The 144179-nt window shown below is 39.9% G+C and overlaps 2 protein-coding genes and 1 long non-coding RNA gene across 3 annotated transcripts in view; 1 reads left to right on the top strand and 2 right to left on the bottom strand.

Moving 5' to 3' along the window:
• Positions 1-1924: 1924 nt before the first annotated feature.
• LOC129783656 (uncharacterized) lies at positions 1925-4219 on the bottom strand. Its single transcript, XR_008745426.1, has 3 exons — positions 4009-4219; positions 2875-3010; positions 1925-2532 (listed from the first exon to the last, which is right to left on the bottom strand). It is a non-coding gene; the product is annotated as an uncharacterized LOC129783656 (long non-coding RNA).
• Positions 4220-25864: 21645 nt separating this feature from the next.
• On the bottom strand, positions 25865-82707 carry CABCOCO1 (ciliary associated calcium binding coiled-coil 1). Its single transcript, XM_055816919.1, has 8 exons — positions 82588-82707; positions 73256-73368; positions 70186-70355; positions 66900-67044; positions 61165-61237; positions 30215-30337; positions 29672-29812; positions 25865-26974 (listed from the first exon to the last, which is right to left on the bottom strand). Exons 1-8 carry the CDS (start codon positions 82705-82707, stop codon positions 26912-26914), a joined length of 948 nt encoding a protein of 315 aa, XP_055672894.1. The 3' UTR covers positions 25865-26911.
• Positions 82708-140675: 57968 nt separating this feature from the next.
• Positions 140676-144179, top strand: part of TMEM26 (transmembrane protein 26) — a 17663-nt gene continuing 14159 nt past the window's right edge. Inside the window, exon 1 of the mRNA XM_005236866.3 lies at positions 140676-141126. Within this exon, the coding sequence (XP_005236923.1) occupies positions 140936-141126 (191 nt within the window). The 5' untranslated portion in view covers positions 140676-140935. The remainder of the gene's footprint in view (positions 141127-144179) is intronic.

Here is a 144179-nt window from a genome sequence, read left to right as displayed (position 1 = left end):
AGATATAGTTAATCTGGCAGTTAAAATACTTTGGAAACATTTTGATGACTTATCTGGAAAAGTAGCTTTGCATTTTCAAAGAAAACTCAGAACTGTATTGCAAGGGGAAGATAAAAGATATATGAAGTGTTTGTTCCAAGCGATACTATTCATTTAAAGATCAGAATGTAACCCCACCCAAGCAATTATTGTGGAAAAACAAGACAAAAATCCTTATACAGCTTTCTGACACAGTCTTTATTTGGGAAACAAAATAACTATATTACAGTTATAGTCTAATGGATTGCAAGCTGTTTTATTAGAGTCAGCTGAATCCTGTTTAGCATAAAAAAGAACTCTGTTTGCTATCAAGAACACATTTACATTAATATGACTTTGACAAAGTAAAATAAAATCGCATTAAGATGATGTAAGTAGATAAGACAATGAAATCTCTGTGAGATAGTTTTGGCACACCAATTAGAGTCAAGTCCCTACAGGAAAGAAACATATTTTTACACCAAGTATCCATGTGTTTTTAAGCCGTAGAGTGGCCAAAATTAATTCCATGCTTCAGATATTTCCAGCAAGGGAAAAAGAGAAAGTTTATTATTATTATTATTTTTATTTTTCCCTTGAAAGGTAAAATTTCTGATAAACTACATTTTTATTTGCAATAATACAAACAAGTTTTGTTCTCCACACTAGCCTGTAATCATCCTGATTATTGCAAGGGACTTTCCAATATAGAGCAGCTGAAAACAAGGTTTTAGATTACATGGTAATTTAGGAATGCATGAAAAGCCAAGCAGTCACCATAATAGAGCACTGCATAAACTTCATGGCTTTTACAGCAAAACATAACATATGTTTTGTGATTCATTCAAATGATTTTTCAATTTTTCTGGTCAAAAAATATGTCGAGCTCTAGTATTTGTCCTATATTTAGGGAACTTTGCTCTCGAAAAACGACGACGACACTGCCGCCCCAACTTTGATGTCTCTCTTTTTAGTTTGGTCATTAAAAGAACAGCGGTGATGGATGGTGATAATGCTGCGGATTTTATGAGTAATCAGGCCTTGGCAGCCACAATATTTCTTTTGTAGTGAAACTTTAATACTCCTTTGGCCGTGTGTAGAGTTTTTCAGCTTTCGGAACTACGTTACACAAGCTACTCACTCAGCATTTACAGGGCAGTTACTACCCCAAGGTTAGCACTGGCCTTTAGCACCTGACAGGGTGAATTTCTCCCCCCCCCCCGAGATGGGTGACAGCCCCTCTGTGTTCGGGGCAGTGCTACAGCTCAGGGGAGCACGGGGGGAAGGCGGCAGGCGGGGGGCAGAGGAATTTTTTGGCCGCATGTGACCAAGCGCTGCGCAGCGACCAGGGCGCCCCTGCTCTCCCCTGCCCCTTTCACGTGTTTTTAGTGAATTTGCTGCAACAAACACCAGGTGTCTCCACTTAGCTGGGCTACAGCTTCAAAAAGGGGCCTGCCACCAAAAAAAGGGGAAAAAAATAATATTAGGGTTGTTCTTCCCATTGCTTCTGATCTGCCTGTTGTAAGGCTGTGTGTGAGGAAGGGGTATGTGTACACATAGATAATCTCGTCGTGGGGTTGTATTTTATTTTGTCACTTGATATGCCTCTGTCAGGCGAGGCAGGACTTTCCAGAGTTTGAAATAATCCAAATTCAATCACTTTAAAGCTGCTACAATATGCAAGTCCTGGCAGCCGTTTTAAATTAATGGAACATCAGATGTGCTCTGATCCTCTCAATTTCCTTGGGCAAGGGAAATTCTGCTGTGGTGGTAGCGGGAGGGGAAATATAGGGCTATCAGTAAAATAAATGTCAGCTTTTGTCTGCTGATAAAAAAATGCATAAAGCAAAAAGGCACAATATTTATTGCCCTGTAATTAAAATATATTTCTGTATGCAGTAAGGATTATCTTAGCGGTTTGGACAAGCCAACGCTGTGCAGTCTGATCCACACGAAGGGACATTAAATTAAACCAAAATACAAAATTGCTTTTTATTTGGCATTTTACAAATACAGCTAAATATTACATTTGCGTGTAGATATTTATTTTTTTGTGTGCCTGCTGGCACATTTATCAATAAAATTATTAGAATGCCTACTTTGAAAGCCCAATTCCAGGACATGGAAGAGGCTTTGGCAAGAACCGGTGGGGGATGGGGGTGGGGGTGGGGAGCGGAAATAAAAATCTCCATAGCAAGATGCCAGCCCATGCAAATGCACTTGGTTTGGGGTTTACTTAGAAACTGTAAACATTCATCAGGTTTGTCAAAAATTTGCAGACTTGAGAACCTTTTGATCAAACCTGGGCTGTGTTTTCTCAAAACTTGCACTGGAATATGGTTTTCAAGATGCAATTCAGTAGCTTTGCTTTTGAAATACAAACAAGCCCCAAAATTCAAATCAAGGCTGAATCTTTGCACAAGCTTTTATGGTGCATGGTTTTTGCTGATTGTAGGCTTACCACCCAGGGCTATGTCCTGGCTACAAGAGCCCACGTTTCATAAAGTCTTTTTCCTGAAACAAAAATACAATACAAGCTGTCAGAGTTAAATTAAAGGGTAAGGTATTTCTTTAATTCTGATTTTTCAGTTATTTGCTTTATATGAGGAGAGCCTGGCTTCTGCACTAACTGGGACTCACATTGCCAGACAGTATGTTTTAAGTTATTTTTAAAAATGCTGGGGTTTGAAGGCTCTTAAATCCTTTGATGTAAATGAAAATAAAATCATAGTCTGGAACCTAACAGAGACTTTTAATCTTGATCTTAAAAGCATGAATCATACTACAGCATAGGGTAAAACCACTTTCTGTCCTCCGCACTCACCTTCTCTACGCATACTTCTATTTGATATTTACCGGTGGCAATTAACGATCTCAGGTAGTCCCAGTGCCTCATGCCAAACTCTGTACACAGTTACGGCCTCACAGTCCACAGCTGAGATTTCTACAGCGTTGCTGTTTTTCTCATTTAAATATGGTATTTCAAGCAAGCCTGATGAAAACAAAGCAAAGCAGAACCAAAGTCTCAAATTCCAGGTGCGTAACGTTATGGCAACAAAACTTGAACTGATTACTGTGTCAACGTAGGGAAACTAGTGGCTAGTAGGGGTATTGAAAGAAAATTACAAAAAACCTTCTCCCATAGCCACCCTGGAAAGCCCAGCCATCATTTACTGCCAGAGCTGAGGCAGAGCCCGAGCCCAGCCCCATCCCAGGGGGAAGCCTGGCTCACTGGCTACTGCCCTGGGTCTCAAAAGTGCCGTCAGTGCACTGATGCCAGGTTTCAAATCCTGGATGGACAATGACCAGCTGAAATACATTTTTTATCAGGTTTTCATACTGTAAAATTCTGACTTGATGCTAAAAGGAGACCATCCCCTCCCAAATCTGCTGGCAGAGGGGTTCCTTCCCTTTGCCTGCCTGGAGCAGGGGTTAGCAGCTGCCAGGATGCTCCCTCAGGATGGGCACTCAGCAGGGGCAGCAGGTACCAAAACCTGTTGCCTCTTTCAGTGGTCCCCAAATGAAGGTAACAGTGAAGTCTACTGAGGATGCTTTCCTCAGACAAAAGTGCTCCCCCAAGATCCTCTGCCAAGCCAACTGCCTGGCAGCTGCAAGGGTGCAGCGTTGCTGATGGCAGCCAGATACGTTGGGTCCTTCATCCCAGTGGTCATCCCGAGAGCTGCTGGGAAGCTGTACACAGCCTGTGAGTGCCCCTGTCTGTGAGCAGACACACACTGTGGTGGGTAGGAGTACTGGGCCCTTGAGGTGTGCCATGGATGTTGTCAGATGGCTTTTATCCTCCAGGATCCTGGCCATGGTTTTTGTCCCAGAGGAAGAGGCTGTGATCAGCAAGAAATGAATTCCAGTATTTGCTTACAAGTCAGGCAGTCTCCTCCCAGTGAGCCTGAGGACGACTCAGGCTGCTCCCCACAGTTACACCTACCACCAAACCATGACAGAAGAAACCATCAACGTGGAAGTTCGTCTTACCTATATGAACTGGGCATTGAATCCCCGTATCTGAACCCTTCTGGTTTTAAAACTCTCCATTACTTCCACTGGAGTTTTAAGGCAAAGAATTTCAAGATTTTTCCCTAAAGAAAAAACACCAAATTAATATAACAGCATGGTGGAGTTTCCATTTACTGCACACAACAGTCAAGATACTCAGACTTACGGCTCCCACTGCAATTGTAATTCAGTTTCCTTGCTCATACATAATGTTTTTTATCTACTCTGAATGGGGTTATCTTTAGTTCCTTAACAAGCCCATATAATTCAGCTGTCACCGTTTCCATAAGAACAATACCTTGGAATTTCCTGCCTTTAATTTGGACTAACTCCTGTCTATAGCTTCACATTAATGATGTTTCCAATGTGTGGGGGGAACTATGAAATCAATCATTACATACACGTTACATATATATTTATAACGTTCAAGTACGATTAGTAGAGGTAATGTCTCAGAGTAATGTAAGGTTCTCATCTTGATAAATCCAACCACCCCAGCTGGGCTGCCTCCTCTCTCCTTCAGGCTTTGTGGCTGGGCTGTTTGCTGTGAAGGAAATTCTCCTGCCCAAGCAGGCAGAGACAACAGATACAAACCTGTCTCAAGTCCTTTCCCTACCTTTTTTGCCATGAGGACTTTTCCTGCTTCTTGGCCACAGGAAGATGGTGGTTCTCAGGGCAGAAACGCCTCCTGGCACACGCAGCAGCATCCTACCCGCTGCAGAAGTGCATTAGGGGAGCTCACCCCGGTGCCCCATTGCACTGAGCTGTGCCCAGTCCCCCAGGGGAGATGGCCATTGCTGTCTCTGTTTTGTAAGGAAATGAGGCAGGACGTTTAGCAGTTGAGAACTGAGCCTTCCCAATTAGCCATCCAGCAGCGGACTGGCAGATGGCTGTTTCTATTTTTGCCTCCCTTACTCCAGGCCCATTCATTCAGTGTGCTCCTTTTAATTACACAGAACCACGTGCCCAAAACCTTGTCCACTTTTTTCCTGAGTGTTCAGTTAGTCTACAGGAGATGTTGCTTTTCCCTAAAATGCCACTTTAGAGTTTCATTTTTTTTTTTTTTTTCCCCAGCATTGAAGAAGACCTCCAGTTTGACTGTGCTCATATTTGGCAGTTCCACCGAGCTTCAGAAGACTGACAGCTCTTCAAGGAAGAGCAAATATTACCTCTCCCTTGCCCCACAGTCCTCCCCTACATACCTGCAAACCAAGCTGGCAAGAAGGGGCACCAGGACACACCGAAAGGCAAGAAAGATTTAGCACAGGGCAATTTGTATCAGCATTAATTCAAACAAGGCAGCATCACATAAAGACCTGATAAACCTCCCTTTCTATGTCTCCTCCCTTACAAGCACAAGCCCTCAATTCAGTATATGGTGGAGCCAAAATATATGCATAGGCTAGAGCTGCCCAAGAGTGACGTGCCGTTTCATCCCTCTTCCCCAACTCCATGTCCTCTTCTCATCCTGAAATTTTTCTAAAACCTTGACTGTCTTTTCAAACCAAGGATGTCCAAATTTGCAGAACAAAGAGACCTGGGGATGAAAAATGAGATGGACTCAAGGCTGGGGTGGGTGACCTCCGGCATAGCTCTGGGGGGACCAGACTGCAAGCCACCCTCTGTAGAAAATCAAAAGTGAAAAGATCCTGGCTGAGGGGCTCAGGGCTACCTGATCAGGCCCAGCATCATGCACACGGTTTTAACATCGCTTGCTGTTTCTGCAAGGATCTCAACCTGGAACCCACCATTGTTGTGCTGCTTATAGGGAATGGCTCTCACCCATCCACCTCCTGGTCACTTCTGATCAATGGCCCCATGGAAAAATGGCATCAGTAATGAATAAGCAGCAAAAAATGTGCTCTGTCTTTCCAGCGCTGGCTATAATGAAGGCCATCAGGTAGTGCAAATTATTACACCTTAGACATGTTGATTTTTGCTAGCTGGGAATCTGGCCCAGGTTTCATCTGGTTCATGAGGGAAGTAAACCACGTAGTATCACAGCTGAGTCGACAATGCAGGTAGACCACAATTTCCACAAAATCTGGCTGGAGGGAGGGGAAGGCTATTTGTTTTCACCAGATGGCACAACCACAGTTTACCAAGTGTGGAAAAAATATCCAGCCACAGAGAGGGTGCTGCTGGCTTGGCTGGGGCTCTGGCACCCAATCTCTGCACCAACCCAGGCTTTCTAAAGAGTCTGCAAGAAGATGCAAAGGCCCATCCAACGCTGAGCCGGTGGTGCCAGTGACACAGCAGATGCTCATGTTTCTAAGAATACTGGAGAGTGCTGGAAGCTACTCTGCACATGCACGTGCAGCCACAGCTATCATTAGGGTTTTGCTGCTTTGGCACCTCTTCCTAATTTACTCAATTCCTATTTATACCATTTTGTTTTTGTTTTGAGCCTTTATCAGATGCTGACATGTTTTGCACAGAGCCAAACTTTGGAAGGAGGCTTTGAAAAGAAGTAATCTAAGAGGGGCTTAAAAAAGTCAGAGCACTGAGAAGGGCCATCCCCAAGTGAGGGGTGGCCACTGTAACTGTGAAAGGGCAACTAGGCCAGTTTTCCCCAGGGCTAGGCCAGTGCTCTCCCACCTGGGGGAGGCAGGTTCCTGAGGGTCTGTGGAATGTACTGGAGAGTCTGTGAAGGCTAATGATGAAAGAACTGACCTTGTTGATGGCAGCTTTCCACACCTGGCTCAGAACCTCCATTGGAAAATGGAAGTAGAGATCTGCAAATCAAAAGAAGTTGAAAACCACAGTGTAATGTCCCAGCTCTGTCTCTGGGGTAGCCGGTAATTGTGTCCAATTGATGACTACTTCTGAAATAAACTGCTTAGTTATTGTGATCGTACTGCAAAGCACAGGCAGAGGGTGGGGGGTAACACTTCCTCTCCTTTGCCTCCACCTGTGATCCAGTGACAGGCTTGTCATGGCTTGGCTGGAGGACATACGGAGCTCCTGAGAAACAGCTCCCAGGGAAAAGCCATACATGCTGTGTCAAGAGTAGCACTGATCGACAGTTTCGGTGGTTAAAGCTCCGAAAGCTCAAATACAAGTAGCAGATGAGAAGAACACAGCTGTTGATGTTGACGTGTTGCTGGCCTTATGCAGTGATGATAAACAGCTGGAAATGCACGTGATGCACTGGGGAATAGGGATGGAGTGAAGAATTTCAGGCTCACTGGAACATCACAAATGAAAAGGCAATCAACTGAGGACACTGAATTCTTCTTTTGCAAATCATTTGTAGATCTTTTACTGCTTCATACTGCAATGGGCTTCAGTCCCCTGGCTTTGGGAAGACAGGCATGGCAAGGCCATAGGCTGCCAGGCTGGCCAGGTCCACACAGGCATCCTCAAAACCTTCCAATACAGCAAAAATATTTAAGGTGGATGAATATCTCCAGGCAGAAGAAGAGAAAAGAGAAACCCTGTTTCTCTGTTTGTGGATGACTCAGGAGAAGATGTGGAATAGGTTCACACCAGAAAATTTATCTTCTTGGGGAAACTTTCCTTCTTTTTCTGCCCACCGCCCCCCTCCCCGAATTGCTGCACCATTAGCAAGTCCTCTGTGCCGAGCAGTCCCAGGCTTCAGAGCATGCTGCTCCCTACACGTCTCCAAGGCCAGGCACGGTACTGACAGCTGTAGGGCTTCTTGTCAAGCCATTCCCCAGGGGGATCAGCTGCTGAAGCATCAAAAGCCTTGTCCAGAGCTACCTTAAAACTGGGGAGCTTATCTCTGTATTTCAATGATGTCTGGTGTTGTACTCTGCCACAAGCTTTAATTGTTGCTGTTCTGAAGCAAGCCTTTGTTCAACACAACTCCTACTTCACAGTGACATCAGCCCAGACTGTGTAAAAAAAGCCCAGCCTGGAGTACTCAGGCGTGTGATGACGTATAAATAGCATTGACAGAACAATATTATAGACTCTGTTGGTACAGCTGAGATAAAAATAGCAAGTTGCTGATTCATATACGATATCGGCTAGAGGGATGGCATGAGGTTCAGCTACAATAAACCTTCTTGGCTAAAAGCATATTACTTCATCATGAATCAGCTGCTCAGATCTTTCCTCCTTTTCAGAAAAGCACCTGTCTCTTTCTGCTTTGGTCCTCCATTACCGAACACTTAAAATATAGTGCCTGATTTTATTTCTGCTTCCCTTATGTTGAAATACATTGCAGTCAGAGAGCTCTCGAAGGCTTTATATACACATAGGAAAAGCAGAACCATTCCTAAAACTGCTTGCCAAGTGCTTGGTAACAGCAAGGTTTATGTTATATTGTTCACAGCTCTGTCTGTACTTTGCCTGCCTCTAGAAAAACAAACAAGGGACCAGTATTTCAATAAACCTGGCAATAAGGAACCATACTTCCAACATCTCTGAATCTGTACTGACTAGGTGATTTTATGGCTTTCAATAAGATAAATGCAAAGTCAAGTACACATCCACGTGCAATGTGCTTTTCAAATGGACAAAACGCAACCTCACACATGAAGCCTAGAAATACAACAATTAAAGGGAATAAAGAAACCAAGAGATGGGTGACTTGCTCCTTGACAGCAACCATTTCTGCTGTGCCCACAATTTATGCTTTTGTTTGATTTAACTTTTTATCTGAGACATAATATCAGCCACGTTGATGCTTCACAGGAAGACCCTGGAGGAAACTACATAAACTACCGTACAAAACCCCAGTGCTAGAACTGCAGATCCAGGGGCAGCTGCTGTTGGGGAGCAGAGTCCCACAGTGCAGACTGTCTGCGTCCAGAGCATGCAGCACGGTAACAAAAAAACGCCTGGTGTAGGATGCTGACTGACCACAGCCACAGATAAACAGGCAACTCCAGGAATCCCTCTTTTATGACAATTCTCACCCACAACGTGGCCACTGTATTTTTAGACACAATTGAAACAGGCCTAAAATGCTTAATTTTCAGTTTTTAAACACTACAGCCATATGGCAAAAAGGAGCACAGATTATTAATAAATGGTAACGTGAGCAGGAAGATGAGGAGGTTTCTCTCCCTTCATGCTGGGCAAGCTCCTCTTGCCCTACAGTACTGTAATCAGTACAACACCGCTCAGTGCGCTGACTTGAGCCAACGAGTAGAGCCAGGACACTCACACTTCTTCACCTCCTGCACCACTGCTTCTCCCGCTCAACGCCTTCTGTTGCGTGTGCATTCCCTTGTGGTCACTGCATAATGATGACAACATCTCTAGAAGTGTGCAAGAAGACATGTCACCCTCTATTCATGAGCACCTTCCTGCTGGATCTCTGAATACAGTGGGTGACAGAAATGGGCTCTAATAAATGCAATTGCTTTGCAATTTATTGCTTACGATTCCACTTACTAGTAACCTATTGTTTCTGTGTGCCAGCAACTTAAGTCCACACTCTGTTCCTCAACAGCACGATCTTACACTGTGATCATCAACCATGCCAGCATCAACTACATGGACATAGGAGCCCCATTAGAGCAGCTTGCTTTGAACAAGTAGAGTGTTTCATCTACTGACTGCATCTTGGTTTGCATCAAAGCTGAGTTACTTGTTTAGTACCATTAAAATGAGCAAGGCTTATACAATTACAGAACTTTATATTAATTTTTAAAACTTGCAGATGTTGCAATCTGTACATATGGGAATGGTGCCAAATCTTATGATGACAGAAAAAAAGTTATGTTGGCTGGATAGAAATGTCTCACTCTACTACTATCAAGGCATTATGTGTATCTTGTTTTGCACACATCTTCTAGTTAGCAGCTTTACATTTCTGGTAGTGAGTTAATCAGGTAATATTTTTATGAACACCAAACCAATAAAATAGCATGGGGACAATGACAAGAAAAAGCCATTATTTGCTTTTGATGTATTTTTATACTCAACAAATCCTTCTTGCTATGTCCAGAAAAGACCTTTATGCCATATGAGTGTCAGAAAGACACGCCAGCAGAGATCCTACATACCTGCCACTTGTGTCAGCATCCTCCTCTGGGGCAAGTGGTGCTGGGAAGAGTGTCTTTTGGGATGCCACTGTGTCACTGTGCAGCACCTCAGGGAATTTGCAGCTGTAGTGTTATTTTGGCTGAGGTTGCAGGTCAATCAGCATGCTGAGGTGCTTTGCAGAGAGCATTTAAGTGACGCTCTATGATCTACATAAGCAACATATGTTTTACATTATCAGCTCCTTTGTATTCCAGTTGCATGTCAGTACTGGTAGAACCTACGGATGCTAGGACCGGCTTCAGCTTTGAAGCTCAGGACAATAACAAAATAACCTGCTATTTGTTTATGTTAGTAATAAAATCTACCAGCAACTATGATTTGATCGTGGCCTTAACAAGAAGGCTAGCCAAAGGAAACCTTCTCAATAAAAAGGAGATGAAGGAAGTGGATGGGTTGTCTGTGGGTTTTCTAAATCTAGTCCAAGAAGCTGATGGTTATACTTAAAGTCTTAAATTATTTTGGACCCCAGCTTTCCAAAAGATTGCTTGGGGGACAAAGGGAAATTGTAGCATTTGCCTTTTCCTAAGAAAAAGTTTTTTGAGAGATGAGCAGAGCCAAACACTACAATCCCTATTTTCCTGAATCCATCAGAAGCAGACAAGGAGCAAAGGTGGATGCGCTGCCCCAGCATGGCAGGCTGTCCTAATCACTGTCTTCCCTGGGCATCCCCCCCTGCTTCTCCTCCTGCCCTGCCTCTATTCCTTCTGCCGCACAGTCAGCCATATGGACTATCCTGTGCCTTGGGGTCTGGTGGAATGGGAGCCCTTGTATTGCACTACGAAGCCACCTGGGGGACTGCAGCTGCATTATGCATAATTACCAGATAGTTTATTGAATTTATATATATATATATATAAAAAACCTAGCAATGCCACTACAACTATAAGCATGCTAACAGGTTAAGTGCACCTTTTGTTTGTAATTGGTTCTTATGCATTAGTGTTACATTTCTGAGGCAGGAAAAAGCTGGTTTATAGAGCACACCTAAGCAGGCAATTTCAGCTTTTGGCATTTCTTCCCCAATACCTCCTCCACTGGCAAATGTGTGAATGTAATGTTGGTTTACCACAGCCTGGCTTGATGGATTTTACAACAGGGCATTCTGGTAACACCATAGACTTACATATGAGTAAGACTTCTAAGACAGTGGCACAATTTATTCCCCCTTCCCGCTTAATGGATTCTTTCTGATCATTTTCACAGCACTGTGCAAGGTTTTTTTTTTTTCCTGCTGCACAAAAGGGGAAAGCTCCTAACGTGTTCCTGAAATGCCTTGTGAAATTAATGTGACTTATTCTCCATCATCAAGCAAATGATACTGGAATGAATGAAAGTCAATATTTTTTCTCAAAGTTTTCTAATATTCAGTTCTCATATGGCATAAGGGAGTAAACTCTCAATTACACAAAGGCAAATACAGAGAAATCTGTCAAAGTCAATAGAGTTATTCTGGACACCTGAGTAATTTGTCCCTTGGTATGATTCATTCTCCAAAATCCACTTTGAATGTCCATAATAACTGTTTGCTATTCACTTACATTTTTAGCTCTGTTATAATTCTAATTTTTTCCATGTTTCACAAATAGCTGGAGTCAGTTTCTTTCAGACGATGCTATTTCCCCAACTTGGCTTCCCTATGAATAACCTCCATCATCACTATGCTACTTTTGCTTGAATGTTTCATTTTTAACAATAAACATCTATCCCAGATGCCTTATTTTCAGCTTCATTAAATGTTTTACTAGTTCATCTCGAGTCATGTCAATATTTACCTTGGACACGGTTCTGTATCCTTTCTAATACCAGAATTCTCCAGACAAGCATATTGTTCCTGGCTTGACTTCTCCAAGTCACAACCTAAAACTTTTTTTGACATACTAAATAAGATGCAAATTCACCCAAATATTTGCTTTGCTGCGTGCTGCCAGCTATGCCTATTCCAAACATCTCTGAACTGATTCACTTCAATTTCTGTGGACACACAGGCCCCAAACCTGAACCCAGTTACACTGAGGTCATTTCAAAGTCATCTGGTAACAGCAATTTGCAGAAGAGAAAGCAGAAATCAGGTATCGACCTTTCTGGAATAGTAGCCCAACAGACCATTTCTACTGACCCTTTTGCACGCTGGAGAAAGCGTGTCAGGAAACCCAGCGGGGCTACCAGCCCCAGGACCTTTGTGTTGGTCCTCATGGCACAAATCCAGATGTTTTTCAGAGAGATGGGACCCATGTTTTTTCACTCCAGCTCTCTCCCTTGCTCCTGACCAGCAGGGCCAACTTGTGCTGAGCCGGGCACAGCACAAAGGCCATCGTGTTGCTTCTTGTGCTCACCTGTGTCCTGAGCAGGTCAGAAGGCGGCTTGTGAAATAGCCAGCAGCAGCAGGATGCTCACCAGACAGGAGGGCAGCAGCAGCGTAGAAGTTCTCCAGTAATACCAATAACATAGGTAATGGTAGTAACTAAGAAAGAAGAGAGGTGGTCTTGAGGGTTGTATTGGAGCAATACAGAGCCTAGGAGGACACAAAGGTGAGTGGAACAGGTTCTGTCCCTTCGGCAGCTGCGAAAGAGCAACCCCTGGCTTTGGCAAGAGCTTGGCTACAACCGCTGTACGGCAATGACAAGTTGTGTAAAGGCAAGCAGCCGTGGGCACGGGGAGGAGCAGTGCGGCTGTCAGGGCGATGGTGTTTTAGGTGCGAAAATGGACAGCCAGCCTGTTGGCGTGGGACCCCAGTGGGAGGGATACCCGGAGCAGCTCAGTGTGCTCATCCCCAAGCGGTCCCAAGCTGTCGCCCACCGAGCCATCCGCGTCCAGCCTGCCCCTTGCTGCTGTAAGCGTACTTCCTTGAGAAAAGTTGTTCTAAGTATGTACAAGGCAATGGGGAACAAAAATTTGAGAAGTGGAATTTTCTTGACAATTTTCTCGATTTTTACACTGAGTTTACTTCAGGTCCTTTTTCAAAGCAGTAGCACAAAAAAGGTAGCGTGAGGTTTGATATATTTATATTTTATATTCATGCACTGTACTGGAATATAACATTTTGAATTTTATATTGGATATAAAAAAGCAAAGGTGTCAAGCTGGGAAAGTGCTTTGGAAATAACAAAGGACTTCATGTTGAATTGTTTGAGGTCATTTTATCTGTTGCTCCTGACAGTATTTAAATACCAGCTTTTCACTTTGAAGTGTCTTTGGCTGTCACTCACTGAAATCAGTGGTGGACATCAGCGGGGCAGCTGGGCATGCACCACAAGGGCATCCATTAGGAAAGAAGCACTCAGATTTTTGGAGATCTCCAAAGTGAATATTATACCTGTGTCATCAACCCACGTTTCTCAGGAGGTGTCAACATGGCCTAGAGAAGCAGTGAGCCACATTCTTGTGAGAGGAGAGACACTTTCCCATCATGGCAACTTCCCTGAGCAAGATGCTCCTGGGAGCAGGTCAAGGAGGTGGCTCCAGGTCTCAACCCAGGTGTGCAACAGTTTTAAACAGAAATCCAGGGTATGAAGCTGAGTCCACAGTGCAACAATTTCAGCGACTGCCATGCATGCAGATCCACGGGGCTAGTTTTGAAACACCTTGCTTGGGTGCTTTAGCAATAGCAGCACAAGTACATTATTCGTATCGGCAGCCCACATGCCTTTGCTAACATCCCAGCAAGAGTACCTCTGCACGGCGTAATGAAGCCAGTGTTTCTGTGCACCCTATGCCACATTGCAGCTTAAAGACTGAGCTTACAGATGGTGTAAGACCCTGTGCTTTGATCCAAAAGGGCTGGACTGTGCCAAGAGGACAACTGAGGTTTTATTTTGTTTATGAAAGAACTTGCTCACCTCTAAAGCTGAGGCGGTCATTTGCCTTGTTTGGTCTAAGCCAGAATCAGAACGAGAGATGAGTTTGAACCCGGGGTATTCAAATTCCCTCCTCTGCCCGGCGTCTGCCCGCTCCAGCGAAAACAAGCAGCTTGGCACGGGAGGGGAGATGAGACGGGGTGAGGGACCACTGCCTCCCGCAGACACATGCAGCCAGGAGATAAAAGGGAATGGGTGAATACGAGACAAAATGCAAGTTTCACGTAAATGACCACTTTCAGAGGCCTAATAAATGATTCTGTGCAATGCAACGTCAGAGATTTTTCTCTGCCATTTTTGTTTTGCATGTGTATTTAGGAGCTTTTTCCCCTTGAAGGATAATGTTCACGTTTTAAAATTTATATTAATCTGTCACTACATTAATCTGCCACTCTGTGAAAGGGCTTCTTTTTTTATTAAAGTGTCTTTTTTCCTTTTTAATGTGTTGCTGTATCAGAATGGGATAGGCTAGGATTTAGGATAAGGCCTTTCAACAGTGGTACTGCACAGGATGGGATGACATGTAGGAAAGCTGCTTTTTATATAGCATGATTTCTTGTGACCCAAACAACTGATCAGAGTTTTAGAGGTTTTGCATTTACCCTGGCTGGGGACCAGCATGGCTCTTCACTGCCAATCTCTCTGCTCCCGAGGGCAGTCGTCATTTCCAGAGCAAAGGAGGACTCAACCAGAGACAGAGGCGTCGCTGACAGATCCCCACCACTTCTTTCAGGCAAGAGTACTGCCCCAAAAGCTCTCAGGGTAGGTGTGTTTGACTTTTATTTTTTGTCTGGGTTTTTTTGGTCTGCCCCGCATCCCCCCCCCCGCATCAGGTCAGGGGTGCTACTTGAAAGAAATTAGGAAATGCTTCCTTCAGAGCAAGGGTCTTTGACAGCCTCTGCTGGGTACCATCAGATGTCCTGTGCTCCCCTGCTCTCCATCCCACCTTCCAGTTAGAGATTACCCTGGGCTGCGAGCTGCATCTTACTCACCCTCACCTCCTTGTCTGATGTGGTTGTGAAAATCCCCCTGCGAGGTTCAGCCTGTGTGTTGGCTGAGGCATAGCGATCAGCCTCGTCCTTCCACCTCCGCTTGGAATATGGACAGTGAGGGGGCAATACAGGAAGGCACTGCAAAAAAACCCCAAGATTGCAGAGGATGCCCGTCAAATCCTCACATTTCTTGTTGTTGCTGTCCTAGATAGCCATCTGGGCTAACTGCTTGCCCAGGGTCTCACTCAAGTCTGTACATTTGGGCCCCTGTGGCCACAGTGGGCACCTTTCTCTCACTCTGTGCTGTCTTGATGCTTCTTATTCTGAGCTTGCTCTACCTCGTGACCTAACTAAAAATGGCACCAGATCACAGTGCTGTGATCAATCACTGTGTTCACTTCCTTTCATTCACTCTTTGCCTGTGTACCTTCAATTATTTTTCCCCTCAATTGTTTTTTTTCTTCCCATCAAAATACCTGGAAGCATTCCAATGACTTTTTCCTGCTGCTAAATATGAGCATTTTATTTGCTAATGTCCGCTTGAATTTGATCTTGAGCAGCATGGTGGCTTTATACATAATATTTTGCACAAGGGCCATGCTTTCAGTGCCAGCTGCAGAACAGAGACATGCTAGTCCCACCTGTCTGAGTTCTGTTTTCTCCTCAGCTCTGGGAATTTCCATTTCACTCATCTTCATTCCCACCAGCCATCCTGCGTTTGGCCATGTGATTGCTTTCTTCCTGGAACAGAGGGGACAGTCATTCAGCTGCAGGTCGTACCTGGATTATCTTTAATCACTAGGCAGCATCGCCCATAGCCATCTCATTTCTTCTTTCAGAATAAGGGAAAAAACTCTCCATGAAAAGACAGAGGGTGTGAGGGTGCTTCTGAATTAGTCACTGAAAAAAGGTCCAAGGCTTAATTCTTATTATCAGACTCTCAGTGGAAACACAGGGTGAGACCAGTAAAATCAGTGGAGCCAGAATGGTATAGCTGAGATCCAGATCAAGATAGAGGTTTTGGAATATGCTGCTCTGAGGGATATTTTTTTTATTACAGACATCTCATCTCCTGCTTTATGAGTTATTTTGAAGGTTTACTGTATCCAAGAAAGTAGAGCAGGAGTTCAGATTATGAACTTTGATTGCTCATGGTTTATTCAATATTTTTAATAAAGTTTGAAAAGGTTCCCTTCCATCAAAGAATGTCCTCTTTGATTAATCAATTTAATGTGATATTTTCTCCATGGAGAATACAAAGCAGTATACCCCTTTGCCAGTTGTTTACAGGCAGCTTTGCTGCACACAATAGAACAATTATTTTCAAAGTAAGAGAGCTGTGATCAGAAATGTTCATAAACCACTTAATAGCGTAGCATCTTTTTCTTCCTTTAAAAACCACACAATAAAGACATATCAAGACATTTTTAATATAATCTGCATACTTCCCAAATAACGTACTCAGAGAAACAGAGTAATCTTAAATGGCTGCCTTCACATTTACATCTGTAACAGCTGCAGTAGCAGCTCTGTCGGGCTTGGTTTTATTCAGTGTTGCAGGATCAACATAAAATCTAGGCTGAAAATTAAAGGGAGTACATGCCCCTCTGACAGTCAAGAGAATGATTTTGGTCCAAGAGTATTTCTGGCCACAAGTCCCTTTCAAAAGCAGCTTTGTCATTTTTGCCTGGCCAAGTCCCAGTAAGAGCTATTATGATTTGTTACATTTTCTATAGAACCAGGAGGCCATTTATTAGCCTCATGGTATTGTATTGAGCTTCAATTATGTAATAGTCATTATTCTACTGAATATCCAAAGCTTTGTAAGAAAGTTTTAGCTCTGGAAAGAAATGTACAAGGTTCTCAGATGATTTTGAGGAAGATCAAACTCCCCCTTTTTTGCTAGTTGAAAGAGGAAAGGTCCCTTCTTGATATAAATCATGAATAATTTGAACAGACTTTTTTCTAAAGAAAAATTCCTTTTTCTTTGAAAGCCATTGATAGCTTGGGATTCAAGCAGAAAAGAATAAAAGGAGAAATAATAGTTTCTTCCTAGAAGAGAACGTTGATAGGTATGCTTCCAAATTAGCCAGATTTTAATTTAATTATAACCAAGGAGTGTGTGTGCATGTGTGATTTGCCTGCTTATGAGTGAGGAATGAGGCGCTCTCCCGTACGTATGTGGAAGAGGAGGGGGGAGGTCCTCAGCGGGTGTAAGCCTCGCTAAGGCCCCCCGATGCTGCTTTTGCTGTTGACCCAAGTCGGCTCAGCATGCGCCCCGCAGCCTTGTCTGCTTGTTTAGCTGCCTTTCACGGTTCAGCAATGCAAACGCTTGATACCTAACCAAATCCCAGTGGCCTTTCTTTTCCAACTGGTAAGAGTCATCTGCATCTCCCTGACTTGTCAACAAATTAACTACCATAAAATAACTGGTTAACTAGTTACCTGACATCCATAAAACAACCGTTACCTGACTGCCATAAAATAATAATAACTAGATACCTGACATCATCCTCTTTCTGTCATCCCTTGGTACTTGCTTACAAAAAACAACCTGGAAACATAGATTTCAAAAGCACAGACATCAAAATAAAAATTGATCTGCTCCAAGTGATTCTGCCCTTCACAAGCCATTTTACATGATTGAAGGCTTCAGCTTCCAGTTCTCAGAGGCTTCTCCAGTTCTCAGTCACGTGTGAATTTCCCCTGCGCTGTCAGGAGCTGGACATGATGGTTCCTGTAACCACCAGCCACCAGGTAAGAGTCAGTCCAGCTGCTGCTTCTGATTATTTTTTTTAAACTATTAACAAATACACCACACACACAACGCACATACAACATACAAATGCAACAGCTGCTCTGCCTTAGAGTAACAAACCCAATTACTCCTAGGTATTCTTAGGAAATGGGAAAACAATGTTCCCAAGGCTGACAGATTTCTGAAATTATCTTTCTTTCATGTATGCTCAGTTTAACTGGTATTTTAGTGAAATAACTCTAGCTTTATGCCAGCTGAAGAGAAAGTAGAAAGTAAATCAACAAGCTTTTTTTCGGACAGACTTCAGTATCTCAAAAAATTCACAACCAATGGAAATTTGCTGCAAGGCTGCACCCCTGTTACAAAAAGAACCAATTCAAACACCGCTACTACAACTCGGTGTGACTACAGCTGTTGCACAGCAAGCATATGTATGCTTGCATGTGTGTTTTGCCCTCTGTGAGGGCAAGCAAGAATAAAGCAAGTGATAATACATTGTGACCACCACCATGTCGTCCCCGTTATTTGTGCAGTATAAATGAGTTAGAGATGGATCAGGTGTGTTTGCATCTCATTCGCTAATTCCACTCAGAGCTGCATTTTGACGTCTTTTTTCACAATAACAGGAAAGAAGCTGGATACTCAGTTTATCTGTAAAGATGTGAATGGAAGTAAAATGCATTTGCAAGTTACGCATTTATTGGATCAAGTGAAATAAGGCATCAAGCCAGAATCTCATCTTGTTTGCCACTATGTAAACGATGAGTAAGTCGGCTAGGGTCAACAGAGCAGCAGCAGAGTCACATGAGTCACAGCACACTGCTCTTCGGAAAGATTGCTCCATGGCTAAATATACTATTACAGTCACTTCAAGAAAAGCTCTGCATAGAGTTCTAATAAATGCTGGCAGTGATGCTGAGCTCTGAGCAGTCATAAAGCCAAAAGGATGAACAGGAATTAACAAGTGGCCTTAAAAACCTATTGAAGAGAATGGAAGTATTGTCCGCACCAGAACTGAAGAATCAGAACTTTGGTCATGAAAATCATGTCCTATTTATTCCGCCACCCACATTTAGCCACCTTTCAAATGGGTCTGGGGGAAAAAGAAGCAGAATAGAAAACAGAATTTTCTTCCGGCTCAAAGTGCAGAAAATACCGCTAAACTCAACAGACTAAGCTTGTGCAAGTTACTGCTCAACCATGTGACAACAGGGAGTTTGTTTCACTATAATTTTAACCAGGCTTGTCCCAGTAAATGATGCCTTGCTCTTCCCAGGGGAATGCCTTAAACGAACCTGCTGTTGTCAGTGAACAGGAACAGCCACGTCGACAGAAGCCAATCCAACACCGCAGCCTTGTGATCCAGCAAAAAGGTAATTCCAATAAATACCCTTTACATCTCCATCTGATACACACAGTGCTGAATCTGGAAAAGTGAGAGCTCAATAAACCATAAAAGAGATGCCCTTCGGTCTTTTCTTTTTTCAGCGGGCTCATAATTTAGTGCTATTACAACAATAGTTTTAGGTAACTACAATTGCTTATCAAATGTAGGTTTGCATTCTCTATCAACAAAGTACTGAATTAGAAGAGATTTCATAATTCCTTATGAATTGCTCTCCTACCTAGTCTTTCCACTGGAAGCCTGATTAAATGAGTATTATTTCTTCTTAAGTGGTTTTACAGGTCGTTTATCTTAGATTTATGAGTATCAACCTACTTTAGAAGGTATTAGATAGCTTTAACGTTTGACACGTATTCTCTAAATCATTTACAGTGCTCTCCATTTGCACTAGACGATCAGTAATCTTCTCAATATTAGGTTTTATTGACAATGCACCATATAGAGTCCTTATTATATGGTAATGATTTAAGATAGGTGCAAGATTGGAAACTAATAAATCCAAAAGCTCATTTTTGATTGTTGACACAGAGCTGAGGAATAATGTGCATCCATCTAAATCACTCTGTTTCTTAATAACGTCACACACATACATGTTTAACCTGTTAGGAGCAGAGTGCAGAGATGTGCAAGCAGATGCCAATTCCTGCTTTGAGCCTGACGGACTCGCACTTAAAGCTGTATTTACGCAAAGACCATCAGTGGGTACGAGACTCCCCCATTGCATGGGAGCGCCTGCACCCACCTTGCACCGTGCAGTGGGTGCAGGTGATGGTGCAGCGGGGGCTCAGCCCAGGTCTCCTGGTTCCAGAGCGCTCATTCATGCCTCGCTCCAGCTGGCTCATCGCAGGCTGCCACTGCTGTCCAAGTCTGACAGCCTCAAGCAGCCCAAGCACGCCTCTGTTATACTTGAGTCACGCCAAGGTAAATACGCCTATTGAGATCAAGAAGCATTTTGCCTGAGCAGGGAGTTACTAAGACTGAGATTAAGGGCTTAAAAATCAGCCCCATAATTTATATTTGGGAGACGGTATCAAAAGCTGTCCTATATTACAAAGACGTACCTTCATGTAGCCCTACACAATAATAATTTCACAGAAATATTGGCATTGATAGTAATTGAATTCAGTTGAATAATTGATTCAACTACTTCAATAGAAGATCAGCCCCCATATCTGTATTACTCACAGAAAATTGGAGTAGAAGAAAAAAAAATTAAAGTGAGAGTCTTTGGTAGCAAATGAACATCTCTCCACTTTCTACAGAATTAAAGTCTCATCTGCAACCCTGTAATCCAAAGGCATGTCTTTGAAATGCAGTCAAGAGATCTGTATCAGTCCTGCTTTTATAGTACGTCATTGGAAATGGTTTCTGGGGCATCGGAGCTGCATGAACCGGCAATTTGTTAAGTTGAAATGTGACATTTCAACAAAAGGCTGGGATGATCTCAGAGTAAAACCAACACAAAATCTGAATCCTGCTTTTATCCCAACAGCCACATGGTAAGAAAACTCCTGTGAAAAACTGGTGTTAGCAGCAAAATTGTCCTGTGACAATTACACATGACTGTAATTTTGAACAGCAGGGAAGTAGAGTAAAGAGGTGGCTTTCCCTCACCTTGCTCATTCAGAAAAACAACCCCAAAATCCTTACTCAGGCTAGAGGCTTGGCAGGCTCCCTCAGCTGTCTACAAATGATTTAATAGCAGAGGAACTGGTGCTACTAAACACTGAGAACTCCAAACTCCAATCAAAATAAAACACCTCATTCAAAGCAACACAGTGAGCATCACTGTTACTTTGTCTTACTTCAGTAAGACCAGGCGCAGATTTGCTGGGGGAAGGGAGGAGGAAACAAAAAAAAGGAATTCTCCCAAGTGAGGACTCCCCAGCACCGTACACACACTTCTGTCCTTGGCAGGAGGGAGTGCCTGCAGCCCCCCACCTGATAATGCATTAGCAGGCGATTTACTAATGTGCTGTGAAATAGCAGAAATATCACAAGTTCTGTTTTTATTATTAGTGGAGCTAACTGCATCCTGCAATGCAGTATCTGTGTTTCTGTAAACTTGTTTCATTCACTCAGTTCCTAAATCAGCAAAATTTAGCAATCTTCAGCATGGCTTTGTGATGAGTGAATTTTCTTTTACTACTGTGAAGAAGGCAGGAGGTCAAGAAGGCTTGGGAAAGTTTGTTAGTATGATCTGTAATATGAATTTGGCAGAAGAGAAATTGAGAACATTTCTTTGGAAAACAATCAAAGGGCAAAGTTTTCCTGTTGGAGCTGCATGGTAATTCATGATTTATATGCTCCAAAGAAACTTGCTACTCTGACGATTAGGATAGCAAAATAGTCACTGTTTGCCTGGCAGACCAAAGATGGTCATTTTTCCTCCTTTTGTCAGTATCTTTCTGTGCAGGCAGGGCCACGCGTGTGCCCCTCAACACGCAAAGATTGAATGCTACATCTCTGCTCAGGAAGATTATAATCTAAATTAGATATGGCAAGAAATTAAATGACAACAAAGAACAGGGCAGATGGCAGAAATTTAGGCTCAGTCTTGCAGAGGATGACACACGCTTTCTTTTACCTGGATTTCAGCTGCTCCTGGTGTACATGAAAAGTCAGTGTCTTCATGGTTAATCACTTGCATCACCTCAACACACAGAAGCGACCAACAAAACTGAGGATCTTGAGAGCTTCTGAGGTGAGAAATCTTGAGCGTCCTGTATCCGTTCCAGCTGGGGTTAATCAGCAACGCAAAATTAAAGCGTGGAACTTATTGCCATTGAATAGTGTGGTGGCCTGGAGTACAGCCGAGTTCAAAAAAGAGAAGACGTTCTTTAATGCCAACCCCCAGCTGGGTCTGGGCACGTACTTTGGCTCCACAAGTTTCTAAAGCACTTATCAATGGAAGGGTACGCCTTCGTGTGGCAGATCTGTCAGGGTGCCCTGTTCCTGTACTCTTCCCTAAGCATCTCCCATAGCCAATGCCAAAAGAAGGACCCTGGGACACCTGGATCCTGCTCTGTCCAGACATGACATTTCTTACATTGTAAGCAATGCAATCACAAAAACAGACTGTTTAGACAAGAAAATTGTCTTGGCTAGAGTTTAAAATATGTAAGATTCAAATTTTAAGAAAACTTTGTATAAGACATCTTCAGAAAGGGCTAAAAAGAGCTAAATGAAAACTTTGAACTATTAATATACACCAGCCTCAGTGGAGGGAGGCAAAATCCTGAGGCTGCCTTTGCTGTTACTGGAGGAACTGGCTCACCTAGAAGGTGCTTCAGAGCACCCTGCAGAGGCTCCCACCATGAATCACCATCTACATCGGCATCCTGAACTGATACAGCTCCAGGTGCCTTTTTCCAGGAACGAAGAAGTACCATACTCATTTTAGGTGAATAACTTTTATGGACCATTCTTCCTCGTAGCCTCTTCTGCCAGGTCTCCCCTTTTGCTCCCCCTACCCCACATGGCTGCGGTAACACCTTTTCCTTTTTTGTTCTTTGAATCTGCTGCATAAACATGAAAAAATATATATACAACCACCAGCAGGCCTAGGCAACACTGTGAGATCAGAATTCTGCACGAACACAAACCTCACGTTTAATGCAGTCTTTGTTGCCTCAGTGACGGCACAAGCTCTAAAGCAGCCTACTGTGGAAAAAGTCAGGTTGTTTTTATCCTGGAAATATTTTACATTCTGTTCTTCTGCAGTATTACTAATTCCAAACTCTGTTTAATGCTCTGCCTCTGAATGGGACTCTCAATTACATGAGTCACTGCAACTATCCTTTGATTTTTTTTTCTTTTTTTTTTCTTTTTTTTTTTTCTTTTTTTTTTTTTGTCACGTACGTGTAATCTGAATCCCCAACTGCTGGAGCCTGAAGCTTGCTCTGCACACTCGCAGTGTCACAACAAAATGGCCTGAAATGCTACATTCAGTTTTGAGTTGCTCGTGGCAAGCAACGCTGCCCACATGCTCTGTCACTGCTCTCCCTTCCTTGTGAACCGTGGTGGAGAAGTGGAGGTGATTTCATCTGGCACAGCCCCTCCCCAGACTGCCAGCGTACAGGAGGACGATGTGGCCGCACACTGCGGCAGGTATAACACCATCCTAGGGAGGGGAAAGAGGATGAATTTTCCACTTACCTACAGTACCTCTTGCTGCTGGTTGACATGCCGTACTGGCTGGTGCTAAGAGTACAAACATCCTTTTCACACCCCAGTAAATCTACAGGTGTTAGTGATGATTCTTTACCAGCCTTGCTACATACGTAACGTGCGTTAAAGTTCACCTGTCACGTCCACGCTGTACCATAAATAGGTGCAAGCTGCAGATGAGGGGGTACAGCTCATGTTAGCATCCACTCTTCTGAGCAGCTCTCTTCTACACACTTCTGGGTTAGCCCAGGATCAAACCTACACTCTGGAGGCTTTTCAAGTAAGTGAAGTATACACATCTGGATTAATGTGTTTTGGTGGTCAGCTGAATTATGTGCTTAAGAACCTGATTTCAATGGACCAATGCTGACTGCACACATTTGTGGTCAGGTTGGCAGTGCAGGTTATTGAAGAAAACGTCTTCTTCTCACTTGTGAAAAGCTGAATTTGAAGCCTACGCACAGTGGCTTTTCTGGGAAAGCAAATTTTCTAGGAATGCCAGTTACAATTTTAGGAAGGAAACAATGTGGTAATTTTCAAATTCAAATCAGGTTTTGGCACAGCAGAAGAGAAGCAAGGCTTGAGATGAAAAGGTCATGGCAAAACACTATGAAACAGGTAAAAAACTGTCTTCCCTTTTTGTCTTCCTTCCCATCTTTCTCAAGCCAGCTTCTTACTAGAAAAGCTGCTTTCCATCTCTTCTAAACTCCCATCACTTTGTCAGTATAATGCAGGAGAGCAGTGCCTGAAAATAGAGCTTTTATTTTACTAGAGGATAATTACTAGTTGTTCACTGTCTCATTATAAAATCCTAGTGAAGACCAGAGAATTTTAACATGAAGACGCTAAAAAGCATTGAAAACATACCTTATATAGGAAAACCTATACTGTTTCATCTGTCCTCTGTCCCCTGAAAACCCACCACTTCTCTGGCAGACAAGGTGGAACATAACACCTCTTTCCTTCCTTTCTGCAAGATCTGTCTGACTGAAGTTGAAAGCTCTGTAGGGTAGGAACCCATTAGGAACTACATTAAGTATGTGTACAGTAAAGAACTATGTTGCATCAACAGTGTTGCAACAACAACAACAAAAAATATCAAAGATTGTTATACCAAAGCCTCAACTGTAGGTCCCAGGAATGACAGTATAATTATTTTTAGAGATGACTATAGCAGTAACTCAACAAGACACAAGAGACCTGAGAAACAGCAAGCCTGATTTAAACCAATGGAAAAGCCAGGAACGCAGAATGGAGACTGTTCTTAATGCACCATATTGCATCTGAACATTTTGTTCCTACCCATCTATCCAAAGCATGACGTTTTGCATTTCATATTAACATTCTGAAGACATTAAAGGATTCTTCAATTTGATGTTCATATGCTGTGTCAGAACACGCACTCTGACTGCTTAGAGAGATGTTATGTCTACCTTTTACTCATCTTCCCTTCTTCAGCCTCCTAACCATCCTCCCTCCCACTCCCAAAAAAATCCCTGGGGCTATTTTTATTGGTAGCATTACTTTGTTCAGCAGGATGATAGTTACAAATTTGGTTTGTGGGATTTGAACTTCACTTTGTATTTCTGCAATACCTCAGCTGGTATGCATATGTACTAAAGGCTGAATGCTAACAAATCATTGCAGTAATACTTGATGTTCATATACAATTTCTCATCTTCAAAGCACTTTAAAATTTCCCAGAGGTTCTACAAAATCTGGGAGAGGGAGGAAGAGATATGGGCAAAACCCTTTGTTTTGCATTGGTCTTAACATAAATCATAGTTAGTCCCTTTCTGCTTAGCGCTGTAGCTAGAATGTTGTAGTCTTCAGATTTAAGCCTGAAGTGCTAAACAATGCTAAATTGCCAAGAACACATTTTCACTAGAAAATATTTCAAATACTCTTTTTTGTTTGTTTGTTTGTTTCCTACGGACAGCTCTCTTTTGAAATTCTGTTCTCACCTTTGAGTTCAAAACCAGGGAAATGGGTGACATTAGCATAATGTACTGGGAGATGAATTTATGTATCAAAATAAAGAACATTTTGATTTCATAAAGTTTTGATAACAAAAAAATCATATTTCAAAGCAATAAAACAACAAAGGACATAACCAGGAATCTTAACAATTTAAAAAGATCAAAATATTTTCAAAAGATTTTTTTAAAGGTGAAACAAATAATTCTTCATTAATTCCTTCAGTGTTCAAAGCAGAACAGTTAGCTTTTAGCTGAAAGGAAGCTCTCACTTATTTGCTGGCCACCACTGGGAAAAACAATATAGAAAACTTGGAAGTGAATCATTACAGAGCTTACTTCTCCTGATCATGTACCAGGAGAAGAATTTTTCTCAACGCAGCAGACCAAGTAAAATACTCTACCCGCTTAAATTTCAAACCACTGCTTTACCAGAGCTCCGTACCCACATCTGCCGTGCACTCTGAAGAGCACACCCAGGCTATGGGTGCCCTGATGCAGCTGCTGGACATTGTCTTTAGCTGCGGGAACGCTCCTCGCTGACGTGCAGGCAATGCCCGTGGTCACTTGTGGCTGCACGCTCAGGTCCCCACACCAGCTGGGAGCACACCCCTGCAAGCCAGGCAGCACCAGGCAAGACCTTTTAGGAACTGTTTGAAGCTATTTTCTTTTTTACTGGGCTGAGTCTGGCTTGCAGTCTTTTTCATTATCACCATAAAAAATGGGGATGAAATGAAACAAACCCTAACTTTTTACTTAGTCGGAAACAAATATGAAAGTGTAATGAATAAAACAGTATTTCTCCTATATTCCACTAAACATGTAATCCAACCCAGACTTTACGCTTGACAGCATGACTTGTATTTAATGTGCTTTCTAGGGCAGAGTTCTGTAACACAACAATTAATACCGGCTCGATTTTGAAACATAGATGTTAAACCGGTTCTTCTGAGGTCATTCGTTTGGTTAGATTCCTTTTGAGTTCAAAACTTTTCTATAATGTCTGACAAAATATGGAAACTTTCTCAGATAAAAGGTTACATGCATTCCAGAAAAATCTCCCCTGAAATCTAAAGGAACTCTTCTTGGGAACACAAACTCTTCACTTATGCAATTTTAATATGGTGGAAATGAAGAAGTGTAAGATATTAAATTTGTTTTAAAGCTTAGGAAGCAATTTAAAATGAAATAACATACATATTATCAATGAATAACTGCAGTGAAAAGTGTGTAATTACATGTTAATTAAATTCTCTCCTTATTATAGCTGCAGCGCCTAAAAATTATGTTTTCTCTTTATGTATTCTCCTTCTAGCAAAATTCCCTGAAAAGAAGCATAGGTGTAAAGCAGAAACTGTTAAATATTTCACAACTGGAAAAAGGAGAGAATGAAACTACGGTGAGGTTTTTTTTTTTAATTAGTATTTCTATTCAGATATAAACTGCACTTCAACATGTTTTAATTACATATCCTTCTGTTTATAATCTTCTACTTAAGCCTGAACTAAATAACAACACTGGCAGAACACAGTAAATTTGAGGAACTGGGATGAACTATTTCTAGGTAAATGTTAGCAGAACTATATTCCTTTATACAAAAATAATTACATTCAGGCAGGGAGCCAGCCCTCTGTGCACGCCATCCCCTACTGTCCAATTTCTCTAAAATTCAACGTCACCTTTCTTATCTGGCTATTTAGGAGGTTTTAATTTTCTGTTCTGAAGGTACAAGCTTCTTCTTGCCTTTGCAGCTTTTCATTTATGTCTGCCTGTAAAGAAAATCAGAAGAAAAAAGTGGTTATGATGCAGCTATCTTAGGCTGCACATTGTCTTTGTGGTTTTGACACACTGTAGTGCAGCAAGACAGACATTATCCTATACACCTTCCTGTTTTGCAGACATAACGGTGTTTCAGCCTGTACTTACATGATAACACTTTATCATATTACTGTGCACAACTCCGATGTATGGTATGTCTGCCGTGAACAGGAAGTGATCTGGGACAGCCATTTCTCATGTAACCTTGCCTTGGGAGATAGGCTAATTTGCCTGTATTCTCAGACAGCCTTTACCAATAAACACCAAATCAGAAAAATTGCTTTGGGATTTGGTTGTTGCCACTGTTTTCCTTTGCTGCAGATGTTTGTTCTCGCGTGTAATACATTTTACTGAAACATGGATGGAATTAGAAAGCATTACTGAAAATGAACAATAAAAAGACATATTTCTGTGATGTTGCTTGTCTGTCTTAATTACAAACACAATTCTGGAAATCCAGACTGCTGTAGACATTGAGTGTTTAATTTACAATGTAACATTTGTGGAGAAGGTGCAAGCGTTGTGACATATTCTGGTGAAATACTTGGCAATCATAATGCATAGCAATCTTTAATTCTATAGCATTTGGAAATGTAGGATCACTGGAAAAAATCCCACAAATACTGGAGTTTTATGGGGAATTTATGTCTATTTCTCCACATCAGCATTCATCACTGCAAAAATGCATGAGAAATGGAAGGACTACAATGACAGTCTTTCCAAGAGTTACAAAGTTTTGTTCCAAGAACTAGAACAGGCTGAAAGGTGTTTACAGACTCTACATAAACAGTTCCAAAACTTAAAGTTACATTCTTAATGGATTTCATGTAATTTTGATAAAGTGAATGGATTTGGCCCAGAAAAGCTCTCAGTAACTTGTCATTCTAGGAACTTTTTGACATGCCAGTCCTAGAAATCCCTGCTAGTGTTATACTGTAACCTATCAATGGATAACCACAGCTAGAGTGTTTTCACAGTTCTGAGTAGCTCAGATTAGCATCAAAAAGCTGGAATTTCTATCTCATCTTTGCAGCTCTGGAGATGGCATTCACCATATTCAATCCATCCTCACATATCAACAAATATGTCCCTATCCCTTTAGATTATAGGTATACTTAGTTGCTTTGCTGCAGAACACTGATCCTCCAGGATAATCCTCTCCCAGACACCCCAGCTGCCCTTTCTTCTCAGTTTTTACATCCCTCTGTCTCTGATTCTACCTTCAGTGAAAATCAGCTGCCACCATACTTCACGATGGCTCCTGTTGTGATCACTGAGTGTCAGCACTGTGATACCAGGCTAAGTTATTTTCTAGTCTCAAGTAGAGGAACAGCTGCCTTATGCTCCCTGGAGACAAAATGCAGATTGTGAAATCACAGTTCACACATAAAAACAAAATGGTATGAGTCTGACCATGTGTCAGGTAAAAATCTAACGATAAGATTCCTTTGGAGGTCAAGAAACAGAAATTGGGTGGAAAAGATACATCGATGTAAGACTTTTAAAAACTAAAAGGAAATTATTTTCTGTGTATATAACCAGAGTTGCAAAAGAAGAAACAAAATGGGGAGGGATTTCTCTCATCCGTGCAGTTTTTGTAAAGAAAAAAAGCTCTTAGTGCTGATGCAAACGAAACCAAGGTCACGCGAAAAGCAGGCATTCCATTTTTTCAGCGGGTAGGGACAGGAATTAAGACAACATAGGCCAGGCTCCCTCCTGTTTCTAAAGACATGTTGAAATGGAATATGAAAACAAATAGGTAGATCTAATGATGGCATCGTTATTCTAATTTATATTTCCCATTCATGCATAATCCACGTAAAGCAATTTACCAATATCACACTGTTTTCACGTAACAGTAGATATTTAACAAACTGCTGCTCGGTCAACAACGTCCAGTGTGCTGTATCTAAAGTTTAAAGTGGTAATGCCACCTGGTTTTTGCAAACAACACCGAATTCCACTAGTTCCTTGGTGGAACCGAGTTCTAGCTGGTTTGCTTTCAATAATTTCACATGCTTGAGGGAGCAGTTTACAAAATAACAATGATCTACTCTGCTGGCTTTCCACATGTTTCAATTTACAGACCTCCCTGTAGAGAAGCAGATCGCCCTACAAGAAATTTAAGTCCACTGACAATACCTTCCTTCCATTTCACGAAGCCCACAGAACCACGTACTGAAAGTGATCTGTACCATTAAGGCAGCTTTTGTCCAGTTTTGCACCTAGCAAATGAAGTCTAGAATTGTCATAAAAGTGTTATTTCTTACAAAGATTGAAGGATGTGTAATGCAGATGCATCTAACAATTTATATTAAGCACACAGTGCATATGCTCCATCACAGCAGCTGATCCCGAACCCCTGAAAAGGAATTTTATCACTGACATCACTGAGAGCAGGATTTGGCCCATGTTTGTTAACACATAGTAATGCTGAAGATATATGTTGTTATATTACTGAATATTTTTTATCATATCACATGTAAGCTGACTAAACTAGGAGTTATTTATAGAGGCTAATTCACATTTTTACAGCATATGGATGTGCTTTTTGCCAGCTTTAGCATGAATACAGTTTATATTCATTAAGGCTGAGCTAGCTAAGTAACCATACACAGAATTAGTAAATCGCTTTCTAGCAATAGTACCTCAAGGTTGCCAATAATTCCATTTGGGATTTCACCCACTGCAGACTTCTGATCTTCAGCAGTGACACCAGCCACAGCATCTGCCTCGGAGGACTCTGCCTCTGGACAGGGCTCTTCCAGGTAACCCTCTTGGTCAGACCCCTAGCAGCAACCGACCACAAGAAACATGTGAGTTAGAACATCCTCCCGCTCTCTACAAGACCAAGCAGCACCAGCCCAAAGACATGCAGCAATGCATGAAGCCTGCTTTTGAGAACTCTCGCTGTGACAGAGACTGTCAGCGTCTCTCACTGCCCAGGCCAGGCAGATCCTGAGGTTATAAAGTTGCATGGGGTGAGAGCCCAGAGGTGCTGACTCAAAGAAATGTCCTCTGCTGACTGATTAATGCATTAAAAGCAATTTCATACAATCTTAGAAGAGAACGTATGCTATATTTTTGAGAATAAATGTCATTAGTGGCTGGGCTCCACTGGGAATAAACGAGTAGGAGGCTCATAGAAAAAGAGCTTTAAAAAAACCCAAGAAAAAGAACAAATTCTATACCTTAGATTCTGCCTCTGCAGCTGTTGGTGATATTATGAATGATGAATAGATATCCGAAGGTATGCCTTCTTCCGGCAGAGCAGGGAAGGGGGGAACTGCAGGTTGGGCAAGTTCAATCACATACTGTCAGTATTTAAAAAAAAAATAAATAAAAGGAAAGAAAAAGCAAGTAATTCAGGTTTAATTATTGTTCAGAGGTTTATTGCAGATTTTTTAAAATAGAAATGAAATGGCTGGCAAACAACAAAAAACAATACCTTTTTTGTTACTATCCAGGTGCTCAGAACTGGAAAGCATACTGAAAATTATTATAGATCAGCTTTAATTTCTAGCTGCATCTCAAGGGGGCCTCTTTATAATACTTGGAAAGAACAGATGATTTTCATAATTTCATAACACTACAGCTTCTTACTCATGTGGATAATTAAGTTTAGCAAACACAGTGCTTAGGTAACATGCAGTCTTCCCAATGCAAATTTGTCACTTCTGAACAGGGATCTTGGTTGCATTTTCGAATTAGAGGGCCCAGCTGACCACTAGATATTCTATCAAAGGAGTCACGTGGGGTAAAGTTGCAGCGACACTGCATCGAATAAGGCTGTAAGAAAAATATTTTAATATGTGACTATAATTTAAGAGTCTCTAATGGCCCAAGTTTTGCTGCTTCATCAATTTGCTCCTCTTTCTCTTTCCTGTGAACATGGGAACCTCAGTGCTATTCTGCTGGCGTGTGAACTGTGGCTCCAGGAATGCTCTGACAAGGAAATGGCTTTCCCCACCCGGAGCAGCTGGATGCAGCACTTAATCCATGCTCAGGCTCTCACAAGTGATGCAGAAGACAGCCCTGTGTCCTCTAAAGGGACAAGTTTTTGTGTCTTTTTTTAAAAAAAAAATGGATGACAACATACGTGCCAAACAGAGGGACAAAAGGCGTTTTTGGACATGCAAGGAACAGGGTATAATACTAAAATGGTATGTTTGGGGCCGCTGCGATGGGAAGTGCCCGCTGAGAATACCAGGCAGATGTTCCAGTTCTGAGTCAGCTATTATAAACATGATTTTGCTTGGATGGTGTAAGTCAACTGCATTAATTCACATCAGCGTAATTGCAGCTCCTATAAATTAATTTCCTCATACCTTTGAAATCATAGCTAGCTTGATATTTGGTTTATTTAGTTACTTGCTACAGTTAAACATGCTGAAAATATTAAAGGTTCCATACATTTGCAAAAGTGATCGCAAAAATTGAAAATGAACAGGGAAACAGAGCCATTGTACTATATTGCATTAAAAAAAAAATCTCTTTTGTAGTCCCAGAAGCTTTTCAGAAGCTATATTTGGACTTTGTCATTATCTTCAAGATTTCCTGTCATGTGTGAGCTCTCTAGAAAAGGTAGGCAGTATTAACCCATGTTTATAAGAACCCAAAAGGCTGACAGAAAGATTTCCAGAATGTCAGGAGAAATCCAGATTTTATAGATACAGATTTCCTGTATCACTTGTGGCTCAAATTTTACAGTACTACTGCACTAAAGCCTACAGACTCACAAAAGGAATAATCAGAAAGTTTAGGTTTTGCATCAAAATGAAAAAGCCTTAAGCTGAGCTAAATGTTATTCTTTCTAATACAAAAAGAAGCTTTGTTTTCCAATTCTATTTTTTTAAGCAAGAGCTCTTTTGATTTAGCAAATATTTCCATTTTCTGTGATTTCTTACTTGATATTTTCTTATTTTAAAATTAGCTGAATTGGATGCGAATTCACAATTACTTTCTGCTTCCTTAAAATAACATCTTTTGGTTAGTTGGTTAGCTATTCACTCAAAACATTTTCTTTGTTTAGATTAAATCATTATTCCATTTATTCCCTCCAGTCCAAATTAAAAAAATATGAAGTAATGTAAAAAATCTAGACCAGGTTTTTAAAAATCAATTCCTGGGTGATCAAATACATTTTTGTGTAGCATGGATAAGGTTTTCAGAGGTTTTGTTTTAGAATAATATTTTTACTTCACTGCGTACTTTTAAAGAGAGCCATTCTTTACTCATCTGTTCCGTGTCTAATAATAACCCTTGGATCATTAAAAAATAACGAAATTACAGCAGAACTAGTCTCTTTAATGAGCCATAATAGTCTCAACATTCAGCCAAAAGTTTTTTTTTTTAAAAGACTGTGAAACTTCTGTGTAGAATATGAAGTATTTTGTTTAGTAATAATAAGTTTATGAGCAGTACCACAGTTTACAGCCAAAATATAGTGACCTAAAAATGCCATTCTGCATTGCTCCTTCCTATACATTGTGTCCTTAACAAGTCAGGGGAAAATTAGAACGAATGAATTGTGGCGAGAGCCTGAAGCCAACAAATGTATTTAAATGAATCCTTCTGATGCAATACTTTCCTTTAAAAAATACAATTAAGTCTTTGTATTTCCTTTGAACAAAACCTCATGTTTAATAGCACCAATGGCTCTGTAGTAAAATCTATTTAAAAACAGAGGAGACACAGTAAGTTTTATACAGTTACAGTGGCTTTAAAAAATGTTGCTAGTTTCTGAAGTCTCAGTAAATTTATGGTGAATTACTTCCACTGACCTACATTAAAAAATTCATCCTCCTTTTTTAATTCCTGAAGATTTGTCATTATGTGAGCGTTATTCACTATGACAAAGATGTATTACTCAAAATGTCCTCTTGAATCAATATAACTATCGAAATGTGAGAAACAGTTTGGCAAGATGATAATGCCTTAAAATTAATTGGCAATATTTTCCTGCACATTGCGGTCCAATGGGTCCAAGAGAATTCAAACATAAAGAAATCGTAAGGCAGTTGCACAAATGTGGATGGCATATCAGTGTCAGCTGCAGATAAAAGGATGCTCCAAAAGAGACTGGAGGGAGCAGAAGTTAAATACAATATTCTTATTAATTCCTAGGTGTGGTGGGGTGCCCAAAGGCCTCTTGAATCTGGACAGGTTAGAGCAGGCTAAAGGCTGCTCTAGCACCCAGCAGAAGTTAGTGTGGTAAATATCCTTCAGTGTCACCTTTCTTTGCCACCCAGGTTGCACCAAGCCTCGGTGCAGTCACAGCTGAGGGCTGTAGCTGGTGTTCAAACATCATTCTCAACGTACAGCCCCACATCACGATCTTTCTCTAGAATTCTTTCTAGTAAAAGTGTGCATAAAGAGAGCTAAGTACAAAAAGTGTCATGTTGTTCTGTACGTAAACCCACATACTTCTTGCTGAGAGCTAGCAAATTACCTTTTTACAAATGTAGGCAGAGCAAAGACAATAAAATAGTATACAGGAAAATTTCTAAAACAGAATAATGGCAGGAAAGAAGATTGGTAAAGCATTCTAATAAATGAGTTCCACAGATGTGGTACTTATTATACAATTAGCTTTGCATAACTTACCAATATACCATTACATTTTCTCCCAGATGTTATCTGTTACTTAAATTCATTTTGCTTAAGTTACTATTATTGCAGGTTTTATCCACACTGTATTTTATTATTTAAGTTTCTGTGGCATAAAACAAGCCCTGGCTGATAGCATTACTTTTAATAATATATGTAAGAGGTTTTAGTATTATACAAATGGCTGCTGGGTATATCTTAATAGTCATAGCACAGAACGTCTGCTCTCAAAATATTATGTAGATTAAACCCAGCTATTTACTTACACCCTAATTCAAGTTATTGGAAAGATTTGCAGTATTTATGTATGTGGTATGAAGGGAAACAATCTATTCTGGGAATAAATATCAGAGTTTGTAAATTAGCAAAGCTAAGGTCAAGGTCAGTTTGGATTTACTAACATACTTGCTGAAAACTAGAATTTGTAGTTTATGCTTACTTATTTCATAAATGAGAAAAGAGACTGAGGGGGTGGTGCACGTGCCTCTTTGATACAAGGCTTTTGTATCACAGAAACATTTTAAAACCACCTTTTAGCTTAATATTGTCTGAAATTCCATACTCCTCTCCACAAAGTCCTAGCATAAATTCTCTGTGGCTAATCTTAGCAAACATAGGAAAATAATTATTTATAAGGATTGGAAATAATACCCCACATTCTGGATGGACCAATTCTAAAGCCTTGTAACATCATTCAAAGCCTTTCAATGGATATGGATTTGATTTTATATGAATGACAGATGCATTTTAAAAAAAAGTGTTCTTTGTGTTGTTCTCTATATTTGTATCTTCTGTTGGGTTTTTAATTGCATGCCACAGGACCTTATGCTACCAGAGACCTGCAAAGACTTCTTTCTCATATATATGTGAGATTTGCTATGAAACAAAATATTTAATACAGAATTTACATTAGTTTGCCATTCATGCTAAGCATGCCCAGCTGCACACCTACAAATGTGCTGAATTTCAGTTGCTGGAATAAAAGGCATTTACAAGATATGGTTTGTTAGCTGCCTGTATTTCATGTGGTTGAATTGGAATGAATAACTAATGGACAGAGATGCACTGTCTCATGCTAACTCAAACTAGCCTGCCCTTTTTTTTTCCCCCTCTGCTTTTTAACCTGCCAACATATGCAAACACAACAAATCCACCCTACCTGCCTTCTGAGGCATCACCCACCAGCATTCCCAGCTGCTGATAGCTCTACAAATATGTTTGCCATCCTATTTTGCAGCAGTGTTACACACAAGGTCTGAAGGACTGGAGGATATGATGAAGCACTCAAAAACTTAATCCAGATATATGATCTGTGCAGCGTGACTAAGATGGCAGAGCTTCCTTCTGACGCCTTCACTGTGCACATTTGTATTAATATTTAAAGTAGAATTAAGATCAATGAGGGACTAAACTTGGCCTCTGAAGTATGTTCCCCAGTTGCTAATGATGCACATGGAAATTCTGTGTGCATGTTCCCGGGCAGGAGTTTTCAAACCACTGTTTCTTAAATGAGACAAAAGTTCAGTAAGTCAAAGGTACACTTTATGCTCTTTTTCCTCATTTCAGAATTCAAGTTAATATGTTTTAAAGAGAGTTTTCCATGTTTCTGAGCTGAGATGTGAATCAACTTGGTTGACAATACGTCAGTAATTAATCTAGTCTGAAATAGCCATCTGAAGCAATTTGGTGCCTACATTGACAAAACAGGATCTACTCCTCCCCCCAGGAAGCTGTAAATCAGTCAGTGACATCTGGCCTCAAGGACATCAGAGTCATCTGAAATGTGGTAATTTATATTAATGAACATCAATATTAATTTTTAAATAAAAAGAATTTGCTACTGCCATTATGTTTACATATGGAATATTATTTATAGATCGTGTTCCTCCTTTCCTACATTTTGCCCATAAATTACTGTAAGGAAACACTGTCACAGTTATAAATATTTTTCCTTGGAGTTAAAGCTTTTACATATCCTCTTACTGTTTTCAGTAACTATATGAGGGCAACAACCAGGATTTTCTTGCTACTCCAGGAACTGCTGCCAATTTTAATGCTCGACTGAGTAGAAAAGGGTGCTTCTACAAAAACAACCAAAGCCTTCCTCTCTAGAGATATCTTAATGCAGAGTGCCTTTAATACCTAGATTCTGTAAGAATATCCTAACATACCAGAAAAAAAATAATACTGATTTTACTGGGCTACAGTCATCTACTTCTGCTTTTATCAAGCTTCCAATTATTACTGCCAATTCACAGATTATTTAGAAAGACAAAATAAGAGACATCCAAAAAACAAAATCCCCAGTTGGCTTTCATGCTGAGGACACATCGCTAAATGATTCACCTTGGAATGGTCACTCTAAATTCACATTGTGTTTAGCATTGCCAAATCCCCTAGAGTTATGGGATTACAAGAGAATCTCAGCTTTCATTTAAAAATAAAGTTAGTGTCTAGCTCTTATGGTTGCAGAGGAAAGATTGAAAACATAAATCTTGAAAGCTCAAAAACTAGACTGCAAGCAAAATGAACCAATCAACAGTTATTTTTAAGCAGCTCTCATGATTTTTTGGGATCTGTCTCACTATTTTAAATGCTTGAGGTTAACAAAACCCTTTTAAACCAATGCATACAGATTTTGAGGAGGGGTGAAGGATTCTTTTTTAGCAGCTGAAAGTACAACCCTTGCCTGTCAGGACTCTGAAGTGCCACCCCCCCGCATTCCGCTTCAAGGGCACCCGTCAAACAAGCAAAGAGCAGGCAGCTCCTATTCTGGCTGTACAGTTATACTCAACAGGGATCCAAATCCATTAAAAAAAAACCCCAAAACACAAGAACCTTTCCCACAGTGACCACCTACCTGCATCTACAAGTACTTAAAAAAAGTAAGGCTTTTATTTAGTTAGTGATGTGATCACATTAGAAAACCGTAAAATTAGGTTCTATTGAACCCAGTGCTCAACAGGCAGCCCAATATTTTGGTGGCATTCACCTTACTATGCCAGAGCATCACATTTCCTTGTTGCACATCTCTCTTTCTAAATCATTTAATTAGGAAAGATCTGACGTGAATGCTGAAAACATGATGATAAAAATGTGAAAGCATACTCAGCCAAGTGCATTTTGGTACCTCTTTCTGGGAGGAGGCTTCATACATTTTCTAAAGACTCACTCATGTCCTCAGAAAATCAGTTTGCATGAGAGCATGTGCCTTTGGCAACGAAATGGCCTATAAGAATTAAATTGCTTAGAGGGATGGTATTCATCACACCTGCTTTAGGGGCTTAGTCAACCCCCAAAACCCCTCCTTGCAGTAAGTGCAAAGACAACTGCATCTCCTGAGAGACTGTCAGGACGAATAAGATAAACTAAGAACCTAACAATGTTGCTTAATAATATGCTTAATATACCTGCCCTGGACCACAGCGAGCAGAGCCTATTACCTCTTCCATTGACTATACAGGGAAGCTAGGAAAGCTGGGTTCCTCACTCAGGCTGCCTGGTTTGCCTGGTGCTGGGAAATATGAAATATTCCCTTTTTTATTCAAAGGACCACTGTAGAAACTCAGCGGGCACCACACGTTTCTCCTGCAGCCCTGAGCATGTACGGTAAAAGTCAGACAGCTGTTGGCACTATCCCGGGCTGTTTTTTCCAGGTGTTGCATCTGAGATGCAGCAACGTCTCACCAACTATTACTGTTCCACAGGGCTTTAGGTCAGCCCTAAGAGTGCCAACAAAATGCTAATGTAGACATGCTTATCCCCAGCATGTATGTTTATCTCTGGCATGTCTCAGGCTGTGTACACATCAGCCAGTGCAGGCACGTGCCCAGGGAGCTGTGTTTTACCCTACCAGATTTCTCTCAGTTCAGCAAGCACAGTCTTCAGGCTTTTTCTAAACATGAATACCATGTACATGCAAGAAAGGCACCAAGAAGATTCCCCCCAAAAGCTGGAAAACATTATAAGAAACTTTGGAAACAAAAAGGGTTCAAGAAGTGATTGGGAGCTTCTGCTGAGACACTCTGACAGCAGAAGAATAATGTTTTGCTGTTGATATAGTAATGTGTAACCACTGCCTCAAGTTGGACAGAGGTCCCTCCTCCTGCCTTTGTCTATTGGCACTCTTGAACAGCATTCCCTTCCCTTTTTACACATTTCCTCTGAAATCAACGTTTTTTCCATGCAGGACTGGCCACGGGAAAGCCCCTCACACAACTGCCCCATGCTCTGTACATTCCCACACCACCAAACGACAAAGGAACAAGCTCTTTCTAAACTCTTCTCAGTCATCAGGTGCATTAGATGTGAATAGGCTTGTCTATATTGATTCACCTCTAGCTGATGTTACAGAAAAAATCTGCTCTAACATTTAAAAGGTTGCATTAAAAAAAAACAAAAAACAAACCACTAAAGAATATTGATTCTGAGCTAAGAGGAAAAAAAAATTGCTCACACAATTTAAAAACTACAATATAGATTTTTTTTGGAATATGCTACATTAGAAAACTTTTCAGGATATACGGTCACATAAAAATGGGAAACTTGTGTTCTTTGTTATTAGACCTAAAACATAAAGTCTTTGCTTGAGTGTATAAGTTTCTGTTAAAACAACAATTTGTCCCGTGGACTGTAAATTCAATTACTGTTTTTATTGGAATCACATTTTGCTTTGGAAACAATCATGCAGAAAAACAACCAATAACAGACATCTTAAAAACATCTCAAAACAGGCATGGCTCTGAGAATAAATCAGTTATGGTAATTCTTCCACTGTGAACTGCAATGTTTTTAAAATCCATTTCCATATTTTTAATTAACACCTAGTTAAAAAAAAATATCTTACTGTAGGTCATTTTAATCACAAATTGGGAAAACAAATTTATTTTATCAGAAAATTGACTCAACACTGTTTTAGGGACTTATTTTTCATGTTTTTATCATCAAAATTAAGTTATTAACATACATTTCTCAATTTTGGAATGCAGAAGTAAACCAATTTTTCTCTCAAATTTCAGAGTTACAGTTTTCAGTCACCACTCCATGTAAAACTAGTCTGCTTTAACACCAGAATATTTGATCAGTACACCCAAAACCCCACATCAAAGCTATCAGTACTTCTTTACAACTGCATTTCTATATAACTTGAATCTACAATATCCTAACCATCGCCTGTTAGTCAAAAGAAACCATCACTTCCTTATGTGACACTTGAATTTCATTCCCCATTGTAAACAGGCTCTCCTTATTACAGTACATGCTCATAAATCTGTTTATACTGGATCTCAGCTTGAATGCTGGGGTTATTTTAACTCTATCTTATAATACTGTCATTCACATCAAATAAAAATGCAGTTGTGGATAGGGGCAGGGTTAGCCTGGTGAACGCAAGAGTTAAAGCTTTGTTTCAGCATAGCTTGGCTTGGTGGGTGATTTGAAATCTAGTAAGTTTCCTCTTGGTCAAGTGCCAAAGCCAACCACACCTTGGATGATGTGAGGTTGTTTTTGAGAAGGTAACATCTTAAAGATTGTCTCCTCCCACTCTGACTTGGAAGGTTTCTGAGAAGAGTCATTTCCATTTCTGTTGGGGCATGAAATGGTTTCTGGAGAAAAAGCACATGAATCTCACTCTGCTTTGACTTGTTAGGAAGCTCATGACAAATCATATAATCCAATGTGGATATTTCAAAATTTATTTTAAAAAAGCACGAGAAGAAACAAGCGCTTCTACTGAATAATTTCTCCACAGATTAAAAAAACACCCAACCAACAAATCAACACTCACTTAACTCCTTATCCCTTATAAACTCTTAAGTTAACTTCATCTTTTAGAATATTACCACACACACAAGCAACAAAACCAATAAAAATCTGCCATTTTTTCAAAGAAGGCTTCCACAATCACACAGAATTTTAACACTAGTCAGAATCCAGAGCAAATGTTTCAAACTTTGAAGTGAAAATCTTCAGTCGGCTACAGAATAAGTGAATACGAAGGGTACTGGGTTGGATTGTACACTACTGGCTTTCCTCTCCTCCCCTTGTGTTTTGTCTTTTTAAGAAACGGTTCTACAAAAGTAGGCAAAGACAATGTGATCATAAAGTTTGCACAGTTTGCCTGATGAGATAAAGACAGTGTGTCAGCTTTTGATGGAAAAAAACCTAAAGCAATGATGTCAAGGGTTTTATCTATTTATTCCTTTTAGCAGCACCTTTTCCCTGGCAGCTTTCCTAAAGAGCAACATCATAAGTACCTAGAGGGAGCAAATGCCAAACAGCAGCACCTTCTCTTAAGAATGCACAGCTATACCCAGAAACATGACATTCCCTGCTCTGAAGCTGCTGTCTTTCGCTCTAACCCTCAGAAGAAAACACCTATCAGGAATATCAAATGTGTCTGGATTGCCAGGCAGATAAGTTGAGGAGAGGGTAGAAAAATCACTAATGGCTGGAAAGCTCAGCTGGCAATGGAAAGAAAGGCAGAATGGAATTAAATTGGTCCTGTGGAAAGAGAGACTTGTTCAGCAGCTCGGGGAAAAGCGTGGGTCAATGTGCAGAGAAAGAGAGCAGGAGCGATGGGAAGTAGCTAAGAACAGAGTCTGATGTCTCACGTGCAGAGGAGAGGCAGTGAGGCTGAACAGATCCGTCTTCACTACGCCGGTAGCAGAACGCAGTGCTGAACTGTACGCTTAATTATTCTCATCTCAAGCTCCCCTTTGGCCCCAACTGCCAAGCACACCAGACTGCATGAAGCAGCTGAAAGTCTAGCGTGGCTCCAGCAGTATCTCTTGTCACCAAACCAAGATTTTAACTGCCTTTTCCAATAGATTCATAATCCAAAGATCATGTCAAAGATGGCACTCTAAAGACTTCTGGAGCTGGGCCCTATTCACTTCCTTATCTACGTCAGACTTTCCCTCTGATAATCCCCTTCTCCATGCAGGCAAAATATCATGTACCCTGGTCCTCCTGTCATATAAGTCTTTATTTTGATTTTAGCGTTTGGCAGAATGTGAAGCAACTGTCACCACTGCCACTGGGTTTGTGTTTTTGCATTGGCCAGAAATATTCACACAGTCTTTCTCCAGCCGACACAATCCATATATATACACACACCAATCTATACCTATGTAACTGTGAATTGTTGTTTAAGCCTAGAAGGACTAACAAATCCAAAACAAAAAAATGGCTTTTAAAGAAGGAATCAATACCAAGAGCTGAAAAGAGAAAAGACCCTACTAGAGACCCTAAAGAGAAAAGACCTTACCAAACACAATAGGCAATTTTTCAGTACAGTCCCTTTGCACACCCTACCTTCACATTTATAGGATTTACCAGTTTAAGTGTTCGTTGCAGGTGTTCTTTATATCATGTATGCACCCTAATAAATCATACTGGATGCACAGCTCCATGTAGAAGAAACAGAGTTGATAGGAGATACCTTTGAAAAACTTGGCCCCAAAACCAGAGGCAGGTTATTTCTCCATGACAACAAGTAGTTTAACAGATATATTTGTCTCTCAGTGGTAAATTAGTCTCAAAGCATCCTCCATCAGAGAAAGATCTTAAGGCGCTCTTATAATATAAGTCATTGGCAATGTGAGCACTTTAACTGCATTTTTTTACAGCCCCAAAATTATTAAAATGCTGAACTTTAAATAATTATATTTCAACCAGTGTTTTACTAGTTCTCTCCCTACCTTCTCTGATTTTAATTTTCTCACTTGTCAGCATGTCTTGGCAGTGAGAACAAGAAAGACCTCAAACCTTTGCTGATTGCTTTCCACACAATCTGATTTCTATAAATTAGAAGTTGCTGATGGGGAAGCAGACAGCAGTACCCTTTGATCAAGATACACATCTTGATCTCTTTTATCATTTTTTTTTTAAAAAACAATAATATTACAACAAAAAGAAATCATCATACAAGCTTTTCGATCAAAGTGTGTCACTGTCTGCTTCCCAGTCAACATACTGCCAGTAAATTGGCAAGGTGCCCAGAAAGAGCAGGCAGCAGCTGGTGGGTTTGATTACCATCTGTATATCCACTAATGTATAAAATATTATGTCTCCATCTAGTGGGCAACGGCATTTGACAGGAAATTGGAAAACTGGTTGGAGTCTACTTCCGTGGATGGCAGAAGGAGCTGCACTAAACTCCCCGGCAGCAGAATTCAGCTCTAAAGCTGTATTACATTGGAAAGCCGTCTAAACCAAGAAAGGCTTGGAAGCCCCACTGGTGGTTCCATCCCTGTGCTGGCATTTGCCCTTGAAATCATGTTTTCTCCAGAAGCCTTCATAGAATATCTGTTTCTCTGCTCTCCCAACAAACCAGCACCCTAGAAGTCTTAATGGCCAAAATTTGAAAATGCAGAAGAGATAACAGGGAAAGAAAGGTGAGAGCAAGGATGTCATTAATGTCCAGAGCATCTGAGCTCCTGAAACAAACAGTAAGGAGATGAATATGCCAGGAAAATGTCTTGCTTTAAGAAGAATTAAACTACAGCATATTAAAGAATTATGTGCTCCTCGACCCCGACTACTTGATGACAGGACATGCAAAATACTACATTAACTTTCTCATGCGGCTTCAGATAATAGCCTTGACTGAACAGCAACAGGGGTAACATGAGATAACCAAATCTGTTTCTCAGGAAAGTGTCATGGAAACAGTCCTTGGGACATGGATTTTAGAATCCATGTGGCCACCCAAAGAAGAAACTGAGGCACAAGCCAGTGCCGTGGCAGGTCTCTCACGACAGACACAGGCCTAGAACAAACAGTTAATAAAAGACGAATGCTATCACACTTGTTATACCACCTTCTTTTTCATCGATTACCATCCTTTTTGACAACAACTCCGCTAGCAATGTACTGACTGGACATATTTTATGCACAGCCATCTAGTGTGAAAACTGCATCCTAACGAAGAACTATCAGTACAGCAAAATGAAATAAAAAACAACAACAAGATCATACTATTGATTTTTTCCATCCACATATGGACTAGACCTAAATTCCCTTAGCTTAAGAAATCTGTTGAGATAATTCTCAACATAGCATGCTTACATTTCATTTAATGACTTCTCTGGATGCACGATAGGTCCTAAAATAGCTCTTTTTGTCTGAATATCTTTTAATAAAGTTGTTTAAGATGCACTTTGATTTGACACACTTAAACTGGTTACAGTAAAGCATTTTCTACTTTTATCATATACTCCATTGCATTAGAAGTAAGTTTATTACTCTATAAATAATTCATTCAAAGGAATTTCAGTTTAACAGCACCTAATAGACACAATCACTTAAGATAGCACACTGGCAAATTTCAGCTTTAAATCAGAAGTCAATCTGTCTTCATATAAAAAAAAAATCAACTTATCAGAAGAAAGCATCATTTTTAAGACACTCAGGCATGAGTGCCTAAAAATGAAGTCAATACACGCCAACAACTTCTGTGCTAATTTATTATATTGCTTGTTTGTACAGGAAAGGGATGAGATTTGTTTCAATCTAATCTAATTCCCTTAATTTCAACAGAAACTACAAGAATTAGAAATGAATGTTTTTCCCCCAACAATTTGCTGTGCTAGAAGCTTTATTTCTCAGGTCAGCACTCTCCATTTTTTGATTGCTCAATGGGAGTGCCACAAGGGCTAAAAAAAGAAGGCTCTGAAACTTTAGGAAATAGAAACTGCTGACTACCTGGTGAAGGGATAATGATTTATAATATATGAATAGGGGCAATAATTGGAGAGCAGGCTGTACTCAAAAAAGCCTTAATTCACAGATCTGACATCAGAAAGTCATAATCCATCGATCTAGCATCAGAATGATGGATTATGACTTTTTAAGAACATGTAGACATGTCAGCTTCACGAGCATTCCGGGAATCGTAGTCCAAATTGTTTTACTGAGGTCATTTGAACAATTTCAGCTTTTTCCAATAAAGCTGATGCACTAATATTTTGACATGTAAAAGTTCTGTTGGATCTATTTTTTTTCTTTCAAAACCTAAATATCCTCCAACCAAATATCGCAGGTTGCCATAACTTGTGATTCGAGAATATATTTTTTAAATGACTTCAAGTCTGTGTCATTTTTTTACAGAGATTACAACAATTTTAAATCCTAGTTGATTTTTATGTCAAAAAAGTTCTGTATTCAAATTTCGATGCAAAAAACCCCAAGGTGCAAAGTGGGGAATTAATTACCCTGTTTTCTTTCAGGAAGCACTGACATATACTATGCACATTTCCCCCTGGACTACTGCAAAAATATCTAATTTTTGACCTCTAGCTCTTTCCTTTTTTCAACTCTGATTAGGTTTTAAACTGTTACTGCCAAATAAAGTTATATATGAATTTAGATGGAATCATTTATGAACAGAAATAATAATCTTGCAATGTGTGAATACCTAGGGGTTGAAATATGTTTTTTTATACAGAAGGTTTTGACATACTAACTCCAAAAGACATCTAGCCTTTTCAGTGAAACACTTGGAACTTCACTTTCCTCATAAAAACAAACATGGGCTAAGGTTATTGAATGAAAAATTCAGAAATGTTCCAGAGATCCTTTCACTGAGCATCACATACTTATTTATACGTAACCACAATTTCATTCCTAAGAGTCTATTACAAAATTTTCCAGTAGCATTTCCCCATTATAAATAAATGAAAACACCTATAAATTAACAACTGCTACATTAAGACTAATTCAATGGCTTAGATGGGTAAGAGTTCTTAAAAAAATGCTTTTTGCTCCAGGCAAGTGTTGAGAAAAAAAAGAAAATCCCACATTAGATATAAAATATAACTAAATATTTTCAATGTATACACATATTAAAACCATAAAAAAACTGTGACTAAAACCTCTTCCAAAGGTATAAAAACTTTAAGTGTACAAGTAACAAGGGCTAAAGGGCAAAAGAAACAAACTAAACGCCAGCTTTGCATATCTCTGTTTTTCCCGCAAACTCCTTTGTATTTTGCCTAGATAGTGGAGTTTCTCGTCTAAAAGGCTGAGTTTCTCCTTCTCCGGTCTTTCTCACTCTATTTCCCTTCTTACTTGTAAAATGTTTTAAAGAGAGCTTATTAATAAAGTAGTTACTTATGTGAAGCTTTTTTTTTAAAAAAAAAAAAAAACAACCAATTTTTGTGTATGTACATAACTAAAGCCACTATGGAAAGGAGAAGTCAAAGGGCTCATTCACAATGGTTGAAATAGCTTATTTCCTTAAAAACCATGTACATCCAGCAAAGGCATCCTGGGTCCAGCCTCAGCCCAGGTTTCAAAACAATGAACCAAAGGAAGAAAAAAGTTGTGGAACAGTACCCTTTAAGGCCTCAGTAGTTCAGAGAACAAAAGGGAAAAATAATGCACTTTTTACAACAGTAGACAGAAGCAAATTACTTCATTTTGTCAACTAAATATGAAGTGGCTAATAAAAATCATGGCCATGTTGCACACACTCCTTCCTCTAAACACACCTAATTTTCTTAGAGGTCTCACATAAAGGGATCACACCACTGAAAAGCATCTGCATCTTTCGAAAAGCCTTAAACACCACCACCACACAACTGATCAAAAGAGAAAGTACCTCATTTGATTAACTTTACTGGGGAATTAACTTTGGCAGGCTGTAATTACTCATCTGGAAGGCAGTCATGAGGACACCATGGCCAACAGCTTTCTGCTTGTGATTTATACGCTTGAGGTAATGACAAGTGGTCAGGATATCAGTTTTGCAGCTTCCTTCAAAGAGCCTGCTGTGCAGTGCCCTAGCAGCATCAAACTAGGATCACTACTACTTCAGCATCAAACCATCTTCTATCTGAATTTTCCTTGGATCCTTTCCGACCTAGTATTTACCCAACTCAACTCAATCAAACTTATGACAGCAAATGAGACCAAGTAGGGTGGCTACAACCTTTCTGACCTTTCCAGACTGAAGAACGAATACAGCCCTTAGGACTGCACGCAGGGGAAGACAGGAGCCTGGTAAAATTGGTATCTCCTGATTCCTCCTCTTCTTTGGACTTAGGCTTTAGTCCTACCTCTTTTCCTGTTATGAAACTGGTTGTATCCGTTCCTTGTCTCCACTGACGCCACTAATTCATTTCATATATATTACGAAGCAGCAGTCAGATGTTAACTTTCTGTCTTTAATGATGTGTGCTTGAACCAATGACCTTGAAGTGAAAGGCTCTGTAGATCTTTAGCATTCCCTCGATACTCCAGGCCCCTTTATTCATCTAGTTTATAAGCAAAACCTGTGTGCAAAAGGAACGCTTACTCACAATTACTATTATGATCGTTCTGCTGTGGCAATACATTGCACTGAAAAAATATGAATGATAAAATGCATGGGTTAGTGAAGTTTAAATCAAGCAAATGTTTAATATTAAGCCATTTCATCTTTTTCCAAAGTTCGGCAAATTTATTACAAAGCATTGGAATTGCACTTCAAGCCCTAAGGCTTGCAGTGTTGGAGCCTGCCTGATTAATGTAATTAAAGAATGGCATAGCTCAAAATTTATTAAAAATTAAATATATGTGGCCTTATTGTTTACTTCCAACTGACAGCATGATTTCTAGCTAAAAATTTGCGCTGCTTAATACCTAACAAGTAGTTAAAGCACATCCCCTTCCTCCTGCTGTCCATGTGATTAAAAGAGCAGAGGTTAGACATGGCAATAAAAAAAAAAATAATTGGGGAATTCTATTTTTGGTCACAGTGGTGCTTAGTTCTCCCTCCTCATTTTTACAATAAGCAGGTGCTGCTGAAGAGGTGGAAAGTCTCACGGCAGGAGGGCATCAACCTGAAGAAGGGTAGGAAAAGGTACCCTGGGACAGTCTTCCTCCCTTCCACAGTCATTAAGTATCTTGTATTGCATTTTTCCATCTAAGTCAAGACCCAGCTTGCAGGAGGAGCCAAGCTATATGAATTAGGCTACTAGATACACATAGCTTGTGAGGCCTAATCCAGAGTAATGTTCAATGGGTACAAAGCTGGCAAGTTTATGTGGTGTAAAAATACTCTCACACAGTGCTTTTGAGACACTTGCAAGTGCATGGCCAGCAAATGCTGGCTGGCTAGCGTACTGAGGGATCCCGGAGGTCCAAGAGGCAGGTTTTATGGGACAGAAACCTGAATTTCTTCACTGTGAAGCCACAGTAAAAAAGCTTACTTATTCTGCAAATGTTGCCTGCATATCTCCATTTTCTCCTGCAACAATTCTGCAATTTCCTTCAGCCAGTGTACTGATGAGCAGCCCCTCCCAGTACATGAGGAGGAAAGTGAATGAAAAAATTAAAACAAGTTGGCAAATGTACCTATATATACATATTTCATGTTAGCACAGTTATGCTTTAGAAATTATGGCAACAGCAATAGAATTCTGCTGCTGTGATCATGGATAATCAAAGCAAGTGAAAAAAAAGTCAGTGCTGAAATATTTTCAAAGGTATGAAAGTCTTTACTGTCGTGTAATTTAAATTTACTTGCCATTACTTGAAATTTCCTTTCGGCTGCGTGATTAGAATTTAAATGCTCCCAAACAATATTAACAAATATAATTCCTGTTATATTGTAGAAATACCACAGCAACCTTCCCTTAATGTTGAAAACTAACTAGGCTCCTTAATTTATTACAGAAAATACAAAGCAAAATTAGTTAAAATGTTTTGAATATGAAGTCTTACTTGTGAATGAGCCACAAGATGAACTAATACAGCACTTTCTACTCCATTTATATGTACACACACATCACAAAGTTATAGCAGTATTCTATACAACTGTAAGTATGGGATGTTTTCATTTTTGCAAGAATATATTTGAATTTAATAGTTTTCAGTTTGAGGCTCCATTTTGCTACCATTAAACACTATGGTAATGTAGTGTCTATTTGAGATAAAATCATAGTAGTTCCCCTGAAATTACTTGGGTACAGTAGATGGAGATACCTGAATTGGATTGTAAATCCTAATGGCACACTCAAAATTTATACCTGACAGCAGTAAATGAAGAAGAGACATTAAAAGCTTTTTCATGGGTTATGCCATGATGAATTTGTCCAAAAGTCCCCACCTCAACAATTTCTTTAATTTTAGAATTTGAGATATCATTGATGAGTAGAAATTACTGTTCCCTGCAGATGGAGTTCAATAGAATATTAGTGTCACATTGAAGTTTTTATGCAGCCCAAGTAAACTGGGTGTTAACAAGGAACTAGTTGACAGAGTCAATCTGACCACCAGGTAAAAATGAAGCTGCAGCACCCTGCTGCACCAATGCTGTTTATTGTAGCATTGGGCAAGTTTAGTGTACTTTTAACAAGAACCTTTATTTATTCCCCCTGCCATACCGAACTTACTGGACTTGACACACAGAATCCTCTAAGTGGCACAAATCTATAAAAATGGCCTTTATACAACTGAATTCCAGAGTAGGGTTTAGTTTGTTAACATTCATGCTACCTTTTCTTTGCTCTTCATCCATTCCTCCCCAACTGATTTGGAAGGAAAAGGCAAAATAAAAATAAAACAATAAAATTCTATATTTCTGTATAGGTTGGAGTTATTGATGCCTATCTGATTGAGCAGTTAATTTTGCTTCTAAAAGTGGTAGTACATTAACAGATAAGTGTTAAGGAAGAAAACAGGTTGTCTCTTTAATTGCATTCACTACAAAGTGGAACAAGAACAATTCATGTTATAGTCTGCAAAGTGGTAAATGTATTAAAATGGTAATCGAGCACTGAAAAACTTTAGTGTCTAATTCCCAATTCCCAGAGCAACCCACAGTCCCTTGTTTAATATACCATGTCCTGTTGGCCATTTAACGCACTGTCTTCAAACTTCCCTGTTTCCTAAAGAAGCTCCCTTACTGCAGACTTCTACATTTTATTCTAATGCATATGGTTTGCTGCTTATTAGTTTGTGTAATGTTCCCACTACTATGAAAGAAAAAAAATCCACAAGTTCTCATTTTATCTTGTGCTTGTCAGATATTAAGATTCTCCTAGTCTGTCAGACTTCTAAGCTTGTCTAATGTCTGTCATTTGTATCCAAAATTAATAAAGTCTATCCATGCTGTATGATTTTTCAGTTGCTCTGATTCTGATTATACACAATAATTTGTAATTTAAATTCACAAAAAATGTGGCAGTGTAGCAATGTGTTTGCAATGTCAGTTTTTAAAGGCTTGGCCTTTATGACTCTGATACCAAAGCCCTGTTCTTTCCGCTCATTACAAAGTTCCAGTAATGCTTGGACTGACCAATTACTTCTGGTAATTTGATTATGTACCCTCTTTCTTTTATTATTTACCCATTTAACTGAGGATTGATCAGAACAAAGAGAGACAATTAAATATGCTGCAATAAAATCAGTATGAATAACAAGAGTAGGAACTGAAGTTAAACCAGCAGTAGTTAGGAAACATGGAGATAAGACTGAAATCCTGTCTTTAACTTCTCCTATTGTGTTTTGCTGTGCCATGGTTGCAAAGAAAAGGATATTATTTTTACATTCAGTAATTCAGAGAGCTATATTTCCAAGTGCAGCAAGGAAGAAGGGACAAAAGATAAAATCTCTGTCATGTCAAAATGAGCAATGTTTGGTTCCTTGCTTCCATCTTGACAATTTCTTGATTTCTCAAACAAAATGTGATTGCTAAACAGAAATGAATGGTTCAGTACTGAGTTACATACCAGCATGCATGCACTATCAATAGACTCAAGGGGTCATTCTCAAAATGGACAGAAATGTAATGACATTTTTAGAAATCCCACCGGAGGGCACCACAATGCATCACTGGTATGACTTAAAAAAAAAAAAAAAAAAAAAAGGCAAAAAAAAAGCCTCTAACCCTTACTTTCTTTTAATCTAGGCCTGCAGGGACAACAGTAATGCTCAAAATTGAAAATAGTCCCCTGCAACAAGCCTAAGTAAGGGTAAAACCTTGAAATACTTCATTTGAAATACGATCATTACCAGTAATTTAACATTTCTCCAAATGTAAATCTTCAACTACATCCTAACTGCTGAAGAATACAAAAAGCTGGCAAAGTATCTTCCTTAGAACAAAAGAAAATCATTAAGAGTCCTAAATGTATAACAGACAGAGATGAAAATGATAAATGGGTGTCATGAATACAAAATGAATGCTAAGAAAAACTCTGAGAGAATGTTAGGCAGATATTCGAAGTAGAATAAGCTCTAAGGAACATCCCTATCACTCCTCTGTTTTATTAAACAAGAGTACTACACGTTGTCAATGGTTGCAATGTATTGCAAAGCTATTCACAACACACATTCAGTGAATCTGAAGATACATACCTGAATTCCAGCCTGGTAGTGCCTGAAACTTGCCCACAGCCTTGAGCAATCCAAAATTCCCCCTGCACTCGGCACGGCACTGGCGAGGCCGCCCCTGGAACGCTGTGTCCAGCTGTGGCCCCGCACGGCCAGAGGGACGCAGAGGGGCTGGAGCGTGTCCAGAGCCGGGCAGGGGCTGGGGCAGGGGCTGGGGCACCCGTGGGATGGGGGGCGGCTGGGGGGGCTCAGCCTGGAGAGGAGGGGGCTCAGCAGGGCCCTTATCGCTCCCTGCAGCTGCCTGACAGGGGCTGTAGGCAGGGGGGGTCGGGCTCTGCTCCCAGGAAACAAGGGACAGGACAAGAGGAAACAACCTCAAGTTACGCCAGGGGAGGTTTAGATTGGATATTAGGAAAAACTTTACTGCAAGCACGGTCAAGCATTGGAACAGGCTGCCCAGGGAGGTGGTGGAATCACCATCTCTGGAGGTGTTTAAAAAATGCATAGATGTGGTGCCTAGGGATGTGGTTTAGCGATGGACTTGGCAATGCTGGGTTAATGGTTGGACCTGATGATCTTAAAGATCTTTTCCAACCTAAATGATTCTATGAATCTATGAAAATTCAAGACTTCTCAAGCACGGGATGTTTTCGCAACTCTGAGACCATATTTGGACGGCCTTGCTATAAATGAAGCACACAACATTCATCTTTATCACTTAGAATCTATGCCATTTCCTTAGACTGTATTCACAAGCCAAATCTGATTTGCAGAGTCAAACTACAGAACAACTGCACAGAAGACGTTGTTCCTTGTGTAGCATTATCTAAGTAGAACAGAGACAACAAAACTTTTACCAAGCATGTGAATTCTAACACTAAGAAAACAGTAATACATGTAGTAGCATGTAATGCATGTAAAATGTTCTGTCCTGTGAGAGCAGCAACAGCATTTTCTGCATTTTGCAATATTGTTGGATTCTTGTAGAACCAACCAAAAAGATCAGAAGGACCACTCATCATAAAAATTGGAGAGCACAATGTTAATGTGTTTCAGCTGAAAACATCTATGTTTGGGTTTTATCCTGGACACAGCACCATTTGCAATGTGACTCTGCAGAATGTATGCAGGCTCTGGCATAGGCTTTGCAGTCTGCGGCAAAGGCAAAATTTGAGGGTAGAATCAGCCAGGGGAGGGAGGGGCAAATAAAGTTCATACAAATAATCACCACCTTAGCATCTCAAGGTCAGCCAAAGATTCTGCCAATTCTTACAAGGAAGAAAAAGCAAACACTATGTATAAACAACTAAGTATTCCTCCTCAGCTGTTTTAAGCTGGTCAAGAGGGGACTCAGGATGACTTCACTACCAAATCTTCAACAGTGCAATGGCAAGCCAACCCATAAAACACTTCAGATAATAGTCTTAATCATGAAACTCCAAAAGACTCCAGCTGCTGTCTTTGCAAGCTCACCCTGAGGAGATACAGTACAATCCAGCTATTACATTCCTCTTCTGAGCATCAGAAGTGGAAATACATAATAAAGTCTTAGCTTCTATCAGCAACGCAGTGGATTTGAGGGAGACTCACAAAGTGTGAGGTTAGTTACGGCTGGTGAAAGTTACGGATAGGAACCTATTTCCCAAAACAGAAGAACAGGAGATAGTGAACCTGAGTGGACTAGAGCTGGTGGAAGCTGGCCGTCAGCGCACACTGAAACAGAGGATTGGAAGAACAAAATTTTCCCCTCTGCTCTGTCACTAGCATCCTGTAAATGACTCCTGCTTCAGGATTAAATGGTGAAAGAAACAGTATAGGAACTTGTCATGGCCCCGTTCCCTCCTATCTGCATAGCTGCACATGGGCTATCTCAGCTTACCACAGGGAAAGGAGGGCACGGAGAGTGCACTAAGCCCAAGTATATGGCTCTTCTGGTATCATTTGGGAGCTTCTTCCCATATTTCTGGTGCCTCATAATATCATTGCAGTATACTCAGACTCTCATGAAAGAATCAAACATTATGCTTTGGATAAAGTCCATCCCTTTGCCAAATGTTTTCCCCATTTAAGCCCTAATAAAACCATTCTGAGTTATTACACTGAACCTAAACGGTGTCAAAGTCTTCTAAAAGTCTAGCAAGCTACAAAGAACAAATAATACAAATGTTGAAGAAAACAATTGTTTTGTTAATGCTCTATTTACATAGGCATTTTATCCATCTGTATATTTAGTAAGCAAGGCAAATTAATGCAAAGTATTGCCATTTCCTAAATGGGGAAAAAACCCACCCAGTAAAATTAAAAGAAGGCTCCCCCCAGTCTGCCTTTCTCTGCTCCATTCCAGATAGACACGCACACCTCCCCCGTAGCCAGGAACCATGAAGTAACTGGAGAGGATTCTTCACAGACAGCTGTAATTTATAACAAAGACAGGAAAAGGCAACCCTAACTCAGAGCTTGCTGCCCTTCCTATAAAGTTCACCTCCTTACCAAGAAAAAGCAGAGAATAATTTGTTTGCTTTCTGTACTCAACTCCTTTTTCTTTTATTGTGAAAAGTTTCCATTGTCCTTTTATGTTTTGATTATTGAGTAAGTTTAAAGACTTGCCAAATAGCCCTAGATTGTTAACAGACCACCACTATTTAATTTTGAATGCTTTAACAAAATAAAGGCACAGTTCACATTAATATTCTATGCCCTCATTTTATTTATTATCTTTTCTTTGAAATTTAAACAATTTTCCTAGCTAAGGTTTATTAAACGTAAGCCTAAGTAGCAATATAAGTTACCTCACATACCAACCAGAGATCCTATAAAACTCAGCTTTCTAATTAGTAACACCACATTTTGCTGAGCTTAGCATATTTATAGGAAATCAAAATAACGTTTTATGAATTAAATATCCAAATACATCAGATTCAATGTTCAGTAAAAACACTTTATGTTGTATCTTATGACAAGTCATAAAATTCAAGGTGAAATTAGAAAACATACACTCTTACTGGTGCATTTTTAGAAGAGACTTTAAAGGATTGCAAAACTTGTCTGTTATTTAGACTTTGGATACATTTGTCCGTACAACACCAACAAAAAGGATGAAAAATTATAAAAAAATATATTGATTTATAAATCATCATAGTAAAAATGTGCCATGCTGTTTATTTATATGAATAAGGTCAACATGTTATTCATAACATAAGGTCACAAGATGTATGAATTTGATACATAAATATTTACCCATGGGGATACATTCCCATGAAATATCACATCACTTGTCCATTCCACAGATAGTTTTATGAATATAATCTAATCTTCATGATGATGAGAAGCTGCAGATAAGGTAGGGAGTACAAAAACATTTGTATACTATAGTGTAAGTTCATGGATTTCTGCCTGCCAATTAAAAAAAATGATGCTGGAAATATTTGAAATAGAGCAATTGTTCTGGCAAACCACTCTTCACTAAGTCACACCAGACCAGCAACTGGCAGACAATTTAAAAAAAAAAAAAAAAAAAAAAAAAAAGCAGCTGAATTTGAACTAGCAAAATATAAATGAAACACAGTACCTTCTTTAATAACTCCTCAATCCATGCTATGTTAATGGAAGAATTTAACACTGAAAATAGTATTGTTGTGCAGCAGACATAATGCATTAGGTTCATTGAAGTAAAATGTGTCATTTTTTTGGGCAGATTCCTTACAAATGTTATTCTTTGACTTACCTACCTACAAAATTAGGATGGACTTTGCACAAATTACTTTCTGCCAACATGCCAGCAGCAGCCTACCTGGTTCTCACCAGCTTATATACAAAGCTCATTCAACACAGTTTGCCAGATTGGCTGACCTAGCAACCTATATTCCTGGCTCTCTAACAGCATGCCTTATGGACAGCTGAGGGCACACTGCAGACCCCAGGATCACGTGGACCTTGCTCTGGCAGAGCCAGCTACACTGTATGGCACCAGGATGGAGCTTGGGCTCTGAAACAGTCTTCAACAGCACTGCTTTGGTGTGAGGGAGTTTAAAGAGAGATGCAAGAATAGCAATTCTGTTAAAAGTGTTTATTTTTTGTTTTAAACTGGAATTAAATCAAACTGCAAAAATCTCAGAATCATCTATGAAACAAAATTACCAATCTTTGCTCAGCTCCAATTATTTTGTTTTATGCTGGTCAAGTAAAACAAGAACTCCCATAGGGCATCAACAAGAGTACATTATTCAGGAATACTAAAAAAAATAAAACAAAATTCATACCCTAATAGTCTACCTTTGGGTACTTTGGTAAGCCATTTTAAAATTTCCCCAAGTCAATACATTTCTGCCAATCTTATTGTCTTCCATGATAATTTACATATTGATTGATAAATACTTTTAAACATGTACTATAGTTTTCTGATATAGCATTGAGTCATCTGGATCTTACAATATACCAATGAACAGCAGAAACATGCTGTCATTAATATGCTGTCTGCCCTTTCAGTCAAAGCCTACAATTCCTAGTTGACCTGCATTCCAGCAAGTAAATAAGCCATCACTGCTGTTATCAGAACTATGTATGTTTACGTACATACACACACACAGAGAAATCAAGCCACTTTCTAAATGAATAATTAAAATCTCAGAGAACACATCTGTGTATATATTAATTCCTGCAGAGTTCCAGAAATGTTTTACTGCTAATAATTCAATTTTTTTCCTCTGTCTCTTATTTAACACCATACAGTCAGAAAATGTGATGCTTTGTCTACTGTACAACTGAAATAAAAAGTTATCAGCTTCATTTTTTTTTCCTCAAGTGTCTTTAGCTTTTCATCTTCTAGACTGCTGTGAGCAATGCAACCCCAGTCACTTCTCAGTTTAACTCTGTGTATGTGAATAGGTCCATTGAAATAAAAGTTCCCAAGTGCTTAAAAGGAGGCACTTGTTTAAATGCTGGCTGGGTCAGAACCATAGCATTCAGCATACGGAAGGCATAGCCTATGTCAGCTATTTGGCATTTTTCCTGCCTGAATGTTTACTTTCATGACTTCATGCATGTTACTGAATTAAAAAGCAGGTTTGTTTTATATTTGATGTTTCCTAAGAAAATAATTTAAAACCCATCTTGTCAGTCATTCTCTAAAGCAAGATTTGTAAAAGTACCCAGCACCAGCTTACAAATTCTACTCTCTGAAGCTCTCACTGGCTTTCAGGACATCACAATTCAGCTACCAAAACTCAGGAATGTTAAAATTGCTGTAGAAGACCACCAGCATGCGGCTGACAAGAAAACCTAACTGTTAAAAGGTCAGTGTATCTCCACTACTGGCAACTGAGTATACCAAAGACAATCTTAGAAAAACAAGGATGGTTTCTGCTGTGCAAGGTGTGCTTAAAATATTTCAAGTAACACTGCATACAATTCCAACAGACTCCACTATTCATTCAGATTAATCACAAGTCCTTCAGGATCTCTCTGGTTATAGCCAAAGCAAGATTCAAGATCAAAGGTCTGAATATCAGTGATTTTTGTCACAAAACCCACTGGCTCTCCAGCTTCTTACCTCAGTAATCTGGTCTTGGGTACTACACAGTTCTGTAACGGACATCAAAAATTTCCCCTCAGACATCAAAAGACCAAGTACCAGTTTGCTAGTTTAAAACATTCATAATTGTAAAATACTGAAGCTGTAGTTTTGATATTCATAGCAGTAAAGGCTTGAGGAACATGTTTTGAAGAAAAAAAATAAATAAGGACGTGGAAATTAAAGAAAAATGGGATACAACATAACATCAGTTTATCAAAGATACACGATGGCAGACTATTTTCATAGTTTAATAAGATAACTAATTTTCTAGACAAATGTGAGAGACATGATCAGTTCATGACAGGGCAGGAATATCATATGGATGGGACTGAATAACCTTGAAAACTATTCACTCTTGTATTCAATGACAAATTATGAGGTGACATTGTAGGGACATAATTTTTTTAAAACCTACTGTGCACTGGGAGTACCTCAGCTGGAAAATACAGTAATAAAGGAGAACCAGAATAGCAGACCTAGGATGAGACAGGCACATGATACAGGTATAAAATGTGATTCTAGGACCTATCGTGTAGGCTGTTCCCAGTAGATAAAAAAAGGCACTATTGATATTGTACAAGGCCTTGCTTTTATCTCAGCAACAATTTTATGTCAGTTTGGTCACTTAGGTTCAAACAAAACTGATTTAAAGTGGAACAATTATAGAAAAAGGCCAACAGGATGACTAGAGGCTGGTACGTATGTAAGAACGCATGTATCGAAAGCCTACCTTAAAAGCAAAGATTAGAGAAGGCTGGCTTTTCTACTTTAGCTAAATGAAGGCTGACAATAAGATTGCTGCCTCATTATACACTAGAAAAATAAACACCGGGGATGGAACAAGAACTGAAGGTCAATACGGGCACAAATTGGCACAAGGACAAATGCACGTAAGCTTGTCATGAATACGCTTAGACTGAAAATCAGAAGTTTTATGACCATTACAGAAACCAGGCACCAGGGCAGCTTTCTAACTGGAAGAGCAAAGACAAAAAAGTTAACTTTTTGAGACAGACTTTGACAAGTTTCTGAAGAGGATTTTATGTTTTTCTATGAGAAAGTGACTCTATAGCTGACAAGTGAAGACGTCCCTTCTAGTCCTGTGTCCTATGTTCCTTCCAAGCAGACTTGATGTCTTTGCCATGGTGATATTTACAAAACAACGCTACAGAAAATCAACTCCGTGGTTTTCAAGCATTACAAATATCTGAAACCTCCAAGCTTTGAAAAGCATGCACTCCATTAGCTGGGGAATGAATCTCTCTAGTGTGAACTGATATGCTTATGGAAATGTTCTGGTTTCATAAATCTTTAAGTGCAGTTCTCAAGAAATCATTGAGCAAATTTGTTTAAACAATGATTGACTAACCAATCTAAATATGCAACACCTAATGAGGATTACATATCAAAGTCCCAGACTTTGGGTCTTTTGCCATCAGAAAAAAAGGCTTTATTAGCTTTCAAATAGTATATTCTTCCTATCCACCCTCTTAAATTCAAACACAGAAGGGATTTTGTTCAAACTTTCAAAAAAAACCCAACCCACAACTACATAAAGACCAGACATAGTCCAAAAGCTTAATGTTTCAGAAAGTAAGGAGTAAATGGAAAGCAGGCATTAATGGAAACTGTTTTGGAACTCTAAGTACAGAGGATGATATCTAGTGACTGCTATAATACTGAATCTGCACTGCCATTAAACTTAATCTTCGATATTTTTATTGCAACCTGACCCACTATGACATCTCTAAAGAAAATTACATTGTACACTACTATTTCAAGAAGTCAAACTTAGCTAGTCATCTGGGCCATAAAATAGCAGATTACTCCATCAGGCTGGCTAAAGCAACTAGGAATAAAACTAGATTTACCAACCACATTATTTTTATTAGGAAATGTTTCAAAGCAGACATAATCCCAAAAGACCTTAGCCTCATTCCATCCAAAAATACACAACAGAGAGCAGCAAAAACATGAACTGCAGTATAAGGGTACAATTTGTAAATGTGAGCAAAAAATACAAGATATGCTGTAATATATCATCCTATCAAAGAAAAATAAATTAACTGAACACAGAAATAGAAAAGAATAAAAACTTCTACACAATTTTTGTATGAACAATTTAAACCTTTGTTACAAGATCTGACGTGTCAATACAAATTGCTCCATTGATTCCCTGCACATCAAGATACAGTCTGTACTGCTTTTGGTTTCTTTGAAATTGCAGGCTAATATAGGTATACTAAATGACAGCTAGAGAGTAAAACCTCCAGAATGGGCAAAAGGATAAAACAGTATCTTTAACAATATTCCTGAAGAACTTTGGTATGTTAGCACTACAAGCATTTTATTTTGGATCATAGCCACAGAACAGCTAAAGCACTGCTTCTTCTGTAATCATTCTAAATGTGGGGGACGGCTCATAATAGTAACAGAAAAAAAGCAACAAATCTATTTGGCAATCTTAACACTTCTCAGTAATTCCTTGTACCGTCATGTTTTCTAACAGGTATTCATGCATACATAATGTATAGGTCTTTGTAGATCTGGAATCAAGGAGAAGCAAGGGATTTGATAGCTGGAAAGGCAAGCTTTAAATTTTAAATACTGCCAATGTAGGTTAGATATGTGATGTGTGTTTTACCATCTAACCAAGCATTCCCATCTTTCAGTTTTAACCTTTTTTTTTTCCTAGGCAATCTGATCACCTCAGGCAGTTTGGTTTAAAGGCTTCAGCCAATGTAAAAATATATTTAAATTAGCCTGGCACTTGTTACCTTTTTTTTTTTAAGACTATAATACTGTCTGCATTTTACAAAGGTGGTTCTATTATGCTAACTGCATCAAATGCAGAATATTAATCAGACTGTGAAGCTCCACTAATTATATGCCACATTTAGATAACTTAAATTTTGTTAAGTGGCATAGCCACAGATATTGTATGCATAATCTGAGTTTTGAGTCATTTCCCTTTTCTTGTCTGATTTTATTCTACACAGGAAATGACAGGGTCATTTGGAAATAACTGCAGTGAAAGATCAAAAAGGAAACCTGATTGAGAACACTGTGTAATTGCCTGTGCTAGAGAAAAAATAAAATCCAATGAGTTTACAATCCATCGCTACAAGATTTCTCTGGAGAACACATACTGCGGTTTCTCTTAAAGGATATCCATTACAACACTAAGTACTGCTTTTATTTGTTGTAGCTCCATCTCTTTGAAAGAAGAGGTCTTCTCGTTAGGCTATTGGTCTTTTATTCAGTAGGTAATACTTTCAGCACATGTGGAGCACAAATTTACTCACTGAACTAAAGCAAGCTATTTCAGCTGAAGCAAGTAATTTCACTGACTTGTCTCAAAGTCTTCATTTGCAAAAAGAGATAATATTGTAATTAAGCTCTTGGAGCATCATAGTTCTTGTTATTTGGGTAAATCTGGTCATTACAATTTACAGTCTCCCATTCCAAAAGAACACACTTTTATTGCTGGAGCTAAAAGAAAACTTTTAGACATTAGCAGTGCTCAGCTTAGAGTAAGGATCATATCCAGCTGTGGGCTGTGGTGTGTCTATATGTTTGGGGGTCTTTTGTTTGGTTTTGTTTTTGGTTTTTTGGGGTTTTTTTGGCAAGACATTGATCTAAATAGCAAGACAGCAGTCAGCCTTTCAGCATAGATTTATCATCTACTTTCAGCACGCAGATATCTCAGTCCATCTCCTGCCCCCTTCTGTCCCCTAAGCAGGTGCACTGCAGAGCACATGACTCCAGGCATGCTCCTGCCATATTCATACACACCAAACCCCATCAGCCCTACTAACTTGTCAGGGTTTGAGCTGCGCATCTAAGGGACTGCAAAAATAGAAAATAATGTTCTCCTTTATGGATAAGCATTTCTAAATACAACAAAGTTGTAGCAAAAGAACTTGAAGTCTGGGTTGGGTTCACCTCTTATCACATTTTAACACACAAAGCAAGTGCAAATAATGCCATAAATTTGTACGTGTAGCTTCAGAACCTTAAATTGTTACTTACTGAAGACCAGTGTGTCACCCTATCAAAATAAACTCTGCAGGAATGTAAGTATTGATTTTCTTGGGGATTGCAGTTTGGTTGGACAAATAAAAGACTCTCTGCCATGGAACTCAGAGTACAAAATAGATGGGTTAAACTGAACTGGCGCATAGGTAAGAAATGGCCATAAAAGAGTTATGGCTAAAAATTGTCATGAAGGTTTTTGTGACAGTTATAATTGTAGATTACACTTGTTCCTTTGATGGATCATCACTGAAGTAATTCATAGAAACACATTTCTGTCATTCCCTAGTGGAGGTGGTACCTTCAGCAGAAGCAGCAGTCCCCAGCAGGCAGACTGTGCACAACTACTCTTCTGTGGCTGGGACAGTGTACACTGATCTCAGCCACCCAGAAATGGGTTTTAAAAAACCACAAAGATATTACTTTTAAGCTAGTCTACAATTGATAAGATACATTACCCAAATTTACACAAGAAATTACTTAATCAAAGCCTCATTAAAAATAATTTTACCAATTAGAAAGTGCTAACCAGCCACTGATCTGATTAGCTAATATAAAAAAACAACCCTAACACAGTAACACTGAAATCCTGCTCTACTTATGTAATGACAGTTCTATCACTGATTTCATTATAGTTGGAATTTCAACCCACCTAACAAATGATGAGAATAATTCCCAAATATTTGCATCCATGACAAGAAAAGTCCTTCTTTTTTAAAATATGGCAACAGCCATATAGCAAATAAAAGCAACACAGAAAGAAATTATCCCACATCATTTACAGAGTCAAACCACCAGCTTAAAGTGTAAAGAAAATCTTCCAGAGCATTAATTTTAACTTCACTAAAATATAAGTGCCACCAAAAAATTCTACTACCATGCCTCTCTGAGCAACCAGTTGTCTCCTAATATATATTATCAATGTAAATTCTTTCCCACGTTTTGTATCATATATCCTCAAAACACACAGTCAGGCTAAAGGAAGGTTTATTTGATGAATTCAATCTGTCCATTTGATTAAAGGCCACATCCTGCATCAATGCATTCTCCTATGTATTTCTGCACATATAAGTTAGAATACATGGCAAAGTTTACAGTCAAGCCAGTTCACTATTATTAACAGAATGCTTTCAAAATGCTGAATTTCTAGCTAGCTTGTTTCTTTACAGTCAGTATACTTAACTGTTGGTGGCAACAGTAGAAAAAAACCTCTACATACACATGCATACATAAATATCAGGACTGTGGTCAGTCTAGGCTTGGTGCACAACCTTTTCTGATTTTGATTGCTGATTTTAAAGTAGTCAGGCTCATGCATTGCTAATTCAAGTTACATGCATCAACTTATAAATACATACACAAAAGTATTCCCAATTTAACACAACTAACATCTTAACCAAGCAATACATTTACACTTTTTTGAAATCCAAAATTAGTTTTGAATATAAGGATCAAAACATCTAACTTGTATTCTTTAATCAGCCATTTTACATTAGTAATGCAGTAATGTTGACATGAAGTTGCTTTGAGCAATATAAAACATATGCCATGGTGCATTCATTAAATAACTCTACATAATGAGTTCCATCTCTATAAATGACTTACCTCGTTACTTATCACCAGTTTTTCTCTAGGACTGTGGAAGAGGTATTCATATAGTTTATGGTGTCTAAATAAGCTGGAAAACAAGAGAACATAGTACTATTACAGCTGTAAGTCTTTGGAAAGGTAACAATATTAAAAATTCTGTTAAAGAGTTGCTCTGCAGCATAGTAATATTCCAAATTTTAAAGAGACCATTGTTTAACTTTAGCTACAAAGTGCAGAATATTTAATTTACAGGATTAACTATCAGATGGCCATAGAAAATACAGTATGATACTTAAAAATACAACCACTTTGTCCTTATGAAATTGAACTCTGAGAAGACAAAGTTCTACTCTGAAAAAAGCAATTCCTGAAACACTTATCACCAGGATACTTATGCCTTTAGTATCAGCAATCATGGACAAGAAGGAAACAAAGCCAAATCAGCGTTCATATTCTGGGATGGGCTACCAGTCCAGGGAGCGAGTTTGATCTTGGAACATCAAAATAATGGAGAATGGAAGCATTTATTCTCTCACGGTCATGTTACAAAATCAGCATAGTATTCCCTCAAAAACCCCCTAAAAAATTAGATTGACACATGGGAATTTTGTGTATTACAGAAAAAGTAACTTTAAGTAGACTTTCTCAATGGCCTAAAATATTTATCTTCCTTAAAATATATACAGCTTTCCTTTTCACATGTTTTAAATATTTTTCTTCCTTCTTTTTCCTAATAATGAATGATATGGCATTTGTTTAATCAGAGGTTTGGTTTGTCACAGTCCATCTGTAATAATTACTTACTCTCTTAAAATCGCAGTACAGAACTGGCTTCTGTCATGTCATTTTGACATAGGATTTAAGAATGTGATTTCACAGCAACTCCAGGTTGAAGAATGACTCCAAGAGTTTATCACACTCATGCCTGATATAGCCACAAAAGATAAGAGTAATATTTGCAGGCAGCATTTCTAACTGGTTCCTGTGCTTTCTGGCTAAGGACAGGAAACAGGTTCTCAAGCGAACCATCAACTGGGACAGCAATGCCTCTCGGCTTGGCACTTGGCAAGGCCACACCTGGAATATTGAGGCCTGCTGTGAGAAGGGCTTTGGACTAGATGGCTTCCAGAAGTCCCCCTTCCAACCTCAGTTTTCCCACAGGTCTGTGAAGGTAACCACGACACCCAACATATGCAATTATCTAGCTAATGCTAAAGACCCTGCTGCTAGCTGGTGGATACCATGCTAATGCTATGAAAGCGTGTTTACAATGCCAGTGCCTGGCCACACAGCCCAGCACGGGCTGCTCTTCGACACCTGGTGCTCTTCGAGGCTCTCAGAGAGCCAGTCCCCAAGGTGCCGCCCTGGCTGGCTCTCCCACAGCCCTGGGGCTCCAGCCTCAGCAGCCTCGCATCCCAGCAGAAGGGCTCCACCTGCAAAGCGAGAGGCGGCTACAGTGGGACACAGGTCTCCGGGAGGTAGCAGAGAAGCTGGCTGTGGGAGTCAATGCTCGGTACCACCGTACTTTAGCTGACCATCCTTCCCTGAATCACCACTGGTACCTACACGCAGCCACAGGTTCCACAAAATACTACAGACCAGAGACAATTTGCTATAATTTTAGCAGTGCTGAAGTGCTGACTAACATACAGTAGTGGTTCTTCCAGCCCATAAAAGCAGCTCAGAATTAGGAGAATAAATCGGTGGCACGGCCTGCCTCTCTTGCAGGACAATGGTACATCTCCCAGCAGTTAGCCAAATGCATCTGTGAAACTTTCAAATACATTTTTACCCAAATGGGCGCTGACGTCTTTGAACATATGTACAGATGCATTTTCTAATTTGGTGAGAAGTATTATGGCAGCCTCATTGAACATTTGGCTCTTTAAGTGCCGCATAAAAGTTTTATTCTACAGTTACATTTAATTCAGTCATTCAATTACCATTAGTTAAAAAACATATTTGTTTACCAACTTGCATAAGAAATTTGGCTACCATAAACTACAAGTTCCCTTCCCCCAAACCCAAAGCACATAGGCAATTGATTAAGTTGTTACAATATTTGCCATTTCATTTGCAGTACATTTTTATTGCAGTTCTTCATCAAAGAATTCCTGCCGTATTTCAGTGGAGATACAGGAATTATGTTTAAGCAGACCTCAGGACTTAATTTGGAAATGACTCCCACCAATTTTTGAAAATATATATCCCCTCACATACTCACCTTTTATTTGGTAAAATTCTAACAGGGATTTTTTGAAAAAAGATAAAAAATATTTTATGAACATCACAGATCCACAAGAAATAGCATATATATCTTTCACACTGCACTGTCAGAACTTAACATTTCAAACTTTTTTCTTTCATTTATTCCAGTTCCTTGGAAATAAACCAGATTTACCGCACCTGAAAAAGAGTTCTTCCCCTGCCCCTCTAAATATGTTATGATATTCTTTATGGACTATGTTACAGGTATAGATAATTTATAATATTCCCCAAAATATAAGTAATTACTTTTGATATTTCTGATTTTTGTTTATTTTTTTTTAATCAGAACTCTGTCCAACCTGGCGCCCTTAATCCTGTATCAAAGAAAAAATTCCTCCTTTTAATGGTCTTTAAATCCAACCATTTAAATCATACATCAGTATTTATTTTGAAACAGCAGTGTAGTTTTCTTCCTTCTATCAGGCATTATATAAAATGCTTTTTTGTTTGCATCTGTTGTTAGACAAAAAATTCCATACCAATGTTTTTAGCAATTACACAAAAATTATGTTACTTACGAAAGTAAGATTGTTAAGAATAGATCCTCTTATGATGTCATATGAGAATCTGAAGGTGATTAACAATGACATATTTCCCTAGCTCCACTGCTTCCTAAAAGAAAATGTCAAGAGCTATGTTGATGTGTGTTTGCCCAAGGAGATAAGATAAAAAGATGATAACTGTCACCTTCCACCAAACCTGAAGGTGTCATTATAGTTGCTGCACAGTTTGTGTCAACGTGGTTAAGCATTTGTCCGCATTTCCATTATAAATCCCATGGGTTTATAGCTCATCTGTAAAAATGTGATCTGAACTAAAACATGTCATACTATCTTGAGTAGAAAAAAAAGCTATAGGCCTATCATTTAAAATTAAACAAAAGAAGTGAAGAACAAGAAAAAATGTTGAAGTAATACATTAATTTGAATTGTAATAAAACTCAGTCAACCTATTTCTGAGTTCATGAAGTTCAAAATACACTGACATAAGTGTGCTGATTCAGTTCTTGCTTAGAAAAAAAATATTCAAATTACTGAAATAATGGACTGTATAAACTGGATGCATATGACACATTTCAGTGTATGTGTGTATATCCATGATGTTGCAACAATACAGACTTGTAATAAATTGAGCAATTTGAACATACAGTCAGACATTTGGTTACCAAAATACCATTCTTCTGCAAAAGTCTTGTGGCTTGATTGTATTCCCTCACAGTTAATACCTCAGTGGTAGCAGGATGGAGCACCTAATCTCTTGGATGGAATTCTCGTGACTGTGAAGGAATTACTTCACGGACAAGATACTTCTCAACGGGTAATTTATACAAGAGCTATAGACGTGCTACGTGAAAAGAACATTTGTTCCAAATAAATATACAAAAGGCACAGACAGGAAGGGAGAAGTAAAAGAAGTGGAGTGAGACATCTTAAATGCCAAGTTTCCTTTTAGTTTAGGGCTAATACTTGGCAGGACATTGATTTGCCTTGACTAGAGAAATTTGAGATTTAAAGACATGTTCTTATTTCATATGGGAAGAACCTGATTTTTTTTATATTTTCCATGAAAAAGAAACAAAAGAAAAAAATCAGAGAGCAGAGATATCTCTTGTCAAAGAGATAAACTTTATAGCCCAATTGTAAGAGAGATCACCTGTGATGGGTTAAATCCCCAGTCTGAATCTGAGTACCCTAAACTGGAAGGCTATCAGCAATCCTAGTATTTTTGTCTGTCTTCAAGAGGAAATACTTTTCTGCATCCAGGAAAACACTCTAAAAACACCTCTTTGATGCGTTAAACTTTTCCTAGCAAAAGACTTAAAGCAGTTCTGGGGAGAAAGACTTGAAAGTGTTGGTTGACAAGAAGCTCAGCATGACCTGGCAATGTGCACTTGCAGCCCAGAAAGCCAACCATACCCTGGGCTGCATCAAAAGAAGCGTGGCCAGCAGGCTGGGGGAGGCAATTCTCCCCCTCTACTCCATTCTAGTGAGACCTCACCCAGAGTCCTGCGTCCAGCTCTGTGGCCTCCAACACAAGAAGGACATGGACCCTTTTGGAGTAAGTCCAGAGGAGGGCCACAAAAATGATCAGAGGGCTGGAGCACCTCTCCTATGAAGACAGGCTGAGAGAGTTGAGGTTGTTCAGCCTGGAGAAGAGAAGGCTCTGGGGACACCTTATTGCACCATACCAGTACTTAAAGGGGGCTTCTAAGAAAGACAGGGACAGACTTTTTAGTAGGGCCTGTAGCAACAGGACAAGGGGTAATGGTTTTAAAGCAAAAGAGGGTAGATTTAGACTAGATATTAGAAAGAAACTTTTTATTGTGAGGGTGGTGAGACACTGCAACAGGTTGCCCAGAGAAGTGACAGATACCCTGTTCCTGGAAGAGTTCAAGGCCAGGTTGGATGGGGCTTAGAGCAACCTGGTCTAGGGGAAGGTCCCTGCACATGGCAGGGAGCTTGGAGCTAGGTGATCCTTAATGTCCCTTCCAATCTAAACCATTCTATGATTCTAATAGAACAGTCAGAAAATTCCCAACAATTCTGTGTATGGATCAGTCATGACCTTACTTACTTTTTATGCCTATCTACCACAAAATCTCTCCATTTAACCACCATTCAGGTCAGAAAACAAGCTGAAGGGCCACAGATGTAGTACAGTGTCTGAGCATACATTGCAGTAGTACCTTCTCCATTTTCCATCTCCTTGCCCCTGACATTCATGGGTGACATAACAGCTTGAGAACTATTCTGTCCATCATGTATTGGAAACAACGGTATACGAGTACAGCCACTGTCTTAACTACAGCATTTCAGTGGAGAAAGGTTTGTATACATTATAGTTAAGGCTTTACCTGGAGAGGTGTGATTGGGTGCTATCAGACCCTTAATTTTTTTCTTAGATAAATAATTTAATTATTGCTCTTTTTATCTCTTTCTGTGTCTCTGTTTAAAAGCTGAGAGCTGTCATGAAACCTTTTCATTTCTGATATGGAACTTTTGATAACTTTGAAATGCATAATTTTGTGACTCATGCCTGACCATAGCCTTAATTCTGTAAAGTGCGTAACTAAACCAACCTAAAAAGTCCACTACAGCTGTCAAGACCAGACAAATATTTAAAGTTATAGGCAAGACCTAGGAATTTTTTTAGGTAGAATCTAAAAGTAGAATGTTTTAAAAGCAAACCAAGAATATTCTCTATACACCACTCTCCCTTTTTTGTTTTTATCACCCAAAACAAAACTCAGAAGGAAGTTTTATCAAAATGTAAGATTATGCTGAAAACTTCCAGGCTATTACTTTCCTGGGCTTTGACATCTGAGGCCAGATCTTTACTGCTACTCGCAAATTCTCTCTTCTTTTTGATGTTTTAAAGTAAGGACATACCCAGTTAGACAATTTTAGCTTATTTTATCAGCCAATTTCCCATCATGTTAAATTATTCAAATAAGAAATAACAGATCCGGTAGAAATAAATACCTGTCAGTCAAGTAATCAATGACTGCTTTGGCTTGCTCAATGCTGAAGAAATTCAAGTCACCACTTCTTTCTGAATCAGTTTTTCCTATTCCAGCCATTGCTCTTCCAAGTTCTTTTAAATTCTCTCCTAAGGTCACACGTTTGTCTGCAAAGTAATCCCAAAGAACAAAAAATACTTATAAATGTGACAGTGTGAGGTGGTGGGGTTTTTTGGCCCATTTTAATTATAAGACTTCTTGAAGTTTAAGAAGTGAGGGGCCATGTAGAAACTTAGAAAGTGACAGCAGCCTAACATTTTTGTCTGTTGCCATTGTTCTTATCAATAAGATGTGCATTAAAATTCCATCACAAAAGCACTGATCCACCTTCACAACATAAGGATCACAATAATGGGTGTTTCAGATACTACAGCTTGGCCTCTTATGCAGAGATAAGTACAGGCAGAATACTATGTAAATTTGAGATGTTTATCTTCAAAATAAATTTATTGTCGTTTATGTAATGTACAAAAACGTGCTTCTGACCATGCCGCTTGCAACATAAACCATTAATACATGAACAGATAATAAAAAGGATAACCATTTAAGTGCTTACAGTCATAATTGGTTAAACATTAATATGCACAATATTCTGCCTGTATCATCAAACTTGGAGACATTTATGCACCCCTCCACCCCCCTATCCCCCTGCCAAAATTAGATAATTTTTACATTTTTATCCTGGAAATCAAAAACAAATGCCAAAACAAATTTGAAATAAAATTTAAATTATTTTTGTTAACTGTCTTGTCAAAGAGGAAAATCTGAAATATACCAGTGTCTGCTGAACCTTTAAAAAGAAAGGATTCATCTTTCTGACTTGCATACAGTGTGTGCCACCACTAGAACCATGGTGATGTTAAATAAAAAAGTTTTGAACACAGTTTACTTGTTCTTTCTAAGTCTAAAAAATTTAGAGTAGAAAATGGGGAAATATCCACCACTGGTGAAATAGATTTATTTTCCTTATTGTTTTAATTCTCTACTGATCCACTCCTTGGTTCTTAGTACAGAAAACAAATTAAAAGACTTACAAGATTCTGGTCTTTATAGTTTTGCCCTTTAGTAGTACAGCAATCATAACCCTAAAAAATTCACCTCGGTTTTCAGTATCAGAGGCAGCACAATATAAATAACCATAATGGAAGAAACAAGAAAGAAATATAGAGAACGTGGAGGAAATAGAAGCCATGGGAAATGAGAAACAGTAATAGAATCAGAAATATCACAGTTAGTAGGGAAGCGAAGCCACATAACAAGTTCATAATAAGTCACAACAGCCAGGCCCAGGTTTGCCACCAGCTAATCCAAATTTTCTCTTTCCTCTGCACATCTGATTGTCAGCCCATACAGCCTTTCTCAGGAAGGCTCTCGCAGTACTTCTGTGAAGTAAGGAGCACTTTACCCTCAATGTATAGAAGATGAATCAAATAATGTAATTAATTCATTCTGGCTTCCGAGCAACCAAAGTCTTCAGATTCCAAACCTCATTTTTTTTTTCTCACTACTTTACCAGCCTTAAATGAGTTTACAATACCCTCCCTTCTCTAAATCCATTCCTCTCGCTCCATGCTACTCTTGCCTTTATGGTTAAACCAGTTTAACTCTCCAGGCTGCTTGGGTCCAGTGTAGGGAAGGGAAAGCAAATGGTCATTAATATAGAAGACATTAGCGTTTTGCTCTTGGTTGAAATGTTTGGTTTTGGAACTTGCACTAGCTGAGAACAGTAATTACAACAAAATTCATCTCAGCCCTGGGCTACAGCATACATTTAGATGGATTATTTGGGGAACTTAGCTGTGAAGAAAATACAAGAAGTCTCCTGTGAGCATTTACAAACTGCATTTTCTTTCCCTAAAATCCATGTATCTTAGCCAAATCTGAATAGATTTTCACAGGACAGCAAAAAGTTCACAACGCTTGCTTGCCAAACCTTATGTCTTTACCTCAAAGCATAGCGGTATTAGAGCTGTTAAAAAAAATTAAAAAGGCACAAAATCATACTTTTTATTTCCACAGCCTCTGTCTGCAAGCCCACTGAACTGTTTTAGCTGTAATTTTATATATAAAAATTAATCAGAGGCAGAGACTACCATGGAAAATTTCAGCTTAAAGAGTTAAAGTTTGGCAAAGCTTCATGCAGCTAAGCTCACATTCCTGAAAAATGTCAGTCAGCTTTAACAATCGGTTGTGCTACCAGCCTGTCCAGTACACACACATTACATACTGTCTCATAAAACTGATTTCTGACATGTTTCCATTCTTCTCCATTGTTATATTAATACCGTTAGCATATGTTAAGATACTTTCTCATTGGAGACAGGAAGGACAACTGGAATTCCAATGATCATAAAGCACGTACATATTCTGCCAAAAATCCAAGTCAGAAAGGCCCTTGAATTAAATTACAATGAAAGAGTATAATAACTATTATGAGGTTGATTTTAAATATTCATCTTTTTGAATGGAACTTCTGAGTCCTGTTGCTCTTCCTCTGGGATGGACTTTTCTCAACATAATCACCTTCAAAGTGAATATTAAGTAAGCATTGTGATCTCTGAAAAATGGGTTTTAGAGGATGTTGCTACCATTTTTTCTGGCTTTTTGTCTCACTAGACCCAAGCCACATGCTTTGTTGCAAATTTCCTCATAGCCACAAGAGCTACAGTACTTTCATTGTCAATTTTTCATCTTCGGCAGTGATGCCAGTTTACTTCCCTCACCAGTCTTTAGTTAACTGATATATTTTGTGCCAGAAGTGCAGCATTTCCCACATAGAAAGCTGCCTGAGAGTTGACCTCCAAGGATAAAATAAATGCAATTCACCTGCTATAATGCTACAGGATGTACTGAATACCTCAAACAGCAGAGAAATGTGCCCAAGGCTACAGTGAGTCAGTCACTGAGGCAGCTGGAATTGGAATTTAGGAGCTCCTTGCTCTCCCTCTACTGTAATTATTATTTATTTTACCATAGCAAAGACGAGGTCTTTTCAGGACCTGGCCCTTTTGTACCACATACTGTACAAACAAAGACTGAGGGATACTCTGTTAAAAAGACTACAGTTGTCCCTAACAAAAGTTTAATGTCTGTGGACAAGAATTATTTTTAGGTACAAGCCAACATTCAAAAGGAAAATATATTGTTTTACCATTACTTGCAATTAAATATTACTTTATTAAAATGATTGGAAAATATTATTGTCTTCCACTTCAGATATTTCTTTTACAATTTTAAATTATACTTACCACTGAGGTTCTCCAACAGGAAATTTAATAGATCCATGAATCCTGAGAGCTGTATAAGACTGAAGTTCATTTCTTTAGCCCACCAAAATCCCGCAGTATAATAATCTAGCAAAACAGCTTCTTTCAAAGATGTCTTCAATTGTTTAAAATTCAGAAATTCTTCCAGCTTTCTAGAAGAAATCGCAGAGTAAAATAACAAAATGAAAAAATAAATTACAGATTCCAAAGTTTATGTTAGTCTGTAAATTATCAATAATTATATCTATACCATTTACTACTACTATCTTTTATATATATTTACATGTCTTCCTGGTACTTAGCTATATTCATTTCTAGGTACAAACATTTATGATCAGAGGACGTATTAACTGAAAAAAAGTAAACAAACACCTACAGGTTTCAACAGACACTATTTAACTATTAAAATACAATTAATGAAACAAAAAAAAAATAAGAACATTACAAACTTCAAAGAGTAATACACTGAAAATCCCAGAGAAAAATCTGTGTTTGTTCAAGAAAGGGTTTGTAGGTTGAAATGGAACAATTAGTCTCTGCTTTTCTACTACCTCTCTTTCACTCTGATTGAGACAGTTTTGCAGTACTAAAAAGATCTTCCTTCCCTTTCAAGGTTATTTTTCATGTAGCCTCTGAAGAAAAATTACATTTGAAAAATAATGTAAATACTATAATATAAAATTATTGAAAGTACCTAAAATATTTAGAAGTTTAAATTCCACTTGCAAAATGGCCAAGATATTTAAGAAGAGTGTCGTCCTATTTTACTGGCACACTGTAGAAATTTTTCCACTTTCTTTAGCTTGAATAATTAATGAAAAAAATACACTCACTTGTAGGAGACCATGCGGTTGCTGACACATTTATGTCTACTCTATCTAAACACGGAATTAGTTATGTCTTTTACAATAATTGTGCACATTTTTCTACGTGAAGAGAAGGAATGAGGGTTAGGACTTCAGTCTGCAGTCCTTGCCGTATAACTTCAGCCATTTCTCAGGTAGTTAAGTTTTACATTAAAGCAATCCTTGGCTTCTTAACTATACCTGACAATACAGGTGCTGCTTGCGATCACAGTTTCTGGTCCCCTGTAAAACAGCAAAGTCTTTTTTTTCCCCATCCTGCTTCTTATTCCTTCCCCAAAAGGGCATTAATCTCAGACCTAATGATAGGCAACCATTAGTTTTTCAGGGTTTTCAGAAAGCCAGTAGAGATACCCGGTCAAATGAGTTGAGTTTTCATTTTTTTAATTAAAGCCTCAATAGCTAACAAAGTAAAGCATATAATCCAATCAGTTTTGTTTAAAACATGTATTCCTTTGTTCTGCATGACAAATTTGTATGGCTGCACACATGCAAGTCGGTTAAAAACACTTAACTGTGTACTGAAATAGAAGTGGAATGTGGCCAGCTGAACTTTCCAAGGTTTGAAACAGTCCATATCCTCTCTTTCTGAAGCTTCTGCCAACTCTGTGTTTTCATAATCAGATTCTCAGGGATTTAGATTTTCTCTGATGCTGCTAACAATGCCAGTACTCATCTTTCCAATATTCTGTAAGGGATGTAATTGACAATAGTATCTATAAATGATTGGGAAGTGATGGGGCATTTAGACTTTCTGGTTATCCAGAATGCTACTTCTTCCTTCACAGAAGGTGCTCAAGTCCTACAGAGATGGACAGAAGTATAAAACTCCATGATAGGTGGGAATGCAGGACATCAAAATTCTCATACTGAATCAGGTCTATTCTGATTTTCTAGCCTTAGCTGTTTGTGTACAGACATGATGCACTGTGGTAAATAACAGAATTCCAATGCTGCTGCTAAACTGCTTAGAGTGCATAAAATACCCTGTAACTATCCTCTTTTCAAAGGCAGTATATATGTTACATTCCACTTGTACAATATATATATGTATAGATAAAAATACCTAGGTGATCAGCTAAGACTAAGAAGAAAAGTATGATCTTTCAATGCTTTTTAATCTTAATAAGGAAGTTTCACTATGAATTGCATCATTAAGCACATTTTATTCTCCACTGAGTTGTACACTTAAGTCTCCTCTAAAATAAGAGGCCTATGGTATAAGAGAAAATGGTATTTATTTATTTATTTTAATTTATAATTTTTATTATTTGATGGGAATAAATTTTCTTTCCAGGTTTCTTAAAAAAATAAATATATATATCCTAGAAAGAACTTTATTTTTTTTCTCAGAACAGTCACAAATAAGAGGAACAGAATATATTTCAGGCATAATATTCTAATCTCTATGAAATGGTTTATTTATTTGGTGGGACAAGGTTGGATATTTTTATTTCCCTCCCACAACCTAGTCGAATGGACCAGCCCTTTGGCTTTCAATTCACTAAGAATTTGCTAGTGCTCCTAAATAATCTGGGCATTTCTGAAAAATGCCACCCTTAAAATACAAGCCTAGAGTCTCCGGTTGAACTCCTGGCCTCCTAAATTTAGCTGCTATTAAGCACTAATAAGAAGGGAGAGTGTTGCTACAGAAAAGACAAGATGGTCTTACATCAGAAGTCTTTGGCTGCCTCCTATTTCCCCAGTGCACCATAATGGCTACCTACTAATACCTTCTTAAGCTTTCCATCCCTTTCTGAACTTTTAAGACCTTTCTGATTTTTCAGTAACTCATGTTACAGTACAGAATTTTAAATGTTTGAACAAAAAAAAGTTACCAAGTGAGATTTATAAAACAAGCTCAGTATTGGCTTGTTCTTATTTATATCTTAGTATTTCATTTTCAGCATATTTAACACTATTGTAAACTCAGAAACCATATCAGTGCGAAATATGAGGGGGGGAGGGGAAGAGTCAAAGGAAAATCAAGAGATATAGGAAATACAGTAAAACAAATTGGGTCTGAGATCAGCAGTATTTCTTCTTATCTTTCATGATTAATTTTAAATATAAATGATTTAACAACTAAAGACTAGTAACGTAACCATCACAGAAGAAATCTAACAAATAATCTATAAAATGTATTTCATTATTATATTGGTTCTAGCATTGTTATCTTTGGCTCTTACTTTTGAACTCCTTCTACATTTTGTTCTGACAAAGCGGTAATTTGGGAAAGGGAAAGAAACGTCCGACTAATAACCTTCTTTCCACCTATGGCATCCTGATTCTGGTCTTCTTCCTACAATCACATATGTATATAGGAATATAGTTTTAACAGGTTTGTTTTATTATGTCAGAAACTTATCTAAATAACATTCTTATTTTGAGGATGTATGCAAGGGATTAATTCAACGAATGCCAGAAATGTAACACAGCTATAATTACATAGCAGCAACACAATACCCTAACACATTTTCACCAGAGAAAAGCTAGGCAGACACATGGAAAATAGCATTTTTATCTCAAATTCATGTGGGAACATAGTGACATATTATGTGCTGCACAAGATTAAATTAGCTTGCAAGTAAAAACAATAGAAATATAATGGTGAAAAAAAATCCATGAAGCTAGATTTGACCAACATGATACTAGACTGCACAGTAATTAAATTTTAAAATCAGCTTCTGCTTAAGATATTATAAGTATACATACACATTACCGTGCTATTTGCTCTCCACCCTGTACTTGATTGCATTTCCAAATTTACTGTCTACACTGACTCCTTCCCTAACCAAAAAAAAGTCCAAGATGTTTGCTGCAACACTATGATACACATCAAGGACCTGACACTACTGTTTCAGGAAAGTCAGTTTATTTGTAATACAGAAGGCAGTTCCTTATAGGAAATACAAAGACATATTATATGTTAAGAGGATAACAAACTGAGCATGAATCAACAATGCAATGGTCCTACAAAAAATTGGAACGTTTGATGATATTTTATTTAGTGTCTGTCTCTGACCAAAAACATTTGACCAGAGACTTCAGTAAGAAAACAATGAAATAAATAAAACCCTGTTTTACAATAGAATATGTAGGCGACAAAGAGAGGTGTCAAAGCACATTATAAAATGTAAGATAAGGCAGACTATAGAGATGCAAGGCAGGGGAACAAGGGACAATGCTCACAGAACATAGTATTTCAGTTGGAAAGGACCTACAATACATTAGCATGGGACAGCGTAAGGCAAAATATTTCAGTATGAAGATAATTAAGGATTGAGACAGGTTACCCAGAAAGGTGCAAGAATCTCCATCCTTGCAGGTTTTCAGGACTGAACTGGACAGAGCCATGGTCTGCATTCAGTGCTGGCCCAGCTCTGAGCAGGTAGCTGAACCAGTTTATGTCCCAAAGATCCCTTCCAGCCTCATGACTGTGAGTTTAATTGGCCTGACCTGCTTCTGCATCAGGACACAAAAACCTGAACTTAATTTACTCGTAGCAGGTACACTTCTACATCCGTGGCACGTGGGCTTTACAGAAGTGCTGCAAAGCAAAGCTTGCAGAATAATGTTTCTAGCTCACCTAGAGAGAGAGAAGTGGAAGATTTCCTAACATGAGCTGATTTTTGAGCCTGAACAGCATTGTTCTGGGCTAATAATCAACAAACTCCAGCATTGGTCGAGGAGAGCCCCCAGATAAAGCTACACTACTCCCCCTGCTGCTGCCAAACTGCAAGATAAACTTAAAACTTGGACTAGCTGAATTACAATATTCAAGACTGATGAAACAAGCCTGAGAGCAGCAACAAAGAGCATTTAGTAGACAGACTAGTTCTTTTCCTCTAATTAAGTACTAGAGGACTTTCACATGCACTTTAATATGAAAAATTATTGTTCCCAACTGCAAAGTTAGTCTCAGATACAATGCCTCATCAGAACAATAGGAATGAAGTAAACAAAGGCTCCCATCATGTGGTTAGGAACATGACATTAGTTTGCGTTTGTTTTATTAGCAATAATTCCTGCAGTATAAAAAGAAGTACTTGTACAGTCACTAATGTCAATATAATTGAAGCTGCATGCAGTAGTTAGGGGAAAAAAAAAAGAATAGCTCAACATGCTAATATTATGCAGTTATTGAAAGGTATTTCTGAATAATTAGGAAAAATATGAATGCTTTCCTGAAGTGACCAGTGGTGTTTGAAACCTGTTGAACAAGAGATTTTTTAGAAGTAGTGAGAGCTGAATTAAAAGAATAACTGATATTGATGTTTTGGAAACTGAATTAACACCCAGTTATGTCTCTCACTCAGGATGTTCAATACATAGGATAATTTAGTATGCATTTTTGCATCGGTATATAAATGGCATATTACCAATCAGTCAGTCAACACCTTACTGACCATACTTCCTAATAAGGCAAAATGTTAACATTTTACAGATATCACCTGAGATGGACTTTATCAGTATGGCATGAGAAATTTAACACTGTATCAGAAAGAAAAGCATAAGGAAGTTCAAGGCACGGTGGTTTTGTTCTCATCAAGCTATTTTCCAGCTTCTCCACTGTGGTTACAGGCCAGGTATGAGTAAGAACAAAGACTCTCCTGTAACACTCTCAACTACCTGCACGACACTCCTCCACCATTCAAGATCACAGCAGTAGCCCTGTAAATAGAGATGCATCAAAGGTCTTTTTCCTCCCACCACTTACATCTCGAGCTGTAAGGAACAGGTTTGTAGGCAAAAAGTTGAATATTCTGGAAAGCAACTTTTTACCTGCACTCCTAAGAATCTTATCCAAACTAATTCTTTGCTGCTTCTTGAAAGGTATCAGGCAACATCCATCATGTCAGAAAAAGCTTGTCCAAAAGGGAATTTTCTCCTGCCTCCAGTATGTAGCTGGCTTATTACAGTGTGAAGCTTTCTAACCTACATCGTATCGACAGGCCCAGCACGCTTCACATGCTGATGCTAAGGCTCGTCTCATTCTCTGAATTGCAAACAGCAAGAAAGACCTCTGGGAAAATTTGCTGAAGTCTTAGTACATAGTGTTGTATTACAGCAATATATAAACAATATAAGATTACAAAAATTAATTTAAAAACAACTCCAGGTGCCTTGCACTCAGTCACCTATAATCTCTTTCAACACATTTAAAGGTCCCCGAGTATTAGAAACATATTCTTTGACCAACTAAAGTTTGCAGTTTCAACTTAAGAAATATTCAAAGTCTTGTAACTCAGTATTGCAGCTAAGGCTCTGTAATCTGCACATCAAAATCCAACAGTTTACAAGGCAAGGTGAACGCTTCCTGTTTCACCATTTCATCACCTATTGTCTGTAGTGATATTCCCAGCAGCAAAACTCCCCACCAATCCATTAATATCTTTGTTACTGCTCAAGGTAAGGATGGATTTATTGTATCACTGTCCACTACAAGCTCAGGTATCAGATAAGAAGAAATACTGTTCAAAATGACTGATGAGAAACTATGGGATAGAAAGTACATAATTAAGAAAATTAATTTTTAGAACTATCAATGTTTCTGCAATTTAATAAAGTAGTGAAAGTCCATGAATGATCTGAATGACCCCGTATTTGTGGGAAGTTTCTGTTTGGGTAGAACCTCCACACACACGTGTCTAAAAGCTTATAATTGATTGAATACTGTTTTGTCTTTTGATTGCTGTCTTTAACTGCCACTGAAAATTCAAAGAGAAGTTATTTTATACATGTGTCCACCGGTCTCAAGGACTTTACCGCTCATTTTACTGTTAACTGTAGTGACTGACAGAAATAAACCAAGGAGAGTTAGTTCTGGTAACACTATCCTCATGTGTTGGGGGAAAAAAACCCAACCCAAACCAATCCTACCAATACACACTGTCAGCAGTAGATTTAGTAGACTTAACCCTTTTAAATATAGACTACTACTAGAGAATTGTTTGTTACTGTTTTATTTCTTTCAAAGATTTTTTTAGCTGTTCTGAATGTATAATATGTTTCTGGCTATTCAATACATTACTCCAAATGCTCTGGGCACCCCTTGTCAACAATATCAGGTCAAAATACATAATCAGATATTCTAAAACAAAATAATAAGATCATCTTTGAATCTCTCGGCCAATATCCATAAACACCTGTGGTGGGTTGACCCTGGCCTGGATGCCAGGTCCCCACCAAAACCACTCTATCACTCCATTCTCAACTGGACAGGGGAGAGAAAAATAGAATAAAAGGCTCGTAGGTCTACAGATCTGCCATAAGGACAGGGAGATCACTCACCACTTACTGTCACAGACAGACAGACTCAACTTGTGGAAATTAGTTTAATTTATCACCATTCAAATCAGAAAAAAACACCTTCCCCCTACCCCTCCTTTCTTTCCAGGCTTAATCTCACTCCCGATTTCTCTACCTCCTCCCCACCAGCAGCACAGGGGAACAGGGAATGGGGGCTGTGGTCAGTCTATCACACCCTGTCTCTGCCACTCCTTCCTCCTCAGCGGGAGGGCTCCTCACACTCCTCCCCTGCTCCAGCATGGGGTCCCTCCCACAGGAGACAGTTCTCCATGGATTTCTCCAGCATGACTCCTTCCCAAGAGCTACAGTTCTTCATAAACCGCTCCAGCGTGGGTCCCTTTCACAGAGTACAGTCCTTCAGGAACAGCCTGTTCCAGCATGGTCCCCCACGGGGTCACAAGCCCGGCCAGCAACCCTCTCCAGCCTGGGCTCCTCTCTCCACAGGACCACAAGTCCTGCCAGGAGCTGCTCCAGCGCGGGCTGCCCACGGGGTCACAGCCTCCTTTGGACACCCACCTGCCCTGGTGTGGGGTCCTCCATGGGCGGCAGGTGGAGATCTGCTCCACCATTAACCTCCATGGGCTGAGGGGCACAGTAGGCTCCACCATGGGCTTCAGGGGAATCTCCGCTCCAGCACCTGGAGCACCTCCTGCCCTCCTTCTGCATGGACCTGGGAGTCTGCAGGGTTGTTGCTCTCACATAGTCTCACTCCTCTTCTGCTGACACAGATATTAGCCCCCCCCCCCCCCCCTCCCTTTTTAATATGCTATCCCAGAGGTGCTACCACCATCGCTGATGGGCTCGGGGTTGGCCAGCGGTGGGTCCATCTGTGAGCTGTCTGTCATTGGCTCCATCAGACGTGGGGGAAGCTTCTGGCATCTTTTCGCAGAAATCACCCCTGTAGCCCCCCCCCTGCTACCAGAACCTTGCCACACAAACCCACTACACCACCATAAAGCAGAAAATATGAGCAGAAAAATTATATAGTTAAATAGCAGATTGCAAAAAAGCTCTGTTTTTGGGGGAGTGGGGAAGAACTCTCTCTCAAAATCCCAAATGCTGAGTGAGTCATCCCTGTCTAGAAAAAATGCTCCACTACCTGTAATTTTATTGGGGGCCTTTCCAGAGTGGCAAAACCTTTAAACACAGCAATGGAAATTAGCACCAGTGCTCCTGAATGAAAATAAGCTTGTTCCTTGGGATGAACCCTCTGCATTTGTTTGACAATACAACATACTTTGTAAATTATGATTTTCAAAAATGTATTCATAGAATCATGGAATGGTTTTGGTTGGAAGGGACTTTAAAGATCATCTAGTTCCATGCCTCCTGCCATGGGCAGGGACACCTTCCACTACAGCAGGTTCTTCAAAACCCTGTCCAACTTGGCCTTGAACACTTCCAGGGATGGGGCATCCACAGCTTCTCTGGGCAACATGTCCAGAGCCCCACCACCCTCGGAGTGAAGAATTTCAGTCTACCCTCTCACAGTTTAAAGCCATTCCCCCTTATCCTATCACTATGTGCGCTTGTAAACAATCACAAAGGAATAGCTTACCAGCTCTCGTAATTGCAGCAAATACCCAAAGTGCCAGAAACCCCAAATCCTCCTGTCCTCACTCCATCAGGGAAATTAGACTGGACTAAACTCTGCTGCCACAGCTAGATAGTTTCCACTATCTGAGCTAGTTCATTTAAAGCTAGCTCAGCTACCTCTGTCTGAGCGATACTGCTGACAGCAGTACAGATGTCCCTGAAAGAGTGTTGCATATCAGTTACAACTTTAATCAAAATGGGAATAAAAAAAAACCAACCAAAACAACAAACCAAAAAACCCCACTACACCAGCAACACAGGCTGTTATTTGTATTATACACATTTTGTTATCAAGCTGTCAAATACTTCAGCAGCAGCAGAAAATCTTGAATCTACATAAATAGTTAAAAGGCAGAAACAGAAATCCATTCCCTGTTCCTGTTTGTTTTAAAAAGGCCCCACTTGTCCCCTCCCACTATGGGAAGTTAAAATCAATAGTTGCTATTTTTAGTCATAATATTTATTTTGTTGTCAAGCAAATGAAGAAATAAAAATAGTAACACTAATTTCAACTACATTCAAAAGAGAAATCTGCAGCTATGTCAAATGCAAAAGATAAAACCTGTATGGAAGGAAAGCTTTCAGAGAACCATTGTTAACAACAGATGCTGATAGTGTCCGTTTAATAACAACATAGGTTTGAAAAATCTCACACAGTCCAAACATCAAGATTTATGCATGAAAAAATGTATTATGACATTAAACGTTACTGATGTTTTCACAGCTGCAGACTACTTATTGGAAAAAATGTTGTTAAAATAAAGCAGCAGCAAGACTTGCTGAGACCAGGATTCAGATTTTCTAATATAATTTCTGATGAAAGTAATTACAAATCAGAAAAATTATAAAAACATCTAATTTAAATCAAAAGGAATTGTCCAAGAAACAATATAAAAAAAATAGTGGCAGAATATGGTGTTCCCTACAGCTTCACTATAGACCATGCAAAGCTAGCTTCAGCCAAAACTGAAGACCATATATTTAATTTATAAAAATGCACAATTCCACAGAATTTGCAATAAAACCAAGTCATAAAGGATAATAGGAACTATCACAAAGGTAAGCTATCATGTATAGAACAAACTTCAATACATAAGGAACAGAAAATATGTGGAAAAAAAAATATCACTGAATCCCTCCAAAGATGGCTTTTATACAGCCACAAAGTAAAAATGACAAAAATTTCAGTGGTACGTTTCAAATGAATGTACAATATATTTTTGACAAGCTGTCGTTTCCCATACAGTACACCTTGTATGCTTTTACTATGATCTAACTGACTGCATTACCCCAGTGTTACGCTGTTCCAAATGCCAAAACATGTACAGAGAACACTAACAGGGAATACTGTGAAAGATGCGTATATTTTCCATAAATCATTTAGAATACATAATAATACATTTCACATGGAAGAGGATTTATTTATTGAAGGAAACCTAGACATTAAGCTTTTGTACCCACAATCGCTAGGGCAGCTTTGTGCCAACAGATGCAACCATCACACTGGCTGAAAGCGGTTAATCACTTCCACAACAGTCACAGTAACTTCTTGGCCATGTAAGACAACAATGCAGTTAGTGGCTTGAGGGAGAAATTCTGAGCTGATGCAACACCTCATACGTTCTTGGGAGGAATAACTTGTATTCTTATATTTCTCTTGACATGCAGCAAGAGATGAGTTGCCTGACTGTCAGAAATCACACCGCTGTCACCAGCTCAAAAATTGCAATGCATAAAAAAAAAAAAAAAAAAAAAAAAAAGAGGCCAAAACGAACAAAAATCCCAACAAAAACCCCACCAAGATCAAGGAGAGTAATGTGAGTTTGCAAGATCCTCTAGAGCACTCTGGCTACCAAAAGCAGCGAAAGGTGATAAATTCAGCCATGATTTTGCTAGAAGCAAGGTGTGAGCTTGCTTCCACCCCTCAGTGGTCTTGGAAGGCAAACTGTATGCCTCTCCATCAACAATTAAAAATTAGGATATTTCCACCACCATGAATAAGCCAAGTGTGGTGGCTTGACCCTGGCCTGGATGCGAGGTGCCCACCACAGCCACCCTATCACTCTCCTCCTCAGCTGGGCAGGGGAGAGATAAGGTAATTAATTTCTTTAATTAATGTAATGTAATTTCATTAAAGGCTCATGGGTCAAGATAAAGACAGAGACATCACTTACCAATTACTGTCACAGGCAAAACAGACTCAGCTTGGGGAAATTCGCTCAATTTATAACCAATCAAATCAGAGCAGGGTAATAAGAAATAAAAATTAAATCTTGTGACACCTTCTTCCCACTCCTCCCTTCTTCCTGGGCTCAACTTTACACCCAAATACTCTACCTCCTCCCCACCAGCAGCACAGAGGAACAGGGAATGGGGGCTGCGGTCAGTTCATCACATGTTAGTGCCACTCCTTCCTCCTCAGCGGGAGGGCTCCTCACACTCCTCCCCTGCTCCAGCATGGGGTCCCTCCCACAGGAGACAGTTCTCCATGGATTTCTCCAGCATGACTCCTTCCCAAGAGCTACAGTTCTTCATAAACCGCTCCAGCGTGGGTCCCTTTCACAGAGTACAGTCCTTCAGGAACAGCCTGTTCCAGCATGGTCCCCCACGGGGTCACAAGCCCGGCCAGCAACCCTCTCCAGCCTGGGCTCCTCTCTTCACAGGACCACAAGTCCTGCCAGGAGCTGCTCCAGCGCGGGCTGCCCATGGGGTCACAGCCTCCTTTGGACACCCACCTGCCCTGGTGTGGGGTCCTCCATGGGCGGCAGGTGGAGATCTGCTCCACCATTAACCTCCATGGGCTGAGGGGCACAGTAGGCTCCACCATGGGCTTCAGGGGAATCTCCGCTCCAGCACCTGGAGCACCTCCTGCCCTCCTTCTGCATGGACCTGGGAGTCTGCAGGGTTGTTGCTCTCACATAATCTCACTCAATCACTTCTCACTTCTGTTGATGTTGTGTGGGTTTTTCCCCCCATCTTAAATATGCTATCCCAGAGGTGAGGCCACCATCACTGACAGGCTCGGCCTTGGCCAGCGGTGGGTCCATCTGTGAGCTGGCTGGCGTTGGCACCATCGGGCATGGGGGAAGCTTCTGGCAGCTTCTCACAGAAGCCACCCCTGTAGCCACCGGCTACTAAAACCTCACCACGCAAACCTGATACACCAAGAAACAGCCAAACACTTAAAAACGAGCCCCTGTACCCAACGGAAAGCGGCGAGCACGGCGGGAGCACAGCAGGCGGGTGTGCGGCGGTGGGTGCAGAGCCTGGCCAGCGAGGCGAGGGGCGGCCGTGCCAGCCCAGCCCCCCGTGCCCAGCGGGGGCCTCTCCCGTAAACCCCTTGGGGACGAAGTTTACACAGGTGCGCACACCCTCGCTGCATTTCTAACACCGCACCCTTTTCACTTCTCGGAAACTTAGCGAAGGCATCTAAAACACATCATACAAATAACAGAGGGGTGCGAAGGCAGGCCCCGCCGAGGCGAGGCAGCGGGCAGGGCCGCCCCGCACCACCGCGGCGACCCCTCACGCCGCCCCCGCTGCGGCTGGACAAGCCGGCGGCGGGGAAAGCACGGAGGGCGCCGGGAAGCCCGGCCGCCGCGGACGGTAGTACCTGCCCCGGCGCCGCCATGCTGCCCGCTGCCCGGCGTCGCCGTCGCTGAGGGAACGGGGGCGGGGCGCGGAGCTCCTCCTCCCGCCGCCCGCTCGCCTGCTCTCTCTGGCCGGGCGCCATCTTGGCTGAGTGGCGCAGTCGCCTTGGTGCTCCCTCCCGGGCGGGCTGTGGCTGGTCTTCCCCCTCCGCGGGCAGCCCGTGTGCGGCACAGCCACAGCGGCGGGCGCTCGGGAGCGGGAGGTTGGCGGGCCCTTGTGGAGGATGCCTTGAGTGTAGCCGAGCATCGCCCATGGGGCTTTGGGCAGGCGGGGCAGAGTTGACCAGCCTTCATGGCCCCTGCCTGGAACATAGCTGTGGGTCCCTGGGGTGCCTGGCAGCATGACACCCGGCAGGGAGCCCGCCTGAGAGGGAGCCGCCAGCCCGCTGGCTCCACCTGATCCTCTCAGTTCTTTGCAGTATGCCCAGCCAGTCAGTGGCACACCAGCATGGGTGAACTGCACAGCTGGCAGAGCAAACATCATGGGTGGTGTTTGTAGGGAGGGCACAGGAGCGCAGGGACACGCCGTACTTACATATGGTTCCATGGGGCCTGGGGGGCGACCAGCCCAAGTGAGAAGGCGGCAGAGGAGGTCTGAGGCACCCCTGTGCCACCTCAGTGCCCGTGCCCGGGTCTGCCTTCCCGAGCCACTGACCGCTGCCTCCAGGCCTATGTGGAGAACAACATCTCAGGAACATTACACACCATGAAGCAATGTTTCTGTGCCCTTTTGTTCAGCTCTTAACCATCTTCCTAATCCAAATAGTTGTAGTAACTACTGTAAGCATTGTCTGAATCACAATTGTAAGGATAGCATCATGCAGTTATCCCTGCAGTTACCCTAATGACATCCTAACGTTTTCAGCTTCTTGAAAATCATCGTCAAACTAAATACCTAAATGTATATACATCCCAAGAATATCAACAACAATTACTAAAGCTCAGATGTCGGCAGGTGTAAATCAGTACATCTGTTGGGACTGATGGAGGGATACAGTCACTCCAGCTAAGAATCTGGACTTAAATGTCCGTATTTTATGGAGTAGTTAGAAATATTTTACAAACTATACTGAGTGAAAGAAGACTTGGAGAGTAAACTGCATTTTCATTACGATATACATCAGTATTTCATATTTCTTTATCCTATTTTTTCGGGGCTTTTGTTGTGTGTTTTTTGGGTTTTTTGTTTGTGTTTTTTTTTTAACTTGGAAGACTAATAAACTAAGTTATGCTGAAACATTTTCTCTGTCAGCTTTGTTACATGCAGACTCACAGAAGCAGCAACAGTTCAGAATAATAGCACTTACCTACAAGATCAAATAAAATGCAAGCATTTGGTGGATGAACGGTAATGAGAACAAAGAAAAAGCTAACGTATTTTGCAAAGTTTATTGATGTTCTAGGGAAGCTGGTATGACAAAACAATTTCTTTGCAGTGTCCCACAAAGCAAGGACCTCCTGGGATTTCTGCAGCTGTTTCAAGGTCTGCTACTGTTTCTGAGCAGTTTGCCACTTTCTGAAGTTTATCATCAGTTTCTTAAAAAGTGCAAACCACTAAGTACAGTACCTGTGTCTTAGCTGGGTCACAACAAATGAGAACCTGCCCATTACCCACTAAGATTCTGATTTATAGTGTGAGATTCAACATGTACATAAGTCCTCTTCCTGCTCAAACACCCTGACCCTCACTGACACACATACACCAATCGCGCTTCCAAAAGGATTCAGAAATCTGTTTGAATGAGGTTCAGAGAGCTGGATCCTGCAGTGTTTTGTAGAATTATTCATAGTATTTTAAACAATTGCTTAGCTCTGTGTAGAGCCCACACTGTGAATTCCTACAATTTGTGCCGAGCTCTGAAGCTGACAGCAGTACAGCTGCAGTTACTTCCCCTTTTACTGTGTGTATAAATCTAACCAAATAAGAACATTATTCAGAGCTGCAAGCACTGCACACAGTGAGGTGTAAAAATTGGGGAATAACGTGATATTTGGATGCAATATAAGATAGTGTACGTTCATTCTGATGTTATCTAATCAGTAACAGGTAGATTTTGGACTTAACCCTGCATTCCTCTGGTACTGAAAAATGTCCAGTGACTTCCATGAACATTTTCAGTGTAAAAGAGATGGAGGCTCAAAGCCCTTAAAGAAGCTAATTCCATTTTTCTTACTCAATATTAAAGGACTTCTTCCTTTATAAGGAAAGTATTCTTCCTTACACAAAACCTGCACTGAGCAGGTTGTTTGAAGCTGAGCACTGATTGAAGCTCAGCCCACATCTCCAGTAGTGAGCTCCTAAACTTCCTACTTTTTAATTTAAATTTTTAGATAGTGTTGCAGAGGTTAGATATAAAAAAAGACACCAACAAAATAGAATCAGCAGTGGCACTAAGCCATTCCTTCTAATTTCGTGCGGATCCTTCATGTTTACATTTGTATGTGCCTGTGAGTACTTAAGGCCGCTTTTTAATTTCCTTCAAACGCAGGACTTGCAAGTGCAACGCAAGTAGTGATCTTAAAACTCTGGTCTAGCCCTTTCCTACTACAGGTAACCACGGCAGATTTTCCATGATTGCTAATGGTCACAGACACTCCAGGTCTGAAGAGAACAACAGCTGGTGTAGCTGTGTTAGGTGTAAAGGTTCCCTGAAAGTGCCTGTTGCAGCATGTGTAATTTAAACAGAACGTATTTGAAAATCTGGCTTTATGCAGTGTTACACAGTAAGTGCTCTTCTGCTTACCTGAGAAGCAACCAGAGCTCAGCTGTCTGAGATGTTTTGCTAAGGCCAGTATCACCCAGCACATGAGTGTCTCGGAGGGAACACTTTCCTTCTCCCTTTTCTGACTGATTAAAGCTTGTTGTCTTGTGGCGCCTGGGCTACCTCTAGCCTATAAAAGAACCACGTGGCCCACTTCCACTCAGCCCTGGCACGGGCTGGGTGAAGAGCTGGTTGCTCTCTTCAATTTTCATCAGGTCTTCAGATTTTCATGTTGCTAATGCTGCAGCAAAGCAACATGAGTACAGCAATTCCAGGCTGCTTCATGCATAATGAAGTACACTGCTGTCTTCCTAGAAACACTTTCCTCTTCCTTACAATACAGAATCATAGAATCGTTTAGGTTGGAGAAGACCTTTAAGATCATTGAGTCCAACTGTTAACCCACCACTGCCAAATCCACCACTTAACCATGTCCCTAGGCACCACATCTACACATCTTTTAAACAGCTCCAGGGATGGTGACTCTACCACTTCCCTGGGCAGCCTGTTCCAATGTCTGACAGTCCTTTGGTGAATCAATCACATCTTCTGGGGAGGAAGCAGGCTCTCCTGCATCACACAAATCCATGTCGGAAGGGGAAAAAAGGTCATAGCTGCATGTGAATCTTTACAGGACTTTGATGGCGCAGGCATCCTGCAATTGGAACAAAAACCAGCAGAGCTCCAAAATATTCCACTGAATCCTCCAAAGTCCTACCACAGTGACTAAGTCTGATTTTGTAACTCATTTGCAGAGGTCCTTGCTTTTCAGCAGCAGATGAAGTTTATGAGTTCAAGGGAAGGAATGAATTTTCAGAAGCCTTCTTTTTAAAAGCAAAGTTTTTGTAAACTCCAAGCCTATTCACACATCCTCTTCTTGATAGAGATCCTATGAAAACATTTAATTGCAAACACAGTTCCATTCACCTTTAAGTTAAGCATCACCAACATAGGCAAATTCAGAACGAAAAGTAGATGGAAAATCCTAGTAGAGCCTTGCTTGTTAGAACAACATCAGATGGACATATAGCTCCCCCAACTGCCAGCCCTCACAACAAATGGCTTATATTCTTGCCCTGTGGGACAAGTATCAAGAAAATATGGGCATGTATGGAGATCTTGCAGACAGTGTTTGCGTTTGAACCTCTTGGTAACAAACGGGCGATTGTGAAAGCAGCAGTACATTAGCGCTACATGGCTCTCAATAAGGAGTCACGCGTTATTGGACGTAGGTGCATTAACATAGTAATTAATCATCCTCTCCTGGCTCTTTTATAACATTCACCGCAGATACTCTATCCAGGGAATAGTATTCCCTCTAGGTAGTGTTCTTCTGTTTTACATATCATACATCTTCAGAAAAAAAAAATCAGGGTATGATTATGTACTAGAAAAAGAAACACATAAATCCCACGTTGTCAGAGAAACTTGTTTTTAAAACAAAAAGATAGTTCTGCCATTTCTCAGGCAATAGCCAATTAAATAAGATACAAACGCAAGAGGATAACTGCTTCAGCGTATCAGCAGCAGGATAGACAGAGTCCTGAGTTATTTAGGGAAAGATGCTGTTTCTTTGAGCTCACCATTCTTCAATACAATCTAGAATCTCTCCCCGTCTATTTAATTAATAAGTAGGCAAAATTTCCATGTGATTTGGCAGTGATTTTGTGAGACCTGTAACGTTAGTACTTGGCCCGACAAAAAGAAAGCACAAGTTAAATTTAGCAAATCATAAATTTTCAATTATTCAAAACAATACGCATACAGACTGAAGGAAGTAAAACATGTACTCTATCAATGATTCCATTATCCTCTCCCCATAAAGAGAAGTGGCTCAATGGAGGATAAAAGCAAATATTAGATTGATTCTATTCTTGATCTTAGCTGAAAGACTGCTTGCTATATCTAGTGCCAAAAATTGATTTGAGGTTCATAGAAATCCTAAAAATTAGATAGAAAAGACTTAAAAGGACATGTAGTCCATCTCCAGGGGACCTGTACTTTTTCTTGCCAGCAAGAAATTCAAGAAGAAATATGAATGTATTTAACCCAATAGTTCAAGACTGTCCCTCGCTATGTATTACATTGTAGAAGTAATGTAAATGTGCATATAACAGTGCAGTACATAATCAATATAAACTAAGAAAACTTAAGATTTTCACCCCTCTAAGTACCTTTTAGTTCAAGAATCTAAACTGTGAGACCTAATGCATAAGATAAAGCAATATGGATAAAGTGCAGCTATTTCAGACTACCTACCCCAAGGTCACTAATTGCTAAAACAAACCCAAAATCTCCGTAGATCACAGTCAATGTTCAGACCAAGACAATCTGCTAAGAACTCTCACATTCAAGATGAGACAAAAAGAACAGCGCTGACCATTGAGTGACTCTAAGCCCTTCAGGACAGGGATTGACTTTCTAAGTCTTATACAGGTGTGAATACACTGGTGACAACAAACAGTCAAATAATTTAGCAGAAACTTAATGTAAGTCTTTGAGATTATTGAGAGTGCATAGGAAAGCATCGTTGCACTGACTGAGAGCTATATTCTTCAGGGGAACAAGCTCTTCATTATGGAACATGCAAATTAATGTAGTAAGAAAAATTACCAGCAGGAAATAACCCAAATGAAACAACAGAATATATTGTAATGGCAGACAGAGATAAAAATTGTTGAATACAATTTTACATATATTATATTAAAATATGAAGTAAACATATATATGCAAATATTGTTTTTATATAACACATATGTATATATTCTTTTTTCAGAGTACCTTTTGAGCTCAGATTCCAATCTCCTCTATGTCTTTCCTAAAGGTATAAACTACCATTAATCTTGACAAGTTTGCATGAACTGAAATATTAAACTCCATGGAAAAGATGAGACATTCGTCTTTTGGGCAAACCATCTTCAAATTTCATTTTGATAGTCAAAACTTGACTTTTCAGTTTGAACTATTATTTCATTCTGTTGGCAGACCAAAGAAGATATAAAGGCACAACTGTGTAAAATAAAAGCCTGAAACTATTATTACACATAATAACATAGCAAAGCCTATGAAAAAATATAAATTCACTGATTCCATTGTCCTTGCCCTTTTGCCCCCAAATGGGAACATCATTTCTTTCAGAGATTTCGTATTTTACTTCTTTCATGTCTTTGTTGTGAAGCTCTCTTGATTTTTTGCCACCTTCTCCATATGATGTTAACCAGCTTTTAGAATAACGTATAACAATTTAGGGCAGTAAGTGAAAAAATACATCCAGCTGAAATTACAGTGGGATTTTCAATAGAGAGACCATAATTACCTAAGACGCAAGTTGGCTTGTACACTGGAGCTTACGAAATCATCTTTAGAAAGAAAATGCCCTGTGACTTTTATGCCAGCCTGGGTCTGTGTGCAACTTTAAGCTTGTCGATATTTCCAGTTTAAATTGACCGTATTTTTTAGTGTGTACATTTGTGTGCTTGTTGGACTACACAAACGGCTTTCAAGGTGTCTCAGAATTTCTTTACTTAGTATGGACTGGCAAGCCTGAATTATTGGGACCTAACATAATGTTTAAGTGATGTCTTGGAGCAGGATCTGCACTATAGCAGCAATACCTGGAGAGTCAGCATGGCAAACATACCTCCACTTTACAATCCTAAGTGTCCAAACCACCAGAAACAAGTAATAAACTTGGGGTAGATGGCACACGTGTCTTCTCCTTGTGTACTTGGAATCACAGAGTACAAATCCCAATGAGTGGATGAGCACGCTCAGGAAGAATGTGTCCATGTAGTCTCCTTAAATATCTAAGCATAAAGGTTATTCTGTGATCACTAGGCAATATGGTTAAAATTACGATGAAGCTGTTTGTTATTGCCCTTCCCCTTTTCTTCCCTGACTCATTTGAGGTTATGGACTCATCTTGGCAGAGTACATTAAAATAAAAGGGTATGTAACTCAGTAATCAGTCCTGGGAGCACTTTCCTTCCTGGATTCTGGATTTGAAATATCTGCTGTGCGAGCAGATGTTTATGGAGAGCTGCAAGGAGGAGTTAATGTCCATATTCAATCCAAAAAGTTTATGTAGTTGCATGTAAAAAATGAATTTGCAGAGCTCTAGAGAGCTTAAGCATATTATTCCTAGTAAAAATAAAACTCATTGAGCAGAGGACCTGAGGCCAGCACATATATTTGTGCTAAGAATATCAGTTTAACTGCATACCATCTCTGCCTGTGATGTCATAAGGAACATTCATGGATTTCTGCTAGAACTGAGGTCAGATGCTTCCGTAACATATTTATTAAAGTAATTAATTGGTTTAGTTGAGGCAGAATCTAAAATTAGCCTCTTGGAGAGTAAGTGCCTAATTAGTCTGACCCATTCTTGAGTTCTTCAGTGTCATGGAACTCAAAATGAAAAGGATTTTGTGGCACAGCTCACCTCAACCAGTCTTCCCCTCAGCTGGAGCACCCAGCCATGCTCTGTTGATCCTTGTGACTGATGGGTTATGAAGAACAATAGCATATTTTGGTCCACAGGTAGCAGAGTTGCCCATGTGCTTATCTTAGGTTTTCATTCTGTTTCTAAATTTCCTCGGTGCACTGTTTGAAATGTTCCTTGAACATGAGCCTCTGCTTTTCTCATTTAGTTGAAGAGAAATTTGAAGGAAGATGATTGAAGTTAATGGAGTTTCATTATGGTAAAGCAACATAAATGAATCATCCTCCTCATTTTAACATCTGCAAACAGTCTTCCTCGCAAATGAAACTTATGAGATTCCGCTCTAGTTTTAATGCTATTTGGCATCTGTGCATATACTGCCAGGGACATGCAGAACCATTTACATTAACAGCAAATATTATTTTTACTCTAAAGAAGGGAACATATCCTTGTTGATATTCAGCAAGAGGTGCACTGTTGCAACCAAGATATAATCTACTCACTTGTCTAACTGGATTACATTACTTCATGCATTTTGTATTTTCATCTGTGAAAAATCGAACTTTGGTTCTACTGTTGTCATTTCCCATAATTCTTTAAAAACAATCTGTGGCAAAGGAGAAAAAATAGCTCCAATAGAAACTGCTTCTGGGGATGGCATTTGAAAGGAAATTATTTAGAATTAATGAATTAGACTAAGAAGTTTGTCATATTCTTTACACGAGCCATGAGTCAGACTTTGTATACAAGTATTTATTCCATTTGTGTACTTTGTAAAGGCCACGATTTCCTTTGTTCCCTGAGAACCCTGCAGTGGCAGCATTTGTCTTCAGAAGTACGTGGCTTTGTTAGGCTGCGTGAGTAATATTTTCAGTTGTTCTCCTCAACCTTTGGGTTTGCTCAGAACCAGCACTGCACCCGAGCAGTGACATCCCTAGCCAGGGCTCCCTTAGGTCGGCGTTGTAGCCACCCCAGCAGGACAGCAGCTCAGCAATTTACAGCAAAAGCCCCAGAGGAGTTCAGCCTACACAAGGATGGTAGGGCTGAGACATTACTTATCTACAAAATTAGCAATTAGAACTTGAATGCAGTAAAAATGAAAAGTCCCAAAAATGGAGGATCAGGGATACTCTTTCAAAGGTGATTTCTTCCTCTTTACCTCCTCTGATGTAAATTTTGAAACTGCCTTTGATGAAAAGAGGATCAAGCTCCAAACCCAGATTTAGCTTCAAAAGATGATTATAGGCTTTCCTACAGAAAATTGACTTAAAGTTTTATCTCCTGGGTCTATCAAGCACAATCTAGTTTGTCTTCTACCTCTTGCTTTTATGCTATCACATGTATCATGTATTACTCTTTGGTAACTACCTTTTGCACGTTACCCAAACCAACAAAGACATTACTCGTGATAAATGACTATTTAAATTTTAACTGCCTCTGCAGCATTTTAAAATATAAACTGTAACTTGCTGTTTTATATATAGAGAAGAGAAATGTTTTTTCTCATAGCCACAGTGAAAAGTTATTTTGTTGAAAATACAGAGAAATTGAATGCAATCCAAATAAAGCATTTTTTTAAGTTGAACTCAGCCATGTAAATTTTTGATGCCAAATGAGAAATAAAAATCAGAGGCTGCAAGTAGAGGATTATAATGGAAACCATTTTTCCAGTCTTACCTACACCTTTTTCTGCTATTCATGAATCCCATTATCACTCATGTAATAATGATAATCATAATTATTTCTGTATCAGTCCCAAAAAAGTTCTCTATATGATTTCAACTGATGTTAATAAAATGTAAATCATTATACTAAGTTGATAGTATTTGTCTGGTTATGGAAAAAATGGACTCAATCTTCTTTTTCCTCACCCTATATAATTAAAAAAAAAATAATCAGAAACCAATTTTTAGCCACGCATTCATCAGAGTACATATTGTTAACAGGTGTTGTGTATTTCATTTCCCATGCACACAGTATTGGAATGTAAAACTGTAATACTGCTCCTAGGAACAAGTAGCATAATTAAAATTCTTTGCGAGTTTGATTTCCTGGGTATTTTCTTCCTTTAAAATAACTACATTGTAAACAAGAGCCAATTTCTTAGATTTGATCTATGGGTTGTACAGCTTATACTTCAGGTTCAAAATGGTGATTTAGACAATAATGCATAACAGCTGAATAGTTATTTATAATAGCACAGCACCTGCGGCAGATTGTCAGCTGGAAAAGCAAATCTAAATGCTTTCAAATTCTCTTGTGTATTATAATAGGAGTAGTAGTGGCCACTATAGATACAATAGTTAGGCATGTAATGTAACTTTTGTTTTTGATTGCTTGCCATTTTCTCAATTTTATTCCTTTAAGACTGAAAATGATCATACTTAGTGTCAGTCCATATGCATTTTAAAAAGTTCAGGCACAATTTAGCTTTTTGTTAATTATGGGGGTGTGTCAATGAAATTAAATATTAAATAGAACATCAAACTCTCTTCTCATAATTTCAAGATTTTGCACATTTCCTGGACTTCTGTACATGCATAATTAACACAACTTTGGTTGTTTTTTTTTAATCTTGATTAATGTTGCTGAGCTCTCTGAAAAAAATGGATCTGAAATTTTAAAACTGTAACGACATTTTTGTCACCTAAGTATGTAGCAGGATTTTCCTATGAGCCTTTTAGCCGCAACTCACATTTCACATTTTGAAATTGCACATATGCACTTTCCTTTTGTATTTGGTTCCCTCCTGGATTCAAAAGTGCACTGATCATTTGTGTGATGATGTGATAATTCTGCAGTGATCTGAAATATGTTAGGAAGAAATGTAACAGCTTATTGCCACAGACCCAGGGCTGCATGCAAACCGCTAGTGTGCTGATGTAACCTCCACCCACAATGCAAAGTCCTTTTAGATGCACAGTCCACCAAGCAATGGTCAGATTTCCACCAGAAAGAACAACTGGTATGTGAATGTACAAGGACCATTCCCAACATTCACGCACTCTAAACCCATTGCAATTTTCAAGGCAAGACAGAGTTTTAACTTCTTGTTTATTTAATATCTATAAAAGTACCTATTTACCTTCTGAGTGTTATGAGGCATAAGATTGGTAATATGCTTCAAGATCTTCAGTTGCAAGATGACGGGCAGTTTAAGTACAATGGTACACTTCTATCAGAACAAGCAAAGTCCTACTAGCTTCTAGTATCACTGAAAACATAAGCAGAAGTAGAAGCTGTCTCCAGACAAAAGGAAAAACACTTTTTCAAGGAGCTAGTTGCTTTAGAATACAACCAACAGAAAAAGAAAAGAAACAGAGAGAGATAGCTGTGATGGAGGCTAGAAGCAATCCACTTGCTCTGGGATGATGCCATTGCCAATTAGCACAAGTACTTTGTTTTATAACGTCCATCTATTCAATGTATGACCTATTTTACTGTACAGCTACAAAATCATCTTTGGAATGCTTCCACTGGAGCCAAGGGAGTTACTCCAGGAATTAGCTTGGCCAGTGAAATAGTTCATACGTGATAGAAATACTTATAGAAACTTAGTCAGAAAAAAGGGTAATAGAGAGAGATTCATTCTTGCCATAAATCATCTCAGCTTTGTGCTAATGTTATTTATCCACTCAAGATAGGGAGGACGTTATGTAACATATGCATATCGTGTAATATGGAATAGTGGCTTTGTAATGTAAACTGTCCATTAGTAATGCAAAGCAACTTATTTTCATCTGCTAGATCGTTACTGCCAATTTTTCTCCTGGGTTTTGACATGTTACATATCTTGATGAAGTCAACATTTGTTCTCTTTTCTCTTTATCCTTTACTTACATTTGATTCATACTAAACACACTGTAAGACCACTGAGCTTTATGTGAGTTCAGTAGGACACCATTTCCACTACTAGGAGGTAGCTAATACCCCACCTCAGTCTGCCAGTCTAGCTGGGAGAGACTGAATGCTCCTCTAAGCATCCCTCACTCCACGGTGCCTGTACTACCATAAGACACAAAGGTTTTAAATGGGCTGAAGCACAGCTTAAGAAAGCCAAAAGGAGCTGTGGTAGAGCGGCCCTACAGCCACCCACTAGCAGGGTGCCAGGGAGCAAGGTGTAATGGCTTCTTCAGTATCCCCCCTCTCCAGCAGTGACCAGTGTCCTTCTAGAGTGGTGGTATCCACTTCTCAAGTGCATTGGCAGTAATACATGATAAAGCAGCTTCTGGCTGTTTGGAGGATAGCTGACTCAGGGACTGACTCACATTTCGTTCAGCCTCCCATCCTTCAGCTGCGTGAGCACTTCTTGGCATTGCTTTTGTAAATGGAACAGGAAACAATTGCTAGCAGTACATTCTGCCCCTCGCCCGCTGATGACGCCAAACCAAATGTGACCACTTCTACCAACTCACAGAACTGACATCTCAACCAAGTTGACATATGATAAGTTTGTAGATGCAGGTTCACCTGGATTTATTTCATATGGTCACAATATTTATTTCACATACTCTCTGTTTGCCAATAACGTAAAGGCAGAATGAAAGAAGTGGTAGGCTGCTTCTCGCTCTGGAATGACTTCAGGTTTGGTGAGAATACTTGGGCTTATTATTAAGCCTTTGCCTATAATGCCTATACAGTGCAGAAAGTCATACTTATCTGGGCTCCTGCCTTGGCCAGCTGCTTTTCGTTAGTAAACCTGTCTTGCCTTAGTGCAGCAGCATCTACATTGTTGAACCCAACTCCCTACCCCTAGAAGAGCAATGCTACACCAAGGGAGTAGCATTGCATTCCCATGCCAGGATTATTTGCACGATCTGTATTATTCTGACTACCTTCTAAGATAACAATGCTGAAAGAAATAAATGGGCTTGTAGAGCACCTGTCCTATTCCACTTCCCACTGAAGATGTGAGAATACAGCCACAGCCATGGACAACTCTTCCATGCTATTATGCTTCCTCTGTAGTTTAATGTTTTATTTATCTAGCTGTCGCTGTAGCCTCCACCACCAAACATTCAAAGCAGGTGAATGAGAGCACAAGCTTGCTGCTGCAGTTGGCACTTCAGCTTACTTAGTTACTAACAGAAGATCACAGGGTCCAGGGATGCCTGTGCCTGGTGTCTCATCGTCACTCACAGATCTTACGACACAATTTCACTGAATATTCAAAGCTGAACATACTGGCATCTCAGGACAGTTAGGTGGGTAACGTTTGTGTATCTCTGGAGTCAAGAAAGCTAAACAAAATCACTCCAGCACACACACAGGTTAATTATGGAATAATGGTCTTAAAAATGAAAATAAGGACTTTCATTTCCAGCTCTTAACTTTGCCTCTCATTCATTTTTGTGGTTTTGGTCAAGCCACTAACAGAGTTTTAACAAGTGATTTCAATATAAAAATAGGCACCTAAGATTTTCAAAAGCATCAAGGCATTAATGTAACTTAGACCTGAAAGTGGTTTTAAACACCAAAGGTGTGTATCTGAACCTTTCATGCAAACTTAAATTTTCTTTCAAGATTTGTCTCCGCTTCCTTCAAATTCTTGATTTCATTATGCAGTAATTACATACACTTTCTAGATATCTTCTAAGTTTACAAGGATCTACTAAAAAATATTTCATTAATATTTATAAACCACAAGTAAAGCTATAAAGTTTTTTTTCCCCTACGATAAGAATTACTCTTTTAGCGTTGCACATACAGATTTGTAGGAGGTATTTATTGGATTTAATAATCGCTGCTGTGTGGGAAGCCCACAAAAATTAAGATTTAGCTGACATTCATTTCTCCAGGAAATCCTGATTAGTGGAATCTTACATAAGAAATAGAGAAAAGTAATGCAGTTTTGTATTCTTTTAAGGAATAGGCTCTGGGGATGTGTATCTGCCCTCTTTAGGCAAGCACCTCCAGGGAATTTCAGCCCAGGAATTAGAAACTTTGCTTCTTTCATTCTCTTTCATGCCCATAAGCCATCTCCACTCTTTGAAGACTACCAAAGAGCTGGCAAGGTGATGTCCTTTATTTTTAAGTAGTTCTTAGCTCTTTAAACACTTCACTGACTAATAGTTACAGGTTAATAAGATAAAAGCATTAAGCACACTTTCTGCATGCTTTTCACCTGAGATGAATTCCCAGACACCTCACATCATACACGAGTACAGCAATTTGCCAGATAAACAAATCTAGAGTCATTGGTAAGACAGCTGACTTCCCCTTTGCAGTTAGCAAGGTTTACGAAAGCTTGTATATGTATTCCAGCAATGTTTGTGTGTTACAACACATTTCAAAATTAATGTCAGGGTTCAGCCTGTGGTCCAGTTTTGTCCACACGAGCTTCCGGACAGCCGCAGCAGAGCTGCCTTGGGTGCATGAGTATCACTGCCTTAAACAATGACTTCCCTCTCCTGCAGGAAGGATGCTGCCTTGCTCCTTGTTGCAAACACATGGACATTGAGCAGTCACTTTTTTATGCTTTTCTAGTTATCAGCACCACTCCTTTTTGGCAGGAGCAAGCAATACACCAAAGCAGAACCGTCAGCAGCCATGACCAGTTGCCAAGCCTTCCATGTAGCTAACAAAAATGTAATTTTTGGCTTCAGGCTACAGATGATGTTAAACCTGCCCCTTTGCATCTTCCCCCTCACTCTGGTAAGCAGGAAATGCCTTTCCTCTGCCACATCTGTTAGGGAAGGTTTGATGAATGAGGACCCTGCACTATCTTGTATTTACATCAAAGTGGCAGAATCCTTGACTTGTTATCCCATACCATTTGATGGTAGTCACTGCGCCACTGAATCCCCTATCTTATGTGACCGTTTTGAGCTTGACAAGCTGCCTGACAGCAAACTGACACCAAACTTTCTGAAAGCCGTATTCACTTTATATAGAGTAAAGCAATATAAGCCCGTAGGTTATATTTGACTATTGGAGATAAATAGTTTGTTAGCAATAATCCATCATATTTCAAACTATTTGGCAACAGGCAGAGAAACTCTTAAAAGATGCTATAATTATAAGGCTGAGTAATTTCTTTATATTTATTTTAATGGTATGTATTTTAAAGTGCCCTCTGGGAGCAAAAAGATGTTTGTAGAGATAAAGCTGTAGGGAGTAATACATTCATGCCAACACGTGTAGCTGAACCACCAATTTTGTTTTATTAATTTAGTTGCTGGATATGTTCCTGATATCTACAGCTGTATTATCCCCTCAAAGAGGTGGATGAGTGGGTGGAATGAGGTTGATTACAATTGATTTAGTAACCAAAGAGTAATTTTTTCCATTGTTTGTTCAGCACATTACTAAACATGTGGCTTAATTACAGTTGCCTTGTGTTCTTTTCAGTCTGGTATTGCTTATTTTACTGAGACACTGATTTATGCAAAATATTAATTGAAATAGAAAACAGACTTACTATGAGAGCTGACATCCGTGAAAACATTAGTTACTCATATTTTGCACTGAGCCTATTGGACTTCTCAGGGGAATTGGTGTTTACGGTTTGCTTTGGAACAACACGGGCTCCCTCCTTCCAGCAGCAGTGGTAGTGCACGTACCGCATACTGGAGAACGGGCCAGAACTTTACTTTTTCCAGCAGCTGCAAAGGGAAATCCTCAGAGTTCTTCAGTCAAAGTCTCAAGAATGTGCTGGGGTAGCTGTTCCATTTCAGTGTGATTGCAATAATTGTATGCAAATGTATCATTAAAAGTAATTCAACTTTATATAGCTATAAATAAGCTACTATGCTGTTGTAATGTGTTTCTAGGCCATTAAGTAGTATAATAAAGATTCATGGATTCTCAATAGATTAGGTAATCAAAAGACCCACCACTGCACCCAAAATCAAGTAACTATACATTGAGAAATCTTGTTTTGTCTTCAGAGTCATCTTTGTAATTAATCTGTTTGGAATAAATAATTCACTAAATATAGATAGAAAATAGTATTCAGTCACATAATTCATAACTCAGTATATCTAGGAGGGATGTTTCTATATCTTATTTCCTATTCAGGATTTTAATTCAATCCATTGAATTTTGCTCTCTCTTTTTTGTAAACCAAATCTAATATACAATCAACTTTATAACCAGACAGTCAGAATGCAGAATTAAATGGTTTTGCAGAGACACACATAAAATCCTTCCAAATATTTTTAGGAGATGGTATGAGAATTTTGTAACCTTCACTACCCACTAATAGGATTCAGATATCCACTGTGAAATGATCCAAATATTTCCTGGGTAACAGCCTTTGCAATTATAATATTAATGTTTTTTTAAAAATACTCTAAAAAAATACATAGCTACTGCACATCTGTGCACTGCAATACAGAGATAGTCATAGAAACCAAGACTAGACAATGAGGGGAAAGGAAAAGCAAGCCACAATATCAAAGTCAGAAGAAATGGCAGAGAGAAGGGTGCAGATACCACCACCAAGACCTCATCCAAGACTCTGGCAAGAATACAAAACACAGAGCAAATCCAAAAGTGAATCTAAAGTTTGGCTTGTGAGCAGGTGGGGTCAAGGTACACAATTTCTCAGTGATGTCATTAGGCAACTAAAACGTGTGTACACGGAGGTGCACACTGTAGGCACGTTATTAGCTCCTGCATTCCCCTCCACCCGGACTATGCTTCACCGAGAAAGTTTTGTTTTGCTTCGTACTTAAAGCTGAGGAAAATCAACAGATTTCCTAATAATACTAGACACTGTTGTGCGACCATAAAGGGTGTTAAAATGGATGCATGGTACATTTTGGGCTTAGTTTAACCTCCAAAGATTTTCAAGGATTCAGAAACAGGAGAGGAAGTACAGCTAGACTCAAAGGAGAAAAAGAGGAGAAGGAGAGCAAGAAGAAGGAGAATTGAATTTTCAGTGACTTTTTAACTTTAGTAACAAAGGTCGGACAAGATGATATTACAAGGTTGTGGGGACATCAGGAGAAAAAAAAGAAGAGAGGCAGGGAAGGCACGGAAGGTACAGTTATCCGCACTGAAGTTGGCTAGATCAGGAAGCGGTGACAGCGCAAGGTACTATGAGACGCATGGTTACTCTTAAGTGGCAACCGCTGTGCATACTGTCTAGTTTGCTTCTGCCAGCCTTCAGTCCCAAGCTGTCATGGAAACAAACCAGACAACTGTTTCAAAACCTGAATGCTTTAAGTGGCAATTTCAGGAGGCATAATAATGATACCGGATCCCTGCAGTAGTGTCTGTAGATGGGCACAGTGCAGGTTGTAAAATGAAGCAGTTATCCTGGTAGCAGCAAAAGCAGCTGCCACAGCCCCTAACTCACCTGTTTCCACTCTGGATCAGCCTCTACAGATTCCCAAACTCTTCCCTTCCATGTCCAGCCCACAGTAGAACTATATTTTCCCCATACTTCTGAGAAACCTGGAAGCCTGTATTAGAGCATATCAGTGCTTGCCTTCACTGTGAAGGGCTGACTGCAGCTGCAGTGTTTGCACAGCTCACAACTCAGGGTTGTACTCTGGAAAGGGAGGAGAAAGAAGGGCATGGAGTTGCAGAGCTTCTTAAGAGTAGTCAGCTCTGAACAGATGCCCGGCACAGGGGGACAAGCCACCAGGTCTCCAGACAAGGCCTCTTCTCCTCCCTGAGGAGCTTCTAAGCCAAGGAACTAAACCTGAGCAATTCCTGGTCTGGGCAGCTCCTAATGGAGTTCGCAGGCAACAGGCAGCACTGACGAGCAGGGTCTGGTTTTGTAAACCTTTGCATACTGGTTTCAGAAACTCTTTAGCTATTGGAAACCTCCCTGCATTAGTGTTTTGCATCCTCCAAAGGTTTGTAGCAGCCTATTAAACATAGTCTTAGTATGATACACCCCTAAACCTTTCTTCCTCTTGGATTGGAAACACAGCATGAAGCAAGATGTGATTCAGTGATACAGAATGCATAGTGACTATTTTCCAGAATGCAATTATAGGAGAAAAAAAATCCAAACCCATCAGAGCCACCCTCACATAGCAGCTTGGAAATCTGAACCAACACAAGAAAAATAAACCAACAGAGAAAGAAAAAGAAATAAACAACTCCAAAATGTTAATTCAAGATTGCAATATAACCTGTATAAAATATTTAAGCTGTTTTTCTATTTATTCCTGAACTTATAGTGATTAAAATGCAACCCTAATACACTGTGTTGCTCTTTTTTTAATCACAAATGCAATTTTAAGCAAGTAGACAAACTCTAGGAAATTAAAGTGAATATTTATGTCCATATAAACTTCTTAATGGCAACATTCTTGCTGTGAGCACAGCAGCTGAAGAGGGTGGATTAAATTATTTTGGCCAGATCCTGTTACTATTGTTTTCATTGGCAAAATTCCCACTGACTTAATGGGAGCTGGATTAGATCCTGACTTGAATAAAGTACAATTCTCAGATGCATATATAACATAATCACCGATATTTCATGCATATACTCCAGTTTGCATGTCCGTTTTCCCTCTGTGCGTGTTACTAATGCTCTAAAAACACTAACCAGGTAAACTATATATCAGTGATTAAAGGTGTGCAGTCTTGTGTCTCCAGGATTTGGGAAAACTTGTGTTTTACTCATATTTGGACTCAGAAACCACAGTCTGAATGATAGCCAGCCTCTTGAGTACAGAGCTTCAAATCTTGGTATGTTTAGTTCCTCCACTCGCAGGCTTTGCAGTGCATATGAATAGCATTTATTTCAAAGGATAGGGAATTACAATGCATTTGGCAGTCAGCAAATGCTGTTGGTATGATATTTTTTCTCTCTCTCCCTACCATTTCCATCATTCCGGAATATTCAGAGCATCCTGGATAAGCTAGGAAGCTCTTAATTTCTTCTGTCTTGATCAATGGTCTCATACAGAAGAGAGCAAGGCTATTCTCTGAGTCTCCAGAAATTTTAAGAGGACACATTAATGTACAAAGGACACTGCTTCATCAAAGGTCTTGTATTAGAAGTAGCAATTCCATCTCCCTAGACAGTGTGCTTCAGTAACTGCAGTTCTTCAGGCAGATACTGCTCGGCTTCCTGTCGAATTTGGGATGGCTGTCACACCGGCAGTTCCACTTGAGAGAGACCTTGCCCTGCCACATGCATCTGACTCTGCTGTTCTCAGCAAACCACTTCTAAAGATCGTTGGTGCTCTGTAACAGTTTGCATGGACCAGATGTGAAGTCTCACACCTAGCTACCTGACTCCAGATGCACATAGAGCTTCAAGAAAGACAGAACAGCCCTGGAAGGAGGCTCAGACAGAACACCAAAGTTAAAGCTGTACTTTAAGAGATCTTGTTTCTAGAAAAAACCCTAAGCTGAAGTGGTGAGCCCAAGAGGTTTCCTGGGCCACCAGAGCTAATGGGAATTAGTAGTTGTGTACTCCATATGCTCTGAATCAGGCTCTGGTTTTGCACGCGCAGAAGGGAGTGAGTTTTCTAAAAAAGTACTCCAACTCTGGAGATTTATCTGTGATTACAAGTGACCGGCCTTTGTTTCAATTTGGGAAACCAGCGTTACTCTAAAGTGACTGTGTAACTTCCTATGCAGAGGCTGTTTCTCTGTATGACTCATCTATGTATTGTATTCCAAGATATAAGTATGACTCACAGATAATTGATAGAAAAATGCAAATGAATCAATTTTATATATATATATATATGCTTTAAACAGAGTAACTTTTTTTTTTTCTCTCTCGACTGTGAAACTTTCTGGAACTAAATTTGATCAAATCCAATTGAGAAACCTTTGCATGATATAAAGCCACAGGATTATTTTTTTGTTTCAGTGGGATTCGGGATGTGGGGGTGGTTGTCGTTGCAGGCTTTTTTTCTTCTTTTGCACTATGCGTACAGCTGAAGCTTTATGGCAAGTATCATTAGCAGCAATGTGTTAGCTTTTTCTTGTTTGTTTTAAATGTAAGAAAAGGGACAAAAAGTTATTTTTATTAAAAATAATTAAATAATAATTTTTTTAAAAGTTATTATTAGGTATTAGAGCAATGGGCTGTAGGTAAGAATCTAAAAAACAGTAATTCCAGGGTTAATACCAGGCATCTAATAAGTACACATTTGAGAAATTCACTGCAGAGAATTTTAGAGCGATAATCCTGCTGTAGCAAGTTAACCCTATAGCATTAAGGAGTAATTTAGTTATAAGAATGAAGAAATCACTTATGGTGGGGAACCTTTCGGACTGTGAGCACCAGCAACACTGAGCCAGTTCTCAGGCGCCAAGTGTGAGCATGAGCCCGCCAAGCCTGAGGTGTTCCCTGCCTGATGCCGTTACTGACAGTGCCTGGAGTCCCGCAGGGAGAGAAGCCAGGGGACCCACTGCCGTGCAACACGTCTTGGGACCATCTCTTCAGTCTCTAGGGATGCTTGCGAGAAAGAGGATGGTCATACCTAAAGCAGGACATGTGGCATGGCTAGGACAATTAAGCTAACCCGCTGATATCTCTCCTGGACTGAGCCACCTCTTCCACAGAAGGAAGATGTGTAATTCCAAAACATGCCATATATCTATGATTGAGGTAGTTTGGTATCTGAATCTGTTTAGTCTCTGCACTGTCATTTGGTCTTAAGCTATGACACCAGCATCGATTATTCGATTTGAACTGCTTTGAACTTTAGGGAGTGCTGAACCAAACCTGTGGGTCTAATAAAAGCTGCCAGATTAATAATAGTAGATGCAGAAACAAAGACCTAATTTCCAGTGCTGGAATTTTACCACCATAGTTTTTATCTTGTCTCAGAGCTTTCGTCCATTACAGGGAACCCAAATTAAAGTGTAGGGGGTTTTTGCTATATTATTTTCTGTACGCTGCTGCTTTTCCTATTTTAAGACTGTAACACTGATTCAGAAGAAAAGAGACTATTATGCCTGGCATAATGACCAAACCTCAAAATACCTTTTCCTGGAGTCCCTGGGGCAACAGGACATTTATTCCTTTGATGAAATTAAACTGACAATGTCAGCTTAATATTCTTCTGTAAAGAGATTAGGATAGCTTGTATTTAACTGTATTTTGGGATTCAGTAAATGTCTACCTGTCCAAACCTCTGCTTTCTGGAAGGACTACTACTAGATCTGATTCCTTGTAAGTAGAGGAATGTTATAAGGTAACCGCCTAAGTAAGAAAACATAAAAATGCCACACTAGCTCTAATATTTACTTAATGCTTTTTAAGACGACATGTCCTGAAGTGAAAAAAAACCCGTAAGATTCATAAATCTCAAAATCTATAATTAAGAACAACACCTGACAAGATTATTTTTTCCAGCTGACAAATAAATGTCACTTTTAAAGGAATCTTCCACAGAATGATAACAAGCAAAGAGGTAAAAATTGTTCCGTCTTCATTGGTGGAAAACATGGAGGGGTTTTTGATAAGTACTTACAATGACTGCACTGTTGACTTAGCATACACATCAAAAGACTGACAGACTTGATTCATGTTTCTGTGCAATACAAACAATGACACAGAGGCCAGATCTGAGCAGCTCTCAGCAAGTAATTGAAGGTAGCGCAAACAGATTCTAAAGAACAAGCAGTGCCATTAATAAATAGAATTGCAAGCTAGACGTGCACATTGCTATTTCATGTTCTTCAGTTATTTATTTAATTTTTAAAAGTCCTTCTTGCCTTGGGTCAGGGACTTTCAGAGGCTAACCAGTACAGTTACTCTGTAAAAAACCCACCAATTTCTTGTAGCTGGTTGGACATTTTTGCATTAACTGCTGTCAGTTTACACAGGTGATCTACCTCCTGTTGCTACAGAAATGAAGATGCCTTTGCAAATGAATACATGTTGACCCTGTGCACTTAAAAGCAACAGAATTGGAGTGTGTCTTGCTTGATTTGATGTAGCTGCAGTGGTTCTCCTTAGTCATTTCTGGTTTTGGAGTACTGTTCTAAATAATATAGTACGAGCAGTTCTGTTTTTAAATACAAAACTCTTTTCACTGGTACCAAGGCAAATGAATAGGGAATTACTAGCATCGTAGCAAATTACGCTAGGTCAATACATAATGCTTTCATTTTCCAGATGTCTGAATTCAAGTCATTTCCTCTAAAGACATTCATATGTATTCCAAATTAATAATGCATTTTCTTGTTACATCTTATGGAAAACTATGCCATCCATATATATCATCCATATACACCATCAGTGTATCATCCATACTGAAGTCAGAGGCAATACACGTTTAAAAGCCAAGAAACTCAGCAGCACATACATGGGGGGGATGGGGACAGGGATGACAATGACGGACAGTGGGGGATGGTGTGTGACAGCAATCTAAATATTTTTTTTTAATTCAAAATTCTTTGCTTTGCTCAGTAAAGCATGATTAGTTCTGTTCACCTCCAACATGCCCAGTCTTACTTTTTTAGGTCAACTATTGTCCACAGACACTTGGGGAAAGTTCAGGGAAAAGGGAGTCTTACTTGAAACAAGATACTTGGAAAGTTAAATGCTCTGAATACAGCACTGATTAGGAATATAAAATTCTAGCTTCCTTGAGGTTCAACATACCTTAAAGTAGGCATTGAAGTAATTTTTAAATTGAAAGAAGAAAGAAATCAAAGGCTTATAAAAATGTGCTGTTTAAGTTGTCTTTTCATTATAAAGGTGTGAGTTTTTGCTGAACATACTAAACGTCATAGAAAAGTTTCCCTTGACTAGAAAATGCAGCCCAGGGCTGCATTTAAAAAGAATGAGGCTACTAGCTTACATCATCATTTAAAGCCAAGATAATTTAGTTTCAAAATTTTTATTGAAATGAAATTTTGTCCAGGTGTTTTCTGTTCCTTTAGGATTTTTCATGTTCATTTTCACTGAAGGTTAGTTTAAGCAAGTCCCTGTTTTAAGAGCTCCACCATTTTAATGTGTGAAGAACTCACTCAGATAGCCCATCCAGGAAAGAAAAGCAATAATCACATCTGGAGGCAAACAAAGCATAAATCACTGTACTGGCAACCAGCCAAGACAGTAGGGGACAAGTGTAAAAATATTACTGAAATGGCAGTACAATATTCTAACCACATGCTGTTAACAAGACAAAACAAGGTTGAACATTATTTCTATTGTCACAGATCATTGCACATGAGAAGGAAAGAAGAGTGGGGACTTGCAAACAGGCTCAGATTCAGTTGTGGAGTAACAGGGAACAAGTCCTTTAAGAGACAATAGAAGAATAGCACTTCTTTACGCCAAAACCACACTTAACCCACAGGTATTCCCGTTGGGAAGGGTTAAGTGTTTAGAAGTTGGTATTTCCAATTCATGCTTTAATATTATATTCCTGATTTAAAAATACAACGACACGAGTTCGAAGCAGATCAGGCTGGAATGGTAGAGGGCACTTGAAATGCTATACACACTGCTGACAGTTTAGTTTGTCATCAGAAAGCAAATAAAACTGCATGAGATGAATGCCAAAGCACTTCATTATTTAAAGATTTACATGATACATAAAATTATTATCAACTAATTTTTAAATATAAGCAAGACATGCCAGCCCAGCTCAAGGATCCATTATTTTAGACATTGCTTGGAAATAAAAGGGGTAACCTTTGCCACAAGAAGTTTTAAGAAATATATTTTTAAAAATAATAATTAGGTCACCACGCAGTAAAATTCCCCAATGATAACCATGCAATCTGCAATAGCAAATGCAATCTGACATGATATCCACTACTACCCTCATATTTAAAAAAAAAAAAAAAAAAAAAAGTCCCTATGATTGCAAGCAGACAGAAAAAGCTGACTTTCTGAAAGGGATGGGACCTCAAGTACATGACACAGAAGACAAGCAAGAAATTATAAACTACTTCCAAACATTGGGTGCCAATGTATTATAGGTCTTGCAAGATTCATTCTCCACGTTTCAACCCTGATGAAACAAAGCTGAATTTTTGCTTAGAACCTAATTACAAGGTTCTAAACTATTTCAGATGCATCCACTAAACACAGCAAATGGAAATCAGTAATTTGAAAAGCTTTTCACTTAGGGATGGAATTCTGAGAGAATTTACGACTGACACCAGCTGCAATAAACTCAGATTGCAAGTAAATACTGAAATTATGTTTCAAGAGCAGCCACTATTTCTTTAGATTCCTGTGAAAGCCAAGTGAGCCAGGAATTCAAATTCAGCAGAAATGGATACCTTTGATACATGATTAAAAAGAAAAACAGTTTCGTGTAAAAGCCAAGAAAATAGTTAGGCAGCATGCAATGTCAGAAAGAATATGGTGACTTGAAATACCATTGTATGAATAATATTTGCTATCAAAATGGCCTATTTCCATCATAGACCAACTGTAAGACCATGTAAAGGTAGATCTATGGAAAGAGGCAGTCCTGGTTGCACTTCAAGCCAGCTGGATGTAAGCCAGTGCTAGGCAGCGGTGCCAGCTTGGGATCAGGGCCGTGGAGAGGAATCCCATCTATGATTTCCAGATTGGCATTCGCTTGGGCATCGGCTTGGGCGGTGGGGAGAGCACATGCTGGGCTACCGATACTTGGCCATTTTGATACATTCTGAGATGACCAGCAGACAGATTCCCACATGTGTACCCCACCTTAGAGAAACCCCAATTATAGCACATTTCTGTGAAGGTGATAAACCTGAAGATGAGAATCCTGGAGTTCAGAGAAGCAGAAAGGGCAGGCTTACAGACAGCATTAAACAACCAACTAAAGCAAATGCCAGGCCTTGAGATACAATGGCTGCCTCCTGATATCACAAAACAGATCTAAATCAATTAGCATAAATACATCCAGATTAGAAGGAGAATAATTTTGCGTCATTACCTTACCACCGAAAGTCTCAGAACTACTTGAATGATACTAGTTTCCTGAAAAGTATCCTTTACTTAGGGTTCATGCATGCTTTTGCTATTTCTTGCCAGGGCAAATAATCTGTTTGGAAAGTCTTCTGTCTGTAAAGCAAGAAAGCACTACTATGTGATAGCTTTCAGTTCGGTGACCCCCTTGATCTCAATACCACACTTTGAACAATAGCACACAATACAGAAAGTGAATAGATTTCCTTTTTCCTTTGCATAGAAAGCATATGCTGATACCCAAGGGCTAATAGTCACTGTAAAGCAGATCCCCCTATGCTATAAATCCCATAAATCTAGTGTCTGTAGAAGGAAACCACCACACACCACATTCTTAGGAGGAGGTCTAAGAGGAAGAGATAGAAGATTCAGAAACAAATCAGAAATCCAGGGGAAAAAAAGCTTAAGAACTTTGATGAAACAGGATGAAAGCCTGATTGATGAGACACATTACTTCTATTCCTGTCAGCTTAAAGAAATTTGCTGAAGCACAAAGTACATCTAGTTGGCAAAGGAAGCATGCAGTTAACTGCCTGATGAGAAAGGGAGGCAGAGCATTCATCCTTTCTTCTGTTAGCCAATAGTTAGCAGTGGTGAGACTTATTTAATCTTGTGTTTTCTCTGAGAGCAGATAAAACTGAATAGAATTATATTCTGTGCTGCTACTCTGCGCTTGTGGGGCAGCACTAATAGGGTACTGTCACGGCTTGGGGCAGCTAACTTTCTGCGCTCGTGCTGAGGGGCTAGTCCCTCTGGGCTGCTTACAGTATTCCAGCAAGTAGGAGAGAAGACATAATAAATTGCTCTGAACCGGTGTGTGTGTGTGTGTGTGTATTTCTGATTTTGGCTTTAGCAACACAAAATAGTTCTATATAGCAGACCATACAAATTCTCCTCTAGAAATCAACCTTCTCCCAACCATTTCTATTCCTGCCCTTTTTCTCTGAATTGCAGCAGAATGCTACAAGCATATTTTTTGTGTGACACAAACCCAAAACACAGTCTTAAAACAGTCTTATTACCAACAACCTCTTCAAAGATTGTTTTGGAAATACATTTTGATTTTCCAGTACTTTGTCGCTTCCTAATTCTGTCGTATTCTGCTTTTCCTACCACAGCTTTTTGAGTCTGCTCACACTCACTTTAATTCTTTGTCTTGCATCCAGTGTTTTTCCGTGATGTAGAGGATAAGGGATTATTCACCAGAACACAGCAGCCCTCACCTGTATCTTTGGACCAAGTTAATAAAGATATTAAGAAGCTGCTATCCCTTAACACGCAGTCACAGTTTAGAGTGAAAAATAAAAACTGCCTATAAACCAAAAGAACTGTTTAGAAAAACGTAATGTGGAAGGCTGGCTGGAAAGCACATTTTCTTGTTTGCAGGCTTTATTTACTTGTTTATTTATTTTAACTCAGCTGGGAATGAAACTCATACACGTGAGGACTTCCTCCCACTGGGGGAGGCTCAGCAAAGCAGATACTAGTGTCGGTTCTATAACTGCTGATAGCGGCAGGAAGCTGCCATGCCTTTTTTCTAGTCCAAACAGCACACCCAGAACCTGACAGATGGCTCTGCCAACAGCCTGTGCACCTCCAGCCTGGAGGCATGAGCATATTGGGCTGCAGTGCTTGCAGAGCGCTCCAGAGCTTGGGATCTGGGTCGGTCTCAAAGCCAGGCAATCCTGGTTTGGTGAACACCCATACACCATCGGTGGAAACCATTGCTGAGGAGCCTTCAGCAAGACGAGGAGCACAGCAGGCTCGAGTCGTCTTCCTTCTGTGCCCAGCTTACCTCCCAAATATCCCTGAGAATAGGTAAGCACCGATTTTCTCTCACCGAGATCCTGTACAACAGGAGGAATCCGTGCCTACCCTCCCCTCTTGCTTTGTATGTCTAGAATAGCCTTCTAGATGTTTCACCTGGTGGAATATCCAGCCATGCTGCCAACGTTTGAGTATGTTCATCAATCATAAAAAATAAACCTGGTTACAAACTCAGCTACATGTGACAATAATGCCAAGCTAATTAGATACTTGATAGAGATTTGCCATATTCTATCGCTTTGCTTTGCTTTCGATACCCGATTCTGATCTTCTGCCAGTTTTGCACTGGCACAACTAGTTTGACTTCAGTGGAGGTAATGCTGATTTGCAGCAGCAGGCAATCAGAATAAGGCTCTTTTTTTTCCTTGGCAATGTGTCCCCGGGGAAAGCTTGTCCATCTCCAGCAGCTGTTGCTTTGCTACATCTGTCTAACTTTCCTTTTTAATGTCCATTTTTTCAAGTTTTTTTTATGTCAATCAGTGTGAGATAACATCATTCAGTTTTCCCTCCTGCAATCAAATCTTAGCAATCACAGCCAGATGTTGTTTTCATTACAACCCCAACCCCTTTTCAATAAAGTTTCAATGTTTAACTATCAAAAGTACTCTTTCCTTTCAATTGCCAGATCTTAATGCTTTCATAATCTATTTCACCCTGACATCCTGTCTGTCTACAAATATGGCATGTTTGATCACCCCTGAATGTTTGCCTTTGTGTTCTTTTCACTTTCTTTTCCTGTTTCTTCTGCAGAGTGTACTTTATCCTCAAACCAGGTCAGTCCAAAATACTACAATGCATTTTTCTGTCTAAAGATATTTAGAGATCATTAGATAGCAGGTGGGGGAGGGCAGGTGGAGACAGATGAAAATTTATCGATTTCAGGATCTGAACTTTAAAGAACTGCTTGATCCTTTTCTTTCAAAATTCTCCACATATTGAGGAGAGAGACAGTTCATATATTCAGCATTATATTCTGTGTCTATAGGGATAAGTTTCTTCACAACCCAACCTGCATTTGATTTTTATGTTATAAAATACAGACAGTTTGGCATCTAAGGAAATGTTTCTGTAAGGGATGAAAAAATAAAATATTTTAGACAAAATCACCACCTCCGCATTGTACATTGCTCAGGGGCTCTTATGTGGCTACATAGTTGTGCTAACAAGAGGATATAATCTTACTCATGGAGGAAAGCTAGAACAGAAGGTTAAATTCCTCACTGCGGAATAAGGGGTTTCACACGCACAGCCAAGGTGCCGTCAGGAATTCAAGTAAGCCTCGAGCAGGCACGGTGAACGAGTAAGCAGAATGAAATTTATCTGAACGATTCCATGAACTCTGTAATCGTTTCTGTCTTGAGTGCAGGCCAGGTTTGCTCTCACCAGTTCTGAAGCAAGGAAAGAAGGAGCCACGGCCAAGCCTTTACCATGGTATGTTTGCCAGCTGATAGCAACCGAACAATGACTACGCTTTCCTGAAGGAGCCGCATGGCTCTTAGAAATGTAGGTTAGTGTAATGTGCGTCAGATACAAGAAAGGGGTTTCAGAGCTAATCCTGGATTCAATTTGATTGCAAGATTAATTTCCAAATGGTGCCATATATGAGCAGATCATGGTATGACATTTCCTCAGCAGAATACAGGGGTTCTTATTTAGGCTCCGATCTTGCAATCCAATCAACAGTGGCAGTTCTTATATCCAAGAGGATAGGCACCCAGTTTCAATGAACTAATGATACAGGCTACATCCACATACATAAGATCAAAGGACCAGACTTATTCTGAAGGAAATTTATATTCCTTAAAAATAAACCTGAAAAGGATTGAGAATTAGACTTTAATCAGCACTGGGTTTACTCTGTGGTGGTTTCAAGAATCTGGCGTATGAAATCAATAGGAAACGAGGCAATGAAGGTATTTGTCATCATGCACCTCGCCATTACCCACATTATGCCATCTGCTGCCAAAAGGAGCGGAGGGTGGTGTACAGCTGCTAAACAAAGAGCAGGCAAGTGTAGAATTCCCTGGTTTATATAAAAGATTTCTCCTAATCTTCTACTGCAGAAAGAAAACCCAACTTGTTAAATGAAAACATAGCTCATGAGTACATCAGTGAACATGATTGAACAGCTAAGTAAATTACTCAACTCTCCTTTTCAAAATTCCATTTCCATTTCAACTTCTGCAGTTTCTTTGCTAAGAGCAATGACATTTAACAAGATTCTTCAGATCACTTCTGCAATGCAATGTCCTAATTACAGTAAATGCTCTCTGTACTTTACCAGTAGCTTGATAAAATTGATTTGATTTTTCTTTTCATTAGCAAAGGAAACAAAAAAATTAAAGCCATGGTTACAGACAGGTTAGAAAACAGAGGTGCTTTATGCTTAGGAACTGCTACGAAGAAAAAAGAAAATTGAAGGGAAAACGAGGCCTAAAGACATCAGGTATTTGTTGTTAGCCTAATGGAAACATGTATAACCCACTTATAATACATTTTAGATACATATTATACTTTAGAGCTTTCAGGAAAAATATATAAAAGTGCTTAATTGCAGCTATTTGGTGCTGAGTACTCACATTTTTATACAGAAAAGACACAATATAAAAACACTGGCTGGCTGTACAGTCAAACATTCTCAGTCCACCGGCTGCAAGGAGTAACTCTAGTTGGTGATCCACCTCTGATCGTGGTTTGTTTAAAATGGTAACATGAGGGCTGCTGGCCAGATTCTTTGCTTTGAAAGATAAAAGGAGCTCAGCAACAATTTCAATAGCACGCAGAACACATTCCACTTGTGCTGTTTCATTTCTGCAGATGTGTCCTTGGGTGCAACGTCTACATCAGCATTTTGTCTAAGAGTGACTGGGACATGCACCTGGGTTCTATGCACTTCCATGTGGCCAGGACAAGATGCCTCGCTTGCTCTCATGTTTACGATGGTGGTTGCTAAACCACCAGGTAAGGTTTCTGATGTAGAGTCTAAGATATGTGTTTAATGTAATGGGCAAACTAAAAAGTCAGAAGAAAAATACTGGCCAGCAGGTGCTGCCGAGAGGGAAGAAAGGGCTTGAGCTACATGTCTTTTGCCTTAGCTCCTGTTCACTACCTGATTACAACACTAAACCTGGTTAAACTGGAATGTTCCCGGTTTCAATGTGAGCCTCAAAAGCCAGATATTTGACAGCCCTGTTTGCCCATACCATCACCAGGCTCAATATTCACTTTTTCAAGTAATGATGATGAACTGGTGGCTTTGTGTTCCCTGTCCCTGATAGCCCCCCACATACCGCAAAGAAAGGAAAGGTCCTCCTGGCATTCATGAAAATCACAGACGAGGGAAGGAAAGACTGGCTTCTCAGCAACAGGTAGCTGAGAAAAACAAGCAAGGCACTTCATTTCCTCTCTCTCCCTCTTCCCCACCTATTTAGCAGGGTTGAAAACTTTCTCAGCTCAGGGTGCTGCTATTGTGAAAATAAAGTCAATTTATGGTTATGAAGCATTCAGTCACTGCAGTCATGGTGGCCATGTGTTAGATAAGTTCTTTCTGTGAGAAAGTATTATTTTTTTTTTAAATTGTGGAGCCCAAACAACTACTGAGCTGGGAATAAAGAAACAGGATAAGATAATTTCTCCTCTATCACATTTTTGAGTGTTATATTAAGGAGGAAAAAACCCTCGCTGAAGTCTAACATATTTGACAAATACGTATTACCCAATTATCTCTATAAGCATTTTCCATTTGGCTTATTTGCTTTCCCTTTTAAGATTCAAACTTGCAGACTTTTCTCAAGCACGGCTTGCTCTACAGGGTTACTGTATTTTGTTGGGGAAAAGATTTCAGGTCCTGGTCATATGAGTTCAAGATAAGAAACAGAGCAAGCCTTATATTCCATTCCAGCTTATGATTTGCTATTCACTTAAGCAGGACCAGGTCAAGACTAGTATTTAAAGCTGATATTAATTTCTAATGCAGAAAGATTATTCTAAGGTGGAAATGAAAAAAATACTGAAGTTGGTTTTTTCCTCCTATTTCCGCATTATTGTCTATTGATTAGTCAGAACGAACATGAATTTCATTCATGTATCCAAAGATGTCCAAAATTGTCACAAGGTTACCTGATGTCTATGTCCCCGACAGATACATTATGTACTTTTATTTCTGATGACATTGAAGATGCAACCAGAAAAGCCCTATTGGCCAAACATCTGAGGAGAGTCAGAAGGGTAACCTACCCAGCTAAGCATAGAAGTAATTTATGAAGGCTTGTGGGTTTTTTGGTTGTGTTTTATTGTTGTTGGAGTGTGGCAAGTGAACTGGCTGCTGAAAGCTCCCTAAAGACAAAAAAAAATCTCAGTGTTGGAGTAATCCACACTAAAGATGTGGGGCATAGAACTTGACCAAGGCAACATCACTGCCACTGGGGTCATAAACTTCTGTAAGAGCAGCAATGTGTGGCATGGTGCAAGGCACCGAAATACTGTCTGTTCTCATCCACCGCAGCAGAGCTCTCTTCCCAGCCCACCCTCCTAAAGCTGGTGCCTGGACTGCAGCATTGGGATCCAGGGCGAGCCTCCACTGCTAAAAACAAGAAGTGAGCTCTTGCTTCTTATTCAGCAAGAACACTCTTGCTTCCCCCACTTTCCTCCCTGCGCCACCCCCACCCCCCACCCCCCCCAATACTGCAGCAAGTAAGCCTGCAAGCAGAAAGGGCATCTCAAAGGGCTTTTGCCCTCTCCATCCTATGCAGAAGCATAAGTGTAAAGCAAGGCAACAGGGATTCAGGGATACAGTTTTTTAAGATGAAAACCTTTGGAGACTGCTGCTGTACTGTCTCTGGGGATCTGTTCCTCTTGCTATAGAGAGGAGATAAATATGACCTCATTTCCTATTGAAGCACACAAAATATAAAATAAATATTGCCATATATGCAGAGGATTTCATTTCCTGTAACAGCATCCAGACACCCTCACCAATGTTTACCTCACTCCACCAACTCATTTTTATTCTTGAGTAATGGAGTCAGGTCATCAATTTTACAAGATATTCTCTCAATGAGCTGTCAGATATATGCCAGGATTTCAGGTGGTGTTACTGAGCAATTTGCTGGCCTGCCTAAGCTGCAGTGCATGAAACACACGTTTAGGATAACTAGTTCAGCATGGTGTTCCCTATCCAACGATAGACTGCATTGAACCAAAAGTTTTGGGGTAAGTGAATAAATGTCACATTTCCATGAGCTGTTTTATGTGCTATTGATGACCTTGAGACAAAGGTCATTACAGAAACTTTAGCATACATTCTTATCCTGCACATACACAGCCCCAGTTTTACTTTACACATTTGGGAGGACTTGGTATCTTACTGCTTGTTTCACTGTCCAGAAGGCTCTGCCTGACCTCCCACAGCAGCCCCCATCCCTCCTCATCTTCCTTCCAAAGGTACAGGACTGAAACGGCCCCACAGAGTTTGGAGAGAACAGAATTCGAGCAATTGCTTGCACAATTAAAGACTTCAAGGGAAATTGACTGCTTAGTAGTATCCTTACCCCTAGCCCTGCTGCCTAGTTCCTGTTAAAAGATCAAAGGTGAGGGAGCAAGCAGCAGCTTTTGCTGGATCTTGAGGTGAAATGGCAGGCCACAGACCTGAACTGCTGCTGCTCTTATCTTCTGTAATCATTCAGCTACTTTGCACCTGCCCTGCCTCTCTGAAAAAATCAAGGAATGTAAAGGAGTGCATTTGGTCCTAAGCTATTACTTTGCTTTAATCCCTTTCCCAAAGAAAATTTGCTTTAACAGTTTGATATGAATACATTTTTTTTTTTAAAGAATAGATATTAGTAGCTGCCTCCCACAGATAAGACTTCTGAGTTTTAAAGCTCCCTGTTTTCATTCCAATACTTTGATTAAAGGTTTCAAGAGATTCATTTTGGTCATTTTAACTTCTTTTCTCTGGAAAGTGGTAAAGGCTAGAGTGAAGGGGAAAAAAAAAAAAAAAAAAGCAAAAGGGTCCTGAAGCAGGACTTCCATTCCACTTTTCTGTGTTATATACATTTAAATTTCAGTCTCCAGAACAAGCTGGGATGGTAGCACACTAGGCAACCCACATCCATCCTGTTTGAGTCTTGAGAGACACAGCCTGAGCATGGGAGATACAAGTCAGTTGAAATTGGTGGAACTGCACTGGTTCAAATCAGGAATGGCCAAGAAGTGGTGGACCTATACAGCAGCTTTTGTCAGACTCGAACTGTTGGTAGGACAACATCACCAACACCACCACAAAACCCAAAGCCCCCAAAAAACATAAACAGGAGCTATCACTCTGTAGGGACAGATTCAGCACCTTGTCAGGGTAGGGAGAGGAAATAGCAGGTTACTGGGTCAGATGCTGGGATGTGCAAAGGCACAGTGTGTCCAGGCCTGCATTACCTGCACAGGAACTGAAGACATCTCTAAGTGTGCAAAAAATTGGTGATTCTTGCCATAAATCTACAGAGAGCCCAACTGACAGAATTTTACATATGTTTTTTTTTGCTTCTATTCACAGGCTTGAGGGTCAGGTGGCACCTCCCAGTTTTATCTCATTTTTGTGGTATTAGACTTATTTCTGATAATAATCAATTGCGTTTTGCATGTATGTGAGTACATGCTTGAAAGCTTGTCATTAGTAGTGCTGTTTTTAGCAAAGTCAGCCTTCCTACACCAACATAAAAACATATCTTAACAAAAATTGCTATAGAGGAAAAAGCACCTTATTGGAATGAAACTATTTGTTAAAAGTGTTGGAAGTTTTTTTTGCTTAAAGTAATGTAAGTTGATCTATAAATGTTATTTCACATCTTGTGAATAATAGCAAATATATCATGCTCCCCACTAGTGTTGCATTGAGAAATAATAGTTGAAATATTGTTTGTTTGAATTGGATTTAAAGAGTCAATAACAGTAGTTACTACTAAGTTTAATACAAGTGTGGTTTTCCTTTCCTTGATCACAATGTTTGCTTCTTGCAATGAAAAACAGCTTATCATCTAGTTTCACATCAAGTAAATATATAAATAAACCCTGTCCCCAAATGGACATCCGCTGTGAAACTTCAAAATTTTGATGCATTTTTTAATTTTTAAAATTCCACAACAAAAGTTTTTCAGACCTGAAATTTTAAAGGAATTGCTTTTTGAGAAATTCAAATGCCACTGCTATACAAAACAAAAACTTATTTTGAGAAGCCTATTATATATAAATTTCTTCTATAACTTCTATCAGTATTTTTTCTTTAACCTCGTGACATATATGACAAGTTAAAAGGGCTCAAAAGCTGCTCTTTCCTTCCACAGCAAACAAGTTTGTTACCTAATGGATGGCAAGATAGCCACTACAAATTCATGTCCGCTATTGTATATAGAACACCGGAGGACTTGCATTTAACCTGAAAACCTACTGTAATCACTGCCATTCAAATAGTACCTGAAAAGGTGTCCCTTCATCTGGGAAATGATAAATGTGTATATTAGTTTTCTGCCTCAACTGCCGTGATTCACTATTCCCTCACATGACAGACATGGTGCCTTTGGCCCAGAGTGTCTCCTGCATCAGTATGCTGCTTTTCTCTTTCGAGAAAGCAAACACAGTACTACAGTAATAATTGCCATTCGTGTGGCTGCTGAGGACTGCCACTTCCTTCCAAACACAAAGTTACGGCAGAAAATAAAGATAAAGGCAAAAGGACTGAACAAGGTTAATAGAATTTGTTTGGGGAATGTTTCCATTTAAGCTGGTACGGTACACATCACACAGACACTTTCTTTCCCTCTCTCCCCACCACTGCCTACCTCCCTTTCAAGATGTTTCCATTTCAGGTCCTGTTGTTTATGTTTTATATCATTTGCATGATATTGGAACAAAGTCTTTCATTATGTTCTGACTTTGCTGCTGTCACCAGCAGCTGCATAACTCACTGTTTGTTTCATATGTGTAATCAAGTTTTTCACCTCTCTGGTTGCTCTTTTCCTTCCTTCTTCTCAATAAGGATTGTGAGATTTCTTAGTCCAGCAGGGAAAGCAGAATCCATCAGAGCAGAAGGAAAAGGTTAAGGTATTAGGCAAAGCTGCCACCTTAAGCCTGAGGAATTACAGTTCTCCACTGGCAACAGGGCTAACTTTCTTTTGTTAGTGTAACATTGTATTTAGTATTCAATTGAGTCTTTAAATTGGCTTAGCAATAAATACTCCCCATCTACATTTTTATGATGCAAGAGCTATATGATCATCAGAAGGTTTTGATTTTTATCCTGCTAACTTTATAAGGGATTTTTTTCTGCTTTAAATGCTTTCTCTTCATTTTCTCTTAACACTTTTCACTGCTAGAGTTTTCCTGGATGTTTTGGTTTAAATAAGCATTTTGTGTGTTAAGTCTTGATGTCTATTTATTTGATTGTTTCCTCTTATGTTGAGTACTGTTTCCAAATGATATTCAGATATTCCAAGGCCTGCATATTTCAGTTTTAGGGCACAGACACAAACCTGTTTTCATTTTGTTTGTTTTGGGTTTTGAAAACTATGTTAAGACTTAGTTTTTTCATGATGGCTTTGTTGTTTTGTGGTGTGTTTTTTGTTTTTGTTTTTGTTTTTTTTTTAAATATCACAGAAGTCCATAAAACTATACCCTAGATGCATGGCACAGAACTTTGGGAAACAATTTATTGTCTTTTGAACCCTATATCACAACAAATAAAAAGCTCAAGTCCACGAACGTACCCATATACCTCAAATTTTCCTTGTGGGCAAGTGACTGCAGGACCTTAGTTATCTTCCTTGCTCTTATCTCCAAACCAGTCTGTCTCACGTTTTTCCTTGTTTATTTTTCCCCAGCGGTCTCTGGAAGTTGCTGACTGTCCACAGCATGGCTGAGCCAGCCATCATGACCAGGGTCACCAGGGGCTTGCAAGGGAACAGCTGGGGTGCTACAGGCCTGCTTTGAGGTTGCCTTCCTCACACAGCAGCCTAACACCGAGGCAGGCAATGATGGCCTGGAGCTCAAGAGCCATTTGGGCAAACGCAGCAGGGCACAGCTAGAGAACAGCAGCAGCAATCAGGCTTGGAGTTGCCTTTTGTTGAGGAGGCAACAACTAGAATTACTGCCCAAGCACATTGTAGGCTGGTGCTGGAATCCCTGTGTATCAGTATGCCCTCCTTCATTGCTCCCTTCTCAGTAACATACCGTTGGGACAGATCCCATTGGTTTGACTTGTAGATCTCACACATATCTAAACTTGCAAGATGTGCTTTTCTACAGTTCAAACTACTGTTCTTAGTCAAGACCTCAAAAACTGCTACTAGCGAAGACCTGGCTGCTAGCGAACACCATTGCTCCGGTCTGCACACCGATGCCCTCTCTGCACTGTTCTTTTTCCCACTGTTTCTCTACAAGACCCCATGATTTTGCTCTTTCTTCATAAAGACAGCATAGTTTGTTTCTCAGATTGGAGCTTGTCTGCCAAAACATTCATCCACTGATTTTCTCTGAGAAAACTAACAGCATTTTTATTCCCATCAGAACTGGTCACTCAGTTGATTATGCTGCATAATGAGTGATAGACTGAACCGCACGTCGTAACTCGCATTCCCCGGTGACTCAACATAAAGTCTTTCAGTCTCTTTTCAAAGCTTATAGAAAAAACAACCCTAAAAGCTCCACTCCATCAAGGGTCCCTTTAGGCCAAGATGAAAAGCAGATTCACATTTATCAATCCTTGAACAAGAAAACTATCAATCACTGAAAATACTTAATGCAAAACAGTGAAGAATGTTTGCTAAAGGCAAACAGTACTGAGCACAGAGTTACTCAGGAATACAGGGTAAAGTCAAATACTGATTGTCTCTGCAGATATGCGCAACCTAGACATGACACAAAGACACACTGCCCTTTGCCTAAACAAATCAAGATCTATAAATCATGCTGACACTCACCACAGTTTTAACTCTCTCACCTGAGAAATCACAGCATTCTTGCCGTTTATGACTTGCAGGGGTACAGTGGAATAGAGTTTGTCCTTGTGAAATTTAACCATTTCCAGGATGTTTGCAGAGGTCTGTAATGTCAGCAAGCCTTACCATGTTGCTGTAAGGAGTGATGACATATTGCTGCATGGTATGCAGTATATGTTATTGCTGGAACAGAGTACGTGCAATTTTTGCCTCGCCAGCCAGCAAAAGGTAGATCTAAGACTGCCTGTTTACATGCAGGAACATATTTTTCTAAAAGAGTTTGCCATATTAACTCTCACTAGCTAATTTTAATGAGACCAATTTGTACTGAAAAATGGATTAATGATATAAGGCAATTACTTAGCACTGCATGTATGCAAGTAAAACAACTTTTTCAGGAAGGAAATAGAGTCAGTCACCTCTAACAAGGCCTGGGCACATAACACCATCTCGTTTGTTCTGTGGGGTTCCTAAGATGTCTATTATAATGATATCCAATTTTGGATTTCAGTTACTTTCTGTGTTCAAAGAAACCAGCCTTTTATCAACTACAGTGATCTCTCAGAACAGAAAACACAGTATATTGCTAAAACTACAGCCCACAGACAATTAGCATGAGCTACATTTACTCATTGAGTCATGTACTTCAGTCTCTGCAGTGCCATGGAAGTCTTTGAAATGTGACCTAAGCAACTACAACAGTGTTTCAAAGACCCCCTCAAATTCCCACAAATTTGGCCATAGTGTTCCTGAGCAATTGACAATCTGTAAGAAACTTTCTGTAAAAAAATAACTTTTTGATAAATTATCACAGGAAAAAATTGTGAAACAGATTTATTCAGCCCCAAGAAACACTAGCAGGGTAACAAACTGATTTCTTTAAGATTAGTGTGTTGCAATTGATGGACTTCAGTATCTGGGAAGGTATAGGCAAACTTTGGTTGCATCTATTACTACTTTTCTGTGACTTTCCCTGATATCTAACAAGTGACATGACAGCTTTTCTCCTGGTTGGTGAAACATGTGAAAACTTAATGGAACGATGGAAGTCAGAGATCATCAACTTTGGTGAGAATGGGCTAACAGTTATTTGGTAAAGAACAATAAAAAAACCCAGACTTGTTTGTGTAGGTCTAAAACTGATCCAAATACCACTGCAATTTTTGAAATAATTCCAAAGGTTATATTCACAAACTGTTAACATATATATGAATGCTGTCGTATACACAATTGCTTGCAAAGCTATCAGGAACATTCCCCACAAATCATTGGAGTACAACATTTTTTCCTTCATACTCACATGCTCTCTGACCAGGCAGAGGAGTTTGCTGTCAGCCCATAATGGTTTGGATCAATCCATCTCAGCAGATTGGGTTGGAGCAGTCTAACATACAGATGGGGCTGTTCTAACATACGCCAACTAGCTCCAGTCTGAATGTACAGCCAGCTAGCTGAGGACCATAACTACCTCTGATCATGATTACATTCCTATCATGACTTGAAACGGAGGTGCTGGTGTAGTGTCAAGAGAGGCGAGCCCTTTGTCTGCTGGGAAAATACAAGAACACTCTGATCACCACTTGCTGCAAGGTCAGCAGAAACAGAACTGAACAAGAGCAGCATTGGCACGTGAAGTTGATTTCTGAGTATGTGCCCACCAACACTGATGTTGCTTTTTCCCCTGCATAAATCACACACACGAAGAAGGGGAAAACAAAACAAAACAAAAAAAAATGCAAAGCACAGCTTTCATTCTAGTACTGCATTTTGAGGCCGGCTTTCAACTACAATTTATTCAATTTCAAATGAGCTATGAGCATAACTCAAATGCAGCTACATGGCAGCACAGTTTAAAAATGAGAAGCCTATAGTAGTCAGAATGTGGGGAATTAGCTTAGTAAAGTGAGAACAGCTGCATTCTTTGGTCTAAGAACTAAAGCAAAGTGAACGTGCATTACAATTGTTGGGGAAATACTTGTTAAGATATTTATTTGTTCTTGCGCTGATTTTGGTGAAGTATCTCATGGCAATATTACAAGAATAGCTTTTGTAGCAGCACTTTCAACCAAGTCCTAACGGAGAAATGCTGAAACTCTTCTCATAAATATGAGAAATATCTACTTTTGTGACACTTTCTGCCTTGTGTTTATAAGAGAAGGGACTGAACAAGTATCTAGAATGACTAAAACTAAGTATTTGATGATTTGTGTAAATATACAGAAGCAGAAAGAGAAGAGTGCTACACAGTGGTCACTTGAATACTTGAATCACTTTATTTTTCCTCATTATTTGCTCCCAACTAGGCCATCAAAATTGCCAAAGGGAATGCCTAGCAGAAGCATTTGAAACATAAGCTCCCTGGTGACCTATATATCCTTATGTGGTTATATGCTCAACTCATGTCAACCACTGCAGCTTCTTTAAAATCAGTGGTGCTATGTTCAACATCTGTCCCAGGGATTTCAGATTTTTTCTTCTTTTGAGCAGAGCCAGTAGCACCCATTTCTTTCATTACGGTGTGGTAGTAGCTTTAGGTGAGTAAGAGTTACGGTGAGAGTCACCTGTCATGACCAAAGTTATTTATTACTTGCAGCATTGTGCAAATATGAGTGGGATCCAGATCAAAGTAACCAAGGAGATTCTTCTAGGGCTTCAGCACTGTATCGTACACAAACCAGCTTCATTTTCTAAAGCTGTGCAGTGACAGAGTGAGGTCAATACAGGGAGGGAAAGGCAGAAAACAAGTTTACAGACCCTGAGGGAACTGAAAAGGAAAGGGCAGGCACACAACCACCTTGTACAAACAGCTCATTTAAAAACACAAGTTCAGCTTGTCTTGCGTTCGATAAGGTGTAGGAGAAAATTTTAATCTATCAAAAGTACCTGGCCTTTAAGCTGGGGGATAGGGAAACGTCAGCAAGAGAAACAGCAAAAATTTTCACGCTTTTGAGCACGATCATCATTAGATGCTCTAATTTTCATTGCTGTTCGCTGAAACTATACCTTTGGCCACTTTACCAATCATGAAGGAAATAATCAAGGGGAATTTCTGATAAATATTGCATTTCATGATGCCAACATTTTGTTCTCATCACATTTCCTGAGGGTGTTGCTCGGGACCCCCCCACTATACTTATGCATTACATGGCTACCTCTGTACTGACCGCCAGGCTACCGCCGCTGGGCTGTGGTATGCACCTCCATGGTTTGCATGCCTCAAGTCTAAGTTCTCGATAAAATATTTTAATTTAGAGTAATTTCTATTACTGTTTTGTGAAATGATCAAATATTATGCATATATTATCGAAACACGATAAGCAGCTCATGTAAGCATCATATTTGCCTTCGACTAGTGTTCTTTGTGCAATGTAGGAATTAATCACAAAGGAGTGTTCACTACAGCAGACCTGCTCTGCTAGGTGTTCTCTTTCACACAGTGGGGCCTGAAGATACATGGGTGTTTGGACAGAGTGGCATTAGAGAAGAACATGACTTTAGAGGACATGGCTGCTTAAGGCTGACCTCAACTGGTGCCTTGATAGTAACTGCACAGAAATGCCTCATTGCTCTTAATTACCTCTTCAGTCCAGGTTAAGGTCTAAAAAACCACAGAGAGAAGCAGTCCAGCCTACTGCTTTTACTCCCTAGAGAGGCCCTGCAGACATAGCTTCCCTGCCAGCCATCCGCGCAGCCTCTAGCTGGGCTTCTGCTTGGAAGCCCAGTGCTCCAAACAAGGGGGCACTTTGCAGAGGGGCACTAAGCTTGCCTCACCAAAAGCTCTCAGTAGGAATTTCCACGGCACCATATCAAGGCTCTTGATTGCAAGATTTAGGACAAAGGCTATTATTGATATTGTTGATTAGGTTCATAGAGCTCTGAGAACATTTCAGGTGCTAGGTAAATTTTAGATGGTAGCTACAAGTTTTCTGCTGCTCCTCTGTTACCTCCGTTTCACTATGAGGGACTACCTAAGCTAAGCAATATTTACTAGCACTATCTGTTCAGCAGCAATATAATAAAAACTGTAGTCTTAATTTACAAGTACATTTTTCTCTAGGAAGCTAAAGGGTTATTGGAAAGCGGTTCTTCCTTATAGCTCTGATGGTCAGGGAGCGAGGAGAGTCTTTCACCCATACCTTCTCCATTTACAGCTCTGAGGCATGTCAAAAATATCTAGCTTTTTGAATTCCCCACACACACACTGGCTGATTTACGATTTTTGGTGTGTTTGGTTTTTTGTTTGTTTTTTTTTTTCAACTTTGTGGAATCTTGATTTCTGGCAGTTTTCACAAGCTGCACTTCAGGGTTGTTCCATCCATGTAGTGACTTCATCTCGGAGCAGCCAAGATAAACAGTTCTAGCCATTTCACAGCATTTCATGTATCTCTTGATAATTTCCAGATTTTCCTATATTTCTTATGAATCTAGTAACGCAGTATCACGCATTTTAGCAATCTGCTGTTGACATGTTCTCCAATTTATGTTAAAGCTGCAATGCCTCTGTTTACACAGGACTAAAAGCACTCCTGAATTGGCAAATTTTAAAATCTACTCCAACCCCCAGTTAGTGTAGAAGAAGAAGGCTTCAAACTGCATCATTTATTGAACCATTGATTAGTATCCTACTTCACTAACCTTTTCAGAATGTCTAAGACCCATGGAAATAGAGGCCTCATGAAAAATGAGAGACTAAAACATCCACTTCAGTTACACACCAGGGGTGTAATACTCCCTCATATATTAATGTATGTATTGAAAAAAAAACAGGACAATTCTGTTTCATAAAGCTGGGACAAATACAATTTAGCGTTAACTTCATTGCCTAAACTTATCTTTTTCAAATGTCAAAGGTCAGTGTTTTCAGATGATGGAAATTACACTATGCCCAGTACTTGGAAGAATTAATAAATTTACTGATTTACTCTCCTAGCATTAGGATTTAGGAGTCTGAGTTTAGGGTGCATTTTGGAAAAAGAAGAGAAAAAAGCTCAAGGTAAAAATGATGTTCTGTTACATAGTTATGCTCTGAAAGTCTCCAAGACTTAGATAAGTTTGAGAACAGATGCTACCAGCTAAGTAGGACAAAAAATACCCAACTGATACTGAGTACATTAGTGTAATTTATGCATTCATAAAACTGATAAACACGTTTCTGAAAATCCTTAAAGTAGAAGTAATAATGGAGCTAGTCAGCAATTTACCACTAGCAATTAATCATTCTCACAATATTCACAACATTCAGTTTTGTTCTTGTTATTTGAGGAAGTAATGATTAATTGATAAAAGTTTAGCAAGTGCACTAATAGCAGGTGCTCCTAATTGCAAACTCACAGGGATAATTTGGTCTGACTACTTTATGCTAATTTGTACAGCATTAGTCATAAGTCTATAATTTTACTTTTAGAACAACTTTTTCCTATAGTCACTATAATCTAATTAAGAATTTTAACTAGTTATTTGTATGGGGAACACTGCTGAATTGTAAATGTGAGAGCCTGATTACCATAAAATATTAAAGAAAAGGTCCTTAATATTACGACTTCACTAATTAAAAGCCCTTGTTAATTGGTTTCAGACGTAACTCTGTTTTAAAGTACTTTTATTTATAAAATTCACCCTAATCTCATTTAGTTTGATACCCAATCCCATTGTTCATATCCCTCATCTTTTCTGAACTGAGGTTTCATTTTAACAGCAAGTACTTCTCTCAGAGGCCGAATAAATCAGTGGAAAAAACTGCATTCAGGTACCTGTTATCCATTTATACAGCTGCTGGTGCACCCAGAAGACTCATTGAGGTAAGCGAACTCAGGCTACTGGGTAAACAACTGTTACCAAACAATTAGACAAACAAGCTCTTGCTTACAACAGCCAAAGAATTGAACAATGGCATTTTTAATTTATTTGGTCTTTGGGCAAATCACCTAGATCAGCTCTTGTTCTTAAAAAAAAATAATAAATGTCTTTACTCTCAAATTATTGCACAAACCATATGACATTGTACTTCTCAAGGAAATTGTGGTACATGCCAGGAATTGCTACATTTTCATATGTACCATCTAAGAGGTATCTGAAACCATGCACCAACAGCACTGAGGTTCATACCCATGTATAGCAAACATGATGGGAATTCACCCCAGCTCCTCCCTCTCTCTCTAAACCATCTTTATTCCCTAGTCATCTCCCTGCCCTGGATTCTTCCTTGTTCCTGGTGTTAGGCAGGCAAAGACCCAGTTAGGTACACGTACTTAAAGAAAGGAGTTAGGTTATCCCAAAAACAATTTGCATGCATTAAAGTACAGCAACATCAGCAAACTGCAGAAGGATGATCGTAGTTGCTGACAACATCAGCCAGAACAGCAAAAGTTGCACGTGGCCGTGAGTCACAAACTGTGTGGATAGACCTCAGAGCTACACGGAGCAGAGTGGAGCGAAGAGGAGCCACATGGCTCTGCAGCCCTACAGCCCCATGCAGCGGGGAGCCGAGCTGGACTTGTAACTGAGGCCCAGCGGTCTTGGCTTCAGCACCCTGCTTGTTGCTGCCCTGCAACATGTTGCAAACCTGGGGCAGCCCAACCCTGCTGGCAGTGGTGGGAGATCATTGGGACTACCTACAAGCTGGGATCTGGGAAATCTTGATGATGTGGTAAATAAGCCTTTGTGGATGTGGTACCAAGTCAAAATCAAAACACTCCCACCAACAAGTCCTTTTTTCAGTACCATTTTACACAGATGGCTCTTCTCACAAAGAACAAATAAGAATAGCAGCAAACGCTGTATCGTTCTATATAGAGCAGGTAGATTTTTCATAGGGCTTTTAAAGACCTGCTTTGATGTTTATTGGACTTGAGAAATGCTCAGGTCTCTTCCATGATGCTGGGTGAGGCCTTGTCTCCTCAGAACATGAAATGAATGGTCAGTTCAAGCACAGCTGAAAATACTTTCTGCATAGACTCAATTTTCTTGTAGAATTTCAGGTTGTGGATTAACTGACGGCTAAAAGCCAAGCTTGGTGAGTGCTGTCTGCATTGCTAGTTGTCCCATTGGTGTGTAAGCTGATCGCACAACAGAACTGGAAGCAAGCCACAGCTAACTCTGCTCATCTGCGGCTCTCAGTAACAGTGGGGAGGTAGGATGTGGTATTTGATTTGAAACCAGAAGCAGCTGCCAAATGGATGTTCTTGCCAAGGCATGCAACAGTTCGTGCTATACTTCTTCAACCAAAATGACAGTCCAAACCTGCTAGCTAGTAGCTAAGCCATCTTCTTTTGCAAGGCTTTGGGAAGGAGATGCAGTACAGGCTAGGCTGTATGTAAGAATTGCTGAACCTTGTGACTGGAACAGGAACTTCCTTTTGGGACGCTGAGGATCTTGCCTATGTTTGCATTTACCCACTCTACAACAAAGGAAATTAAAACCTAGGTATTGTCAGATGACCATAAGAATAAGTGAAAGTTACATGCCCTAAGCTCCTCATGCCGTGAGTGCAATTTCTAGAGTTTAATATCTGAAGCCAATATTTAAGCTAGGAGCCCAGATTTGGCTTTTGTAGAGCAGCTCGATAAATACTCTGGTGAAGACACACTTCAGCTTAATGCTTCCCCCCCGCATTATGGTTATCAAAATAGATACATGCACAATAGAGGCCATTAGCATTTTTATCAACACTGCAAGTAGGCGAGGGAAGAACGTTAGAAACTCGCCTCCCTCAGTAGCTCTTTGAGTGTTCTCTTCCCCTTCACACACACGCACTTGTCATACCTCACCATTAAGGGCTGGGTTTCAAATTCCCTTGAACATAAATCATCTATTACTAATGCACTGATCTTGGGTAGAAAAAGTACTTATTTTCCTGCCTGAGATCTGCACTTCACATGGCTTGAAAATAATTGTCAGCTCAGTGGCTAAAAAACTGAAAGCCAGTGATTAATTTTAAATACAAATACAAGCTCTAGTTGCATTATTCTAAAACTTCTTATGTCATAATCATCTCCATAGCATCCAAGTACCTTCCAGTAGTGTACGAAGCAACCATGACTAACATCTGTCATGTCATTAGTACTCTCATCCCTCAAGGGGAAAAGCATTTGCAGTGAAGTGTTTTGTTTTGGTAGGGAATTAAAAGAAAAAACTGCACACAGCTACATGTTTATCTTAGAGGAACCAAGATCAAAGAGATGTATTTTGCACTTGGAGCAGGGTACCATATCTGTGAGGGTCCCTAACTCTCGGGGAAGTTTATAACATGGTCTTACACCGCCCCCTTTGGAAGCCTGCTTTCTGGCACAGGCCTGTGTCTTGATCATAAGAACGTTCCATTAGGCCTGAAGAGAAAGCTGTTGACCACGGAGCTGACAGCTGCCCTTTAGAAGGCCTGAGCCTAAACTCTGGGTCTCTGAATAGAAGGGCCAAGGAGTTGAACTTGATTCAGTGCCAAATAGTAAGTCAGCACAGTGGAGAAGATGGGCTTGATGTGCTCAGGGAGCTCATGGCTGTGAGGGGACTCCTGTGCACTTTGAAGCTTCTGAGACTCACAAGTCTTATGGTGAGGTGCTGCTGACCTCCATTACAAAGCTATCTCACCACAGAGGCATCTACAAATGCTCCTGTCAATTAACCAGAGTCATTGCCATCTTGCTCAAGTTTAGGTTCTTCCATCTATTCAACCATAAGCTAACTATGCCACATTGCGGTGGCATGGCATGACGCTGGGACAGCATGTTTGGTCATATCAGGAAAAGACAAATAGGATACGTCACCTTCATAGTGTAGCCCAGTCCAGTCCTCTGAAGGCAACACACAGTTGGACGAGGACTGGAATGGGAAGAGTTTGCTCTACTTGAAGGTGCAGCCTCTCACCAGTATCCACCAAGGCAGCCTCATACCAGCTGACTTGATTAAGCTTGGAGGGTGCTTGTCAACACCCAGGGCAAGTCCTTCTGCAGTAGGATCATCCCCACAGTTTTACTAAAGCATGTTCAGTTTTACCTCTTGGCCCGAAGCCAGATTGCTCTAGGACTGCAATGTGAAGCTTCAATTACGTTATCGCAAACTTGGCCAGCAGTGATTTATTTATATGGAAGTGTTTGAAAACCAGTCTCTAGTTTAGCAGTCCAGGCTCAACCTGTAATTTCAAAGTAACTGGTCACTTCGTTACATGTGATATTGGCTTACAGGACTGTCCTTGAAACCTAGGGTGATACAGCGTCATCTGTGACAAATGGTAAAGCCACATCTAGACACTTTTTTATCCCAGAATTTTTGCCTCAGACAGTTGCAGGGATTTCCTGGTCTACATCTCCTCAAGAGCGAGAGGAGGGTTTCAATTCATCAACCTATTTTTAGTCTGATATTTAACTTCCTTCCTTAGTGGCTTCAGACCAGAATACAACAATGTATTAAACCACTTTCAATCCAGTAGACACCATTGTGACATAGCAATGGTTTATCTACCAAAACTTTACAGCACACCTGCCTTTCCCATGCTGGTAGCTTTGCTCGTGCAGACATCATGTCTACAACAGGTCCCTGAGAAACACCCACCGACCAGCTCTGCCTACCCTACTGCAAGGGCACAAAGCTGCTTATGTGCAAAAGCAAGAGAGATCAAAATTTCATTAGAAGCTTGTCCTTGGAGGCTAATCCAAGAAATGGAATGAACCCACTCAGAGCCACCAATTTAAGTCCCTTCAAGTCTGTCAGGGACACAGACCCTGTATTTTAGAGGTTTTTTCTTTTTTTCTTTAATACGATAAACACCTGATAAAGATGAATAAGGTTTTTGTGTTATTATTAGACATTTCATATTTAGTTCTTTTCTCACACTTGTGAACATTTTACAGCTGCACCCATGGATGGCATGTAGTGACAGAAGTATTAAAATACCTTTAAATACCTCCATGGAGGCATTTCTTTTAGCATCTTTGGTGCAGCTGTATTTATAGCAACAGTAGTTGCCAGTTTTTCAAGGCTAGTTATTTTGACTTAGGACACTTTCCATATTCCATGAAGTGTCCTTTACTTAATATGCTTTACTGTGACATTTCTCCTTTTACCAGTTTTATTAATATACAACACACGGGTAACAGTGACTAAATATCTTGTTCTTAAAACAAAGAAAATCCTCCTTTTGGAATGTGATATTCATGCAAATTAAGAGGTAAATGGCATCAAGAATAAGTGTGAGCGTTATCTCCTTCCCCCTAACTAAATTCTGTTAGTGAGAGATTGAAGAGAATAAGTCAGGTGCGCTACCGAAAGCAACATTTTTAAAAGCTGGTACTGAAAAGCTATTAATATTACTGAGAAAAAAGATGGAAAGGGATGAGTTTGAGGGCCTGTGTGGAACCTGCAGTACAGCTGGTAGCAAAACCCCCTTAAACCAAACAAAAAAAACCCAATACCAACTCCCTTACCCCCACCCCCCAAACCTGCAAAACGCCACACACACACACCTCTCCATGCCCCAGCTGAGTTTGCAAAACATCTCTGAATCAGTAATCCTACGACTTCTCCATTTCCTTTGGGTAACTGCCTTGAAATACAAAAAAGATGAGCCAGGGACTCCAGATTATGAGAAACCAACTGCGCCTACCCTATTTTATTTCACTCGACACTTTGTTTGCAATGTATTTTTCTGCAGCATAATGCAGCTCTGGTTTCAATACCTCATTCTTTAAATGTTGTTTTTTAGCCTTGCTATGTAGGACTTCAAAACTGCAGAACTTGCCAAGAATGGGTGGACAGTTCATCCACATCCTCCAGATCATGTAGCATGTCCCTTTAGGATACTGCACAGTTTACTGCATTTATTGCTAAAGATATTAACTCATGCTTCACTACTGACATCATGCTAAACAATGCTTCCCTCTTTCACCCCCCGCTACGTTTGTAAGTCTGCTCTTCAGTATCTCCAATACAGTTTCAATTCTGCCTTATCTGAAAGCCCAGCCACAACTTGCCATTCTGGTTCCTCATCAGGCTTGTGAATTGACTTATTACAAGTTCAAGAATGTCTGTCCAACCACCACACTGGAAGATTCCTGAACTTGTAGCAACAGTCAGCACATGAGCCATTTCAGAGTCCATCTCTCATTGTCCAGGCTCACTTCCTTTACAGATGCCTCTTTCAGCGTATCTCAAGTTGGGCCTGTTTTGGTGCTCCTAATCTAGCTATGTCTGACCTCTTGTTACAAACTACCACCACCTAATTTCTACATCTGGTACAACTTTCTTCTCTGACCTCTTAGAGCCTGTAGCAACAGCCAGAAAGTTTGTTCGACATTACATCTTATTTCGTATCACAGTTCCACTACCCTTTAAGCCTTTGAATGGGTGATATGCAGTAAAACAGTTTGGGATAGTTTCATTAATACTGTGCAGAATAAAATGGTGTCACAAGAAAGCTGTTTGCATAGATGACAAAATACGAGAATCGTAAGTGAGAAGTACCAGTATAGTCCTCCTCATACTGTCCTATCAATTTAATAAACAACATAATACTAATTACGACAATGAGTAATAGAAAACTCCAACTGTCTGGGCTTTTTTTGTAGAACCTTCTCCATTCTAGAAATGTATTATATTTGGGAAACTATCAATTTCATTTGTGCATGACAGTTCACAGACTTGTAGCTAATTATTGCTGTCAAACATGCGTAAGACAGTTAAGAAAAAAAACCCACCAAAACCACCACCCCTCAAGCCATAGAGATGAATTAAGTTAAATAGTTTATGAAGAAACTGGAGCAGTCCAAAACTGCTGCACCTTCCATCTATATTGCATCTATATCAGTATCTCAGAACGTGGACATCATTTACATGTATTATGTTTCCTCAAAATATGCCAAATTACAGTTTATAAATTATATGCTCGTGTGTCATTCCCTGTGTCGTACTAGTGCTTCAGTTTTGGCATACTAATTTCAATTTCCAGTTCCGTAGCAACAGTGGTTCACTTTGGTCAGTAGTCCTTTATGTCTACCCCAGCGGAATAAGTGTTTTACCTATCTGACTTCTTCAACAGTTGTGGCAACTCAGGGCCACAGAAGGCAACATTCCTTGCTACAAAGATCAGGACCTAGATCCTCCCCACACATTCTGTGAATTTAAAGAATAAAGGTTTTTCTGCGTCTCAGTTGCAAAGTTCTTTCCTGCCAGAGTTAGACATACTTTAAGAAAAGTCTGAGATTTCACAATATTCTCAAGAAAAGTATTAAATATTTCTTGACTCACCACAGGAATGAAAGAATTGGCAAAGTGTCTTCAGCTTATAGAGTACTATAAATCAGGATCCTGAGCTTCTGGGCATTTAGGGCTGCATTTCAAAATAATGTACCTTACCGTATGATGTATACTACCTCTGTGCAATAAAAGCAGTTTTGGACAGCTTGGTCAGGCCTCCATTGTCCTTCTCGCCTCTCTTTCTCTGGTTGCTACCCCACCAAGCAAACACACACTCAAAAAACCCCTCCCACATACCCAAAACACACATGCAAAATTCAAACCACACAGACTAGCTGTAGTTAGTAAAGCAAGGTCCTTCCGATGGAACTATAATTGTGGCCTATTTTCATAGAACATCTGAATACAGCAGCACTCCCTTTGGGCTGAGATTCTGAGCTCTACATTTTAATGGGCTGATTCTAAAAGATTGTTGGTTTACTTGGTGCAATAAAACCAATAAAATCTCCTTCTGAGAACAAGTTACCTCTTGCCTCAAATCCTCCAACAATGTCAAAACTGTATCTTTGAGATACTGAAAGGGACTTTCAAGTAGAGAACTGACATAATCTTATGTATCTTGTTCTAGAAGAGTCCCTGTTTTCCGAATTCAATTACCAACAACAAGAATAAATTAGTAGGATTTCTAAAAATATGCCATATTTGGATAAACTTTGATTTCTACAAAGTTAATGTTAAACCACTAAATTAGTAGAACCCAATCAAACTTCCAGAACAGGCACTCCACGGCTGCTAGTCAATGTAGATACTAGTTAGCCAAGGTGTTGCGAAGAACCACAGGACTATCTTCCCCCACTGAAACCGTTAACGGAAGCTGGCATAACTGAAATACTCCAGTGGAAACTGTTGGATCAAGTAGTTAATTTTTACTCTTAAAAAATAAAATATAGCCTGATGAGATTTATTGGGTTTTGTCTGACTGTCCTTTAGTACAGTAAATACTCTGATGTACTCCTGTTTTCTTTTCTGAGGGATTTTGAGGGTAAAGCTGCCCTGAACACATGCCAGACATCGCAACAAACTGTTCCTTTTGTCTTCTCATTTGAATCCTGGAGTGCTGTTACTAGTATACACTAAACACAGAAAAGTCAGCAGATAATTACAAAATTCAGTCTAAAACCTTTCCTTATTATTTCTTGTCAGATGCTGAAGATTCTCCTGTCAAGTAAGATTTTACTATTTCAAACACTGTTTTATCAGACACAGCAAATTCATGAGAACTAGCAGCCATTCATTGAGATCATTAGTTGTTTTTTTTGTGTCTGTACGTTTTGGGGTTTTTTTTTGAATGGCTTTTCCATGTGTGATTTTTCCCATCAGCAAACTCAGAATTGACATTTGACTTCAAGGCAGTCTAAAGACTATTAGGAACATACTGTGACATTGCTGAGTCTAAACTCCAGAAGGTATCTGTATGTGACTATTACACCACATAAGCTCTCTTTATTCAAGTCTCTCAAGTCATTATGTATACCCGGACCTGCACAGACAGATGTCTCAAAGGACAAGGGAGGTATAGTCAACAGGATAAAGCACTCAAGAGGAGGCAACAGATGACATGATTCATAAACAAGCTGGCATTGTTAGCTGAATAGCAGGCGTGATCAGAAACAATGCTCAGTCATTTTTTGTCAGACAACTCAATAATACTGTTTTACTCAAAAGAAAAAAGGTAAAAATCTCTATGGGTGTCAGATAGGTATTAATAACTTATGGGTAAACATCACAGACACACACAAAAAAAAAATAATCTGGCACTCAGCCTCTCTTTTTGCCAGGAAAGAAAATGATTGAGCAGATGGTTTGTTCAGAAACTGCAGCCTTCGGGAAGAAGCTTGTTTGTAAAACTGAATATATTTTGCAAGCAACAAAGATGTGGAAATTTTTGTCCTTAGGAAGTTTTCCCTGATAACAAGAGGACAGGAAAGTCAGTACAGTATTCCAGTTCAAAAAGAGTATTGCTAATCATACTACTTTATTTAAAAAAAAAAAACCAAAACCACAAAAACCCACAACTTTGCAGGTCTGTGGCAGTCAAATGCGACAGAAGAACATAATTAAGCATCTTGACAGCTTTATGGAAGCCTTGCTCTCAAAGACCCATGTCATTATATTTCTATTACAGTGATGATGAATATGATTAGCAGATTGTGACTGAGGGTTGGGTTTTTTTGTGCAGGGGAAAGTTGTTTCCTTTACATGCTCCCCCTCCCCTTGTCTGGATTCATGCAAAAATTTCCCCATCTGCCAACCTGTATTTTGTGGTACAGTCCAGTCTTTCAGTCCTTTCCAACACAGAGACTAAAAAGCCAGCTTAACAAATTAGCTTGTAGAAATACTAAGGAGTTTTGTACAGAGCTTCAGTATTATTTTCTTCATTAAATGCTGAATACATGTCAGGGGACAGAAAATGCATACATACAAATATACACATATATGCAGATCATCACTGGACCCCAATATTCTCAAGAAGGAAAGTGGCTTATTAAGACCATAGCCAAGTACCATTGTTGAACTGTTCTGAGTGATGATGGCAAAGGCTTACACACAACCTTTGTATCATGGAAAATAAAATTTTAAAAAATATATCCACACACACACAATTTATCAGGCACAGGTGTGCAGAGAAGCCAGTGTCCTTCCATGACTCCCCTGATGAGACACAACCTGGCTTTGTGAGAGACTGGACTTGCGTATCCAGTACCAACATTACAGGGCTTTTTAAAATATAGTCAACATTTTGTCAACTGATCAAACTCTTAATTATGCTTTGAGTTTATCAGAGGCATATGATTATAATTACCAAGACACTGTCCCCAAAGTTATCAACTGTAGTGAGACACCGGTTGTATGAGCTTGGCCTCAGACCCGTTTGCTCACACTTGCTGCCATAATAATTACTTTCATAGAAATTCCAGTAAGTTCAGATCAAGGAGGAAGAACTTAATTGTAAGATACTATGCAAAGGTACCCACAGTGTAAACAACAGCAGTGCTATTAGCTTTTAGCTTACAAACTTATCTTGACAACTGTCTTACAAAGCCTGAAGTACTTTGCCTTTATGCCTGGTGTAGCATCTGTGAAAGGAGCTGACCTTTTTACGAGCAATAGCTGCACCAGGAATCTGCGTCCAGCCACCAAACCTGAAAAAACATTTTTCCTGTGGGGCAATCACATGATTCTTACACTAGAAAACAGGGCAATGACTAGAAAGACCATTCAAAGGATTCCTGTCCAAAAATGAGAATTTTTCCTCTTTGCTGAGGACAAATGCTTTAGCTGTCCCACTTCAACCATGGTTGAAATAGCACCTGCAGAACAAGGTTGCTTCTATTCTCTGAAAGATGCAGTGCTGCAGAACTCCCACGTGTCCTTAGAAAGAAAGCCCAGACTGGAGAAGGAATTACAAATACTAATAAAATACTTGAAACTCATCCCCCCCCCCCCCCCCCCCCCGCCCCGGCCCTTAGTTCTTTAAGAAGAAATGGTCCTTCCAGAAGGCTTTTTTTCTGAACTATAAAACCAACAGAAAATATGTATACCTACAGAGAGCTATAAACTGCTCATATGCTTTCCCCCAGCCTTAAAACAGAGGGGAAAACATACCCCTCGGTGCCGTATTTTGGGGCTCTAGAAGCTTTGATGTCAGTGGAGCTCCGCCAGCTCACACCTCCTGACACTGGCCAGGGGCCGAAGGCTCATTGCAGACCCGTGGCCCCTAATAACTGACAGCGCCACACAGTAATCGCTTTCACCTTCCTTTCTAAAAGGCTGTGCTCATAGTGCAATAAATACAAACTGAAGTTTGTGCCAAGCTCAGTTTTCCGAATCAGATCTATGTCTTGGAAGTCAGTGGTCCACAATAGGCGGTAGCTATCCAAAGCAGCCAAGCATTTGATGGGCCCCATCCTCAAAAAAAAAAAAAAAAAAAGTATAGAGAGGGAGAGAAATAACTACGAGCACAAAAAGAGAAGCACGGAGTGAAAATTATGTCCAGGTTATAGGGGAGAAAGAGAGAAAATGAGGACAGGCTGGTCACTGGAATCTTCTTGCTCTCTTCCTTTGTATGGTGCAGCTTTGCACTTTGGATGGTAAGACTACAAGTATTTTCTGAGACTGGATTCTGCAGCTGGGGGCATGGGTATAGGGTGGGACTTAGACCACGTCTTACGGCTATTATCAATTTAGTGACAAAGAGAAAGGGTGCCCCAAAATACCAGGGGCTGGATTTTCAGATAGGAGTGTTCTTTTACATGCCTCCTTTCTTCTGAACAGAGGCAGGATGGCTTGCTAGATGGGAGACTGAGGAAAGCATTGGGAAAAAAAAAAAAAGGAAGGGGGGAGGAGCAAAAGCAGGCTTGTAAGAAAGAAGAGTCAGGGTTTGTAACGTTCATGGAGCCAAAAGCTAGGAAATTAGATAAAAGAAGACTATCAAGAGGTATATTCTTGTGGTTACTGAGACTACAAAGTTCTTCAAGTGAATTATGATTTACTGGAGAACAGATACAGAAAGATTTCCCCACCACCACCTGTAAAGCTGCATTGTTTTTTATCAAGTAGCTCCTGTTGAGCCCATCTAGTTGATGAACATTCTTATCAACTAGCAAATATAAATGACTTATGGGGATAATATTTCAATATATAATGACATTGCTATATCTTGGATTCTTTTAAGATCTGGGTTATTAAATATTAAATATCAAAGCTGTAAATTATTGTAGCAGCTTTATACAACTAAATTAAATTCAAACAAAACCTAATTTCCTTAATCATTGACTGTAATCCTCCAGGAACATATGCTATTAACTCAGCTACAAATGGCACAGAAATTGTATGACTTCAGTTAAGTTATTTTATATCAAATTCTAATCCAGGGCAGAGTCTTCAGTAAATCTCCTGCAGGGACTTTAATGCTTCTGCAATCATATTGGCTCTTTACTGGAGAGCTAATCTTTTTATACTCTGTTTTTTCACTCCTTTATCCATTTCCTTCACACCCTTACTGAGCTATAGCTAGTACTTTCTATCACATATCATGTTTTGAAAGATTTGTCTTTTCCCTCTTGCATTTGATCTGCAAGAGCCAGGCTTTCACTTATGCCAGAATCGGATAGATTTTTTTTTGTTTCACATGTGAAACTGAATCATTCCCCTTTGTTTCGACATATATGTTAATTGCCACGTGTTGTGATCTCTCTATGAGGCTGCCATAATTATTCACAGTTTGCAGTCAAGCGCTGCGAAAACAGAACAATTTCCTCCTCTTTAAGAACCCTATTGGAAGTAAAATTAAGCAGATTTAATTTACTCAAGAAACTTCCTCAGAGACTCAATACCATGATCAGATAATAAAGAAATAAACCTTACAGCCCTAGGAGGTAAGGCTTGGAGAAACCTCCAGAGGTCTTCTAGTCAGCCCTCTGCCCCACAGTGTGATCAACTAAACTGCTGTCATTTCTGACAGATGTTTCCCTAATCTGTGCTTAAAAACCCGGGACAACGGAGTTTCAACATGTCTCTGTGCAATCTATTTCAGTGCTTCACTGTCCTTCCTAGCAAGATATGTCTCCAGACACCTAATTGCAATCTTTCCTGCTGTTTGAGCCTTTTACTTCCTTCCCTATGATTTGGGACTGGAGAATGGGCTGTTCCTGGCCTCCCTTCCTGAACACTTGGCCCCTTCCATCTCACCTCAGTTTTCGCTTTTCTAGACTGAGTCATAGCACCCACTTTTTCTTTCCTCAGCAGCCTTGTTCTTCTCTGAACACTCTATCCCACCAGTTCTCTCTTGGGAATGCATCACCTGAATTAGGGTAGTTTAGCTGAGGTCTTTCGTAGCATCAAGGAAGGCCGAAGTAATAATTTAAATCTGGCATGTTACAAGTGTGTTCACACATCCCAGTGTGCCTCCTTCATAGCCCAGCAACATTGCTGACTCGCATCGAATTTACGACTCATTCCTACAACCAGTCTCTTTCAGCTACTTGCTTAATACTCTATAATTATTTATGAATATTGTAAATGAAATCTTCAAAGTCTCTTGAACTGAAGATGGCAAATAGCCACTACCCCCAAATTTCACTACCGAAACATTCCAGTTTGTCTCAGAATTTACTTCTACTGCTTGCTTACAATCTCCTTTGTTCAGAGCTCCCCCTCAAAAAAACCCCCACTGCACATGATCATCAACCCCCCCAGAACTTCCATGCTGGAATTCATCCTCAATAGGATTTCCAAACCCTGCACTCCTGTCCAACTGGATTCTTTGGTACTTGAACAAGGGTCTTTTGATTCTATAAGCACTGCAACCTAATAAAGATGTCAATTCTGCTATTTAAAAAGGAAACATTTGTTTATGCAATTTATTAATTCCCTACTATAGAAACACCACCCACCATGTGCTTCTCCACTGGATTCTCCTTTATTGTCCAAAAGTAGGGCAGCACTTCAGCTAAGGCCTTGCCAAGTGGAAGAGAGCAGGCACTTTGCAGGTTTCAATTCTGTATCTGTGTGCTAATGTGACCACCCGTTTCACAGTGGCATGGTACTGCTGACTTGCATTCAGCCTGCGATCCATCTTCAATCCTAGTTTCTTCTTGGGAACTGATGCAGTTTCAAATTTCTGATCGTTATGGGGTAGCAAAATCAGCCTAAAAGCAGAAGTTAGACAAACACACATGTAAAGATTCTGTGGCACAGCTTTTTGAAGTGCCAGGTTTCCTATTCCTACAGGTTTTCAATGCTGTTGAGGGCACAGTAAGGTTTAACGTTCCCCAGATGCATCAGGCATGCTGTAATTGGCTATTATAAGAAAAAGGCATGCAGTAGGTCTTGCCAAGGTATCTTGGATGAAGATCCCACAGACCATGACATGTTCACACCATTGTGTCCAGGATTTGCCAGAGTATGGCAGCTCAAATGGAAGCACCTAACTCGCCAAAGTTCCCAGACACAGACAATTCTCAGCATCCACATGGACAAAGTTTCCAGACAGGAAAAAGGAGAGGGTGTATCATTAGGAGAGCACTTCATACAAATACAAGTCTCGCTTTGAGCTTGGATCCAGCCAAGCTACCATATGCATAAACTGGCCTGCTCTCACTCCAGGTCAACTTCTTGAGAGACTAGACAGTCTCTATTTGCGTAGCCATTTCAGGTCAGAGCAAAGGTCCATCTATTCTACTGTCTGCCTCCGACAGCAGACCGAACTCTATGTGCAGGGAAAGAGTACAAGAACAAGGTAAAGACAGTTTCTCCCCCAAGTACTCCCTAGTCCATGACCAATTAGCCTGACAACTGTAAGTTGCAAATCAGTAGAAACTATGAAAAGAGCAGAAATAATGGAATACCAGTAGATATAATGTCATAAAGAAAAAAACCCACTAATTCTATAAGCTTTTGTGCAGGAGTTAGTGCTGTCCCATGCTACAGTGTACATCTGTACTCATGCTGGGACTCCAGAGTTCATCAGCTCCTCCTGCACAGCCTTATCACCCCCTGAGGGCTTCCGTGCCCCCTGACCATCCACTGACCCAACAATTCCCTGGCAGACTTCCTTTTCATGATGTGTTTGAACAGATAACAGACATTTTAGTTGTTATGCTTCTTGCCAATTGTCCCTCACACTCCTTCAGCCAACCTTATCATGTTTGTATATTTAACTTGCCAGAGTTTATCATCTTCTCAGTTTTCTTCATCTGGACACCACTTCAGCTTTTGATAGGATACCTTCTTGCTCCTGCAATCTCACTTAGTCTGCCAAAACTGGCTTCTTTTCACTCTTCCCTCAAGTTTTTCTTGATACATAGTTATTTTCTCCGCACTTCCCATGTGATTTATGGAAGCAATATCCATACTCCCTGCAAAGAGTTAGGTCTTCCATCTGTCTTCTTTCAACAAATTTCCTGATCTGTGTCTAGTTCTCCTTTTTTGAAGCTGAGCACGCCAATAGTAGAACACTCTGGCTTGTCTTATTCCTGCGAGGATACAGAGTCCAAGCACATCAAGAGCCTCATTTCAGGGCAGCTCTTCAGCGGTTACTCTCTACATCATATCCTGTAAACCACTCAGGATTAAAGTCAAGCATTGCCCACATGGGCTCCTGAACCAGCTGCTCCACAAAACAGCCATTGAGACATGTAAAAACGTACTCTGTCAAGTCTGGATACAATTTTTGCCTCTTCTAGACTGAGTAATTGAAGTCATCCATACCTACCAACTTCTTCCTTCACTCAGCCTGTTGTGTTGCCATCGTGGTCCACTGGTCAGCTAGGCAGAGTCAATATTATATATTCTTCCTACTTAAGTTTGGGACTTCCACCAATGTGAAATCTGGGTTGTTCATTCATGAAATTACCTTAAGCAGTTCAGCTCCGAAGTGTCTTTAATATGCAGAGGTACTAGCTATCAGCAAAGCTTACCACACACTTCCCGAATACATGATATCATGTGAATGTCCCAGTGATCGTCATCTTTCCAAGTTTATGACATCTGCACTGTTGGGATCTCCATGAATTAGACATACCCAGTTCCACATACCACTCCCACGAAGGAGTATCTTGTTTAAACAGTCTCTCAATTCCGTCTGTTCCCCGTTTCCTCTTCAACTAGGTTTGACCTTAACACCAGCGGAAGGGCTGTGAACCAACAGCACTGAAGGCACAATATGACAGGGTAGCCGCTGGCAGGGGATTATCAGGAGTAGGCCCTTGACTTGAATTAATTTTCCTCAGAGTGTGAGGAACTTGATTTTGTTGCTTCAAAAAGCTGCACAGTCCATTTATTTATTCAGGCATTTCCCGAGCGAGTGATCTGTGCTGTGGAGCGGCCTTTGGTTTTTCTTTTTTTCTGGGCAGGGTTATTTTTAATAGTCTTCTCCATGTGCCCCCACCCGCAAGGATATCAGCTGGCAGCACCAGCCTCAGCGCTTCACAGAGAAAGAGGCTTGGGTTTTCAGCGAGGAAAACGTGGCTCTTAGCAATTGAGGAAAAACAACTTCTTACAAAGGTCACAACTCTTAGAAGAGTATCTCCTTGTGTTTAAAGTAGAACAGGATATTTAAAATTAAATCAGCTAGGAAGTTAGGACCTTTGGAGTGCCACAGTATGCTACATGGACCTGACTCACCCATTCCTGTTTCCCCATGTGTATTTTAAAAAGGTGTATCTCAGTTTTAAGTGCTTTGGCAGCAAATTAACACAAAATTGGAGCAAGACAGTGACAATTTTGATCAAGAAGATATTTCTCTTTGGTTACCGAAGTGTAAATTCAAACAACATTTGTAATCACTGTGAGAAACATCAAAGCAATTTTTAAACATACTCTGTACTTCTTAAACTGTTCCCACAGAAGATACTGAAGGTCAGGCTAGAGGTAGCTGACCTAACACACAAAAAATAGGCAGAGGTTTGACTATGTCCCTACTGGCCTAATCAGTAACATTGTTGTTAGCCAAGATTTCAGCCTGATTTCTGGAGCTGCTACTTAGTCCTGAAGCAGGGTGTAGTTTATACAGTATAGTAGTTTGACTAGATTTCAGTACAGTTTAGATTTTCTAACTTCTGTTGCACATGGGTATCCCAGCATTGAATTAAGTACACGGTTTCTGCTTTCTGTATTGCAATGTTAAGCAAACAATTTTAAAAGCTCCCAAATATGAATTATATATTTCACGGGGAGGCAGGAGGAAAGAAAGTTTTGCAGTCTGAGTAATGTAATGAAGCTTTTAGCAAAGAAGATGCAAGTTAACGATGCTTCTTAGATTTTGTCTCTTTGCTAGAAGCCTACGTGTTGAGAGCAGCAAGGGGGGCTTAGCAGAGTGTGAGACAGAAACCTTCCTGGCGTTTAGTCCTTGAACGGAGGATGGAGAAGGGACGGAAGGAAACCCTTTGCACCCCTGCCTTAGTGTGCTTGGAGCTGTACTGAGCGCTACAACCCCCTGCAGCCTGGAATCGGGAGCTTTCTGGTTTGTGGTTTTTTTTTTTTTTTCCCCTATCCTTTAAAAAGTTTTCAGGAAGTCTGGGGGAGGGGCAAAGCCGGTTCTTTTTTGTTATAATGGGCCTCTTTGTGGGGATGGAAGAGGAGAAGAGATCTGCCTGCCTGTGGTGAGCACGCTTCCCAGTGATTCCCAGGGTAACTTCCCAGGGCTCCTGAACAGCACAGGGCCCCTGCGGTGCGGGAAGAGGGGCGGGGGGCTGGTCCAGCATGGAGCTGATGGTGCTGCTCAATGCTCTGGTTACTCGCCTGCTCTTTGTGTTGCACTCTCTCATCGGGGTCTGGAGAGTGACTGCAGTGAAGAAAGAACCCAAGTACTGGCTACTGGCACTGCTCAATCTTCTCCTGTGCCTGGAAACAGGGCTCACCCTCAAGTTTAAGCAAGGCAGAGGCTACAAATGGTGAGCATATCCTGCCGGCTCCGATGGAGCCCCTCTTGCTTCTTTGCATGCACTTTGCTGGAGACGTGAGGCTGCCTTCTACGGCTGCTGCCCGAGAGCACTGCAGTCCTGGCTTTGTTTTTGCCAAGCTTTCAGGGGATTGCATTTTCCCCTCTGCTGCACCTGGGGGTGGAGGGTGGGGGTAGAAAACTGATAAAGCCCTGGCTAGTCCATTGCCAAGTTCAGAAGGCTTTCAGGAGGGGCAGTTTTGCAGCAGACTGCTTGGGAGCCGCCGTCTGTATAGTTCTGTATGTGTATCCATATTAACAGCTGAAAAATACGGGAAATGTAGCTGCAGGCAAGAGATGCATGCTCTGGAGCTGCCTGTCCCGAGGGCTGGGGAAGCAGGGGGCATGCACTCCCTCACCATATCACTTGGCACTCCTGAACAGCAAGGTGTTAGGGACTACACCTATGAGGCGCACAAGAGTGCTGAGGGGCCCACACAGGCTATTCCATACAGATGCCCTGCACCTCTTACCCCATCCTGCCATGCCCTGGTTTGCACCTCCTTCCCTGGGACTGCATTCCTCATCCCTGCTACTTGCAATAGTGCTAATGCCATGCTAGGGCATGAACAAAACCTCAGTGAACAAATAAATGATGAGCAGCAACCTCTTTTGCAATACAGCAAGAACGGCTTATATATTTAGATTTGAGAGGCTATTCCAGAGGGGAACTTTCACACATGAAAGGCTGACTGAGAAACAGGTAAAAAAGTTAGTCATAGCAGAGTTTGCCCAAGTACATGGGTTTCTACATGCATCAAAAGAATTGCTACAGTCATCTACAGCTCATCAGCACTCAGTCAGCCAAAACAAACGCTCTGTAAAAAGGAAGTGGTCATGTAACTAATTGTCAGGATTTCACTAGCACCTTTTATTTTTAAAAACTCAAACTGCAGGCAGGCCATGAGACAAATCCAGGACAGAAAAAGCCCTATAATATTTCAATGATCTTAAAGTCCTGCCCATTGCAACTGTGAAACTCATTATAACAGCAGCAGTGCTGTGTGACAGTTCACACAAGCATTCCATGCTCTAAATCTGAATGTAATAAAACTAGTGATGAAGTCCGAGACACAGGAAAATTTAACAACAGAGCTCCAAATGCACAGTTATGAGACAGAGGCAGAGTGAGCAGACCAGATTCAACGGGGAGAGGAGGCAGCAGCAGAATCTTCATGAAGGAACACTTAGTATGGCAGCTTTTGGAAAATCCAAAGAAAAACAGACAGAGAAAGCAGATCCATTTTAGACAAAACCATGTACTAGAAAACTGGGCTAAATTTAGGTAGAAGGAAATTTTGAAAATGGATGTGGTCCAGCACTTTAAGCAATACAGTAAAGTATGCTTCTATGTAAGTACTGTAGACAAGTGATCAGCATCTGTTTGCATCAGGATAACTTTCTGCTCTGGCAGAAAACACATTCAGAACAGGCAGTATATCATCTGCATTTATAGAAACGCCACCATAGACAATCACTGATACAAGCAAAGGGCAGACTGTGCCACAGGACTCTCCTGACTCCAAGAGCTTCATACACTCTCCATTCATTATTGACAGAAGAGTGTTGCTTAGTACACCAGCACAAAAAATTAAACGGGACATGCAGAGAAAAAGTATTATTGTGGGCCTGGCCACATATTTCCTTTAGATTGCTCCTTCTGAAAGAAAGGCAGGGTTAAAGCCCCTGAAGTCTCCTGGCCTGACATGGTATCATTAGCTCAGTATTGCTAACCTGCCAGCTGGATGGATTTTTCATGTGCTCAAGTCCTACAGGAAATACTGTGAAATACGTTACTTCTCCCATTCAAATGAGAGGTGTGTTCTCTTCCAAAATAACCAGGGTAAAACCCTACAGAATAATTAACTTTTTTTTTTTTTAAAAAAGCAAACAACAACAAAAAAACCCACTACCAAAACAAACACCACCCCCTCACTTCTGCAAAAAAATCAAACCAACCAACTGCAAAAAAACCCAAACAAAAACCAAAAAACCCGAACCAAACCCCACCAAATCCCCAAACACAAACCAGGACTGTCTTATTTAGAGGGGATTGTTTGAAACATATCATAGCAGTTCAGCAAACCAGTCATCCCTGCTGAGCAGCAGGGTTTTTTTCTTTTCCTCAATACTTAGTCTCCACTGGAAACATCATGATTACAAAATAAACGTTCATTCAGGATAGGAACAAACAATAAATGCAACAATATTTGACCAAAATGTTGCTGCAGTTACATACATACGAGCAATTTAAACTCACTGCAGAATGTGACAGTGACAAGGTAGAAGGAATCAAGGAAGTATTCTGAGTTTGATGCCACTGTCCTGTCCTGGGCCAGTACATACGTGATGGTGCAAAGGCTGCTGTGAGCTCAGCAGCATTGCAGTGATGCTTACTCCATGCTACAGCAGAGCTAGATGAAACATTAGTGGCATCAGACCTCATTCCTAGTCCAAAAGGATTGGAATTGCCAAAAAACCCCCAAAAAAACCCCCCAAAAAACCCCAAACACCCACCCCAAAGAAAATTGTCACATGTTTGATAAGGAAACATTGGCAACCCTCACAAGAATCAGTGCTTGCAGGAGGAGTAATGAAACTCTCTGGTACTTCTGAATAAACTCATCTCAAGAAGCTGAAGATAATAAAACTTCGCTGTCATAAGTTTCATATAAGACTTTCAGGGAAAGAATAACTAGAGACAGAAATCCTAGAGAATTATACAATTGTTAGCACAAATGGGGGAACAAGGCTAAGACCCAGTTTCATAAACCATTTCAGCTTGCCACTGAAAGACCTCCTACTGAAGAAATGCTGGTTTTAGGCAAACTAATGCCATTTCTACCTTTCCTATGTCAATGCACAGGATTCTGATCAACAACCTTTATCCCAGCATCATTCAATGAAATGACTAAATGTATTAATTCACCCTTCATGAAATCAGAAAGAGCATGTAAGCTGGAGGCTTTTTATTTTTTTATTTTAACTACAGAGAACACTGATGGA

Source organism: Falco peregrinus, chromosome 1 (assembly GCF_023634155.1).
Source record: "Falco peregrinus isolate bFalPer1 chromosome 1, bFalPer1.pri, whole genome shotgun sequence".
Classification (NCBI taxonomy): Eukaryota; Metazoa; Chordata; class Aves; order Falconiformes; family Falconidae; genus Falco; species Falco peregrinus.
The sequence above is the reverse complement of the archived record's forward strand: the minus strand, read 5'-3'. Positions and strand labels throughout refer to the sequence as shown.

Bases quoted from the DNA above. Each gene is read 5' to 3' on its own strand.
- CABCOCO1 (XM_055816919.1), bottom strand. From the start codon at position 82,707: ATGGCGCCCGGCCAGAGAGAGCAGGCGAGCGGGCGGCGGGAGGAGGAG. The intron at 73,369-82,587 runs GTACTACCGTCC...ATGTGATTGTAG, and splicing joins GCATGGCGGCGCCGGGGCAG to GAAGAAGACCAGAATCAGGA. The intron at 29,813-30,214 runs GTATAGAATTTG...GGTTGCTGCTAG, and splicing joins CTGCAGAGGCAGAATCTAAG to GGGTCTGACCAAGAGGGTTA.